At 50.5% G+C, this 113,665-nt stretch overlaps 2 protein-coding genes across 3 annotated transcripts; both read right to left on the reverse strand.

Moving 5' to 3' along the window:
• Positions 1-40: 40 nt before the first annotated feature.
• LOC311509872 (uncharacterized protein) lies at positions 41-5,783 on the reverse strand (the record flags this gene model as incomplete). Its single annotated transcript, XM_084575310.1, has 2 exons — positions 5,650-5,783; positions 41-5,340 (listed from the first exon to the last, which is right to left on the reverse strand). A coding segment is annotated over exon 2 (5,086 nt), but the record flags the coding sequence as incomplete, so codon positions are not given.
• Positions 5,784-36,199: 30,416 nt separating this feature from the next.
• Positions 36,200-43,267, reverse strand: LOC311509873 (uncharacterized protein). 2 transcript variants are annotated; one of them, XM_084575311.1, is made up of 2 exons: positions 43,134-43,267; positions 36,200-42,824 (listed from the first exon to the last, which is right to left on the reverse strand). In XM_084575311.1, the coding sequence occupies exon 2, from the start codon at positions 42,608-42,610 to the stop codon at positions 36,818-36,820; it is 5,793 nt and encodes a 1,930-aa protein (XP_084431437.1). In that variant the 5' UTR covers positions 42,611-42,824; positions 43,134-43,267; the 3' UTR covers positions 36,200-36,817. The 2 variants fall into 2 exon arrangements, 1 of the variants encoding a protein (XP_084431437.1); XR_014699874.1 differs by having other exon boundaries at positions 36,201-36,326; positions 36,636-43,267.
• Positions 43,268-113,665: the final 70,398 nt, after the last annotated feature.

A 113,665-nucleotide genomic window follows, 5' to 3' on the forward strand; every position in this document is an offset into this window, starting at 1 on the left:
TGCAACTTCAGCTCTTTGGATGCGCCGACGAAGTTGGTACCGCAGTCGGACCGTAACTGTTTAGCGGGCCCTCTGATAGAGAAAAATCTACGAAGAGCATTGATGAAGCTTGAGGAGCTTAGCGTCTCGATAACTTCAATATGAACTGCTCTTGTAGACATGCAAGAGAACAGGACAGCCCAGCGTTTGCTATTGGCATGACCACCTCTAGTGCGGCGTGTTGTGACTTCCCACGGTCCGAATACATCTAGGCCAACATACGAGAATGGGGGATCAGTTTGTAGACGTTCGGCGGGCAGGTCTGCCATGATTTGCTGCTCTGTTTTCCCTCGAAGCTTTCTGCAAGTCACACATTTGTGGATGAAACTGCTGATAGATCTCTTAGCACCAACCAACCACAAACCACTTGCTCGCACTGCTCCCTCGGTGAAGTGTCTTCCCTGATGCTTGACAGCTTCATGATGATGTCGGATGAGCAGGAGAGCAATGTGATGGTTTCTCGGGATCAGAAGAGGATTGGCTTCTTGACTGGTCAGGTTGGATTCTGACAAGCGTCCGCCAACACGGAGTAGGTCTTCGTCATCAATGATCGGCTTGAGCTTGTACAGAGGACTGTTGCATGGCAGATCTTGTTTTGCCTTGATGCGTTTGATTTCTTCCGCATACGCTTCATTTTGGACACACCTGATGATAGTGTGCTCTGCTTGAGTCAAGGTTTCTTCTGTAAGACTTGTTCTGCAGAGGTGCCAGCCTTTACAATCTTTGGACTTGAAACTGTGAGCTATATGACGAAGGTATGCAACTGCTTTGACAAGAGAGGTCCACTTTGAGAATCGTTCAAAGCGTGTTGAACCTAAACTGCTTGATGAGGTTCTGGTCACCAGCACAGTAGCGTTCTGACGGATTTCTGCATCTGACTCCGGGTCAATGAGTTCAAATGGGCCTTTTTCAGGAGCAACACTCTTGGTCTTCAGAAGAAAGGCTGGGCCAGACCACCATGATGTGCTTTCGATTTTCTCTGCCGCTAGTGAGCGAGAACCATGGTCAGCTGGATTGTGCTCAGTTGGAACATACTTCCACTGCTCTGGGAGAGAAGATTGCTTGATCCTCTGGACACGATTGTTCACATATACGTGGAATCTCCTGTTCTTGTTGAAGATGTATCCCAGAACCACTTTGCTGTCAGTGAGAAATGTGATCCTGTCAAACTTGATCTTAAGCTCGTCTTTCAGAAGCTCTGACATCTCCACCGCAAGCACTGCAGCACAAAGTTCCAATCTGGGAACGGTGAGCTCTGGCATAGGAGCAAGTTTGGCTTTGCCCATGACGAAACCAACTTCGCTGTGACCATCCTCATGTGTTGCTTTCACATAGGCTACTGCTGCGATTGCTTTCACCGAAGCATCTGAGAACATGCAGAGTTCGATGAAGATGGCTTGTGAGATGGAGAAAGAGACATAGGTACGAGGAATGTGCAAGGCTGTAAGATGCTGCAACGAGTCCTGCCATCTTCTCCATTCGTCATACATGTCTTGTGGCAACGGGGTGTCCCACTCAAGGTTGCGGCTGGTGAGCTCCCTGAGTAGCAGTCTGCCTTTAATAGTTACAGGTGCGAGCAGCCCAAGAGGATCGAACAAACTATTTACAGTTGAGAGCACACCGCGTCGAGTTAAGGGCTTCTGCTCTTGAGGAACATCAAACATGAATGCGTCTGATGTGGTGTTCCAAATCACACCCAAACTGCGTTGGACTGGGAGCTTGTCTGTAGTTAGATCAAGTTCTTTGATCTCCTTTGCTCTATCTTCAGAAGGGAAAGCACTCACCACCTCCACTTTGTTGGAGGCTATCTTGTGGAGACGTAGATTAGAGAGGGCGAGCATTTTCTGGGCTCTCTGTAGGACGTCAATTGCCTCAGCTTCTGTAGGGAAAGACTTCAGTGCGTCATCCACATAAAAGTCTTGCTCGATGAAGTTGCGAGCATCAGTTCCATATTCACCTTCGGCTTCCTTTGCTGCCATCCTCAATCCGTAGATCGCTACTGCTGGGGAGGGGCTGTTACCGAAAACGTGCACTCTCATGCGATAGTCTACCACCTCCTTGGTTAGGTCGTTGTCTTCATACCACAGGAAACGAAGGTAATCTCTGTGGTCCTCCTGAACAACAAAGCAGTAAAACATCTGCTCAATGTCAGCTGTGATAGCGACAGGTTCCTTCCTGAATCGCAGGAGCACACCCACAAGTGTGTTGTTGAGATCGGGCCCAGAAAGCAGAACATCATTGAGAGACACTCCATCAAACTGAGCACTAGAGTCAAACACCACACGGATCTTCCCGGGCTTCTGTGGGTGGTAAACACCGAAGGTGGGAAGATACCAGGTCTCTTTATTCTTGGTGCGAGGTGGTGCAAGCTCTGCATGCTTGTTGTCAAGCATTTTCTGCATGAACTCAATGAAGTGAGCCTTCATGTCTGGCTTCTTGTTGAGTGTGCGTCGAAGTGACTCTAGGCGCTTAAGGGCGTAGCACCTGTTGTCTGGGAGGAGACGTCTTGGGCTTCGAAATGGGAGTGGTGCAACCAAGCTGTTAGTGTCATCTTTGAAGATCTGTTCCATCTTTTTCAGAAAGACGAGGTCCTCAGCTGAATGTGCAAGACGGTTGTCTTCGTTGGTTTGGCAGAAAACATTCTCTCCTAGATTCTCATCTGTGAGCTTTGTTTGTAGGCTTGCAGGTGCCACTGGTTTGGAAATGGCTTTGGACTGGCTCAGTGTGAAGCTCTCTTTCACGTTGAAGCGGCTGCTGCAGGGAGTGAGATAGCTTGGGCGACCATTGTCCAGTATATGTGTCTTGAGAACATTTACTTCACTTGGCTTGTGGGCATTACCCAGACATACATCCCCTATAATGACCCAGCCCAGGTCAAGCCTTTGTGCAAATGGGTCATTGTGCTTGCCACATATTTGTTTTCTGACCTTGTGGACACTCAGCAGATTTCGTCCAATCAGCAGCAGAATGTCGGCATCAGGATCGAGGTGTGGTATCTCAGCAGCTATGGCTCTCAGGTGAGGATGGTGTGAAGCAGCTTCTGCAGTGGGTATCTCATCTTTATTGTTTGGGATAGCATTGCACTCTATAAGCATGGGGAGAGGAAAGCTCATTTTTCCATCAAATGACTGAACAACGTAGTCACAGGCTCTTCTGCCACTTACTCGAGTCACACCGGAGCAGGTTTTTAATGTGTATGGCATAGTTGAGCCTTGTATTGCAAACATGTCGAAAAACTCTGTCTTTGCTAGTGACTCGTTACTTTGATCGTCTATTATTGCATACATTTTCTTCGTGTTGTGTGGCTCACCTCTGTGGTGGACTTGCACCAAACAGATCTTGGAGCAGGACTTTCCTGTGATCTCATTCCCACATACCTCGGTACATGTGGCTGTAACATCAACCTCCTGTGCAGGTTCTTGCTCCCCGCCATACTCCTTTGGGAATGAAGGAGGCTTGGATGTTGATGGTGCTGGACCTGGGTGAAGAGCTCCTAGATGTCTCTCGCTGCCACACTCATCACACTTTATTGTAGCTTTACATTCCTTGGCTTGGTGAGTGGTAGAAGCGAGGCAGCGATAGCAGATGTTATTTTCTTTGAGCAACTTTTTTCTATCTTCCAGCAGCATCATTCTGAAACCTCTGCATCTTTTCAGTGGATGTGGTTTGTGATGTATGGGGCATTCTTTTTGAATGTCTGTCTGTCTTGTGTCTTTTGTCTTGTCTGTCTCTAACACTTCTGTCTTGTGTGCTGTGACGGACTGTCTTTGGCTGTAGTTGCTTGTTAGCTTTCCTTTTTTGTAACTAACTGCAGGATTGACAGGTGGGTTGTAAGCTGTGGTAAAGCTTGGGTCATTCCTCGCTTTGGCTTGGCGTTTCACAAAGTCCACAAAGAACGAGAAGGGTGGAAAGCTTACATTATGATCCTCTTTATAATTCGACCCCACCATTGTCCATCTCTCTTGAAGGGGAAAGGGCAGCTTCTCAACAATTGGACCCACTCCTCTAGCTGTATCGAGGTAACTCAACCCCGTGAGATATCCATCTAATTTTGCACCTTCCAGTTCACACAGCAGATCTGACAGGTCACGAAGCTTGTGAGGCTCTTTGCTCGAAAGCTTTGGAAAGTTCTGTAACCTTGTGAAAAGAGAGTTTTCTATTGCTTCTGGAGAGCCGTAGCATTCTTCTAATCTCTCCCATATCATGTTCAGACCAGCAAGTGGGAATCTAATGTTGACCGCCTTCAATCTTTTTGCATGATCAGAAGACTCAGGGCCGAGCCATTTGATGAGGAGGTTAATTTCTTCGCTAGCTGTAAGACCCAGTTCTCTGATAGTGCACTGGAAAGTAGCCTTCCAGCTGAGATAACTCTCTGGTTTATCATCAAATTTAGTCAGCCCTCCGGTTACTAGTTGACTCTTGGCTAGAAACCTGGCAAGGTCACTGGTTGTGTTGTCAGCGCTATTTGGACTTAAAAACTGCTTTGGTTGTTCGATTACGTCTCTTATCGGTGGTCGTTTGGCGCCATCTGGTGGCTGGACTGAGTAATTGTTTGCTTCCTGTTTAACGTGAAAAGATGTGTGAACATCTGGTTGGTATTGTTCCTGACGTGTAGGGCTGTGTTGAAAAGTCTCTCTTTTTTGAGTCGGCTCATCTTTGTAACTGTGTCTGTTTATGTACTCACTCACTTTCTCCTCTGTAGTTGGTTGTAAGGGCAAGAAACTCAGTTCGTTACTTTTTTCCATGTCCTCATACTGAGCTGCGGCTGCCTCCATTACCTCAGCTTTGGCCATGGCAGCATCTGCCTCCTTCTGGAGATTGAGCACATCAAGTGTTGCTTCTAACCGTGCTTTTTCCACTTTGATGCTCAGTTCTTTCTCAGCATAGGCTAGCCTGGCTTTGGCGGCTTGAGCATCTGCTTGAGCGCGTGCCGCAGCCATACTGGCTCGGCTTGAAGCTGATGACCTTGTAGATGCTCCAGCTTTTGAGCGAACAGTTAGATTTCCTGAACATATTGACTTTGCTACAGGTGCCTTTGATGAGTGAGAGGAGTGTGAGCTTTGACTTTTAGTTTCTTCCTTCTCCATAGTAGCCTTTAGCAGGATTGCAGATTGTGTTTTCTTCCACCAACCGTTCACCGTAGTCCCTCGTAGAGCGTTATGATTTCACTGTACTGTTACACCCAATGTGACCCTGTGTCCTAATTGAGCTTCACAGCCAGCTAAACTCTTCTTGCATCATTTCCTCCAAGGAACAGACAGGTGTTGTGTTTGGCCAGGATTTAATACAAAAAGTGTGAAACTGCAACATACAAGATACAAAATACAAATAAGTATTATGTAAAATTAACAATGCACATTAACTGTTATCACTATGTAGACAATTACTTGTTAACAGTAGCTAAGCATTAGTACAGACAACTTAAATAGGCTCCGCTATCACCACTGGAACACAACTCAAATCAAATGCAAATGTTGTCTAAAAAATTTCACAACCTATGACAAGTGCAACAAATATACCTGCCAAGATTCATAACTAACATAAAACTTACTCATATTTCCACTCAAAGGGCTGGAAATGAGAGGATGGCTTAAGTGAGGAAAAACACACCTCATGGACTGATTGTCACTTTCCAAGCTAGCTTTTCTTTTCTTTTTTCTTCTGACCACCTACTGGTTGAATACATCACCACAATTGTCAATAGCGCCTCCTAGCGGCTGGATGAACATAACATAAACAGTTCCAACACATTCAGTGAGGACAGGGCCTTTTTACGTCGAAATGTGCAAAAAAAGCATCCTCTCGCTCTGAAACGGCTGTTTTGCTCTCCACCACATTAACTGTCAGACTGGCCGAATTAGACCGATTCTGCCTCTTTCTTGCCTCTACATGTGAAGAAGAGGGTGCTTGTGAGCATATTGTGCAGTTTCAAGCAGGCAGCTGGCTTGGAACGGGACCGGTGGGGCAGAGCCATCCTAGCGGCTCGCCCGAGCAGTGGAAGCCGGCGAGGGTGCGCGTTCAGCCGGATGAATGGGGCGCTGTCAGGGCCCCTCTCGTGGAGGATAAAAATCATGCTTTTTCCCTCATTACACATCCCATGCGAGCTTGTCATGATAAGACCTCATCCGAATCACACATTGCAGCTCAATATTCAGTGAGGACAGGGCCTTTTTACGTCGAAATGTGCAAAAAAAGCATCCTCTCGCTCTGAAACGGCTGTTTTGCTCTCCACCACATTAACTGTCAGACTGGCCGAATTAGACCGATTCTGCCTCTTTCTTGCCTCTACATGTGAAGAAGAGGGTGCTTGTGAGCATATTGTGCAGTTTCAAGCAGGCAGCTGGCTTGGAACGGGACCGGTGGGGCAGAGCCATCCTAGCGGCTCGCCCGAGCAGTGGAAGCCGGCGAGGGTGCGCGTTCAGCCGGATGAATGGGGCGCTGTCAGGGCCCCTCTCGTGGAGGATAAAAATCATGCTTTTTCCCTCATTACACATCCCATGCGAGCTTGTCATGATAAGACCTCATCCGAATCACACATTGCAGCTCAATATTCAGTGAGGACAGGGCCTTTTTACGTCGAAATGTGCAAAAAAAGCATCCTCTCGCTCTGAAACGGCTGTTTTGCTCTCCACCACATTAACTGTCAGACTGGCCGAATTAGACCGATTCTGCCTCTTTCTTGCCTCTACATGTGAAGAAGAGGGTGCTTGTGAGCATATTGTGCAGTTTCAAGCAGGCAGCTGGCTTGGAACGGGACCGGTGGGGCAGAGCCATCCTAGCGGCTCGCCCGAGCAGTGGAAGCCGGCGAGGGTGCGCGTTCAGCCGGATGAATGGGGCGCTGTCAGGGCCCCTCTCGTGGAGGATAAAAATCATGCTTTTTCCCTCATTACACATCCCATGCGAGCTTGTCATGATAAGACCTCATCCGAATCACACATTGCAGCTCAATATTCAGTGAGGACAGGGCCTTTTTACGTCGAAATGTGCAAAAAAAGCATCCTCTCGCTCTGAAACGGCTGTTTTGCTCTCCACCACATTAACTGTCAGACTGGCCGAATTAGACCGATTCTGCCTCTTTCTTGCCTCTACATGTGAAGAAGAGGGTGCTTGTGAGCATATTGTGCAGTTTCAAGCAGGCAGCTGGCTTGGAACGGGACCGGTGGGGCAGAGCCATCCTAGCGGCTCGCCCGAGCAGTGGAAGCCGGCGAGGGTGCGCGTTCAGCCGGATGAATGGGGCGCTGTCAGGGCCCCTCTCGTGGAGGATAAAAATCATGCTTTTTCCCTCATTACACATCCCATGCGAGCTTGTCATGATAAGACCTCATCCGAATCACACATTGCAGCTCAATATTCAGTGAGGACAGGGCCTTTTTACGTCGAAATGTGCAAAAAAAGCATCCTCTCGCTCTGAAACGGCTGTTTTGCTCTCCACCACATTAACTGTCAGACTGGCCGAATTAGACCGATTCTGCCTCTTTCTTGCCTCTACATGTGAAGAAGAGGGTGCTTGTGAGCATATTGTGCAGTTTCAAGCAGGCAGCTGGCTTGGAACGGGACCGGTGGGGCAGAGCCATCCTAGCGGCTCGCCCGAGCAGTGGAAGCCGGCGAGGGTGCGCGTTCAGCCGGATGAATGGGGCGCTGTCAGGGCCCCTCTCGTGGAGGATAAAAATCATGCTTTTTCCCTCATTACACATCCCATGCGAGCTTGTCATGATAAGACCTCATCCGAATCACACATTGCAGCTCAATATTCAGTGAGGACAGGGCCTTTTTACGTCGAAATGTGCAAAAAAAGCATCCTCTCGCTCTGAAACGGCTGTTTTGCTCTCCACCACATTAACTGTCAGACTGGCCGAATTAGACCGATTCTGCCTCTTTCTTGCCTCTACATGTGAAGAAGAGGGTGCTTGTGAGCATATTGTGCAGTTTCAAGCAGGCAGCTGGCTTGGAACGGGACCGGTGGGGCAGAGCCATCCTAGCGGCTCGCCCGAGCAGTGGAAGCCGGCGAGGGTGCGCGTTCAGCCGGATGAATGGGGCGCTGTCAGGGCCCCTCTCGTGGAGGATAAAAATCATGCTTTTTCCCTCATTACACATCCCATGCGAGCTTGTCATGATAAGACCTCATCCGAATCACACATTGCAGCTCAATATTCAGTGAGGACAGGGCCTTTTTACGTCGAAATGTGCAAAAAAAGCATCCTCTCGCTCTGAAACGGCTGTTTTGCTCTCCACCACATTAACTGTCAGACTGGCCGAATTAGACCGATTCTGCCTCTTTCTTGCCTCTACATGTGAAGAAGAGGGTGCTTGTGAGCATATTGTGCAGTTTCAAGCAGGCAGCTGGCTTGGAACGGGACCGGTGGGGCAGAGCCATCCTAGCGGCTCGCCCGAGCAGTGGAAGCCGGCGAGGGTGCGCGTTCAGCCGGATGAATGGGGCGCTGTCAGGGCCCCTCTCGTGGAGGATAAAAATCCTGCTTTTTCCCTCATTACACATCCCATGCGAGCTTGTCATGATAAGACCTCATCCGAATCACACATTGCAGCTCAATATTCAGTGAGGACAGGGCCTTTTTACGTCGAAATGTGCAAAAAAAGCATCCTCTCGCTCTGAAACGGCTGTTTTGCTCTCCACCACATTAACTGTCAGACTGGCCGAATTAGACCGATTCTGCCTCTTTCTTGCCTCTACATGTGAAGAAGAGGGTGCTTGTGAGCATATTGTGCAGTTTCAAGCAGGCAGCTGGCTTGGAACGGGACCGGTGGGGCAGAGCCATCCTAGCGGCTCGCCCGAGCAGTGGAAGCCGGCGAGGGTGCGCGTTCAGCCGGATGAATGGGGCGCTGTCAGGGCCCCTCTCGTGGAGGATAAAAATCATGCTTTTTCCCTCATTACACATCCCATGCGAGCTTGTCATGATAAGACCTCATCCGAATCACACATTGCAGCTCAATATTCAGTGAGGACAGGGCCTTTTTACGTCGAAATGTGCAAAAAAAGCATCCTCTCGCTCTGAAACGGCTGTTTTGCTCTCCACCACATTAACTGTCAGACTGGCCGAATTAGACCGATTCTGCCTCTTTCTTGCCTCTACATGTGAAGAAGAGGGTGCTTGTGAGCATATTGTGCAGTTTCAAGCAGGCAGCTGGCTTGGAACGGGACCGGTGGGGCAGAGCCATCCTAGCGGCTCGCCCGAGCAGTGGAAGCCGGCGAGGGTGCGCGTTCAGCCGGATGAATGGGGCGCTGTCAGGGCCCCTCTCGTGGAGGATAAAAATCATGCTTTTTCCCTCATTACACATCCCATGCGAGCTTGTCATGATAAGACCTCATCCGAATCACACATTGCAGCTCAATATTCAGTGAGGACAGGGCCTTTTTACGTCGAAATGTGCAAAAAAAGCATCCTCTCGCTCTGAAACGGCTGTTTTGCTCTCCACCACATTAACTGTCAGACTGGCCGAATTAGACCGATTCTGCCTCTTTCTTGCCTCTACATGTGAAGAAGAGGGTGCTTGTGAGCATATTGTGCAGTTTCAAGCAGGCAGCTGGCTTGGAACGGGACCGGTGGGGCAGAGCCATCCTAGCGGCTCGCCCGAGCAGTGGAAGCCGGCGAGGGTGCGCGTTCAGCCGGATGAATGGGGCGCTGTCAGGGCCCCTCTCGTGGAGGATAAAAATCATGCTTTTTCCCTCATTACACATCCCATGCGAGCTTGTCATGATAAGACCTCATCCGAATCACACATTGCAGCTCAATATTCAGTGAGGACAGGGCCTTTTTACGTCGAAATGTGCAAAAAAAGCATCCTCTCGCTCTGAAACGGCTGTTTTGCTCTCCACCACATTAACTGTCAGACTGGCCGAATTAGACCGATTCTGCCTCTTTCTTGCCTCTACATGTGAAGAAGAGGGTGCTTGTGAGCATATTGTGCAGTTTCAAGCAGGCAGCTGGCTTGGAACGGGACCGGTGGGGCAGAGCCATCCTAGCGGCTCGCCCGAGCAGTGGAAGCCGGCGAGGGTGCGCGTTCAGCCGGATGAATGGGGCGCTGTCAGGGCCCCTCTCGTGGAGGATAAAAATCCTGCTTTTTCCCTCATTACACATCCCATGCGAGCTTGTCATGATAAGACCTCATCCGAATCACACATTGCAGCTCAATATTCAGTGAGGACAGGGCCTTTTTACGTCGAAATGTGCAAAAAAAGCATCCTCTCGCTCTGAAACGGCTGTTTTGCTCTCCACCACATTAACTGTCAGACTGGCCGAATTAGACCGATTCTGCCTCTTTCTTGCCTCTACATGTGAAGAAGAGGGTGCTTGTGAGCATATTGTGCAGTTTCAAGCAGGCAGCTGGCTTGGAACGGGACCGGTGGGGCAGAGCCATCCTAGCGGCTCGCCCGAGCAGTGGAAGCCGGCGAGGGTGCGCGTTCAGCCGGATGAATGGGGCGCTGTCAGGGCCCCTCTCGTGGAGGATAAAAATCCTGCTTTTTCCCTCATTACACATCCCATGCGAGCTTGTCATGATAAGACCTCATCCGAATCACACATTGCAGCTCAATATTCAGTGAGGACAGGGCCTTTTTACGTCGAAATGTGCAAAAAAAGCATCCTCTCGCTCTGAAACGGCTGTTTTGCTCTCCACCACATTAACTGTCAGACTGGCCGAATTAGACCGATTCTGCCTCTTTCTTGCCTCTACATGTGAAGAAGAGGGTGCTTGTGAGCATATTGTGCAGTTTCAAGCAGGCAGCTGGCTTGGAACGGGACCGGTGGGGCAGAGCCATCCTAGCGGCTCGCCCGAGCAGTGGAAGCCGGCGAGGGTGCGCGTTCAGCCGGATGAATGGGGCGCTGTCAGGGCCCCTCTCGTGGAGGATAAAAATCATGCTTTTTCCCTCATTACACATCCCATGCGAGCTTGTCATGATAAGACCTCATCCGAATCACACATTGCAGCTCAATATTCAGTGAGGACAGGGCCTTTTTACGTCGAAATGTGCAAAAAAAGCATCCTCTCGCTCTGAAACGGCTGTTTTGCTCTCCACCACATTAACTGTCAGACTGGCCGAATTAGACCGATTCTGCCTCTTTCTTGCCTCTACATGTGAAGAAGAGGGTGCTTGTGAGCATATTGTGCAGTTTCAAGCAGGCAGCTGGCTTGGAACGGGACCGGTGGGGCAGAGCCATCCTAGCGGCTCGCCCGAGCAGTGGAAGCCGGCGAGGGTGCGCGTTCAGCCGGATGAATGGGGCGCTGTCAGGGCCCCTCTCGTGGAGGATAAAAATCATGCTTTTTCCCTCATTACACATCCCATGCGAGCTTGTCATGATAAGACCTCATCCGAATCACACATTGCAGCTCAATATTCAGTGAGGACAGGGCCTTTTTACGTCGAAATGTGCAAAAAAAGCATCCTCTCGCTCTGAAACGGCTGTTTTGCTCTCCACCACATTAACTGTCAGACTGGCCGAATTAGACCGATTCTGCCTCTTTCTTGCCTCTACATGTGAAGAAGAGGGTGCTTGTGAGCATATTGTGCAGTTTCAAGCAGGCAGCTGGCTTGGAACGGGACCGGTGGGGCAGAGCCATCCTAGCGGCTCGCCCGAGCAGTGGAAGCCGGCGAGGGTGCGCGTTCAGCCGGATGAATGGGGCGCTGTCAGGGCCCCTCTCGTGGAGGATAAAAATCATGCTTTTTCCCTCATTACACATCCCATGCGAGCTTGTCATGATAAGACCTCATCCGAATCACACATTGCAGCTCAATATTCAGTGAGGACAGGGCCTTTTTACGTCGAAATGTGCAAAAAAAGCATCCTCTCGCTCTGAAACGGCTGTTTTGCTCTCCACCACATTAACTGTCAGACTGGCCGAATTAGACCGATTCTGCCTCTTTCTTGCCTCTACATGTGAAGAAGAGGGTGCTTGTGAGCATATTGTGCAGTTTCAAGCAGGCAGCTGGCTTGGAACGGGACCGGTGGGGCAGAGCCATCCTAGCGGCTCGCCCGAGCAGTGGAAGCCGGCGAGGGTGCGCGTTCAGCCGGATGAATGGGGCGCTGTCAGGGCCCCTCTCGTGGAGGATAAAAATCATGCTTTTTCCCTCATTACACATCCCATGCGAGCTTGTCATGATAAGACCTCATCCGAATCACACATTGCAGCTCAATATTCAGTGAGGACAGGGCCTTTTTACGTCGAAATGTGCAAAAAAAGCATCCTCTCGCTCTGAAACGGCTGTTTTGCTCTCCACCACATTAACTGTCAGACTGGCCGAATTAGACCGATTCTGCCTCTTTCTTGCCTCTACATGTGAAGAAGAGGGTGCTTGTGAGCATATTGTGCAGTTTCAAGCAGGCAGCTGGCTTGGAACGGGACCGGTGGGGCAGAGCCATCCTAGCGGCTCGCCCGAGCAGTGGAAGCCGGCGAGGGTGCGCGTTCAGCCGGATGAATGGGGCGCTGTCAGGGCCCCTCTCGTGGAGGATAAAAATCATGCTTTTTCCCTCATTACACATCCCATGCGAGCTTGTCATGATAAGACCTCATCCGAATCACACATTGCAGCTCAATATTCAGTGAGGACAGGGCCTTTTTACGTCGAAATGTGCAAAAAAAGCATCCTCTCGCTCTGAAACGGCTGTTTTGCTCTCCACCACATTAACTGTCAGACTGGCCGAATTAGACCGATTCTGCCTCTTTCTTGCCTCTACATGTGAAGAAGAGGGTGCTTGTGAGCATATTGTGCAGTTTCAAGCAGGCAGCTGGCTTGGAACGGGACCGGTGGGGCAGAGCCATCCTAGCGGCTCGCCCGAGCAGTGGAAGCCGGCGAGGGTGCGCGTTCAGCCGGATGAATGGGGCGCTGTCAGGGCCCCTCTCGTGGAGGATAAAAATCATGCTTTTTCCCTCATTACACATCCCATGCGAGCTTGTCATGATAAGACCTCATCCGAATCACACATTGCAGCTCAATATTCAGTGAGGACAGGGCCTTTTTACGTCGAAATGTGCAAAAAAAGCATCCTCTCGCTCTGAAACGGCTGTTTTGCTCTCCACCACATTAACTGTCAGACTGGCCGAATTAGACCGATTCTGCCTCTTTCTTGCCTCTACATGTGAAGAAGAGGGTGCTTGTGAGCATATTGTGCAGTTTCAAGCAGGCAGCTGGCTTGGAACGGGACCGGTGGGGCAGAGCCATCCTAGCGGCTCGCCCGAGCAGTGGAAGCCGGCGAGGGTGCGCGTTCAGCCGGATGAATGGGGCGCTGTCAGGGCCCCTCTCGTGGAGGATAAAAATCATGCTTTTTCCCTCATTACACATCCCATGCGAGCTTGTCATGATAAGACCTCATCCGAATCACACATTGCAGCTCAATATTCAGTGAGGACAGGGCCTTTTTACGTCGAAATGTGCAAAAAAAGCATCCTCTCGCTCTGAAACGGCTGTTTTGCTCTCCACCACATTAACTGTCAGACTGGCCGAATTAGACCGATTCTGCCTCTTTCTTGCCTCTACATGTGAAGAAGAGGGTGCTTGTGAGCATATTGTGCAGTTTCAAGCAGGCAGCTGGCTTGGAACGGGACCGGTGGGGCAGAGCCATCCTAGCGGCTCGCCCGAGCAGTGGAAGCCGGCGAGGGTGCGCGTTCAGCCGGATGAATGGGGCGCTGTCAGGGCCCCTCTCGTGGAGGATAAAAATCATGCTTTTTCCCTCATTACACATCCCATGCGAGCTTGTCATGATAAGACCTCATCCGAATCACACATTGCAGCTCAATATTCAGTGAGGACAGGGCCTTTTTACGTCGAAATGTGCAAAAAAAGCATCCTCTCGCTCTGAAACGGCTGTTTTGCTCTCCACCACATTAACTGTCAGACTGGCCGAATTAGACCGATTCTGCCTCTTTCTTGCCTCTACATGTGAAGAAGAGGGTGCTTGTGAGCATATTGTGCAGTTTCAAGCAGGCAGCTGGCTTGGAACGGGACCGGTGGGGCAGAGCCATCCTAGCGGCTCGCCCGAGCAGTGGAAGCCGGCGAGGGTGCGCGTTCAGCCGGATGAATGGGGCGCTGTCAGGGCCCCTCTCGTGGAGGATAAAAATCATGCTTTTTCCCTCATTACACATCCCATGCGAGCTTGTCATGATAAGACCTCATCCGAATCACACATTGCAGCTCAATATTCAGTGAGGACAGGGCCTTTTTACGTCGAAATGTGCAAAAAAAGCATCCTCTCGCTCTGAAACGGCTGTTTTGCTCTCCACCACATTAACTGTCAGACTGGCCGAATTAGACCGATTCTGCCTCTTTCTTGCCTCTACATGTGAAGAAGAGGGTGCTTGTGAGCATATTGTGCAGTTTCAAGCAGGCAGCTGGCTTGGAACGGGACCGGTGGGGCAGAGCCATCCTAGCGGCTCGCCCGAGCAGTGGAAGCCGGCGAGGGTGCGCGTTCAGCCGGATGAATGGGGCGCTGTCAGGGCCCCTCTCGTGGAGGATAAAAATCATGCTTTTTCCCTCATTACACATCCCATGCGAGCTTGTCATGATAAGACCTCATCCGAATCACACATTGCAGCTCAATATTCAGTGAGGACAGGGCCTTTTTACGTCGAAATGTGCAAAAAAAGCATCCTCTCGCTCTGAAACGGCTGTTTTGCTCTCCACCACATTAACTGTCAGACTGGCCGAATTAGACCGATTCTGCCTCTTTCTTGCCTCTACATGTGAAGAAGAGGGTGCTTGTGAGCATATTGTGCAGTTTCAAGCAGGCAGCTGGCTTGGAACGGGACCGGTGGGGCAGAGCCATCCTAGCGGCTCGCCCGAGCAGTGGAAGCCGGCGAGGGTGCGCGTTCAGCCGGATGAATGGGGCGCTGTCAGGGCCCCTCTCGTGGAGGATAAAAATCATGCTTTTTCCCTCATTACACATCCCATGCGAGCTTGTCATGATAAGACCTCATCCGAATCACACATTGCAGCTCAATATTCAGTGAGGACAGGGCCTTTTTACGTCGAAATGTGCAAAAAAAGCATCCTCTCGCTCTGAAACGGCTGTTTTGCTCTCCACCACATTAACTGTCAGACTGGCCGAATTAGACCGATTCTGCCTCTTTCTTGCCTCTACATGTGAAGAAGAGGGTGCTTGTGAGCATATTGTGCAGTTTCAAGCAGGCAGCTGGCTTGGAACGGGACCGGTGGGGCAGAGCCATCCTAGCGGCTCGCCCGAGCAGTGGAAGCCGGCGAGGGTGCGCGTTCAGCCGGATGAATGGGGCGCTGTCAGGGCCCCTCTCGTGGAGGATAAAAATCATGCTTTTTCCCTCATTACACATCCCATGCGAGCTTGTCATGATAAGACCTCATCCGAATCACACATTGCAGCTCAATATTCAGTGAGGACAGGGCCTTTTTACGTCGAAATGTGCAAAAAAAGCATCCTCTCGCTCTGAAACGGCTGTTTTGCTCTCCACCACATTAACTGTCAGACTGGCCGAATTAGACCGATTCTGCCTCTTTCTTGCCTCTACATGTGAAGAAGAGGGTGCTTGTGAGCATATTGTGCAGTTTCAAGCAGGCAGCTGGCTTGGAACGGGACCGGTGGGGCAGAGCCATCCTAGCGGCTCGCCCGAGCAGTGGAAGCCGGCGAGGGTGCGCGTTCAGCCGGATGAATGGGGCGCTGTCAGGGCCCCTCTCGTGGAGGATAAAAATCATGCTTTTTCCCTCATTACACATCCCATGCGAGCTTGTCATGATAAGACCTCATCCGAATCACACATTGCAGCTCAATATTCAGTGAGGACAGGGCCTTTTTACGTCGAAATGTGCAAAAAAAGCATCCTCTCGCTCTGAAACGGCTGTTTTGCTCTCCACCACATTAACTGTCAGACTGGCCGAATTAGACCGATTCTGCCTCTTTCTTGCCTCTACATGTGAAGAAGAGGGTGCTTGTGAGCATATTGTGCAGTTTCAAGCAGGCAGCTGGCTTGGAACGGGACCGGTGGGGCAGAGCCATCCTAGCGGCTCGCCCGAGCAGTGGAAGCCGGCGAGGGTGCGCGTTCAGCCGGATGAATGGGGCGCTGTCAGGGCCCCTCTCGTGGAGGATAAAAATCATGCTTTTTCCCTCATTACACATCCCATGCGAGCTTGTCATGATAAGACCTCATCCGAATCACACATTGCAGCTCAATATTCAGTGAGGACAGGGCCTTTTTACGTCGAAATGTGCAAAAAAAGCATCCTCTCGCTCTGAAACGGCTGTTTTGCTCTCCACCACATTAACTGTCAGACTGGCCGAATTAGACCGATTCTGCCTCTTTCTTGCCTCTACATGTGAAGAAGAGGGTGCTTGTGAGCATATTGTGCAGTTTCAAGCAGGCAGCTGGCTTGGAACGGGACCGGTGGGGCAGAGCCATCCTAGCGGCTCGCCCGAGCAGTGGAAGCCGGCGAGGGTGCGCGTTCAGCCGGATGAATGGGGCGCTGTCAGGGCCCCTCTCGTGGAGGATAAAAATCATGCTTTTTCCCTCATTACACATCCCATGCGAGCTTGTCATGATAAGACCTCATCCGAATCACACATTGCAGCTCAATATTCAGTGAGGACAGGGCCTTTTTACGTCGAAATGTGCAAAAAAAGCATCCTCTCGCTCTGAAACGGCTGTTTTGCTCTCCACCACATTAACTGTCAGACTGGCCGAATTAGACCGATTCTGCCTCTTTCTTGCCTCTACATGTGAAGAAGAGGGTGCTTGTGAGCATATTGTGCAGTTTCAAGCAGGCAGCTGGCTTGGAACGGGACCGGTGGGGCAGAGCCATCCTAGCGGCTCGCCCGAGCAGTGGAAGCCGGCGAGGGTGCGCGTTCAGCCGGATGAATGGGGCGCTGTCAGGGCCCCTCTCGTGGAGGATAAAAATCATGCTTTTTCCCTCATTACACATCCCATGCGAGCTTGTCATGATAAGACCTCATCCGAATCACACATTGCAGCTCAATATTCAGTGAGGACAGGGCCTTTTTACGTCGAAATGTGCAAAAAAAGCATCCTCTCGCTCTGAAACGGCTGTTTTGCTCTCCACCACATTAACTGTCAGACTGGCCGAATTAGACCGATTCTGCCTCTTTCTTGCCTCTACATGTGAAGAAGAGGGTGCTTGTGAGCATATTGTGCAGTTTCAAGCAGGCAGCTGGCTTGGAACGGGACCGGTGGGGCAGAGCCATCCTAGCGGCTCGCCCGAGCAGTGGAAGCCGGCGAGGGTGCGCGTTCAGCCGGATGAATGGGGCGCTGTCAGGGCCCCTCTCGTGGAGGATAAAAATCATGCTTTTTCCCTCATTACACATCCCATGCGAGCTTGTCATGATAAGACCTCATCCGAATCACACATTGCAGCTCAATATTCAGTGAGGACAGGGCCTTTTTACGTCGAAATGTGCAAAAAAAGCATCCTCTCGCTCTGAAACGGCTGTTTTGCTCTCCACCACATTAACTGTCAGACTGGCCGAATTAGACCGATTCTGCCTCTTTCTTGCCTCTACATGTGAAGAAGAGGGTGCTTGTGAGCATATTGTGCAGTTTCAAGCAGGCAGCTGGCTTGGAACGGGACCGGTGGGGCAGAGCCATCCTAGCGGCTCGCCCGAGCAGTGGAAGCCGGCGAGGGTGCGCGTTCAGCCGGATGAATGGGGCGCTGTCAGGGCCCCTCTCGTGGAGGATAAAAATCATGCTTTTTCCCTCATTACACATCCCATGCGAGCTTGTCATGATAAGACCTCATCCGAATCACACATTGCAGCTCAATATTCAGTGAGGACAGGGCCTTTTTACGTCGAAATGTGCAAAAAAAGCATCCTCTCGCTCTGAAACGGCTGTTTTGCTCTCCACCACATTAACTGTCAGACTGGCCGAATTAGACCGATTCTGCCTCTTTCTTGCCTCTACATGTGAAGAAGAGGGTGCTTGTGAGCATATTGTGCAGTTTCAAGCAGGCAGCTGGCTTGGAACGGGACCGGTGGGGCAGAGCCATCCTAGCGGCTCGCCCGAGCAGTGGAAGCCGGCGAGGGTGCGCGTTCAGCCGGATGAATGGGGCGCTGTCAGGGCCCCTCTCGTGGAGGATAAAAATCATGCTTTTTCCCTCATTACACATCCCATGCGAGCTTGTCATGATAAGACCTCATCCGAATCACACATTGCAGCTCAATATTCAGTGAGGACAGGGCCTTTTTACGTCGAAATGTGCAAAAAAAGCATCCTCTCGCTCTGAAACGGCTGTTTTGCTCTCCACCACATTAACTGTCAGACTGGCCGAATTAGACCGATTCTGCCTCTTTCTTGCCTCTACATGTGAAGAAGAGGGTGCTTGTGAGCATATTGTGCAGTTTCAAGCAGGCAGCTGGCTTGGAACGGGACCGGTGGGGCAGAGCCATCCTAGCGGCTCGCCCGAGCAGTGGAAGCCGGCGAGGGTGCGCGTTCAGCCGGATGAATGGGGCGCTGTCAGGGCCCCTCTCGTGGAGGATAAAAATCATGCTTTTTCCCTCATTACACATCCCATGCGAGCTTGTCATGATAAGACCTCATCCGAATCACACATTGCAGCTCAATATTCAGTGAGGACAGGGCCTTTTTACGTCGAAATGTGCAAAAAAAGCATCCTCTCGCTCTGAAACGGCTGTTTTGCTCTCCACCACATTAACTGTCAGACTGGCCGAATTAGACCGATTCTGCCTCTTTCTTGCCTCTACATGTGAAGAAGAGGGTGCTTGTGAGCATATTGTGCAGTTTCAAGCAGGCAGCTGGCTTGGAACGGGACCGGTGGGGCAGAGCCATCCTAGCGGCTCGCCCGAGCAGTGGAAGCCGGCGAGGGTGCGCGTTCAGCCGGATGAATGGGGCGCTGTCAGGGCCCCTCTCGTGGAGGATAAAAATCATGCTTTTTCCCTCATTACACATCCCATGCGAGCTTGTCATGATAAGACCTCATCCGAATCACACATTGCAGCTCAATATTCAGTGAGGACAGGGCCTTTTTACGTCGAAATGTGCAAAAAAAGCATCCTCTCGCTCTGAAACGGCTGTTTTGCTCTCCACCACATTAACTGTCAGACTGGCCGAATTAGACCGATTCTGCCTCTTTCTTGCCTCTACATGTGAAGAAGAGGGTGCTTGTGAGCATATTGTGCAGTTTCAAGCAGGCAGCTGGCTTGGAACGGGACCGGTGGGGCAGAGCCATCCTAGCGGCTCGCCCGAGCAGTGGAAGCCGGCGAGGGTGCGCGTTCAGCCGGATGAATGGGGCGCTGTCAGGGCCCCTCTCGTGGAGGATAAAAATCATGCTTTTTCCCTCATTACACATCCCATGCGAGCTTGTCATGATAAGACCTCATCCGAATCACACATTGCAGCTCAATATTCAGTGAGGACAGGGCCTTTTTACGTCGAAATGTGCAAAAAAAGCATCCTCTCGCTCTGAAACGGCTGTTTTGCTCTCCACCACATTAACTGTCAGACTGGCCGAATTAGACCGATTCTGCCTCTTTCTTGCCTCTACATGTGAAGAAGAGGGTGCTTGTGAGCATATTGTGCAGTTTCAAGCAGGCAGCTGGCTTGGAACGGGACCGGTGGGGCAGAGCCATCCTAGCGGCTCGCCCGAGCAGTGGAAGCCGGCGAGGGTGCGCGTTCAGCCGGATGAATGGGGCGCTGTCAGGGCCCCTCTCGTGGAGGATAAAAATCATGCTTTTTCCCTCATTACACATCCCATGCGAGCTTGTCATGATAAGACCTCATCCGAATCACACATTGCAGCTCAATATTCAGTGAGGACAGGGCCTTTTTACGTCGAAATGTGCAAAAAAAGCATCCTCTCGCTCTGAAACGGCTGTTTTGCTCTCCACCACATTAACTGTCAGACTGGCCGAATTAGACCGATTCTGCCTCTTTCTTGCCTCTACATGTGAAGAAGAGGGTGCTTGTGAGCATATTGTGCAGTTTCAAGCAGGCAGCTGGCTTGGAACGGGACCGGTGGGGCAGAGCCATCCTAGCGGCTCGCCCGAGCAGTGGAAGCCGGCGAGGGTGCGCGTTCAGCCGGATGAATGGGGCGCTGTCAGGGCCCCTCTCGTGGAGGATAAAAATCATGCTTTTTCCCTCATTACACATCCCATGCGAGCTTGTCATGATAAGACCTCATCCGAATCACACATTGCAGCTCAATATTCAGTGAGGACAGGGCCTTTTTACGTCGAAATGTGCAAAAAAAGCATCCTCTCGCTCTGAAACGGCTGTTTTGCTCTCCACCACATTAACTGTCAGACTGGCCGAATTAGACCGATTCTGCCTCTTTCTTGCCTCTACATGTGAAGAAGAGGGTGCTTGTGAGCATATTGTGCAGTTTCAAGCAGGCAGCTGGCTTGGAACGGGACCGGTGGGGCAGAGCCATCCTAGCGGCTCGCCCGAGCAGTGGAAGCCGGCGAGGGTGCGCGTTCAGCCGGATGAATGGGGCGCTGTCAGGGCCCCTCTCGTGGAGGATAAAAATCATGCTTTTTCCCTCATTACACATCCCATGCGAGCTTGTCATGATAAGACCTCATCCGAATCACACATTGCAGCTCAATATTCAGTGAGGACAGGGCCTTTTTACGTCGAAATGTGCAAAAAAAGCATCCTCTCGCTCTGAAACGGCTGTTTTGCTCTCCACCACATTAACTGTCAGACTGGCCGAATTAGACCGATTCTGCCTCTTTCTTGCCTCTACATGTGAAGAAGAGGGTGCTTGTGAGCATATTGTGCAGTTTCAAGCAGGCAGCTGGCTTGGAACGGGACCGGTGGGGCAGAGCCATCCTAGCGGCTCGCCCGAGCAGTGGAAGCCGGCGAGGGTGCGCGTTCAGCCGGATGAATGGGGCGCTGTCAGGGCCCCTCTCGTGGAGGATAAAAATCATGCTTTTTCCCTCATTACACATCCCATGCGAGCTTGTCATGATAAGACCTCATCCGAATCACACATTGCAGCTCAATATTCAGTGAGGACAGGGCCTTTTTACGTCGAAATGTGCAAAAAAAGCATCCTCTCGCTCTGAAACGGCTGTTTTGCTCTCCACCACATTAACTGTCAGACTGGCCGAATTAGACCGATTCTGCCTCTTTCTTGCCTCTACATGTGAAGAAGAGGGTGCTTGTGAGCATATTGTGCAGTTTCAAGCAGGCAGCTGGCTTGGAACGGGACCGGTGGGGCAGAGCCATCCTAGCGGCTCGCCCGAGCAGTGGAAGCCGGCGAGGGTGCGCGTTCAGCCGGATGAATGGGGCGCTGTCAGGGCCCCTCTCGTGGAGGATAAAAATCATGCTTTTTCCCTCATTACACATCCCATGCGAGCTTGTCATGATAAGACCTCATCCGAATCACACATTGCAGCTCAATATTCAGTGAGGACAGGGCCTTTTTACGTCGAAATGTGCAAAAAAAGCATCCTCTCGCTCTGAAACGGCTGTTTTGCTCTCCACCACATTAACTGTCAGACTGGCCGAATTAGACCGATTCTGCCTCTTTCTTGCCTCTACATGTGAAGAAGAGGGTGCTTGTGAGCATATTGTGCAGTTTCAAGCAGGCAGCTGGCTTGGAACGGGACCGGTGGGGCAGAGCCATCCTAGCGGCTCGCCCGAGCAGTGGAAGCCGGCGAGGGTGCGCGTTCAGCCGGATGAATGGGGCGCTGTCAGGGCCCCTCTCGTGGAGGATAAAAATCATGCTTTTTCCCTCATTACACATCCCATGCGAGCTTGTCATGATAAGACCTCATCCGAATCACACATTGCAGCTCAATATTCAGTGAGGACAGGGCCTTTTTACGTCGAAATGTGCAAAAAAAGCATCCTCTCGCTCTGAAACGGCTGTTTTGCTCTCCACCACATTAACTGTCAGACTGGCCGAATTAGACCGATTCTGCCTCTTTCTTGCCTCTACATGTGAAGAAGAGGGTGCTTGTGAGCATATTGTGCAGTTTCAAGCAGGCAGCTGGCTTGGAACGGGACCGGTGGGGCAGAGCCATCCTAGCGGCTCGCCCGAGCAGTGGAAGCCGGCGAGGGTGCGCGTTCAGCCGGATGAATGGGGCGCTGTCAGGGCCCCTCTCGTGGAGGATAAAAATCATGCTTTTTCCCTCATTACACATCCCATGCGAGCTTGTCATGATAAGACCTCATCCGAATCACACATTGCAGCTCAATATTCAGTGAGGACAGGGCCTTTTTACGTCGAAATGTGCAAAAAAAGCATCCTCTCGCTCTGAAACGGCTGTTTTGCTCTCCACCACATTAACTGTCAGACTGGCCGAATTAGACCGATTCTGCCTCTTTCTTGCCTCTACATGTGAAGAAGAGGGTGCTTGTGAGCATATTGTGCAGTTTCAAGCAGGCAGCTGGCTTGGAACGGGACCGGTGGGGCAGAGCCATCCTAGCGGCTCGCCCGAGCAGTGGAAGCCGGCGAGGGTGCGCGTTCAGCCGGATGAATGGGGCGCTGTCAGGGCCCCTCTCGTGGAGGATAAAAATCATGCTTTTTCCCTCATTACACATCCCATGCGAGCTTGTCATGATAAGACCTCATCCGAATCACACATTGCAGCTCAATATTCAGTGAGGACAGGGCCTTTTTACGTCGAAATGTGCAAAAAAAGCATCCTCTCGCTCTGAAACGGCTGTTTTGCTCTCCACCACATTAACTGTCAGACTGGCCGAATTAGACCGATTCTGCCTCTTTCTTGCCTCTACATGTGAAGAAGAGGGTGCTTGTGAGCATATTGTGCAGTTTCAAGCAGGCAGCTGGCTTGGAACGGGACCGGTGGGGCAGAGCCATCCTAGCGGCTCGCCCGAGCAGTGGAAGCCGGCGAGGGTGCGCGTTCAGCCGGATGAATGGGGCGCTGTCAGGGCCCCTCTCGTGGAGGATAAAAATCATGCTTTTTCCCTCATTACACATCCCATGCGAGCTTGTCATGATAAGACCTCATCCGAATCACACATTGCAGCTCAATATTCAGTGAGGACAGGGCCTTTTTACGTCGAAATGTGCAAAAAAAGCATCCTCTCGCTCTGAAACGGCTGTTTTGCTCTCCACCACATTAACTGTCAGACTGGCCGAATTAGACCGATTCTGCCTCTTTCTTGCCTCTACATGTGAAGAAGAGGGTGCTTGTGAGCATATTGTGCAGTTTCAAGCAGGCAGCTGGCTTGGAACGGGACCGGTGGGGCAGAGCCATCCTAGCGGCTCGCCCGAGCAGTGGAAGCCGGCGAGGGTGCGCGTTCAGCCGGATGAATGGGGCGCTGTCAGGGCCCCTCTCGTGGAGGATAAAAATCATGCTTTTTCCCTCATTACACATCCCATGCGAGCTTGTCATGATAAGACCTCATCCGAATCACACATTGCAGCTCAATATTCAGTGAGGACAGGGCCTTTTTACGTCGAAATGTGCAAAAAAAGCATCCTCTCGCTCTGAAACGGCTGTTTTGCTCTCCACCACATTAACTGTCAGACTGGCCGAATTAGACCGATTCTGCCTCTTTCTTGCCTCTACATGTGAAGAAGAGGGTGCTTGTGAGCATATTGTGCAGTTTCAAGCAGGCAGCTGGCTTGGAACGGGACCGGTGGGGCAGAGCCATCCTAGCGGCTCGCCCGAGCAGTGGAAGCCGGCGAGGGTGCGCGTTCAGCCGGATGAATGGGGCGCTGTCAGGGCCCCTCTCGTGGAGGATAAAAATCATGCTTTTTCCCTCATTACACATCCCATGCGAGCTTGTCATGATAAGACCTCATCCGAATCACACATTGCAGCTCAATATTCAGTGAGGACAGGGCCTTTTTACGTCGAAATGTGCAAAAAAAGCATCCTCTCGCTCTGAAACGGCTGTTTTGCTCTCCACCACATTAACTGTCAGACTGGCCGAATTAGACCGATTCTGCCTCTTTCTTGCCTCTACATGTGAAGAAGAGGGTGCTTGTGAGCATATTGTGCAGTTTCAAGCAGGCAGCTGGCTTGGAACGGGACCGGTGGGGCAGAGCCATCCTAGCGGCTCGCCCGAGCAGTGGAAGCCGGCGAGGGTGCGCGTTCAGCCGGATGAATGGGGCGCTGTCAGGGCCCCTCTCGTGGAGGATAAAAATCATGCTTTTTCCCTCATTACACATCCCATGCGAGCTTGTCATGATAAGACCTCATCCGAATCACACATTGCAGCTCAATATTCAGTGAGGACAGGGCCTTTTTACGTCGAAATGTGCAAAAAAAGCATCCTCTCGCTCTGAAACGGCTGTTTTGCTCTCCACCACATTAACTGTCAGACTGGCCGAATTAGACCGATTCTGCCTCTTTCTTGCCTCTACATGTGAAGAAGAGGGTGCTTGTGAGCATATTGTGCAGTTTCAAGCAGGCAGCTGGCTTGGAACGGGACCGGTGGGGCAGAGCCATCCTAGCGGCTCGCCCGAGCAGTGGAAGCCGGCGAGGGTGCGCGTTCAGCCGGATGAATGGGGCGCTGTCAGGGCCCCTCTCGTGGAGGATAAAAATCATGCTTTTTCCCTCATTACACATCCCATGCGAGCTTGTCATGATAAGACCTCATCCGAATCACACATTGCAGCTCAATATTCAGTGAGGACAGGGCCTTTTTACGTCGAAATGTGCAAAAAAAGCATCCTCTCGCTCTGAAACGGCTGTTTTGCTCTCCACCACATTAACTGTCAGACTGGCCGAATTAGACCGATTCTGCCTCTTTCTTGCCTCTACATGTGAAGAAGAGGGTGCTTGTGAGCATATTGTGCAGTTTCAAGCAGGCAGCTGGCTTGGAACGGGACCGGTGGGGCAGAGCCATCCTAGCGGCTCGCCCGAGCAGTGGAAGCCGGCGAGGGTGCGCGTTCAGCCGGATGAATGGGGCGCTGTCAGGGCCCCTCTCGTGGAGGATAAAAATCATGCTTTTTCCCTCATTACACATCCCATGCGAGCTTGTCATGATAAGACCTCATCCGAATCACACATTGCAGCTCAATATTCAGTGAGGACAGGGCCTTTTTACGTCGAAATGTGCAAAAAAAGCATCCTCTCGCTCTGAAACGGCTGTTTTGCTCTCCACCACATTAACTGTCAGACTGGCCGAATTAGACCGATTCTGCCTCTTTCTTGCCTCTACATGTGAAGAAGAGGGTGCTTGTGAGCATATTGTGCAGTTTCAAGCAGGCAGCTGGCTTGGAACGGGACCGGTGGGGCAGAGCCATCCTAGCGGCTCGCCCGAGCAGTGGAAGCCGGCGAGGGTGCGCGTTCAGCCGGATGAATGGGGCGCTGTCAGGGCCCCTCTCGTGGAGGATAAAAATCATGCTTTTTCCCTCATTACACATCCCATGCGAGCTTGTCATGATAAGACCTCATCCGAATCACACATTGCAGCTCAATATTCAGTGAGGACAGGGCCTTTTTACGTCGAAATGTGCAAAAAAAGCATCCTCTCGCTCTGAAACGGCTGTTTTGCTCTCCACCACATTAACTGTCAGACTGGCCGAATTAGACCGATTCTGCCTCTTTCTTGCCTCTACATGTGAAGAAGAGGGTGCTTGTGAGCATATTGTGCAGTTTCAAGCAGGCAGCTGGCTTGGAACGGGACCGGTGGGGCAGAGCCATCCTAGCGGCTCGCCCGAGCAGTGGAAGCCGGCGAGGGTGCGCGTTCAGCCGGATGAATGGGGCGCTGTCAGGGCCCCTCTCGTGGAGGATAAAAATCATGCTTTTTCCCTCATTACACATCCCATGCGAGCTTGTCATGATAAGACCTCATCCGAATCACACATTGCAGCTCAATATTCAGTGAGGACAGGGCCTTTTTACGTCGAAATGTGCAAAAAAAGCATCCTCTCGCTCTGAAACGGCTGTTTTGCTCTCCACCACATTAACTGTCAGACTGGCCGAATTAGACCGATTCTGCCTCTTTCTTGCCTCTACATGTGAAGAAGAGGGTGCTTGTGAGCATATTGTGCAGTTTCAAGCAGGCAGCTGGCTTGGAACGGGACCGGTGGGGCAGAGCCATCCTAGCGGCTCGCCCGAGCAGTGGAAGCCGGCGAGGGTGCGCGTTCAGCCGGATGAATGGGGCGCTGTCAGGGCCCCTCTCGTGGAGGATAAAAATCATGCTTTTTCCCTCATTACACATCCCATGCGAGCTTGTCATGATAAGACCTCATCCGAATCACACATTGCAGCTCAATATTCAGTGAGGACAGGGCCTTTTTACGTCGAAATGTGCAAAAAAAGCATCCTCTCGCTCTGAAACGGCTGTTTTGCTCTCCACCACATTAACTGTCAGACTGGCCGAATTAGACCGATTCTGCCTCTTTCTTGCCTCTACATGTGAAGAAGAGGGTGCTTGTGAGCATATTGTGCAGTTTCAAGCAGGCAGCTGGCTTGGAACGGGACCGGTGGGGCAGAGCCATCCTAGCGGCTCGCCCGAGCAGTGGAAGCCGGCGAGGGTGCGCGTTCAGCCGGATGAATGGGGCGCTGTCAGGGCCCCTCTCGTGGAGGATAAAAATCCTGCTTTTTCCCTCATTACACATCCCATGCGAGCTTGTCATGATAAGACCTCATCCGAATCACACATTGCAGCTCAATATTCAGTGAGGACAGGGCCTTTTTACGTCGAAATGTGCAAAAAAAGCATCCTCTCGCTCTGAAACGGCTGTTTTGCTCTCCACCACATTAACTGTCAGACTGGCCGAATTAGACCGATTCTGCCTCTTTCTTGCCTCTACATGTGAAGAAGAGGGTGCTTGTGAGCATATTGTGCAGTTTCAAGCAGGCAGCTGGCTTGGAACGGGACCGGTGGGGCAGAGCCATCCTAGCGGCTCGCCCGAGCAGTGGAAGCCGGCGAGGGTGCGCGTTCAGCCGGATGAATGGGGCGCTGTCAGGGCCCCTCTCGTGGAGGATAAAAATCCTGCTTTTTCCCTCATTACACATCCCATGCGAGCTTGTCATGATAAGACCTCATCCGAATCACACATTGCAGCTCAATATTCAGTGAGGACAGGGCCTTTTTACGTCGAAATGTGCAAAAAAAGCATCCTCTCGCTCTGAAACGGCTGTTTTGCTCTCCACCACATTAACTGTCAGACTGGCCGAATTAGACCGATTCTGCCTCTTTCTTGCCTCTACATGTGAAGAAGAGGGTGCTTGTGAGCATATTGTGCAGTTTCAAGCAGGCAGCTGGCTTGGAACGGGACCGGTGGGGCAGAGCCATCCTAGCGGCTCGCCCGAGCAGTGGAAGCCGGCGAGGGTGCGCGTTCAGCCGGATGAATGGGGCGCTGTCAGGGCCCCTCTCGTGGAGGATAAAAATCCTGCTTTTTCCCTCATTACACATCCCATGCGAGCTTGTCATGATAAGACCTCATCCGAATCACACATTGCAGCTCAATATTCAGTGAGGACAGGGCCTTTTTACGTCGAAATGTGCAAAAAAAGCATCCTCTCGCTCTGAAACGGCTGTTTTGCTCTCCACCACATTAACTGTCAGACTGGCCGAATTAGACCGATTCTGCCTCTTTCTTGCCTCTACATGTGAAGAAGAGGGTGCTTGTGAGCATATTGTGCAGTTTCAAGCAGGCAGCTGGCTTGGAACGGGACCGGTGGGGCAGAGCCATCCTAGCGGCTCGCCCGAGCAGTGGAAGCCGGCGAGGGTGCGCGTTCAGCCGGATGAATGGGGCGCTGTCAGGGCCCCTCTCGTGGAGGATAAAAATCCTGCTTTTTCCCTCATTACACATCCCATGCGAGCTTGTCATGATAAGACCTCATCCGAATCACACATTGCAGCTCAATATTCAGTGAGGACAGGGCCTTTTTACGTCGAAATGTGCAAAAAAAGCATCCTCTCGCTCTGAAACGGCTGTTTTGCTCTCCACCACATTAACTGTCAGACTGGCCGAATTAGACCGATTCTGCCTCTTTCTTGCCTCTACATGTGAAGAAGAGGGTGCTTGTGAGCATATTGTGCAGTTTCAAGCAGGCAGCTGGCTTGGAACGGGACCGGTGGGGCAGAGCCATCCTAGCGGCTCGCCCGAGCAGTGGAAGCCGGCGAGGGTGCGCGTTCAGCCGGATGAATGGGGCGCTGTCAGGGCCCCTCTCGTGGAGGATAAAAATCCTGCTTTTTCCCTCATTACACATCCCATGCGAGCTTGTCATGATAAGACCTCATCCGAATCACACATTGCAGCTCAATATTCAGTGAGGACAGGGCCTTTTTACGTCGAAATGTGCAAAAAAAGCATCCTCTCGCTCTGAAACGGCTGTTTTGCTCTCCACCACATTAACTGTCAGACTGGCCGAATTAGACCGATTCTGCCTCTTTCTTGCCTCTACATGTGAAGAAGAGGGTGCTTGTGAGCATATTGTGCAGTTTCAAGCAGGCAGCTGGCTTGGAACGGGACCGGTGGGGCAGAGCCATCCTAGCGGCTCGCCCGAGCAGTGGAAGCCGGCGAGGGTGCGCGTTCAGCCGGATGAATGGGGCGCTGTCAGGGCCCCTCTCGTGGAGGATAAAAATCCTGCTTTTTCCCTCATTACACATCCCATGCGAGCTTGTCATGATAAGACCTCATCCGAATCACACATTGCAGCTCAATATTCAGTGAGGACAGGGCCTTTTTACGTCGAAATGTGCAAAAAAAGCATCCTCTCGCTCTGAAACGGCTGTTTTGCTCTCCACCACATTAACTGTCAGACTGGCCGAATTAGACCGATTCTGCCTCTTTCTTGCCTCTACATGTGAAGAAGAGGGTGCTTGTGAGCATATTGTGCAGTTTCAAGCAGGCAGCTGGCTTGGAACGGGACCGGTGGGGCAGAGCCATCCTAGCGGCTCGCCCGAGCAGTGGAAGCCGGCGAGGGTGCGCGTTCAGCCGGATGAATGGGGCGCTGTCAGGGCCCCTCTCGTGGAGGATAAAAATCCTGCTTTTTCCCTCATTACACATCCCATGCGAGCTTGTCATGATAAGACCTCATCCGAATCACACATTGCAGCTCAATATTCAGTGAGGACAGGGCCTTTTTACGTCGAAATGTGCAAAAAAAGCATCCTCTCGCTCTGAAACGGCTGTTTTGCTCTCCACCACATTAACTGTCAGACTGGCCGAATTAGACCGATTCTGCCTCTTTCTTGCCTCTACATGTGAAGAAGAGGGTGCTTGTGAGCATATTGTGCAGTTTCAAGCAGGCAGCTGGCTTGGAACGGGACCGGTGGGGCAGAGCCATCCTAGCGGCTCGCCCGAGCAGTGGAAGCCGGCGAGGGTGCGCGTTCAGCCGGATGAATGGGGCGCTGTCAGGGCCCCTCTCGTGGAGGATAAAAATCCTGCTTTTTCCCTCATTACACATCCCATGCGAGCTTGTCATGATAAGACCTCATCCGAATCACACATTGCAGCTCAATATTCAGTGAGGACAGGGCCTTTTTACGTCGAAATGTGCAAAAAAAGCATCCTCTCGCTCTGAAACGGCTGTTTTGCTCTCCACCACATTAACTGTCAGACTGGCCGAATTAGACCGATTCTGCCTCTTTCTTGCCTCTACATGTGAAGAAGAGGGTGCTTGTGAGCATATTGTGCAGTTTCAAGCAGGCAGCTGGCTTGGAACGGGACCGGTGGGGCAGAGCCATCCTAGCGGCTCGCCCGAGCAGTGGAAGCCGGCGAGGGTGCGCGTTCAGCCGGATGAATGGGGCGCTGTCAGGGCCCCTCTCGTGGAGGATAAAAATCATGCTTTTTCCCTCATTACACATCCCATGCGAGCTTGTCATGATAAGACCTCATCCGAATCACACATTGCAGCTCAATATTCAGTGAGGACAGGGCCTTTTTACGTCGAAATGTGCAAAAAAAGCATCCTCTCGCTCTGAAACGGCTGTTTTGCTCTCCACCACATTAACTGTCAGACTGGCCGAATTAGACCGATTCTGCCTCTTTCTTGCCTCTACATGTGAAGAAGAGGGTGCTTGTGAGCATATTGTGCAGTTTCAAGCAGGCAGCTGGCTTGGAACGGGACCGGTGGGGCAGAGCCATCCTAGCGGCTCGCCCGAGCAGTGGAAGCCGGCGAGGGTGCGCGTTCAGCCGGATGAATGGGGCGCTGTCAGGGCCCCTCTCGTGGAGGATAAAAATCCTGCTTTTTCCCTCATTACACATCCCATGCGAGCTTGTCATGATAAGACCTCATCCGAATCACACATTGCAGCTCAATATTCAGTGAGGACAGGGCCTTTTTACGTCGAAATGTGCAAAAAAAGCATCCTCTCGCTCTGAAACGGCTGTTTTGCTCTCCACCACATTAACTGTCAGACTGGCCGAATTAGACCGATTCTGCCTCTTTCTTGCCTCTACATGTGAAGAAGAGGGTGCTTGTGAGCATATTGTGCAGTTTCAAGCAGGCAGCTGGCTTGGAACGGGACCGGTGGGGCAGAGCCATCCTAGCGGCTCGCCCGAGCAGTGGAAGCCGGCGAGGGTGCGCGTTCAGCCGGATGAATGGGGCGCTGTCAGGGCCCCTCTCGTGGAGGATAAAAATCCTGCTTTTTCCCTCATTACACATCCCATGCGAGCTTGTCATGATAAGACCTCATCCGAATCACACATTGCAGCTCAATATTCAGTGAGGACAGGGCCTTTTTACGTCGAAATGTGCAAAAAAAGCATCCTCTCGCTCTGAAACGGCTGTTTTGCTCTCCACCACATTAACTGTCAGACTGGCCGAATTAGACCGATTCTGCCTCTTTCTTGCCTCTACATGTGAAGAAGAGGGTGCTTGTGAGCATATTGTGCAGTTTCAAGCAGGCAGCTGGCTTGGAACGGGACCGGTGGGGCAGAGCCATCCTAGCGGCTCGCCCGAGCAGTGGAAGCCGGCGAGGGTGCGCGTTCAGCCGGATGAATGGGGCGCTGTCAGGGCCCCTCTCGTGGAGGATAAAAATCCTGCTTTTTCCCTCATTACACATCCCATGCGAGCTTGTCATGATAAGACCTCATCCGAATCACACATTGCAGCTCAATATTCAGTGAGGACAGGGCCTTTTTACGTCGAAATGTGCAAAAAAAGCATCCTCTCGCTCTGAAACGGCTGTTTTGCTCTCCACCACATTAACTGTCAGACTGGCCGAATTAGACCGATTCTGCCTCTTTCTTGCCTCTACATGTGAAGAAGAGGGTGCTTGTGAGCATATTGTGCAGTTTCAAGCAGGCAGCTGGCTTGGAACGGGACCGGTGGGGCAGAGCCATCCTAGCGGCTCGCCCGAGCAGTGGAAGCCGGCGAGGGTGCGCGTTCAGCCGGATGAATGGGGCGCTGTCAGGGCCCCTCTCGTGGAGGATAAAAATCCTGCTTTTTCCCTCATTACACATCCCATGCGAGCTTGTCATGATAAGACCTCATCCGAATCACACATTGCAGCTCAATATTCAGTGAGGACAGGGCCTTTTTACGTCGAAATGTGCAAAAAAAGCATCCTCTCGCTCTGAAACGGCTGTTTTGCTCTCCACCACATTAACTGTCAGACTGGCCGAATTAGACCGATTCTGCCTCTTTCTTGCCTCTACATGTGAAGAAGAGGGTGCTTGTGAGCATATTGTGCAGTTTCAAGCAGGCAGCTGGCTTGGAACGGGACCGGTGGGGCAGAGCCATCCTAGCGGCTCGCCCGAGCAGTGGAAGCCGGCGAGGGTGCGCGTTCAGCCGGATGAATGGGGCGCTGTCAGGGCCCCTCTCGTGGAGGATAAAAATCCTGCTTTTTCCCTCATTACACATCCCATGCGAGCTTGTCATGATAAGACCTCATCCGAATCACACATTGCAGCTCAATATTCAGTGAGGACAGGGCCTTTTTACGTCGAAATGTGCAAAAAAAGCATCCTCTCGCTCTGAAACGGCTGTTTTGCTCTCCACCACATTAACTGTCAGACTGGCCGAATTAGACCGATTCTGCCTCTTTCTTGCCTCTACATGTGAAGAAGAGGGTGCTTGTGAGCATATTGTGCAGTTTCAAGCAGGCAGCTGGCTTGGAACGGGACCGGTGGGGCAGAGCCATCCTAGCGGCTCGCCCGAGCAGTGGAAGCCGGCGAGGGTGCGCGTTCAGCCGGATGAATGGGGCGCTGTCAGGGCCCCTCTCGTGGAGGATAAAAATCATGCTTTTTCCCTCATTACACATCCCATGCGAGCTTGTCATGATAAGACCTCATCCGAATCACACATTGCAGCTCAATATTCAGTGAGGACAGGGCCTTTTTACGTCGAAATGTGCAAAAAAAGCATCCTCTCGCTCTGAAACGGCTGTTTTGCTCTCCACCACATTAACTGTCAGACTGGCCGAATTAGACCGATTCTGCCTCTTTCTTGCCTCTACATGTGAAGAAGAGGGTGCTTGTGAGCATATTGTGCAGTTTCAAGCAGGCAGCTGGCTTGGAACGGGACCGGTGGGGCAGAGCCATCCTAGCGGCTCGCCCGAGCAGTGGAAGCCGGCGAGGGTGCGCGTTCAGCCGGATGAATGGGGCGCTGTCAGGGCCCCTCTCGTGGAGGATAAAAATCATGCTTTTTCCCTCATTACACATCCCATGCGAGCTTGTCATGATAAGACCTCATCCGAATCACACATTGCAGCTCAATATTCAGTGAGGACAGGGCCTTTTTACGTCGAAATGTGCAAAAAAAGCATCCTCTCGCTCTGAAACGGCTGTTTTGCTCTCCACCACATTAACTGTCAGACTGGCCGAATTAGACCGATTCTGCCTCTTTCTTGCCTCTACATGTGAAGAAGAGGGTGCTTGTGAGCATATTGTGCAGTTTCAAGCAGGCAGCTGGCTTGGAACGGGACCGGTGGGGCAGAGCCATCCTAGCGGCTCGCCCGAGCAGTGGAAGCCGGCGAGGGTGCGCGTTCAGCCGGATGAATGGGGCGCTGTCAGGGCCCCTCTCGTGGAGGATAAAAATCCTGCTTTTTCCCTCATTACACATCCCATGCGAGCTTGTCATGATAAGACCTCATCCGAATCACACATTGCAGCTCAATATTCAGTGAGGACAGGGCCTTTTTACGTCGAAATGTGCAAAAAAAGCATCCTCTCGCTCTGAAACGGCTGTTTTGCTCTCCACCACATTAACTGTCAGACTGGCCGAATTAGACCGATTCTGCCTCTTTCTTGCCTCTACATGTGAAGAAGAGGGTGCTTGTGAGCATATTGTGCAGTTTCAAGCAGGCAGCTGGCTTGGAACGGGACCGGTGGGGCAGAGCCATCCTAGCGGCTCGCCCGAGCAGTGGAAGCCGGCGAGGGTGCGCGTTCAGCCGGATGAATGGGGCGCTGTCAGGGCCCCTCTCGTGGAGGATAAAAATCCTGCTTTTTCCCTCATTACACATCCCATGCGAGCTTGTCATGATAAGACCTCATCCGAATCACACATTGCAGCTCAATATTCAGTGAGGACAGGGCCTTTTTACGTCGAAATGTGCAAAAAAAGCATCCTCTCGCTCTGAAACGGCTGTTTTGCTCTCCACCACATTAACTGTCAGACTGGCCGAATTAGACCGATTCTGCCTCTTTCTTGCCTCTACATGTGAAGAAGAGGGTGCTTGTGAGCATATTGTGCAGTTTCAAGCAGGCAGCTGGCTTGGAACGGGACCGGTGGGGCAGAGCCATCCTAGCGGCTCGCCCGAGCAGTGGAAGCCGGCGAGGGTGCGCGTTCAGCCGGATGAATGGGGCGCTGTCAGGGCCCCTCTCGTGGAGGATAAAAATCCTGCTTTTTCCCTCATTACACATCCCATGCGAGCTTGTCATGATAAGACCTCATCCGAATCACACATTGCAGCTCAATATTCAGTGAGGACAGGGCCTTTTTACGTCGAAATGTGCAAAAAAAGCATCCTCTCGCTCTGAAACGGCTGTTTTGCTCTCCACCACATTAACTGTCAGACTGGCCGAATTAGACCGATTCTGCCTCTTTCTTGCCTCTACATGTGAAGAAGAGGGTGCTTGTGAGCATATTGTGCAGTTTCAAGCAGGCAGCTGGCTTGGAACGGGACCGGTGGGGCAGAGCCATCCTAGCGGCTCGCCCGAGCAGTGGAAGCCGGCGAGGGTGCGCGTTCAGCCGGATGAATGGGCCGCTGTCAGGGCCCCTCTCGTGGAGGATAAAAATCCTGCTTTTTCCCTCATTACACATCCCATGCGAGCTTGTCATGATAAGACCTCATCCGAATCACACATTGCAGCTCAATATTCAGTGAGGACAGGGCCTTTTTACGTCGAAATGTGCAAAAAAAGCATCCTCTCGCTCTGAAACGGCTGTTTTGCTCTCCACCACATTAACTGTCAGACTGGCCGAATTAGACCGATTCTGCCTCTTTCTTGCCTCTACATGTGAAGAAGAGGGTGCTTGTGAGCATATTGTGCAGTTTCAAGCAGGCAGCTGGCTTGGAACGGGACCGGTGGGGCAGAGCCATCCTAGCGGCTCGCCCGAGCAGTGGAAGCCGGCGAGGGTGCGCGTTCAGCCGGATGAATGGGGCGCTGTCAGGGCCCCTCTCGTGGAGGATAAAAATCCTGCTTTTTCCCTCATTACACATCCCATGCGAGCTTGTCATGATAAGACCTCATCCGAATCACACATTGCAGCTCAATATTCAGTGAGGACAGGGCCTTTTTACGTCGAAATGTGCAAAAAAAGCATCCTCTCGCTCTGAAACGGCTGTTTTGCTCTCCACCACATTAACTGTCAGACTGGCCGAATTAGACCGATTCTGCCTCTTTCTTGCCTCTACATGTGAAGAAGAGGGTGCTTGTGAGCATATTGTGCAGTTTCAAGCAGGCAGCTGGCTTGGAACGGGACCGGTGGGGCAGAGCCATCCTAGCGGCTCGCCCGAGCAGTGGAAGCCGGCGAGGGTGCGCGTTCAGCCGGATGAATGGGGCGCTGTCAGGGCCCCTCTCGTGGAGGATAAAAATCCTGCTTTTTCCCTCATTACACATCCCATGCGAGCTTGTCATGATAAGACCTCATCCGAATCACACATTGCAGCTCAATATTCAGTGAGGACAGGGCCTTTTTACGTCGAAATGTGCAAAAAAAGCATCCTCTCGCTCTGAAACGGCTGTTTTGCTCTCCACCACATTAACTGTCAGACTGGCCGAATTAGACCGATTCTGCCTCTTTCTTGCCTCTACATGTGAAGAAGAGGGTGCTTGTGAGCATATTGTGCAGTTTCAAGCAGGCAGCTGGCTTGGAACGGGACCGGTGGGGCAGAGCCATCCTAGCGGCTCGCCCGAGCAGTGGAAGCCGGCGAGGGTGCGCGTTCAGCCGGATGAATGGGGCGCTGTCAGGGCCCCTCTCGTGGAGGATAAAAATCATGCTTTTTCCCTCATTACACATCCCATGCGAGCTTGTCATGATAAGACCTCATCCGAATCACACATTGCAGCTCAATATTCAGTGAGGACAGGGCCTTTTTACGTCGAAATGTGCAAAAAAAGCATCCTCTCGCTCTGAAACGGCTGTTTTGCTCTCCACCACATTAACTGTCAGACTGGCCGAATTAGACCGATTCTGCCTCTTTCTTGCCTCTACATGTGAAGAAGAGGGTGCTTGTGAGCATATTGTGCAGTTTCAAGCAGGCAGCTGGCTTGGAACGGGACCGGTGGGGCAGAGCCATCCTAGCGGCTCGCCCGAGCAGTGGAAGCCGGCGAGGGTGCGCGTTCAGCCGGATGAATGGGGCGCTGTCAGGGCCCCTCTCGTGGAGGATAAAAATCCTGCTTTTTCCCTCATTACACATCCCATGCGAGCTTGTCATGATAAGACCTCATCCGAATCACACATTGCAGCTCAATATTCAGTGAGGACAGGGCCTTTTTACGTCGAAATGTGCAAAAAAAGCATCCTCTCGCTCTGAAACGGCTGTTTTGCTCTCCACCACATTAACTGTCAGACTGGCCGAATTAGACCGATTCTGCCTCTTTCTTGCCTCTACATGTGAAGAAGAGGGTGCTTGTGAGCATATTGTGCAGTTTCAAGCAGGCAGCTGGCTTGGAACGGGACCGGTGGGGCAGAGCCATCCTAGCGGCTCGCCCGAGCAGTGGAAGCCGGCGAGGGTGCGCGTTCAGCCGGATGAATGGGGCGCTGTCAGGGCCCCTCTCGTGGAGGATAAAAATCCTGCTTTTTCCCTCATTACACATCCCATGCGAGCTTGTCATGATAAGACCTCATCCGAATCACACATTGCAGCTCAATATTCAGTGTACTGTTACACCCAATGTGACCCTGTGTCCTAATTGAGCTTCACAGCCAGCTAAACTCTTCTTGCATCATTTCCTCCAAGGAACAGACAGGTGTTGTGTTTGGCCAGGATTTAATACAAAAAGTGTGAAACTGCAACATACAAGATACAAAATACAAATAAGTATTATGTAAAATTAACAATGCACATTAACTGTTATCACTATGTAGACAATTACTTGTTAACAGTAGCTAAGCATTAGTACAGACAACTTAAATAGGCTCCGCTATCACCACTGGAACACAACTCAAATCAAATGCAAATGTTGTCTAAAAAATTTCACAACCTATGACAAGTGCAACAAATATACCTGCCAAGATTCATAACTAACATAAAACTTACTCATATTTCCACTCAAAGGGCTGGAAATGAGAGGATGGCTTAAGTGAGGAAAAACACACCTCATGGACTGATTGTCACTTTCCAAGCTAGCTTTTCTTTTCTTTTTTCTTCTGACCACCTACTGGTTGAATACATCACCACAATTGTCAATAGCGCCTCCTAGCGGCTGGATGAACATAACATAAACAGTTCCAACACACTCCCCGCCTGGCATTATTTTAAGAATGCCACTATAACCCAACTAAACAGTGGAGGATAACAGTAAAATACAGTCTGAGATAGGTCTATAAAAGGTTTTCATAGTCTTGTCATGCGCCACTTTGACCTCCACCTTCCTCACAACTCCATCCTTGCTTGGAAGAGTCTTCACAATGATTCCCATGGACCATTCGCTCCGTTTTAGTTGCTTGTCTTTCAGGAGAACGATGTCCTTTTCCTTCAGATTTGGTTTGTTGCATTGCCACTTCTGACGACTTTGAAGCATGTTGAGGTACTCTCTTTGCCATCTAGCCCAGAAGGTGTCGGCGAGGACTTGAACTCTTTTCCACTGATGTTTGAACATGTCCGCATTGGTGAAATCTCCTGGTGGAACTGGGATTGCCTTTGTCTTTTGTGTTAGGAGTGTCATGGGAGTCAAGATCAGAGGCGTGTCAGGATCTGAGGAGACGGGCACCAAGGGCCTTGCATTGATGATGGCTGTTACTTCAGCCAGCAATGTCGTCAGGGCCTCATGAGTCAGTGAGGGCTTTGCTGCTTGTAAGAGCATAGAGTCAAGAATACGACGTGCTATTCCTATCATACGCTCCCACGTGCCTCCCATGTGGGATGAGTGAGGAGGGTTGAACACCCAGGAGCACCTTTGTTCACGTAGATAGTCATCCACACTTGCGTCACCAGGCTTTGGGGACTGCAACTTCAGCTCTTTGGATGCGCCGACGAAGTTGGTACCGCAGTCGGACCGTAACTGTTTAGCGGGCCCTCTGATAGAGAAAAATCTACGAAGAGCATTGATGAAGCTTGAGGAGCTTAGCGTCTCGATAACTTCAATATGAACTGCTCTTGTAGACATGCAAGAGAACAGGACAGCCCAGCGTTTGCTATTGGCATGACCACCTCTAGTGCGGCGTGTTGTGACTTCCCACGGTCCGAATACATCTAGGCCAACATACGAGAATGGGGGATCAGTTTGTAGACGTTCGGCGGGCAGGTCTGCCATGATTTGCTGCTCTGTTTTCCCTCGAAGCTTTCTGCAAGTCACACATTTGTGGATGAAACTGCTGATAGATCTCTTAGCACCAACCAACCACAAACCACTTGCTCGCACTGCTCCCTCGGTGAAGTGTCTTCCCTGATGCTTGACAGCTTCATGATGATGTCGGATGAGCAGGAGAGCAATGTGATGGTTTCTCGGGATCAGAAGAGGATTGGCTTCTTGACTGGTCAGGTTGGATTCTGACAAGCGTCCGCCAACACGGAGTAGGTCTTCGTCATCAATGATCGGCTTGAGCTTGTACAGAGGACTGTTGCATGGCAGATCTTGTTTTGCCTTGATGCGTTTGATTTCTTCCGCATACGCTTCATTTTGGACACACCTGATGATAGTGTGCTCTGCTTGAGTCAAGGTTTCTTCTGTAAGACTTGTTCTGCAGAGGTGCCAGCCTTTACAATCTTTGGACTTGAAACTGTGAGCTATATGACGAAGGTATGCAACTGCTTTGACAAGAGAGGTCCACTTTGAGAATCGTTCAAAGCGTGTTGAACCTAAACTGCTTGATGAGGTTCTGGTCACCAGCACAGTAGCGTTCTGACGGATTTCTGCATCTGACTCCGGGTCAATGAGTTCAAATGGGCCTTTTTCAGGAGCAACACTCTTGGTCTTCAGAAGAAAGGCTGGGCCAGACCACCATGATGTGCTTTCGATTTTCTCTGCCGCTAGTGAGCGAGAACCATGGTCAGCTGGATTGTGCTCAGTTGGAACATACTTCCACTGCTCTGGGAGAGAAGATTGCTTGATCCTCTGGACACGATTGTTCACATATACGTGGAATCTCCTGTTCTTGTTGAAGATGTATCCCAGAACCACTTTGCTGTCAGTGAGAAATGTGATCCTGTCAAACTTGATCTTAAGCTCGTCTTTCAGAAGCTCTGACATCTCCACCGCAAGCACTGCAGCACAAAGTTCCAATCTGGGAACGGTGAGCTCTGGCATAGGAGCAAGTTTGGCTTTGCCCATGACGAAACCAACTTCGCTGTGACCATCCTCATGTGTTGCTTTCACATAGGCTACTGCTGCGATTGCTTTCACCGAAGCATCTGAGAACATGCAGAGTTCGATGAAGATGGCTTGTGAGATGGAGAAAGAGACATAGGTACGAGGAATGTGCAAGGCTGTAAGATGCTGCAACGAGTCCTGCCATCTTCTCCATTCGTCATACATGTCTTGTGGCAACGGGGTGTCCCACTCAAGGTTGCGGCTGGTGAGCTCCCTGAGTAGCAGTCTGCCTTTAATAGTTACAGGTGCGAGCAGCCCAAGAGGATCGAACAAACTATTTACAGTTGAGAGCACACCGCGTCGAGTTAAGGGCTTCTGCTCTTGAGGAACATCAAACATGAATGCGTCTGATGTGGTGTTCCAAATCACACCCAAACTGCGTTGGACTGGGAGCTTGTCTGTAGTTAGATCAAGTTCTTTGATCTCCTTTGCTCTATCTTCAGAAGGGAAAGCACTCACCACCTCCACTTTGTTGGAGGCTATCTTGTGGAGACGTAGATTAGAGAGGGCGAGCATTTTCTGGGCTCTCTGTAGGACGTCAATTGCCTCAGCTTCTGTAGGGAAAGACTTCAGTGCGTCATCCACATAAAAGTCTTGCTCGATGAAGTTGCGAGCATCAGTTCCATATTCACCTTCGGCTTCCTTTGCTGCCATCCTCAATCCGTAGATCGCTACTGCTGGGGAGGGGCTGTTACCGAAAACGTGCACTCTCATGCGATAGTCTACCACCTCCTTGGTTAGGTCGTTGTCTTCATACCACAGGAAACGAAGGTAATCTCTGTGGTCCTCCTGAACAACAAAGCAGTAAAACATCTGCTCAATGTCAGCTGTGATAGCGACAGGTTCCTTCCTGAATCGCAGGAGCACACCCACAAGTGTGTTGTTGAGATCGGGCCCAGAAAGCAGAACATCATTGAGAGACACTCCATCAAACTGAGCACTAGAGTCAAACACCACACGGATCTTCCCGGGCTTCTGTGGGTGGTAAACACCGAAGGTGGGAAGATACCAGGTCTCTTTATTCTTGGTGCGAGGTGGTGCAAGCTCTGCATGCTTGTTGTCAAGCATTTTCTGCATGAACTCAATGAAGTGAGCCTTCATGTCTGGCTTCTTGTTGAGTGTGCGTCGAAGTGACTCTAGGCGCTTAAGGGCGTAGCACCTGTTGTCTGGGAGGAGACGTCTTGGGCTTCGAAATGGGAGTGGTGCAACCAAGCTGTTAGTGTCATCTTTGAAGATCTGTTCCATCTTTTTCAGAAAGACGAGGTCCTCAGCTGAATGTGCAAGACGGTTGTCTTCGTTGGTTTGGCAGAAAACATTCTCTCCTAGATTCTCATCTGTGAGCTTTGTTTGTAGGCTTGCAGGTGCCACTGGTTTGGAAATGGCTTTGGACTGGCTCAGTGTGAAGCTCTCTTTCACGTTGAAGCGGCTGCTGCAGGGAGTGAGATAGCTTGGGCGACCATTGTCCAGTATATGTGTCTTGAGAACATTTACTTCACTTGGCTTGTGGGCATTACCCAGACATACATCCCCTATAATGACCCAGCCCAGGTCAAGCCTTTGTGCAAATGGGTCATTGTGCTTGCCACATATTTGTTTTCTGACCTTGTGGACACTCAGCAGATTTCGTCCAATCAGCAGCAGAATGTCGGCATCAGGATCGAGGTGTGGTATCTCAGCAGCTATGGCTCTCAGGTGAGGATGGTGTGAAGCAGCTTCTGCAGTGGGTATCTCATCTTTATTGTTTGGGATAGCATTGCACTCTATAAGCATGGGGAGAGGAAAGCTCATTTTTCCATCAAATGACTGAACAACGTAGTCACAGGCTCTTCTGCCACTTACTCGAGTCACACCGGAGCAGGTTTTTAATGTGTATGGCATAGTTGAGCCTTGTATTGCAAACATGTCGAAAAACTCTGTCTTTGCTAGTGACTCGTTACTTTGATCGTCTATTATTGCATACATTTTCTTCGTGTTGTGTGGCTCACCTCTGTGGTGGACTTGCACCAAACAGATCTTGGAGCAGGACTTTCCTGTGATCTCATTCCCACATACCTCGGTACATGTGGCTGTAACATCAACCTCCTGTGCAGGTTCTTGCTCCCCGCCATACTCCTTTGGGAATGAAGGAGGCTTGGATGTTGATGGTGCTGGACCTGGGTGAAGAGCTCCTAGATGTCTCTCGCTGCCACACTCATCACACTTTATTGTAGCTTTACATTCCTTGGCTTGGTGAGTGGTAGAAGCGAGGCAGCGATAGCAGATGTTATTTTCTTTGAGCAACTTTTTTCTATCTTCCAGCAGCATCATTCTGAAACCTCTGCATCTTTTCAGTGGATGTGGTTTGTGATGTATGGGGCATTCTTTTTGAATGTCTGTCTGTCTTGTGTCTTTTGTCTTGTCTGTCTCTAACACTTCTGTCTTGTGTGCTGTGACGGACTGTCTTTGGCTGTAGTTGCTTGTTAGCTTTCCTTTTTTGTAACTAACTGCAGGATTGACAGGTGGGTTGTAAGCTGTGGTAAAGCTTGGGTCATTCCTCGCTTTGGCTTGGCGTTTCACAAAGTCCACAAAGAACGAGAAGGGTGGAAAGCTTACATTATGATCCTCTTTATAATTCGACCCCACCATTGTCCATCTCTCTTGAAGGGGAAAGGGCAGCTTCTCAACAATTGGACCCACTCCTCTAGCTGTATCGAGGTAACTCAACCCCGTGAGATATCCATCTAATTTTGCACCTTCCAGTTCACACAGCAGATCTGACAGGTCACGAAGCTTGTGAGGCTCTTTGCTCGAAAGCTTTGGAAAGTTCTGTAACCTTGTGAAAAGAGAGTTTTCTATTGCTTCTGGAGAGCCGTAGCATTCTTCTAATCTCTCCCATATCATGTTCAGACCAGCAAGTGGGAATCTAATGTTGACCGCCTTCAATCTTTTTGCATGATCAGAAGACTCAGGGCCGAGCCATTTGATGAGGAGGTTAATTTCTTCGCTAGCTGTAAGACCCAGTTCTCTGATAGTGCACTGGAAAGTAGCCTTCCAGCTGAGATAACTCTCTGGTTTATCATCAAATTTAGTCAGCCCTCCGGTTACTAGTTGACTCTTGGCTAGAAACCTGGCAAGGTCACTGGTTGTGTTGTCAGCGCTATTTGGACTTAAAAACTGCTTTGGTTGTTCGATTACGTCTCTTATCGGTGGTCGTTTGGCGCCATCTGGTGGCTGGACTGAGTAATTGTTTGCTTCCTGTTTAACGTGAAAAGATGTGTGAACATCTGGTTGGTATTGTTCCTGACGTGTAGGGCTGTGTTGAAAAGTCTCTCTTTTTTGAGTCGGCTCATCTTTGTAACTGTGTCTGTTTATGTACTCACTCACTTTCTCCTCTGTAGTTGGTTGTAAGGGCAAGAAACTCAGTTCGTTACTTTTTTCCATGTCCTCATACTGAGCTGCGGCTGCCTCCATTACCTCAGCTTTGGCCATGGCAGCATCTGCCTCCTTCTGGAGATTGAGCACATCAAGTGTTGCTTCTAACCGTGCTTTTTCCACTTTGATGCTCAGTTCTTTCTCAGCATAGGCTAGCCTGGCTTTGGCGGCTTGAGCATCTGCTTGAGCGCGTGCCGCAGCCATACTGGCTCGGCTTGAAGCTGATGACCTTGTAGATGCTCCAGCTTTTGAGCGAACAGTTAGATTTCCTGAACATATTGACTTTGCTACAGGTGCCTTTGATGAGTGAGAGGAGTGTGAGCTTTGACTTTTAGTTTCTTCCTTCTCCATAGTAGCCTTTAGCAGGATTGCAGATTGTGTTTTCTTCCACCAACCGTTCACCGTAGTCCCTCGTAGAGCGTTATGATTTCACTGTACTGTTACACCCAATGTGACCCTGTGTCCTAATTGAGCTTCACAGCCAGCTAAACTCTTCTTGCATCATTTCCTCCAAGGAACAGACAGGTGTTGTGTTTGGCCAGGATTTAATACAAAAAGTGTGAAACTGCAACATACAAGATACAAAATACAAATAAGTATTATGTAAAATTAACAATGCACATTAACTGTTATCACTATGTAGACAATTACTTGTTAACAGTAGCTAAGCATTAGTACAGACAACTTAAATAGGCTCCGCTATCACCACTGGAACACAACTCAAATCAAATGCAAATGTTGTCTAAAAAATTTCACAACCTATGACAAGTGCAACAAATATACCTGCCAAGATTCATAACTAACATAAAACTTACTCATATTTCCACTCAAAGGGCTGGAAATGAGAGGATGGCTTAAGTGAGGAAAAACACACCTCATGGACTGATTGTCACTTTCCAAGCTAGCTTTTCTTTTCTTTTTTCTTCTGACCACCTACTGGTTGAATACATCACCACAATTGTCAATAGCGCCTCCTAGCGGCTGGATGAACATAACATAAACAGTTCCAACACATTCAGTGAGGACAGGGCCTTTTTACGTCGAAATGTGCAAAAAAAGCATCCTCTCGCTCTGAAACGGCTGTTTTGCTCTCCACCACATTAACTGTCAGACTGGCCGAATTAGACCGATTCTGCCTCTTTCTTGCCTCTACATGTGAAGAAGAGGGTGCTTGTGAGCATATTGTGCAGTTTCAAGCAGGCAGCTGGCTTGGAACGGGACCGGTGGGGCAGAGCCATCCTAGCGGCTCGCCCGAGCAGTGGAAGCCGGCGAGGGTGCGCGTTCAGCCGGATGAATGGGGCGCTGTCAGGGCCCCTCTCGTGGAGGATAAAAATCATGCTTTTTCCCTCATTACACATCCCATGCGAGCTTGTCATGATAAGACCTCATCCGAATCACACATTGCAGCTCAATATTCAGTGAGGACAGGGCCTTTTTACGTCGAAATGTGCAAAAAAAGCATCCTCTCGCTCTGAAACGGCTGTTTTGCTCTCCACCACATTAACTGTCAGACTGGCCGAATTAGACCGATTCTGCCTCTTTCTTGCCTCTACATGTGAAGAAGAGGGTGCTTGTGAGCATATTGTGCAGTTTCAAGCAGGCAGCTGGCTTGGAACGGGACCGGTGGGGCAGAGCCATCCTAGCGGCTCGCCCGAGCAGTGGAAGCCGGCGAGGGTGCGCGTTCAGCCGGATGAATGGGGCGCTGTCAGGGCCCCTCTCGTGGAGGATAAAAATCATGCTTTTTCCCTCATTACACATCCCATGCGAGCTTGTCATGATAAGACCTCATCCGAATCACACATTGCAGCTCAATATTCAGTGAGGACAGGGCCTTTTTACGTCGAAATGTGCAAAAAAAGCATCCTCTCGCTCTGAAACGGCTGTTTTGCTCTCCACCACATTAACTGTCAGACTGGCCGAATTAGACCGATTCTGCCTCTTTCTTGCCTCTACATGTGAAGAAGAGGGTGCTTGTGAGCATATTGTGCAGTTTCAAGCAGGCAGCTGGCTTGGAACGGGACCGGTGGGGCAGAGCCATCCTAGCGGCTCGCCCGAGCAGTGGAAGCCGGCGAGGGTGCGCGTTCAGCCGGATGAATGGGGCGCTGTCAGGGCCCCTCTCGTGGAGGATAAAAATCATGCTTTTTCCCTCATTACACATCCCATGCGAGCTTGTCATGATAAGACCTCATCCGAATCACACATTGCAGCTCAATATTCAGTGAGGACAGGGCCTTTTTACGTCGAAATGTGCAAAAAAAGCATCCTCTCGCTCTGAAACGGCTGTTTTGCTCTCCACCACATTAACTGTCAGACTGGCCGAATTAGACCGATTCTGCCTCTTTCTTGCCTCTACATGTGAAGAAGAGGGTGCTTGTGAGCATATTGTGCAGTTTCAAGCAGGCAGCTGGCTTGGAACGGGACCGGTGGGGCAGAGCCATCCTAGCGGCTCGCCCGAGCAGTGGAAGCCGGCGAGGGTGCGCGTTCAGCCGGATGAATGGGGCGCTGTCAGGGCCCCTCTCGTGGAGGATAAAAATCATGCTTTTTCCCTCATTACACATCCCATGCGAGCTTGTCATGATAAGACCTCATCCGAATCACACATTGCAGCTCAATATTCAGTGAGGACAGGGCCTTTTTACGTCGAAATGTGCAAAAAAAGCATCCTCTCGCTCTGAAACGGCTGTTTTGCTCTCCACCACATTAACTGTCAGACTGGCCGAATTAGACCGATTCTGCCTCTTTCTTGCCTCTACATGTGAAGAAGAGGGTGCTTGTGAGCATATTGTGCAGTTTCAAGCAGGCAGCTGGCTTGGAACGGGACCGGTGGGGCAGAGCCATCCTAGCGGCTCGCCCGAGCAGTGGAAGCCGGCGAGGGTGCGCGTTCAGCCGGATGAATGGGGCGCTGTCAGGGCCCCTCTCGTGGAGGATAAAAATCATGCTTTTTCCCTCATTACACATCCCATGCGAGCTTGTCATGATAAGACCTCATCCAAATCACACATTGCAGCTCAATATTCAGTGAGGACAGGGCCTTTTTACGTCGAAATGTGCAAAAAAAGCATCCTCTCGCTCTGAAACGGCTGTTTTGCTCTCCACCACATTAACTGTCAGACTGGCCGAATTAGACCGATTCTGCCTCTTTCTTGCCTCTACATGTGAAGAAGAGGGTGCTTGTGAGCATATTGTGCAGTTTCAAGCAGGCAGCTGGCTTGGAACGGGACCGGTGGGGCAGAGCCATCCTAGCGGCTCGCCCGAGCAGTGGAAGCCGGCGAGGGTGCGCGTTCAGCCGGATGAATGGGGCGCTGTCAGGGCCCCTCTCGTGGAGGATAAAAATCATGCTTTTTCCCTCATTACACATCCCATGCGAGCTTGTCATGATAAGACCTCATCCGAATCACACATTGCAGCTCAATATTCAGTGAGGACAGGGCCTTTTTACGTCGAAATGTGCAAAAAAAGCATCCTCTCGCTCTGAAACGGCTGTTTTGCTCTCCACCACATTAACTGTCAGACTGGCCGAATTAGACCGATTCTGCCTCTTTCTTGCCTCTACATGTGAAGAAGAGGGTGCTTGTGAGCATATTGTGCAGTTTCAAGCAGGCAGCTGGCTTGGAACGGGACCGGTGGGGCAGAGCCATCCTAGCGGCTCGCCCGAGCAGTGGAAGCCGGCGAGGGTGCGCGTTCAGCCGGATGAATGGGGCGCTGTCAGGGCCCCTCTCGTGGAGGATAAAAATCATGCTTTTTCCCTCATTACACATCCCATGCGAGCTTGTCATGATAAGACCTCATCCGAATCACACATTGCAGCTCAATATTCAGTGAGGACAGGGCCTTTTTACGTCGAAATGTGCAAAAAAAGCATCCTCTCGCTCTGAAACGGCTGTTTTGCTCTCCACCACATTAACTGTCAGACTGGCCGAATTAGACCGATTCTGCCTCTTTCTTGCCTCTACATGTGAAGAAGAGGGTGCTTGTGAGCATATTGTGCAGTTTCAAGCAGGCAGCTGGCTTGGAACGGGACCGGTGGGGCAGAGCCATCCTAGCGGCTCGCCCGAGCAGTGGAAGCCGGCGAGGGTGCGCGTTCAGCCGGATGAATGGGGCGCTGTCAGGGCCCCTCTCGTGGAGGATAAAAATCATGCTTTTTCCCTCATTACACATCCCATGCGAGCTTGTCATGATAAGACCTCATCCGAATCACACATTGCAGCTCAATATTCAGTGAGGACAGGGCCTTTTTACGTCGAAATGTGCAAAAAAAGCATCCTCTCGCTCTGAAACGGCTGTTTTGCTCTCCACCACATTAACTGTCAGACTGGCCGAATTAGACCGATTCTGCCTCTTTCTTGCCTCTACATGTGAAGAAGAGGGTGCTTGTGAGCATATTGTGCAGTTTCAAGCAGGCAGCTGGCTTGGAACGGGACCGGTGGGGCAGAGCCATCCTAGCGGCTCGCCCGAGCAGTGGAAGCCGGCGAGGGTGCGCGTTCAGCCGGATGAATGGGGCGCTGTCAGGGCCCCTCTCGTGGAGGATAAAAATCATGCTTTTTCCCTCATTACACATCCCATGCGAGCTTGTCATGATAAGACCTCATCCAAATCACACATTGCAGCTCAATATTCAGTGAGGACAGGGCCTTTTTACGTCGAAATGTGCAAAAAAAGCATCCTCTCGCTCTGAAACGGCTGTTTTGCTCTCCACCACATTAACTGTCAGACTGGCCGAATTAGACCGATTCTGCCTCTTTCTTGCCTCTACATGTGAAGAAGAGGGTGCTTGTGAGCATATTGTGCAGTTTCAAGCAGGCAGCTGGCTTGGAACGGGACCGGTGGGGCAGAGCCATCCTAGCGGCTCGCCCGAGCAGTGGAAGCCGGCGAGGGTGCGCGTTCAGCCGGATGAATGGGGCGCTGTCAGGGCCCCTCTCGTGGAGGATAAAAATCATGCTTTTTCCCTCATTACACATCCCATGCGAGCTTGTCATGATAAGACCTCATCCAAATCACACATTGCAGCTCAATATTCAGTGAGGACAGGGCCTTTTTACGTCGAAATGTGCAAAAAAAGCATCCTCTCGCTCTGAAACGGCTGTTTTGCTCTCCACCACATTAACTGTCAGACTGGCCGAATTAGACCGATTCTGCCTCTTTCTTGCCTCTACATGTGAAGAAGAGGGTGCTTGTGAGCATATTGTGCAGTTTCAAGCAGGCAGCTGGCTTGGAACGGGACCGGTGGGGCAGAGCCATCCTAGCGGCTCGCCCGAGCAGTGGAAGCCGGCGAGGGTGCGCGTTCAGCCGGATGAATGGGGCGCTGTCAGGGCCCCTCTCGTGGAGGATAAAAATCATGCTTTTTCCCTCATTACACATCCCATGCGAGCTTGTCATGATAAGACCTCATCCAAATCACACATTGCAGCTCAATATTCAGTGAGGACAGGGCCTTTTTACGTCGAAATGTGCAAAAAAAGCATCCTCTCGCTCTGAAACGGCTGTTTTGCTCTCCACCACATTAACTGTCAGACTGGCCGAATTAGACCGATTCTGCCTCTTTCTTGCCTCTACATGTGAAGAAGAGGGTGCTTGTGAGCATATTGTGCAGTTTCAAGCAGGCAGCTGGCTTGGAACGGGACCGGTGGGGCAGAGCCATCCTAGCGGCTCGCCCGAGCAGTGGAAGCCGGCGAGGGTGCGCGTTCAGCCGGATGAATGGGGCGCTGTCAGGGCCCCTCTCGTGGAGGATAAAAATCATGCTTTTTCCCTCATTACACATCCCATGCCAGCTTGTCATGATAAGACCTCATCCAAATCACACATTGCAGCTCAATATTCAGTGAGGACAGGGCCTTTTTACGTCGAAATGTGCAAAAAAAGCATCCTCTCGCTCTGAAACGGCTGTTTTGCTCTCCACCACATTAACTGTCAGACTGGCCGAATTAGACCGATTCTGCCTCTTTCTTGCCTCTACATGTGAAGAAGAGGGTGCTTGTGAGCATATTGTGCAGTTTCAAGCAGGCAGCTGGCTTGGAACGGGACCGGTGGGGCAGAGCCATCCTAGCGGCTCGCCCGAGCAGTGGAAGCCGGCGAGGGTGCGCGTTCAGCCGGATGAATGGGGCGCTGTCAGGGCCCCTCTCGTGGAGGATAAAAATCATGCTTTTTCCCTCATTACACATCCCATGCGAGCTTGTCATGATAAGACCTCATCCAAATCACACATTGCAGCTCAATATTCAGTGAGGACAGGGCCTTTTTACGTCGAAATGTGCAAAAAAAGCATCCTCTCGCTCTGAAACGGCTGTTTTGCTCTCCACCACATTAACTGTCAGACTGGCCGAATTAGACCGATTCGGCCTCTTTCTTGCCTCTACATGTGAAGAAGAGGGTGCTTGTGAGCATATTGTGCAGTTTCAAGCAGGCAGCTGGCTTGGAACGGGACCGGTGGGGCAGAGCCATCCTAGCGGCTCGCCCGAGCAGTGGAAGCCGGCGAGGGTGCGCGTTCAGCCGGATGAATGGGGCGCTGTCAGGGCCCCTCTCGTGGAGGATAAAAATCATGCTTTTTCCCTCATTACACATCCCATGCGAGCTTGTCATGATAAGACCTCATCCAAATCACACATTGCAGCTCAATATTCAGTGAGGACAGGGCCTTTTTACGTCGAAATGTGCAAAAAAAGCATCCTCTCGCTCTGAAACGGCTGTTTTGCTCTCCACCACATTAACTGTCAGACTGGCCGAATTAGACCGATTCGGCCTCTTTCTTGCCTCTACATGTGAAGAAGAGGGTGCTTGTGAGCATATTGTGCAGTTTCAAGCAGGCAGCTGGCTTGGAACGGGACCGGTGGGGCAGAGCCATCCTAGCGGCTCGCCCGAGCAGTGGAAGCCGGCGAGGGTGCGCGTTCAGCCGGATGAATGGGGCGCTGTCAGGGCCCCTCTCGTGGAGGATAAAAATCATGCTTTTTCCCTCATTACACATCCCATGCGAGCTTGTCATGATAAGACCTCATCCAAATCACACATTGCAGCTCAATATTCAGTGAGGACAGGGCCTTTTTACGTCGAAATGTGCAAAAAAAGCATCCTCTCGCTCTGAAACGGCTGTTTTGCTCTCCACCACATTAACTGTCAGACTGGCCGAATTAGACCGATTCTGCCTCTTTCTTGCCTCTACATGTGAAGAAGAGGGTGCTTGTGAGCATATTGTGCAGTTTCAAGCAGGCAGCTGGCTTGGAACGGGACCGGTGGGGCAGAGCCATCCTAGCGGCTCGCCCGAGCAGTGGAAGCCGGCGAGGGTGCGCGTTCAGCCGGATGAATGGGGCGCTGTCAGGGCCCCTCTCGTGGAGGATAAAAATCATGCTTTTTCCCTCATTACACATCCCATGCGAGCTTGTCATGATAAGACCTCATCCAAATCACACATTGCAGCTCAATATTCAGTGAGGACAGGGCCTTTTTACGTCGAAATGTGCAAAAAAAGCATCCTCTCGCTCTGAAACGGCTGTTTTGCTCTCCACCACATTAACTGTCAGACTGGCCGAATTAGACCGATTCTGCCTCTTTCTTGCCTCTACATGTGAAGAAGAGGGTGCTTGTGAGCATATTGTGCAGTTTCAAGCAGGCAGCTGGCTTGGAACGGGACCGGTGGGGCAGAGCCATCCTAGCGGCTCGCCCGAGCAGTGGAAGCCGGCGAGGGTGCGCGTTCAGCCGGATGAATGGGGCGCTGTCAGGGCCCCTCTCGTGGAGGATAAAAATCATGCTTTTTCCCTCATTACACATCCCATGCGAGCTTGTCATGATAAGACCTCATCCAAATCACACATTGCAGCTCAATATTCAGTGAGGACAGGGCCTTTTTACGTCGAAATGTGCAAAAAAAGCATCCTCTCGCTCTGAAACGGCTGTTTTGCTCTCCACCACATTAACTGTCAGACTGGCCGAATTAGACCGATTCTGCCTCTTTCTTGCCTCTACATGTGAAGAAGAGGGTGCTTGTGAGCATATTGTGCAGTTTCAAGCAGGCAGCTGGCTTGGAACGGGACCGGTGGGGCAGAGCCATCCTAGCGGCTCGCCCGAGCAGTGGAAGCCGGCGAGGGTGCGCGTTCAGCCGGATGAATGGGGCGCTGTCAGGGCCCCTCTCGTGGAGGATAAAAATCATGCTTTTTCCCTCATTACACATCCCATGCGAGCTTGTCATGATAAGACCTCATCCAAATCACACATTGCAGCTCAATATTCAGTGAGGACAGGGCCTTTTTACGTCGAAATGTGCAAAAAAAGCATCCTCTCGCTCTGAAACGGCTGTTTTGCTCTCCACCACATTAACTGTCAGACTGGCCGAATTAGACCGATTCTGCCTCTTTCTTGCCTCTACATGTGAAGAAGAGGGTGCTTGTGAGCATATTGTGCAGTTTCAAGCAGGCAGCTGGCTTGGAACGGGACCGGTGGGGCAGAGCCATCCTAGCGGCTCGCCCGAGCAGTGGAAGCCGGCGAGGGTGCGCGTTCAGCCGGATGAATGGGGCGCTGTCAGGGCCCCTCTCGTGGAGGATAAAAATCATGCTTTTTCCCTCATTACACATCCCATGCGAGCTTGTCATGATAAGACCTCATCCAAATCACACATTGCAGCTCAATATTCAGTGAGGACAGGGCCTTTTTACGTCGAAATGTGCAAAAAAAGCATCCTCTCGCTCTGAAACGGCTGTTTTGCTCTCCACCACATTAACTGTCAGACTGGCCGAATTAGACCGATTCTGCCTCTTTCTTGCCTCTACATGTGAAGAAGAGGGTGCTTGTGAGCATATTGTGCAGTTTCAAGCAGGCAGCTGGCTTGGAACGGGACCGGTGGGGCAGAGCCATCCTAGCGGCTCGCCCGAGCAGTGGAAGCCGGCGAGGGTGCGCGTTCAGCCGGATGAATGGGGCGCTGTCAGGGCCCCTCTCGTGGAGGATAAAAATCATGCTTTTTCCCTCATTACACATCCCATGCGAGCTTGTCATGATAAGACCTCATCCAAATCACACATTGCAGCTCAATATTCAGTGAGGACAGGGCCTTTTTACGTCGAAATGTGCAAAAAAAGCATCCTCTCGCTCTGAAACGGCTGTTTTGCTCTCCACCACATTAACTGTCAGACTGGCCGAATTAGACCGATTCTGCCTCTTTCTTGCCTCTACATGTGAAGAAGAGGGTGCTTGTGAGCATATTGTGCAGTTTCAAGCAGGCAGCTGGCTTGGAACGGGACCGGTGGGGCAGAGCCATCCTAGCGGCTCGCCCGAGCAGTGGAAGCCGGCGAGGGTGCGCGTTCAGCCGGATGAATGGGGCGCTGTCAGGGCCCCTCTCGTGGAGGATAAAAATCATGCTTTTTCCCTCATTACACATCCCATGCGAGCTTGTCATGATAAGACCTCATCCAAATCACACATTGCAGCTCAATATTCAGTGAGGACAGGGCCTTTTTACGTCGAAATGTGCAAAAAAAGCATCCTCTCGCTCTGAAACGGCTGTTTTGCTCTCCACCACATTAATTCAATTCAATTCAATTTTATTTATATAGCGTCAATAACAATACAAATCGTCTCAAGACGCTTTACAAAAACCCGGCCTGAAACCCCCAGAGCAAGCCTGAAGGCAACGGTGGCAAGGAAAAACTCCCTTTTAACAGGAAGAAACCTCAAGCAGAACCCAGCTCATATGGAGGGACCCATCTGCCTAAGGCCAGCCGGGTACAGACAGAAGAAAGAGAGAAGAGAACAGCAAAGAGAGAAGAGAAGAGAACAGCAAGATAAACATACATCTGTCATAGATACACATATCTGACTAAAGTGTACATGTGGAATCTTATGATACAAACTGATGATGTTACATGACAGTTTGAAAATGTAAGAGGAATCATAGGCAGGTTGGAGAATTGTTCATTCAGGTAGGAGTGGATAACTTCAGGATTCCATGAAGACTAGGCAGGCTGATGAGACCACGACAACAGATGTAGTATAGAGCTCCACAGGAAACACACCACTCCAGGCCAGAGATACTCACAAGAAGAGGGGGGAAGGGGGGGAAGAGGGGGGAAGGGGGGGGAAGGGGGGTGGGACACACACAGCAGTAAACATTCTACATAGTAATAGCACAGAATTGTATGACTAGTAGTATATAGGAAATTAGAGGGCAAGAGCTCTGTGCCAGAGAAAAGAAAGTGGAGGATGCGAGAGAGGAGAGAGAAGAAAGAAGGAGGACATGTGTTTGGTGCATCGTCCCCCAGCAGCCTAGACCTATAGCAGCATAACTAAGGGATGGTTTAGTCCAGCCCTAACTATAAGCCTGATCAAAAAGGAAAGTCTTAAGCCTGACCTTAAAAATAGAGAGAGTGTCTGCCTCCCGAACCCAAACTGGGAGCTGGTTCCATAGGAGAGGAGCCTGATAGCTGAAAGCTCTACCTCCCATTCTACTTTTTGAAATTCTAGGAACCACAAGTAGGCCTGCACTTTCAGACCGAAGTGATCTGCTGGGATGATATGGTACAATAAGGTCTTTAAGATACGATGGAGCTAGGCCTTTAAGGGCCTTGTATGTAAGGAGGAGGATTTTAAATTCTATTCTAGACTTTAAAGGGAGCCAGTGAAGAGAAGCTAAAACTGGAGTAATATGATCTCTCTTGCTAATTCCTGTCAATGCTCTTGCTGCGGCATTTTGAATCAACTGGAGGCTTTTTAAAGAGCTATTTGGACAGCCAGACAGTAATGAATTACAATAATCCAGTCTGGACGACACAAATGCATGAACTAGTTTTTCAGCATCACTCTGAGACAGGATGTTCCTAATTTTGACGATATTACGCAGGTGAAAGAAGGCAGTCCTGGTCACTTGCTTTATGTGACATTTAAAGGACATATCCTCATCAAATATAACACCAAGGTTAACTGTCAGACTGGCCGAATTAGACCGATTCTGCCTCTTTCTTGCCTCTACATGTGAAGAAGAGGGTGCTTGTGAGCATATTGTGCAGTTTCAAGCAGGCAGCTGGCTTGGAACGGGACCGGTGGGGCAGAGCCATCCTAGCGGCTCGCCCGAGCAGTGGAAGCCGGCGAGGGTGCGCGTTCAGCCGGATGAATGGGGCGCTGTCAGGGCCCCTCTCGTGGAGGATAAAAATCATGCTTTTTCCCTCATTACACATCCCATGCGAGCTTGTCATGATAAGACCTCATCCAAATCACACATTGCAGCTCAATATTCAGTGAGGACAGGGCCTTTTTACGTCGAAATGTGCAAAAAAAGCATCCTCTCGCTCTGAAACGGCTGTTTTGCTCTCCACCACATTAACTGTCAGACTGGCCGAATTAGACCGATTCTGCCTCTTTCTTGCCTCTACATGTGAAGAAGAGGGTGCTTGTGAGCATATTGTGCAGTTTCAAGCAGGCAGCTGGCTTGGAACGGGACCGGTGGGGCAGAGCCATCCTAGCGGCTCGCCCGAGCAGTGGAAGCCGGCGAGGGTGCGCGTTCAGCCGGATGAATGGGGCGCTGTCAGGGCCCCTCTCGTGGAGGATAAAAATCATGCTTTTTCCCTCATTACACATCCCATGCGAGCTTGTCATGATAAGACCTCATCCAAATCACACATTGCAGCTCAATATTCAGTGAGGACAGGGCCTTTTTACGTCGAAATGTGCAAAAAAAGCATCCTCTCGCTCTGAAACGGCTGTTTTGCTCTCCACCACATTAATTCAATTCAATTCAATTTTATTTATATAGCGTCAATAACAATACAAATCGTCTCAAGACGCTTTACAAAAACCCGGCCTGAAACCCCCAGAGCAAGCCTGAAGGCAACGGTGGCAAGGAAAAACTCCCTTTTAACAGGAAGAAACCTCAAGCAGAACCCAGCTCATATGGAGGGACCCATCTGCCTAAGGCCAGCCGGGTACAGACAGAAGAAAGAGAGAAGAGAACAGCAAAGAGAGAAGAGAAGAGAACAGCAAGATAAACATACATCTGTCATAGATACACATATCTGACTAAAGTGTACATGTGGAATCTTATGATACAAACTGATGATGTTACATGACAGTTTGAAAATGTAAGAGGAATCATAGGCAGGTTGGAGAATTGTTCATTCAGGTAGGAGTGGATAACTTCAGGATTCCATGAAGACTAGGCAGGCTGATGAGACCACGACAACAGATGTAGTATAGAGCTCCACAGGAAACACACCACTCCAGGCCAGAGATACTCACAAGAAGAGGGGGGAAGGGGGGGAAGAGGGGGGAAGGGGGGGGAAGGGGGGTGGGACACACACAGCAGTAAACATTCTACATAGTAATAGCACAGAATTGTATGACTAGTAGTATATAGGAAATTAGAGGGCAAGAGCTCTGTGCCAGAGAAAAGAAAGTGGAGGATGCGAGAGAGGAGAGAGAAGAAAGAAGGAGGACATGTGTTTGGTGCATCGTCCCCCAGCAGCCTAGACCTATAGCAGCATAACTAAGGGATGGTTTAGTCCAGCCCTAACTATAAGCCTGATCAAAAAGGAAAGTCTTAAGCCTGACCTTAAAAATAGAGAGAGTGTCTGCCTCCCAAACCCAAACTGGGAGCTGGTTCCATAGGAGAGGAGCCTGATAGCTGAAAGCTCTACCTCCCATTCTACTTTTTGAAATTCTAGGAACCACAAGTAGGCCTGCACTTTCAGACCGAAGTGATCTGCTGGGATGATATGGTACAATAAGGTCTTTAAGATACGATGGAGCTAGGCCTTTAAGGGCCTTGTATGTAAGGAGGAGGATTTTAAATTCTATTCTAGACTTTAAAGGGAGCCAGTGAAGAGAAGCTAAAACTGGAGTAATATGATCTCTCTTGCTAATTCCTGTCAATGCTCTTGCTGCGGCATTTTGAATCAACTGGAGGCTTTTTAAAGAGCTATTTGGACAGCCAGACAGTAATGAATTACAATAATCCAGTCTGGACGACACAAATGCATGAACTAGTTTTTCAGCATCACTCTGAGACAGGATGTTCCTAATTTTGACGATATTACGCAGGTGAAAGAAGGCAGTCCTGGTCACTTGCTTTATGTGACATTTAAAGGACATATCCTCATCAAATATAACACCAAGGTTAACTGTCAGACTGGCCGAATTAGACCGATTCTGCCTCTTTCTTGCCTCTACATGTGAAGAAGAGGGTGCTTGTGAGCATATTGTGCAGTTTCAAGCAGGCAGCTGGCTTGGAACGGGACCGGTGGGGCAGAGCCATCCTAGCGGCTCGCCCGAGCAGTGGAAGCCGGCGAGGGTGCGCGTTCAGCCGGATGAATGGGGCGCTGTCAGGGCCCCTCTCGTGGAGGATAAAAATCATGCTTTTTCCCTCATTACACATCCCATGCGAGCTTGTCATGATAAGACCTCATCCAAATCACACATTGCAGCTCAATATTCAGTGAGGACAGGGCCTTTTTACGTCGAAATGTGCAAAAAAAGCATCCTCTCGCTCTGAAACGGCTGTTTTGCTCTCCACCACATTAACTGTCAGACTGGCCGAATTAGACCGATTCTGCCTCTTTCTTGCCTCTACATGTGAAGAAGAGGGTGCTTGTGAGCATATTGTGCAGTTTCAAGCAGGCAGCTGGCTTGGAACGGGACCGGTGGGGCAGAGCCATCCTAGCGGCTCGCCCGAGCAGTGGAAGCCGGCGAGGGTGCGCGTTCAGCCGGATGAATGGGGCGCTGTCAGGGCCCCTCTCGTGGAGGATAAAAATCATGCTTTTTCCCTCATTACACATCCCATGCGAGCTTGTCATGATAAGACCTCATCCAAATCACACATTGCAGCTCAATATTCAGTGAGGACAGGGCCTTTTTACGTCGAAATGTGCAAAAAAAGCATCCTCTCGCTCTGAAACGGCTGTTTTGCTCTCCACCACATTAACTGTCAGACTGGCCGAATTAGACCGATTCTGCCTCTTTCTTGCCTCTACATGTGAAGAAGAGGGTGCTTGTGAGCATATTGTGCAGTTTCAAGCAGGCAGCTGGCTTGGAACGGGACCGGTGGGGCAGAGCCATCCTAGCGGCTCGCCCGAGCAGTGGAAGCCGGCGAGGGTGCGCGTTCAGCCGGATGAATGGGGCGCTGTCAGGGCCCCTCTCGTGGAGGATAAAAATCATGCTTTTTCCCTCATTACACATCCCATGCGAGCTTGTCATGATAAGACCTCATCCAAATCACACATTGCAGCTCAATATTCAGTGAGGACAGGGCCTTTTTACGTCGAAATGTGCAAAAAAAGCATCCTCTCGCTCTGAAACGGCTGTTTTGCTCTCCACCACATTAATTCAATTCAATTCAATTTTATTTATATAGCGTCAATAACAATACAAATCGTCTCAAGACGCTTTACAAAAACCCGGCCTGAAACCCCCAGAGCAAGCCTGAAGGCAACGGTGGCAAGGAAAAACTCCCTTTTAACAGGAAGAAACCTCAAGCAGAACCCAGCTCATATGGAGGGACCCATCTGCCTAAGGCCAGCCGGGTACAGACAGAAGAAAGAGAGAAGAGAACAGCAAAGAGAGAAGAGAAGAGAACAGCAAGATAAACATACATCTGTCATAGATACACATATCTGACTAAAGTGTACATGTGGAATCTTATGATACAAACTGATGATGTTACATGACAGTTTGAAAATGTAAGAGGAATCATAGGCAGGTTGGAGAATTGTTCATTCAGGTAGGAGTGGATAACTTCAGGATTCCATGAAGACTAGGCAGGCTGATGAGACCACGACAACAGATGTAGTATAGAGCTCCACAGGAAACACACCACTCCAGGCCAGAGATACTCACAAGAAGAGGGGGGAAGGGGGGGAAGAGGGGGGAAGGGGGGGGAAGGGGGGTGGGACACACACAGCAGTAAACATTCTACATAGTAATAGCACAGAATTGTATGACTAGTAGTATATAGGAAATTAGAGGGCAAGAGCTCTGTGCCAGAGAAAAGAAAGTGGAGGATGCGAGAGAGGAGAGAGAAGAAAGAAGGAGGACATGTGTTTGGTGCATCGTCCCCCAGCAGCCTAGACCTATAGCAGCATAACTAAGGGATGGTTTAGTCCAGCCCTAACTATAAGCCTGATCAAAAAGGAAAGTCTTAAGCCTGACCTTAAAAATAGAGAGAGTGTCTGCCTCCCAAACCCAAACTGGGAGCTGGTTCCATAGGAGAGGAGCCTGATAGCTGAAAGCTCTACCTCCCATTCTACTTTTTGAAATTCTAGGAACCACAAGTAGGCCTGCACTTTCAGACCGAAGTGATCTGCTGGGATGATATGGTACAATAAGGTCTTTAAGATACGATGGAGCTAGGCCTTTAAGGGCCTTGTATGTAAGGAGGAGGATTTTAAATTCTATTCTAGACTTTAAAGGGAGCCAGTGAAGAGAAGCTAAAACTGGAGTAATATGATCTCTCTTGCTAATTCCTGTCAATGCTCTTGCTGCGGCATTTTGAATCAACTGGAGGCTTTTTAAAGAGCTATTTGGACAGCCAGACAGTAATGAATTACAATAATCCAGTCTGGACGACACAAATGCATGAACTAGTTTTTCAGCATCACTCTGAGACAGGATGTTCCTAATTTTGACGATATTACGCAGGTGAAAGAAGGCAGTCCTGGTCACTTGCTTTATGTGACATTTAAAGGACATATCCTCATCAAATATAACACCAAGGTTAACTGTCAGACTGGCCGAATTAGACCGATTCTGCCTCTTTCTTGCCTCTACATGTGAAGAAGAGGGTGCTTGTGAGCATATTGTGCAGTTTCAAGCAGGCAGCTGGCTTGGAACGGGACCGGTGGGGCAGAGCCATCCTAGCGGCTCGCCCGAGCAGTGGAAGCCGGCGAGGGTGCGCGTTCAGCCGGATGAATGGGGCGCTGTCAGGGCCCCTCTCGTGGAGGATAAAAATCATGCTTTTTCCCTCATTACACATCCCATGCGAGCTTGTCATGATAAGACCTCATCCAAATCACACATTGCAGCTCAATATTCAGTGAGGACAGGGCCTTTTTACGTCGAAATGTGCAAAAAAAGCATCCTCTCGCTCTGAAACGGCTGTTTTGCTCTCCACCACATTAACTGTCAGACTGGCCGAATTAGACCGATTCTGCCTCTTTCTTGCCTCTACATGTGAAGAAGAGGGTGCTTGTGAGCATATTGTGCAGTTTCAAGCAGGCAGCTGGCTTGGAACGGGACCGGTGGGGCAGAGCCATCCTAGCGGCTCGCCCGAGCAGTGGAAGCCGGCGAGGGTGCGCGTTCAGCCGGATGAATGGGGCGCTGTCAGGGCCCCTCTCGTGGAGGATAAAAATCATGCTTTTTCCCTCATTACACATCCCATGCGAGCTTGTCATGATAAGACCTCATCCAAATCACACATTGCAGCTCAATATTCAGTGAGGACAGGGCCTTTTTACGTCGAAATGTGCAAAAAAAGCATCCTCTCGCTCTGAAACGGCTGTTTTGCTCTCCACCACATTAATTCAATTCAATTCAATTTTATTTATATAGCGTCAATAACAATACAAATCGTCTCAAGACGCTTTACAAAAACCCGGCCTGAAACCCCCAGAGCAAGCCTGAAGGCAACGGTGGCAAGGAAAAACTCCCTTTTAACAGGAAGAAACCTCAAGCAGAACCCAGCTCATATGGAGGGACCCATCTGCCTAAGGCCAGCCGGGTACAGACAGAAGAAAGAGAGAAGAGAACAGCAAAGAGAGAAGAGAAGAGAACAGCAAGATAAACATACATCTGTCATAGATACACATATCTGACTAAAGTGTACATGTGGAATCTTATGATACAAACTGATGATGTTACATGACAGTTTGAAAATGTAAGAGGAATCATAGGCAGGTTGGAGAATTGTTCATTCAGGTAGGAGTGGATAACTTCAGGATTCCATGAAGACTAGGCAGGCTGATGAGACCACGACAACAGATGTAGTATAGAGCTCCACAGGAAACACACCACTCCAGGCCAGAGATACTCACAAGAAGAGGGGGGAAGGGGGGGAAGAGGGGGGAAGGGGGGGGAAGGGGGGTGGGACACACACAGCAGTAAACATTCTACATAGTAATAGCACAGAATTGTATGACTAGTAGTATATAGGAAATTAGAGGGCAAGAGCTCTGTGCCAGAGAAAAGAAAGTGGAGGATGCGAGAGAGGAGAGAGAAGAAAGAAGGAGGACATGTGTTTGGTGCATCGTCCCCCAGCAGCCTAGACCTATAGCAGCATAACTAAGGGATGGTTTAGTCCAGCCCTAACTATAAGCCTGATCAAAAAGGAAAGTCTTAAGCCTGACCTTAAAAATAGAGAGAGTGTCTGCCTCCCAAACCCAAACTGGGAGCTGGTTCCATAGGAGAGGAGCCTGATAGCTGAAAGCTCTACCTCCCATTCTACTTTTTGAAATTCTAGGAACCACAAGTAGGCCTGCACTTTCAGACCGAAGTGATCTGCTGGGATGATATGGTACAATAAGGTCTTTAAGATACGATGGAGCTAGGCCTTTAAGGGCCTTGTATGTAAGGAGGAGGATTTTAAATTCTATTCTAGACTTTAAAGGGAGCCAGTGAAGAGAAGCTAAAACTGGAGTAATATGATCTCTCTTGCTAATTCCTGTCAATGCTCTTGCTGCGGCATTTTGAATCAACTGGAGGCTTTTTAAAGAGCTATTTGGACAGCCAGACAGTAATGAATTACAATAATCCAGTCTGGACGACACAAATGCATGAACTAGTTTTTCAGCATCACTCTGAGACAGGATGTTCCTAATTTTGACGATATTACGCAGGTGAAAGAAGGCAGTCCTGGTCACTTGCTTTATGTGACATTTAAAGGACATATCCTCATCAAATATAACACCAAGGTTAACTGTCAGACTGGCCGAATTAGACCGATTCTGCCTCTTTCTTGACTCTACATGTGAAGAAGAGGGTGCTTGTGAGCATATTGTGCAGTTTCAAGCAGGCAGCTGGCTTGGAACGGGACCGGTGGGGCAGAGCCATCCTAGCGGCTCGCCCGAGCAGTGGAAGCCGGCGAGGGTGCGCGTTCAGCCGGATGAATGGGGCGCTGTCAGGGCCCCTCTCGTGGAGGATAAAAATCATGCTTTTTCCCTCATTACACATCCCATGCGAGCTTGTCATGATAAGACCTCATCCAAATCACACATTGCAGCTCAATATTCAGTGAGGACAGGGCCTTTTTACGTCGAAATGTGCAAAAAAAGCATCCTCTCGCTCTGAAACGGCTGTTTTGCTCTCCACCACATTAACTGTCAGACTGGCCGAATTAGACCGATTCTGCCTCTTTCTTGCCTCTACATGTGAAGAAGAGGGTGCTTGTGAGCATATTGTGCAGTTTCAAGCAGGCAGCTGGCTTGGAACGGGACCGGTGGGGCAGAGCCATCCTAGCGGCTCGCCCGAGCAGTGGAAGCCGGCGAGGGTGCGCGTTCAGCCGGATGAATGGGGCGCTGTCAGGGCCCCTCTCGTGGAGGATAAAAATCATGCTTTTTCCCTCATTACACATCCCATGCGAGCTTGTCATGATAAGACCTCATCCAAATCACACATTGCAGCTCAATATTCAGTGAGGACAGGGCCTTTTTACGTCGAAATGTGCAAAAAAAGCATCCTCTCGCTCTGAAACGGCTGTTTTGCTCTCCACCACATTAATTCAATTCAATTCAATTTTATTTATATAGCGTCAATAACAATACAAATCGTCTCAAGACGCTTTACAAAAACCCGGCCTGAAACCCCCAGAGCAAGCCTGAAGGCAACGGTGGCAAGGAAAAACTCCCTTTTAACAGGAAGAAACCTCAAGCAGAACCCAGCTCATATGGAGGGACCCATCTGCCTAAGGCCAGCCGGGTACAGACAGAAGAAAGAGAGAAGAGAACAGCAAAGAGAGAAGAGAAGAGAACAGCAAGATAAACATACATCTGTCATAGATACACATATCTGACTAAAGTGTACATGTGGAATCTTATGATACAAACTGATGATGTTACATGACAGTTTGAAAATGTAAGAGGAATCATAGGCAGGTTGGAGAATTGTTCATTCAGGTAGGAGTGGATAACTTCAGGATTCCATGAAGACTAGGCAGGCTGATGAGACCACGACAACAGATGTAGTATAGAGCTCCACAGGAAACACACCACTCCAGGCCAGAGATACTCACAAGAAGAGGGGGGAAGGGGGGGAAGAGGGGGGAAGGGGGGGGGAAGGGGGGTGGGACACACACAGCAGTAAACATTCTACATAGTAATAGCACAGAATTGTATGACTAGTAGTATATAGGAAATTAGAGGGCAAGAGCTCTGTGCCAGAGAAAAGAAAGTGGAGGATGCGAGAGAGGAGAGAGAAGAAAGAAGGAGGACATGTGTTTGGTGCATCGTCCCCCAGCAGCCTAGACCTATAGCAGCATAACTAAGGGATGGTTTAGTCCAGCCCTAACTATAAGCCTGATCAAAAAGGAAAGTCTTAAGCCTGACCTTAAAAATAGAGAGAGTGTCTGCCTCCCGAACCCAAACTGGGAGCTGGTTCCATAGGAGAGGAGCCTGATAGCTGAAAGCTCTACCTCCCATTCTACTTTTTGAAATTCTAGGAACCACAAGTAGGCCTGCACTTTCAGACCGAAGTGATCTGCTGGGATGATATGGTACAATAAGGTCTTTAAGATACGATGGAGCTAGGCCTTTAAGGGCCTTGTATGTAAGGAGGAGGATTTTAAATTCTATTCTAGACTTTAAAGGGAGCCAGTGAAGAGAAGCTAAAACTGGAGTAATATGATCTCTCTTGCTAATTCCTGTCAATGCTCTTGCTGCGGCATTTTGAATCAACTGGAGGCTTTTTAAAGAGCTATTTGGACAGCCAGACAGTAATGAATTACAATAATCCAGTCTGGACGACACAAATGCATGAACTAGTTTTTCAGCATCACTCTGAGACAGGATGTTCCTAATTTTGACGATATTACGCAGGTGAAAGAAGGCAGTCCTGGTCACTTGCTTTATGTGACATTTAAAGGACATATCCTCATCAAATATAACACCAAGGTTAACTGTCAGACTGGCCGAATTAGACCGATTCTGCCTCTTTCTTGCCTCTACATGTGAAGAAGAGGGTGCTTGTGAGCATATTGTGCAGTTTCAAGCAGGCAGCTGGCTTGGAACGGGACCGGTGGGGCAGAGCCATCCTAGCGGCTCGCCCGAGCAGTGGAAGCCGGCGAGGGTGCGCGTTCAGCCGGATGAATGGGGCGCTGTCAGGGCCCCTCTCGTGGAGGATAAAAATCATGCTTTTTCCCTCATTACACATCCCATGCGAGCTTGTCATGATAAGACCTCATCCAAATCACACATTGCAGCTCAATATTCAGTGAGGACAGGGCCTTTTTACGTCGAAATGTGCAAAAAAAGCATCCTCTCGCTCTGAAACGGCTGTTTTGCTCTCCACCACATTAACTGTCAGACTGGCCGAATTAGACCGATTCTGCCTCTTTCTTGCCTCTACATGTGAAGAAGAGGGTGCTTGTGAGCATATTGTGCAGTTTCAAGCAGGCAGCTGGCTTGGAACGGGACCGGTGGGGCAGAGCCATCCTAGCGGCTCGCCCGAGCAGTGGAAGCCGGCGAGGGTGCGCGTTCAGCCGGATGAATGGGGCGCTGTCAGGGCCCCTCTCGTGGAGGATAAAAATCATGCTTTTTCCCTCATTACACATCCCATGCGAGCTTGTCATGATAAGACCTCATCCAAATCACACATTGCAGCTCAATATTCAGTGAGGACAGGGCCTTTTTACGTCGAAATGTGCAAAAAAAGCATCCTCTCGCTCTGAAACGGCTGTTTTGCTCTCCACCACATTAATTCAATTCAATTCAATTTTATTTATATAGCGTCAATAACAATACAAATCGTCTCAAGACGCTTTACAAAAACCCGGCCTGAAACCCCCAGAGCAAGCCTGAAGGCAACGGTGGCAAGGAAAAACTCCCTTTTAACAGGAAGAAACCTCAAGCAGAACCCAGCTCATATGGAGGGACCCATCTGCCTAAGGCCAGCCGGGTACAGACAGAAGAAAGAGAGAAGAGAACAGCAAAGAGAGAAGAGAAGAGAACAGCAAGATAAACATACATCTGTCATAGATACACATATCTGACTAAAGTGTACATGTGGAATCTTATGATACAAACTGATGATGTTACATGACAGTTTGAAAATGTAAGAGGAATCATAGGCAGGTTGGAGAATTGTTCATTCAGGTAGGAGTGGATAACTTCAGGATTCCATGAAGACTAGGCAGGCTGATGAGACCACGACAACAGATGTAGTATAGAGCTCCACAGGAAACACACCACTCCAGGCCAGAGATACTCACAAGAAGAGGGGGGAAGGGGGGGAAGAGGGGGGAAGGGGGGGGAAGGGGGGTGGGACACACACAGCAGTAAACATTCTACATAGTAATAGCACAGAATTGTATGACTAGTAGTATATAGGAAATTAGAGGGCAAGAGCTCTGTGCCAGAGAAAAGAAAGTGGAGGATGCGAGAGAGGAGAGAGAAGAAAGAAGGAGGACATGTGTTTGGTGCATCGTCCCCCAGCAGCCTAGACCTATAGCAGCATAACTAAGGGATGGTTTAGTCCAGCCCTAACTATAAGCCTGATCAAAAAGGAAAGTCTTAAGCCTGACCTTAAAAATAGAGAGAGTGTCTGCCTCCCGAACCCAAACTGGGAGCTGGTTCCATAGGAGAGGAGCCTGATAGCTGAAAGCTCTACCTCCCATTCTACTTTTTGAAATTCTAGGAACCACAAGTAGGCCTGCACTTTCAGACCGAAGTGATCTGCTGGGATGATATGGTACAATAAGGTCTTTAAGATACGATGGAGCTAGGCCTTTAAGGGCCTTGTATGTAAGGAGGAGGATTTTAAATTCTATTCTAGACTTTAAAGGGAGCCAGTGAAGAGAAGCTAAAACTGGAGTAATATGATCTCTCTTGCTAATTCCTGTCAATGCTCTTGCTGCGGCATTTTGAATCAACTGGAGGCTTTTTAAAGAGCTATTTGGACAGCCAGACAGTAATGAATTACAATAATCCAGTCTGGACGACACAAATGCATGAACTAGTTTTTCAGCATCACTCTGAGACAGGATGTTCCTAATTTTGACGATATTACGCAGGTGAAAGAAGGCAGTCCTGGTCACTTGCTTTATGTGACATTTAAAGGACATATCCTCATCAAATATAACACCAAGGTTAACTGTCAGACTGGCCGAATTAGACCGATTCTGCCTCTTTCTTGCCTCTACATGTGAAGAAGAGGGTGCTTGTGAGCATATTGTGCAGTTTCAAGCAGGCAGCTGGCTTGGAACGGGACCGGTGGGGCAGAGCCATCCTAGCGGCTCGCCCGAGCAGTGGAAGCCGGCGAGGGTGCGCGTTCAGCCGGATGAATGGGGCGCTGTCAGGGCCCCTCTCGTGGAGGATAAAAATCATGCTTTTTCCCTCATTACACATCCCATGCGAGCTTGTCATGATAAGACCTCATCCAAATCACACATTGCAGCTCAATATTCAGTGAGGACAGGGCCTTTTTACGTCGAAATGTGCAAAAAAAGCATCCTCTCGCTCTGAAACGGCTGTTTTGCTCTCCACCACATTAACTGTCAGACTGGCCGAATTAGACCGATTCTGCCTCTTTCTTGCCTCTACATGTGAAGAAGAGGGTGCTTGTGAGCATATTGTGCAGTTTCAAGCAGGCAGCTGGCTTGGAACGGGACCGGTGGGGCAGAGCCATCCTAGCGGCTCGCCCGAGCAGTGGAAGCCGGCGAGGGTGCGCGTTCAGCCGGATGAATGGGGCGCTGTCAGGGCCCCTCTCGTGGAGGATAAAAATCATGCTTTTTCCCTCATTACACATCCCATGCGAGCTTGTCATGATAAGACCTCATCCAAATCACACATTGCAGCTCAATATTCAGTGAGGACAGGGCCTTTTTACGTCGAAATGTGCAAAAAAAGCATCCTCTCGCTCTGAAACGGCTGTTTTGCTCTCCACCACATTAACTGTCAGACTGGCCGAATTAGACCGATTCTGCCTCTTTCTTGCCTCTACATGTGAAGAAGAGGGTGCTTGTGAGCATATTGTGCAGTTTCAAGCAGGCAGCTGGCTTGGAACGGGACCGGTGGGGCAGAGCCATCCTAGCGGCTCGCCCGAGCAGTGGAAGCCGGCGAGGGTGCGCGTTCAGCCGGATGAATGGGGCGCTGTCAGGGCCCCTCTCGTGGAGGATAAAAATCATGCTTTTTCCCTCATTACACATCCCATGCGAGCTTGTCATGATAAGACCTCATCCAAATCACACATTGCAGCTCAATATTCAGTGAGGACAGGGCCTTTTTACGTCGAAATGTGCAAAAAAAGCATCCTCTCGCTCTGAAACGGCTGTTTTGCTCTCCACCACATTAACTGTCAGACTGGCCGAATTAGACCGATTCTGCCTCTTTCTTGCCTCTACATGTGAAGAAGAGGGTGCTTGTGAGCATATTGTGCAGTTTCAAGCAGGCAGCTGGCTTGGAACGGGACCGGTGGGGCAGAGCCATCCTAGCGGCTCGCCCGAGCAGTGGAAGCCGGCGAGGGTGCGCGTTCAGCCGGATGAATGGGGCGCTGTCAGGGCCCCTCTCGTGGAGGATAAAAATCATGCTTTTTCCCTCATTACACATCCCATGCGAGCTTGTCATGATAAGACCTCATCCAAATCACACATTGCAGCTCAATATTCAGTGAGGACAGGGCCTTTTTACGTCGAAATGTGCAAAAAAAGCATCCTCTCGCTCTGAAACGGCTGTTTTGCTCTCCACCACATTAACTGTCAGACTGGCCGAATTAGACCGATTCTGCCTCTTTCTTGCCTCTACATGTGAAGAAGAGGGTGCTTGTGAGCATATTGTGCAGTTTCAAGCAGGCAGCTGGCTTGGAACGGGACCGGTGGGGCAGAGCCATCCTAGCGGCTCGCCCGAGCAGTGGAAGCCGGCGAGGGTGCGCGTTCAGCCGGATGAATGGGGCGCTGTCAGGGCCCCTCTCGTGGAGGATAAAAATCATGCTTTTTCCCTCATTACACATCCCATGCGAGCTTGTCATGATAAGACCTCATCCAAATCACACATTGCAGCTCAATATTCAGTGAGGACAGGGCCTTTTTACGTCGAAATGTGCAAAAAAAGCATCCTCTCGCTCTGAAACGGCTGTTTTGCTCTCCACCACATTAACTGTCAGACTGGCCGAATTAGACCGATTCTGCCTCTTTCTTGCCTCTACATGTGAAGAAGAGGGTGCTTGTGAGCATATTGTGCAGTTTCAAGCAGGCAGCTGGCTTGGAACGGGACCGGTGGGGCAGAGCCATCCTAGCGGCTCGCCCGAGCAGTGGTAGCCGGCGAGGGTGCGCGTTCAGCCGGATGAATGGGGCGCTGTCAGGGCCCCTCTCGTGGAGGATAAAAATCATGCTTTTTCCCTCATTACACATCCCATGCGAGCTTGTCATGATAAGACCTCATCCAAATCACACATTGCAGCTCAATATTCAGTGAGGACAGGGCCTTTTTACGTCGAAATGTGCAAAAAAAGCATCCTCTCGCTCTGAAACGGCTGTTTTGCTCTCCACCACATTAACTGTCAGACTGGCCGAATTAGACCGATTCTGCCTCTTTCTTGCCTCTACATGTGAAGAAGAGGGTGCTTGTGAGCATATTGTGCAGTTTCAAGCAGGCAGCTGGCTTGGAACGGGACCGGTGGGGCAGAGCCATCCTAGCGGCTCGCCCGAGCAGTGGAAGCCGGCGAGGGTGCGCGTTCAGCCGGATGAATGGGGCGCTGTCAGGGCCCCTCTCGTGGAGGATAAAAATCATGCTTTTTCCCTCATTACACATCCCATGCGAGCTTGTCATGATAAGACCTCATCCAAATCACACATTGCAGCTCAATATTCAGTGAGGACAGGGCCTTTTTACGTCGAAATGTGCAAAAAAAGCATCCTCTCGCTCTGAAACGGCTGTTTTGCTCTCCACCACATTAACTGTCAGACTGGCCGAATTAGACCGATTCTGCCTCTTTCTTGCCTCTACATGTGAAGAAGAGGGTGCTTGTGAGCATATTGTGCAGTTTCAAGCAGGCAGCTGGCTTGGAACGGGACCGGTGGGGCAGAGCCATCCTAGCGGCTCGCCCGAGCAGTGGAAGCCGGCGAGGGTGCGCGTTCAGCCGGATGAATGGGGCGCTGTCAGGGCCCCTCTCGTGGAGGATAAAAATCATGCTTTTTCCCTCATTACACATCCCATGCGAGCTTGTCATGATAAGACCTCATCCAAATCACACATTGCAGCTCAATATTCAGTGAGGACAGGGCCTTTTTACGTCGAAATGTGCAAAAAAAGCATCCTCTCGCTCTGAAACGGCTGTTTTGCTCTCCACCACATTAATTCAATTCAATTCAATTTTATTTATATAGCGTCAATAACAATACAAATCGTCTCAAGACGCTTTACAAAAACCCGGCCTGAAACCCCCAGAGCAAGCCTGAAGGCAACGGTGGCAAGGAAAAACTCCCTTTTAACAGGAAGAAACCTCAAGCAGAACCCAGCTCATATGGAGGGACCCATCTGCCTAAGGCCAGCCGGGTACAGACAGAAGAAAGAGAGAAGAGAACAGCAAAGAGAGAAGAGAAGAGAACAGCAAGATAAACATACATCTGTCATAGATACACATATCTGACTAAAGTGTACATGTGGAATCTTATGATACAAACTGATGATGTTACATGACAGTTTGAAAATGTAAGAGGAATCATAGGCAGGTTGGAGAATTGTTCATTCAGGTAGGAGTGGATAACTTCAGGATTCCATGAAGACTAGGCAGGCTGATGAGACCACGACAACAGATGTAGTATAGAGCTCCACAGGAAACACACCACTCCAGGCCAGAGATACTCACAAGAAGAGGGGGGAAGGGGGGGAAGAGGGGGGAAGGGGGGGGAAGGGGGGTGGGACACACACAGCAGTAAACATTCTACATAGTAATAGCACAGAATTGTATGACTAGTAGTATATAGGAAATTAGAGGGCAAGAGCTCTGTGCCAGAGAAAAGAAAGTGGAGGATGCGAGAGAGGAGAGAGAAGAAAGAAGGAGGACATGTGTTTGGTGCATCGTCCCCCAGCAGCCTAGACCTATAGCAGCATAACTAAGGGATGGTTTAGTCCAGCCCTAACTATAAGCCTGATCAAAAAGGAAAGTCTTAAGCCTGACCTTAAAAATAGAGAGAGTGTCTTTCTCCCGAACCCAAACTGGGAGCTGGTTCCATAGGAGAGGAGCCTGATAGCTGAAAGCTCTACCTCCCATTCTACTTTTTGAAATTCTAGGAACCACAAGTAGGCCTGCACTTTCAGACCGAAGTGATCTGCTGGGATGATATGGTACAATAAGGTCTTTAAGATACGATGGAGCTAGGCCTTTAAGGGCCTTGTATGTAAGGAGGAGGATTTTAAATTCTATTCTAGACTTTAAAGGGAGCCAGTGAAGAGAAGCTAAAACTGGAGTAATATGATCTCTCTTGCTAATTCCTGTCAATGCTCTTGCTGCGGCATTTTGAATCAACTGGAGGCTTTTTAAAGAGCTATTTGGACAGCCAGACAGTAATGAATTACAATAATCCAGTCTGGACGACACAAATGCATGAACTAGTTTTTCAGCATCACTCTGAGACAGGATGTTCCTAATTTTGACGATATTACGCAGGTGAAAGAAGGCAGTCCTGGTCACTTGCTTTATGTGACATTTAAAGGACATATCCTCATCAAATATAACACCAAGGTTAACTGTCAGACTGGCCGAATTAGACCGATTCTGCCTCTTTCTTGCCTCTACATGTGAAGAAGAGGGTGCTTGTGAGCATATTGTGCAGTTTCAAGCAGGCAGCTGGCTTGGAACGGGACCGGTGGGGCAGAGCCATCCTAGCGGCTCGCCCGAGCAGTGGAAGCCGGCGAGGGTGCGCGTTCAGCCGGATGAATGGGGCGCTGTCAGGGCCCCTCTCGTGGAGGATAAAAATCATGCTTTTTCCCTCATTACACATCCCATGCGAGCTTGTCATGATAAGACCTCATCCAAATCACACATTGCAGCTCAATATTCAGTGAGGACAGGGCCTTTTTACGTCGAAATGTGCAAAAAAAGCATCCTCTCGCTCTGAAACGGCTGTTTTGCTCTCCACCACATTAACTGTCAGACTGGCCGAATTAGACCGATTCTGCCTCTTTCTTGCCTCTACATGTGAAGAAGAGGGTGCTTGTGAGCATATTGTGCAGTTTCAAGCAGGCAGCTGGCTTGGAACGGGACCGGTGGGGCAGAGCCATCCTAGCGGCTCGCCCGAGCAGTGGAAGCCGGCGAGGGTGCGCGTTCAGCCGGATGAATGGGGCGCTGTCAGGGCCCCTCTCGTGGAGGATAAAAATCATGCTTTTTCCCTCATTACACATCCCATGCGAGCTTGTCATGATAAGACCTCATCCAAATCACACATTGCAGCTCAATATTCAGTGAGGACAGGGCCTTTTTACGTCGAAATGTGCAAAAAAAGCATCCTCTCGCTCTGAAACGGCTGTTTTGCTCTCCACCACATTAACTGTCAGACTGGCCGAATTAGACCGATTCTGCCTCTTTCTTGCCTCTACATGTGAAGAAGAGGGTGCTTGTGAGCATATTGTGCAGTTTCAAGCAGGCAGCTGGCTTGGAACGGGACCGGTGGGGCAGAGCCATCCTAGCGGCTCGCCCGAGCAGTGGAAGCCGGCGAGGGTGCGCGTTCAGCCGGATGAATGGGGCGCTGTCAGGGCCCCTCTCGTGGAGGATAAAAATCATGCTTTTTCCCTCATTACACATCCCATGCGAGCTTGTCATGATAAGACCTCATCCAAATCACACATTGCAGCTCAATATTCAGTGAGGACAGGGCCTTTTTACGTCGAAATGGGCAAAAAAAGCATCCTCTCGCTCTGAAACGGCTGTTTTGCTCTCCACCACATTAACTGTCAGACTGGCCGAATTAGACCGATTCTGCCTCTTTCTTGCCTCTACATGTGAAGAAGAGGGTGCTTGTGAGCATATTGTGCAGTTTCAAGCAGGCAGCTGGCTTGGAACGGGACCGGTGGGGCAGAGCCATCCTAGCGGCTCGCCCGAGCAGTGGAAGCCGGCGAGGGTGCGCGTTCAGCCGGATGAATGGGGCGCTGTCAGGGCCCCTCTCGTGGAGGATAAAAATCATGCTTTTTCCCTCATTACACATCCCATGCGAGCTTGTCATGATAAGACCTCATCCAAATCACACATTGCAGCTCAATATTCAGTGAGGACAGGGCCTTTTTACGTCGAAATGGGCAAAAAAAGCATCCTCTCGCTCTGAAACGGCTGTTTTGCTCTCCACCACATTAACTGTCAGACTGGCCGAATTAGACCGATTCTGCCTCTTTCTTGCCTCTACATGTGAAGAAGAGGGTGCTTGTGAGCATATTGTGCAGTTTCAAGCAGGCAGCTGGCTTGGAACGGGACCGGTGGGGCAGAGCCATCCTAGCGGCTCGCCCGAGCAGTGGAAGCCGGCGAGGGTGCGCGTTCAGCCGGATGAATGGGGCGCTGTCAGGGCCCCTCTCGTGGAGGATAAAAATCATGCTTTTTCCCTCATTACACATCCCATGCGAGCTTGTCATGATAAGACCTCATCCAAATCACACATTGCAGCTCAATATTCAGTGAGGACAGGGCCTTTTTACGTCGAAATGTGCAAAAAAAGCATCCTCTCGCTCTGAAACGGCTGTTTTGCTCTCCACCACATTAACTGTCAGACTGGCCGAATTAGACCGATTCTGCCTCTTTCTTGCCTCTACATGTGAAGAAGAGGGTGCTTGTGAGCATATTGTGCAGTTTCAAGCAGGCAGCTGGCTTGGAACGGGACCGGTGGGGCAGAGCCATCCTAGCGGCTCGCCCGAGCAGTGGAAGCCGGCGAGGGTGCGCGTTCAGCCGGATGAATGGGGCGCTGTCAGGGCCCCTCTCGTGGAGGATAAAAATCATGCTTTTTCCCTCATTACACATCCCATGCGAGCTTGTCATGATAAGACCTCATCCAAATCACACATTGCAGCTCAATATTCAGTGAGGACAGGGCCTTTTTACGTCGAAATGTGCAAAAAAAGCATCCTCTCGCTCTGAAACGGCTGTTTTGCTCTCCACCACATTAACTGTCAGACTGGCCGAATTAGACCGATTCTGCCTCTTTCTTGCCTCTACATGTGAAGAAGAGGGTGCTTGTGAGCATATTGTGCAGTTTCAAGCAGGCAGCTGGCTTGGAACGGGACCGGTGGGGCAGAGCCATCCTAGCGGCTCGCCCGAGCAGTGGAAGCCGGCGAGGGTGCGCGTTCAGCCGGATGAATGGGGCGCTGTCAGGGCCCCTCTCGTGGAGGATAAAAATCATGCTTTTTCCCTCATTACACATCCCATGCGAGCTTGTCATGATAAGACCTCATCCAAATCACACATTGCAGCTCAATATTCAGTGAGGACAGGGCCTTTTTACGTCGAAATGTGCAAAAAAAGCATCCTCTCGCTCTGAAACGGCTGTTTTGCTCTCCACCACATTAACTGTCAGACTGGCCGAATTAGACCGATTCTGCCTCTTTCTTGCCTCTACATGTGAAGAAGAGGGTGCTTGTGAGCATATTGTGCAGTTTCAAGCAGGCAGCTGGCTTGGAACGGGACCGGTGGGGCAGAGCCATCCTAGCGGCTCGCCCGAGCAGTGGAAGCCGGCGAGGGTGCGCGTTCAGCCGGATGAATGGGGCGCTGTCAGGGCCCCTCTCGTGGAGGATAAAAATCATGCTTTTTCCCTCATTACACATCCCATGCGAGCTTGTCATGATAAGACCTCATCCAAATCACACATTGCAGCTCAATATTCAGTGAGGACAGGGCCTTTTTACGTCGAAATGTGCAAAAAAAGCATCCTCTCGCTCTGAAACGGCTGTTTTGCTCTCCACCACATTAACTGTCTGTCAGACTGGCCGAATTAGACCGATTCTGCCTCTTTCTTGCCTCTACATGTGAAGAAGAGGGTGCTTGTGAGCATATTGTGCAGTTTCAAGCAGGCAGCTGGCTTGGAACGGGACCGGTGGGGCAGAGCCATCCTAGCGGCTCGCCCGAGCAGTGGAAGCCGGCGAGGGTGCGCGTTCAGCCGGATGAATGGGGCGCTGTCAGGGCCCCTCTCGTGGAGGATAAAAATCATGCTTTTTCCCTCATTACACATCCCATGCGAGCTTGTCATGATAAGACCTCATCCAAATCACACATTGCAGCTCAATATTCAGTGAGGACAGGGCCTTTTTACGTCGAAATGTGCAAAAAAAGCATCCTCTCGCTCTGAAACGGCTGTTTTGCTCTCCACCACATTAACTGTCAGACTGGCCGAATTAGACCGATTCTGCCTCTTTCTTGCCTCTACATGTGAAGAAGAGGGTGCTTGTGAGCATATTGTGCAGTTTCAAGCAGGCAGCTGGCTTGGAACGGGACCGGTGGGGCAGAGCCATCCTAGCGGCTCGCCCGAGCAGTGGAAGCCGGCGAGGGTGCGCGTTCAGCCGGATGAATGGGGCGCTGTCAGGGCCCCTCTCGTGGAGGATAAAAATCATGCTTTTTCCCTCATTACACATCCCATGCGAGCTTGTCATGATAAGACCTCATCCAAATCACACATTGCAGCTCAATATTCAGTGAGGACAGGGCCTTTTTACGTCGAAATGTGCAAAAAAAGCATCCTCTCGCTCTGAAACGGCTGTTTTGCTCTCCACCACATTAACTGTCAGACTGGCCGAATTAGACCGATTCTGCCTCTTTCTTGCCTCTACATGTGAAGAAGAGGGTGCTTGTGAGCATATTGTGCAGTTTCAAGCAGGCAGCTGGCTTGGAACGGGACCGGTGGGGCAGAGCCATCCTAGCGGCTCGCCCGAGCAGTGGAAGCCGGCGAGGGTGCGCGTTCAGCCGGATGAATGGGGCGCTGTCAGGGCCCCTCTCGTGGAGGATAAAAATCATGCTTTTTCCCTCATTACACATCCCATGCGAGCTTGTCATGATAAGACCTCATCCAAATCACACATTGCAGCTCAATATTCAGTGAGGACAAGGCCTTTTTACGTCGAAATGTGCAAAAAAAGCATCCTCTCGCTCTGAAACGGCTGTTTTGCTCTCCACCACATTAACTGTCAGACTGGCCGAATTAGACCGATTCTGCCTCTTTCTTGCCTCTACATGTGAAGAAGAGGGTGCTTGTGAGCATATTGTGCAGTTTCAAGCAGGCAGCTGGCTTGGAACGGGACCGGTGGGGCAGAGCCATCCTAGCGGCTCGCCCGAGCAGTGGAAGCCGGCGAGGGTGCGCGTTCAGCCGGATGAATGGGGCGCTGTCAGGGCCCCTCTCGTGGAGGATAAAAATCATGCTTTTTCCCTCATTACACATCCCATGCGAGCTTGTCATGATAAGACCTCATCCAAATCACACATTGCAGCTCAATATTCAGTGAGGACAGGGCCTTTTTACGTCGAAATGTGCAAAAAAAGCATCCTCTCGCTCTGAAACGGCTGTTTTGCTCTCCACCACATTAATTCAATTCAATTCAATTTTATTTATATAGCGTCAATAACAATACAAATCGTCTCAAGACGCTTTACAAAAACCCGGCCTGAAACCCCCAGAGCAAGCCTGAAGGCAACGGTGGCAAGGAAAAACTCCCTTTTAACAGGAAGAAACCTCAAGCAGAACCCAGCTCATATGGAGGGACCCATCTGCCTAAGGCCAGCCGGGTACAGACAGAAGAAAGAGAGAAGAGAACAGCAAAGAGAGAAGAGAAGAGAACAGCAAGATAAACATACATCTGTCATAGATACACATATCTGACTAAAGTGTACATGTGGAATCTTATGATACAAACTGATGATGTTACATGACAGTTTGAAAATGTAAGAGGAATCATAGGCAGGTTGGAGAATTGTTCATTCAGGTAGGAGTGGATAACTTCAGGATTCCATGAAGACTAGGCAGGCTGATGAGACCACGACAACAGATGTAGTATAGAGCTCCAGAGGAAACACACCACTCCAGGCCAGAGATACTCACAAGAAGAGGGGGGAAGGGGGGGAAGAGGGGGGAAGGGGGGGGAAGGGGGGTGGGACACACACAGCAGTAAACATTCTACATAGTAATAGCACAGAATTGTATGACTAGTAGTATATAGGAAATTAGAGGGCAAGAGCTCTGTGCCAGAGAAAAGAAAGTGGAGGATGCGAGAGAGGAGAGAGAAGAAAGAAGGAGGACATGTGTTTGGTGCATCGTCCCCCAGCAGCCTAGACCTATAGCAGCATAACTAAGGGATGGTTTAGTCCAGCCCTAACTATAAGCCTGATCAAAAAGGAAAGTCTTAAGCCTGACCTTAAAAATAGAGAGAGTGTCTGCCTCCCGAACCCAAACTGGGAGCTGGTTCCATAGGAGAGGAGCCTGATAGCTGAAAGCTCTACCTCCCATTCTACTTTTTGAAATTCTAGGAACCACAAGTAGGCCTGCACTTTCAGACCGAAGTGATCTGCTGGGATGATATGGTACAATAAGGTCTTTAAGATACGATGGAGCTAGGCCTTTAAGGGCCTTGTATGTAAGGAGGAGGATTTTAAATTCTATTCTAGACTTTAAAGGGAGCCAGTGAAGAGAAGCTAAAACTGGAGTAATATGATCTCTCTTGCTAATTCCTGTCAATGCTCTTGCTGCGGCATTTTGAATCAACTGGAGGCTTTTTAAAGAGCTATTTGGACAGCCAGACAGTAATGAATTACAATAATCCAGTCTGGACGACACAAATGCATGAACTAGTTTTTCAGCATCACTCTGAGACAGGATGTTCCTAATTTTGACGATATTACGCAGGTGAAAGAAGGCAGTCCTGGTCACTTGCTTTATGTGACATTTAAAGGACATATCCTCATCAAATATAACACCAAGGTTAACTGTCAGACTGGCCGAATTAGACCGATTCTGCCTCTTTCTTGCCTCTACATGTGAAGAAGAGGGTGCTTGTGAGCATATTGTGCAGTTTCAAGCAGGCAGCTGGCTTGGAACGGGACCGGTGGGGCAGAGCCATCCTAGCGGCTCGCCCGAGCAGTGGAAGCCGGCGAGGGTGCGCGTTCAGCCGGATGAATGGGGCGCTGTCAGGGCCCCTCTCGTGGAGGATAAAAATCATGCTTTTTCCCTCATTACACATCCCATGCGAGCTTGTCATGATAAGACCTCATCCAAATCACACATTGCAGCTCAATATTCAGTGAGGACAGGGCCTTTTTACGTCGAAATGTGCAAAAAAAGCATCCTCTCGCTCTGAAACGGCTGTTTTGCTCTCCACCACATTAACTGTCAGACTGGCCGAATTAGACCGATTCTGCCTCTTTCTTGCCTCTACATGTGAAGAAGAGGGTGCTTGTGAGCATATTGTGCAGTTTCAAGCAGGCAGCTGGCTTGGAACGGGACCGGTGGGGCAGAGCCATCCTAGCGGCTCGCCCGAGCAGTGGAAGCCGGCGAGGGTGCGCGTTCAGCCGGATGAATGGGGCGCTGTCAGGGCCCCTCTCGTGGAGGATAAAAATCATGCTTTTTCCCTCATTACACATCCCATGCGAGCTTGTCATGATAAGACCTCATCCAAATCACACATTGCAGCTCAATATTCAGTGAGGACAGGGCCTTTTTACGTCGAAATGTGCAAAAAAAGCATCCTCTCGCTCTGAAACGGCTGTTTTGCTCTCCACCACATTAACTGTCAGACTGGCCGAATTAGACCGATTCTGCCTCTTTCTTGCCTCTACATGTGAAGAAGAGGGTGCTTGTGAGCATATTGTGCAGTTTCAAGCAGGCAGCTGGCTTGGAACGGGACCGGTGGGGCAGAGCCATCCTAGCGGCTCGCCCGAGCAGTGGAAGCCGGCGAGGGTGCGCGTTCAGCCGGATGAATGGGGCGCTGTCAGGGCCCCTCTCGTGGAGGATAAAAATCATGCTTTTTCCCTCATTACACATCCCATGCGAGCTTGTCATGATAAGACCTCATCCAAATCACACATTGCAGCTCAATATTCAGTGAGGACAGGGCCTTTTTACGTCGAAATGTGCAAAAAAAGCATCCTCTCGCTCTGAAACGGCTGTTTTGCTCTCCACCACATTAACTGTCAGACTGGCCGAATTAGACCGATTCTGCCTCTTTCTTGCCTCTACATGTGAAGAAGAGGGTGCTTGTGAGCATATTGTGCAGTTTCAAGCAGGCAGCTGGCTTGGAACGGGACCGGTGGGGCAGAGCCATCCTAGCGGCTCGCCCGAGCAGTGGAAGCCGGCGAGGGTGCGCGTTCAGCCGGATGAATGGGGCGCTGTCAGGGCCCCTCTCGTGGAGGATAAAAATCATGCTTTTTCCCTCATTACACATCCCATGCGAGCTTGTCATGATAAGACCTCATCCAAATCACACATTGCAGCTCAATATTCAGTGAGGACAGGGCCTTTTTACGTCGAAATGTGCAAAAAAAGCATCCTCTCGCTCTGAAACGGCTGTTTTGCTCTCCACCACATTAACTGTCAGACTGGCCGAATTAGACCGATTCTGCCTCTTTCTTGCCTCTACATGTGAAGAAGAGGGTGCTTGTGAGCATATTGTGCAGTTTCAAGCAGGCAGCTGGCTTGGAACGGGACCGGTGGGGCAGAGCCATCCTAGCGGCTCGCCCGAGCAGTGGAAGCCGGCGAGGGTGCGCGTTCAGCCGGATGAATGGGGCGCTGTCAGGGCCCCTCTCGTGGAGGATAAAAATCATGCTTTTTCCCTCATTACACATCCCATGCGAGCTTGTCATGATAAGACCTCATCCAAATCACACATTGCAGCTCAATATTCAGTGAGGACAGGGCCTTTTTACGTCGAAATGTGCAAAAAAAGCATCCTCTCGCTCTGAAACGGCTGTTTTGCTCTCCACCACATTAACTGTCAGACTGGCCGAATTAGACCGATTCTGCCTCTTTCTTGCCTCTACATGTGAAGAAGAGGGTGCTTGTGAGCATATTGTGCAGTTTCAAGCAGGCAGCTGGCTTGGAACGGGACCGGTGGGGCAGAGCCATCCTAGCGGCTCGCCCGAGCAGTGGAAGCCGGCGAGGGTGCGCGTTCAGCCGGATGAATGGGGCGCTGTCAGGGCCCCTCTCGTGGAGGATAAAAATCATGCTTTTTCCCTCATTACACATCCCATGCGAGCTTGTCATGATAAGACCTCATCCAAATCACACATTGCAGCTCAATATTCAGTGAGGACAGGGCCTTTTTACGTCGAAATGTGCAAAAAAAGCATCCTCTCGCTCTGAAACGGCTGTTTTGCTCTCCACCACATTAACTGTCAGACTGGCCGAATTAGACCGATTCTGCCTCTTTCTTGCCTCTACATGTGAAGAAGAGGGTGCTTGTGAGCATATTGTGCAGTTTCAAGCAGGCAGCTGGCTTGGAACGGGACCGGTGGGGCAGAGCCATCCTAGCGGCTCGCCCGAGCAGTGGAAGCCGGCGAGGGTGCGCGTTCAGCCGGATGAATGGGGCGCTGTCAGGGCCCCTCTCGTGGAGGATAAAAATCATGCTTTTTCCCTCATTACACATCCCATGCGAGCTTGTCATGATAAGACCTCATCCAAATCACACATTGCAGCTCAATATTCAGTGAGGACAGGGCCTTTTTACGTCGAAATGTGCAAAAAAAGCATCCTCTCGCTCTGAAACGGCTGTTTTGCTCTCCACCACATTAATTCAATTCAATTCAATTTTATTTATATAGCGTCAATAACAATACAAATCGTCTCAAGACGCTTTACAAAAACCCGGCCTGAAACCCCCAGAGCAAGCCTGAAGGCAACGGTGGCAAGGAAAAACTCCCTTTTAACAGGAAGAAACCTCAAGCAGAACCCAGCTCATATGGAGGGACCCATCTGCCTAAGGCCAGCCGGGTACAGACAGAAGAAAGAGAGAAGAGAACAGCAAAGAGAGAAGAGAAGAGAACAGCAAGATAAACATACATCTGTCATAGATACACATATCTGACTAAAGTGTACATGTGGAATCTTATGATACAAACTGATGATGTTACATGACAGTTTGAAAATGTAAGAGGAATCATAGGCAGGTTGGAGAATTGTTCATTCAGGTAGGAGTGGATAACTTCAGGATTCCATGAAGACTAGGCAGGCTGATGAGACCACGACAACAGATGTAGTATAGAGCTCCACAGGAAACACACCACTCCAGGCCAGAGATACTCACAAGAAGAGGGGGGAAGGGGGGGAAGAGGGGGGAAGGGGGGGGAAGGGGGGTGGGACACACACAGCAGTAAACATTCTACATAGTAATAGCACAGAATTGTATGACTAGTAGTATATAGGAAATTAGAGGGCAAGAGCTCTGTGCCAGAGAAAAGAAAGTGGAGGATGCGAGAGAGGAGAGAGAAGAAAGAAGGAGGACATGTGTTTGGTGCATCGTCCCCCAGCAGCCTAGACCTATAGCAGCATAACTAAGGGATGGTTTAGTCCAGCCCTAACTATAAGCCTGATCAAAAAGGAAAGTCTTAAGCCTGACCTTAAAAATAGAGAGAGTGTCTGCCTCCCGAACCCAAACTGGGAGCTGGTTCCATAGGAGAGGAGCCTGATAGCTGAAAGCTCTACCTCCCATTCTACTTTTTGAAAATCTAGGAACCACAAGTAGGCCTGCACTTTCAGACCGAAGTGATCTGCTGGGATGATATGGTACAATAAGGTCTTTAAGATACGATGGAGCTAGGCCTTTAAGGGCCTTGTATGTAAGGAGGAGGATTTTAAATTCTATTCTAGACTTTAAAGGGAGCCAGTGAAGAGAAGCTAAAACTGGAGTAATATGATCTCTCTTGCTAATTCCTGTCAATGCTCTTGCTGCGGCATTTTGAATCAACTGGAGGCTTTTTAAAGAGCTATTTGGACAGCCAGACAGTAATGAATTACAATAATCCAGTCTGGACGACACAAATGCATGAACTAGTTTTTCAGCATCACTCTGAGACAGGATGTTCCTAATTTTGACGATATTACGCAGGTGAAAGAAGGCAGTCCTGGTCACTTGCTTTATGTGACATTTAAAGGACATATCCTCATCAAATATAACACCAAGGTTAACTGTCAGACTGGCCGAATTAGACCGATTCTGCTCTTTCTTGCCTCTACATGTGAAGAAGAGGGTGCTTGTGAGCATATTGTGCAGTTTCAAGCAGGCAGCTGGCTTGGAACGGGACCGGTGGGGCAGAGCCATCCTAGCGGCTCGCCCGAGCAGTGGAAGCCGGCGAGGGTGCGCGTTCAGCCGGATGAATGGGGCGCTGTCAGGGCCCCTCTCGTGGAGGATAAAAATCATGCTTTTTCCCTCATTACACATCCCATGCGAGCTTGTCATGATAAGACCTCATCCAAATCACACATTGCAGCTCAATATTCAGTGAGGACAGGGCCTTTTTACGTCGAAATGTGCAAAAAAAGCATCCTCTCGCTCTGAAACGGCTGTTTTGCTCTCCACCACATTAACTGTCAGACTGGCCGAATTAGACCGATTCTGCCTCTTTCTTGCCTCTACATGTGAAGAAGAGGGTGCTTGTGAGCATATTGTGCAGTTTCAAGCAGGCAGCTGGCTTGGAACGGGACCGGTGGGGCAGAGCCATCCTAGCGGCTCGCCCGAGCAGTGGAAGCCGGCGAGGGTGCGCGTTCAGCCGGATGAATGGGGCGCTGTCAGGGCCCCTCTCGTGGAGGATAAAAATCATGCTTTTTCCCTCATTACACATCCCATGCGAGCTTGTCATGATAAGACCTCATCCAAATCACACATTGCAGCTCAATATTCAGTGAGGACAGGGCCTTTTTACGTCGAAATGTGCAAAAAAAGCATCCTCTCGCTCTGAAACGGCTGTTTTGCTCTCCACCACATTAACTGTCAGACTGGCCGAATTAGACCGATTCTGCCTCTTTCTTGCCTCTACATGTGAAGAAGAGGGTGCTTGTGAGCATATTGTGCAGTTTCAAGCAGGCAGCTGGCTTGGAACGGGACCGGTGGGGCAGAGCCATCCTAGCGGCTCGCCCGAGCAGTGGAAGCCGGCGAGGGTGCGCGTTCAGCCGGATGAATGGGGCGCTGTCAGGGCCCCTCTCGTGGAGGATAAAAATCATGCTTTTTCCCTCATTACACATCCCATGCGAGCTTGTCATGATAAGACCTCATCCAAATCACACATTGCAGCTCAATATTCAGTGAGGACAGGGCCTTTTTACGTCGAAATGTGCAAAAAAAGCATCCTCTCGCTCTGAAACGGCTGTTTTGCTCTCCACCACATTAATTCAATTCAATTCAATTTTATTTATATAGCGTCAATAACAATACAAATCGTCTCAAGACGCTTTACAAAAACCCGGCCTGAAACCCCCAGAGCAAGCCTGAAGGCAACGGTGGCAAGGAAAAACTCCCTTTTAACAGGAAGAAACCTCAAGCAGAACCCAGCTCATATGGAGGGACCCATCTGCCTAAGGCCAGCCGGGTACAGACAGAAGAAAGAGAGAAGAGAACAGCAAAGAGAGAAGAGAAGAGAACAGCAAGATAAACATACATCTGTCATAGATACACATATCTGACTAAAGTGTACATGTGGAATCTTATGATACAAACTGATGATGTTACATGACAGTTTGAAAATGTAAGAGGAATCATAGGCAGGTTGGAGAATTGTTCATTCAGGTAGGAGTGGATAACTTCAGGATTCCATGAAGACTAGGCAGGCTGATGAGACCACGACAACAGATGTAGTATAGAGCTCCACAGGAAACACACCACTCCAGGCCAGAGATACTCACAAGAAGAGGGGGGAAGGGGGGGAAGAGGGGGGAAGGGGGGGGAAGGGGGGTGGGACACACACAGCAGTAAACATTCTACATAGTAATAGCACAGAATTGTATGACTAGTAGTATATAGGAAATTAGAGGGCAAGAGCTCTGTGCCAGAGAAAAGAAAGTGGAGGATGCGAGAGAGGAGAGAGAAGAAAGAAGGAGGACATGTGTTTGGTGCATCGTCCCCCAGCAGCCTAGACCTATAGCAGCATAACTAAGGGATGGTTTAGTCCAGCCCTAACTATAAGCCTGATCAAAAAGGAAAGTCTTAAGCCTGACCTTAAAAATAGAGAGAGTGTCTGCCTCCCGAACCCAAACTGGGAGCTGGTTCCATAGGAGAGGAGCCTGATAGCTGAAAGCTCTACCTCCCATTCTACTTTTTGAAATTCTAGGAACCACAAGTAGGCCTGCACTTTCAGACCGAAGTGATCTGCTGGGATGATATGGTACAATAAGGTCTTTAAGATACGATGGAGCTAGGCCTTTAAGGGCCTTGTATGTAAGGAGGAGGATTTTAAATTCTATTCTAGACTTTAAAGGGAGCCAGTGAAGAGAAGCTAAAACTGGAGTAATATGATCTCTCTTGCTAATTCCTGTCAATGCTCTTGCTGCGGCATTTTGAATCAACTGGAGGCTTTTTAAAGAGCTATTTGGACAGCCAGACAGTAATGAATTACAATAATCCAGTCTGGACGACACAAATGCATGAACTAGTTTTTCAGCATCACTCTGAGACAGGATGTTCCTAATTTTGACGATATTACGCAGGTGAAAGAAGGCAGTCCTGGTCACTTGCTTTATGTGACATTTAAAGGACATATCCTCATCAAATATAACACCAAGGTTAACTGTCAGACTGGCCGAATTAGACCGATTCTGCCTCTTTCTTGCCTCTACATGTGAAGAAGAGGGTGCTTGTGAGCATATTGTGCAGTTTCAAGCAGGCAGCTGGCTTGGAACGGGACCGGTGGGGCAGAGCCATCCTAGCGGCTCGCCCGAGCAGTGGAAGCCGGCGAGGGTGCGCGTTCAGCCGGATGAATGGGGCGCTGTCAGGGCCCCTCTCGTGGAGGATAAAAATCATGCTTTTTCCCTCATTACACATCCCATGCGAGCTTGTCATGATAAGACCTCATCCAAATCACACATTGCAGCTCAATATTCAGTGAGGACAGGGCCTTTTTACGTCGAAATGTGCAAAAAAAGCATCCTCTCGCTCTGAAACGGCTGTTTTGCTCTCCACCACATTAACTGTCAGACTGGCCGAATTAGACCGATTCTGCCTCTTTCTTGCCTCTACATGTGAAGAAGAGGGTGCTTGTGAGCATATTGTGCAGTTTCAAGCAGGCAGCTGGCTTGGAACGGGACCGGTGGGGCAGAGCCATCCTAGCGGCTCGCCCGAGCAGTGGAAGCCGGCGAGGGTGCGCGTTCAGCCGGATGAATGGGGCGCTGTCAGGGCCCCTCTCGTGGAGGATAAAAATCATGCTTTTTCCCTCATTACACATCCCATGCGAGCTTGTCATGATAAGACCTCATCCAAATCACACATTGCAGCTCAATATTCAGTGAGGACAGGGCCTTTTTACGTCGAAATGTGCAAAAAAAGCATCCTCTCGCTCTGAAACGGCTGTTTTGCTCTCCACCACATTAACTGTCAGACTGGCCGAATTAGACCGATTCTGCCTCTTTCTTGCCTCTACATGTGAAGAAGAGGGTGCTTGTGAGCATATTGTGCAGTTTCAAGCAGGCAGCTGGCTTGGAACGGGACCGGTGGGGCAGAGCCATCCTAGCGGCTCGCCCGAGCAGTGGAAGCCGGCGAGGGTGCGCGTTCAGCCGGATGAATGGGGCGCTGTCAGGGCCCCTCTCGTGGAGGATAAAAATCATGCTTTTTCCCTCATTACACATCCCATGCGAGCTTGTCATGATAAGACCTCATCCAAATCACACATTGCAGCTCAATATTCAGTGAGGACAGGGCCTTTTTACGTCGAAATGTGCAAAAAAAGCATCCTCTCGCTCTGAAACGGCTGTTTTGCTCTCCACCACATTAACTGTCAGACTGGCCGAATTAGACCGATTCTGCCTCTTTCTTGCCTCTACATGTGAAGAAGAGGGTGCTTGTGAGCATATTGTGCAGTTTCAAGCAGGCAGCTGGCTTGGAACGGGACCGGTGGGGCAGAGCCATCCTAGCGGCTCGCCCGAGCAGTGGAAGCCGGCGAGGGTGCGCGTTCAGCCGGATGAATGGGGCGCTGTCAGGGCCCCTCTCGTGGAGGATAAAAATCATGCTTTTTCCCTCATTACACATCCCATGCGAGCTTGTCATGATAAGACCTCATCCAAATCACACATTGCAGCTCAATATTCAGTGAGGACAGGGCCTTTTTACGTCGAAATGTGCAAAAAAAGCATCCTCTCGCTCTGAAACGGCTGTTTTGCTCTCCACCACATTAACTGTCAGACTGGCCGAATTAGACCGATTCTGCCTCTTTCTTGCCTCTACATGTGAAGAAGAGGGTGCTTGTGAGCATATTGTGCAGTTTCAAGCAGGCAGCTGGCTTGGAACGGGACCGGTGGGGCAGAGCCATCCTAGCGGCTCGCCCGAGCAGTGGAAGCCGGCGAGGGTGCGCGTTCAGCCGGATGAATGGGGCGCTGTCAGGGCCCCTCTCGTGGAGGATAAAAATCATGCTTTTTCCCTCATTACACATCCCATGCGAGCTTGTCATGATAAGACCTCATCCAAATCACACATTGCAGCTCAATATTCAGTGAGGACAGGGCCTTTTTACGTCGAAATGTGCAAAAAAAGCATCCTCTCGCTCTGAAACGGCTGTTTTGCTCTCCACCACATTAACTGTCAGACTGGCCGAATTAGACCGATTCTGCCTCTTTCTTGCCTCTACATGTGAAGAAGAGGGTGCTTGTGAGCATATTGTGCAGTTTCAAGCAGGCAGCTGGCTTGGAACGGGACCGGTGGGGCAGAGCCATCCTAGCGGCTCGCCCGAGCAGTGGAAGCCGGCGAGGGTGCGCGTTCAGCCGGATGAATGGGGCGCTGTCAGGGCCCCTCTCGTGGAGGATAAAAATCATGCTTTTTCCCTCATTACACATCCCATGCGAGCTTGTCATGATAAGACCTCATCCAAATCACACATTGCAGCTCAATATTCAGTGAGGACAGGGCCTTTTTACGTCGAAATGTGCAAAAAAAGCATCCTCTCGCTCTGAAACGGCTGTTTTGCTCTCCACCACATTAATTCAATTCAATTCAATTTTATTTATATAGCGTCAATAACAATACAAATCGTCTCAAGACGCTTTACAAAAACCCGGCCTGAAACCCCCAGAGCAAGCCTGAAGGCAACGGTGGCAAGGAAAAACTCCCTTTTAACAGGAAGAAACCTCAAGCAGAACCCAGCTCATATGGAGGGACCCATCTGCCTAAGGCCAGCCGGGTACAGACAGAAGAAAGAGAGAAGAGAACAGCAAAGAGAGAAGAGAAGAGAACAGCAAGATAAACATACATCTGTCATAGATACACATATCTGACTAAAGTGTACATGTGGAATCTTATGATACAAACTGATGATGTTACATGACAGTTTGAAAATGTAAGAGGAATCATAGGCAGGTTGGAGAATTGTTCATTCAGGTAGGAGTGGATAACTTCAGGATTCCATGAAGACTAGGCAGGCTGATGAGACCACGACAACAGATGTAGTATAGAGCTCCACAGGAAACACACCACTCCAGGCCAGAGATACTCACAAGAAGAGGGGGGAAGGGGGGGAAGAGGGGGGAAGGGGGGGGAAGGGGGGTGGGACACACACAGCAGTAAACATTCTACATAGTAATAGCACAGAATTGTATGACTAGTAGTATATAGGAAATTAGAGGGCAAGAGCTCTGTGCCAGAGAAAAGAAAGTGGAGGATGCGAGAGAGGAGAGAGAAGAAAGAAGGAGGACATGTGTTTGGTGCATCGTCCCCCAGCAGCCTAGACCTATAGCAGCATAACTAAGGGATGGTTTAGTCCAGCCCTAACTATAAGCCTGATCAAAAAGGAAAGTCTTAAGCCTGACCTTAAAAATAGAGAGAGTGTCTGCCTCCCGAACCCAAACTGGGAGCTGGTTGCATAGGAGAGGAGCCTGATAGCTGAAAGCTCTACCTCCCATTCTACTTTTTGAAATTCTAGGAACCACAAGTAGGCCTGCACTTTCAGACCGAAGTGATCTGCTGGGATGATATGGTACAATAAGGTCTTTAAGATACGATGGAGCTAGGCCTTTAAGGGCCTTGTATGTAAGGAGGAGGATTTTAAATTCTATTCTAGACTTTAAAGGGAGCCAGTGAAGAGAAGCTAAAACTGGAGTAATATGATCTCTCTTGCTAATTCCTGTCAATGCTCTTGCTGCGGCATTTTGAATCAACTGGAGGCTTTTTAAAGAGCTATTTGGACAGCCAGACAGTAATGAATTACAATAATCCAGTCTGGACGACACAAATGCATGAACTAGTTTTTCAGCATCACTCTGAGACAGGATGTTCCTAATTTTGACGATATTACGCAGGTGAAAGAAGGCAGTCCTGGTCACTTGCTTTATGTGACATTTAAAGGACATATCCTCATCAAATATAACACCAAGGTTAACTGTCAGACTGGCCGAATTAGACCGATTCTGCCTCTTTCTTGCCTCTACATGTGAAGAAGAGGGTGCTTGTGAGCATATTGTGCAGTTTCAAGCAGGCAGCTGGCTTGGAACGGGACCGGTGGGGCAGAGCCATCCTAGCGGCTCGCCCGAGCAGTGGAAGCCGGCGAGGGTGCGCGTTCAGCCGGATGAATGGGGCGATGTCAGGGCCCCTCTCGTGGAGGATAAAAATCATGCTTTTTCCCTCATTACACATCCCATGCGAGCTTGTCATGATAAGACCTCATCCAAATCACACATTGCAGCTCAATATTCAGTGAGGACAGGGCCTTTTTACGTCGAAATGTGCAAAAAAAGCATCCTCTCGCTCTGAAACGGCTGTTTTGCTCTCCACCACATTAACTGTCAGACTGGCCGAATTAGACCGATTCTGCCTCTTTCTTGCCTCTACATGTGAAGAAGAGGGTGCTTGTGAGCATATTGTGCAGTTTCAAGCAGGCAGCTGGCTTGGAACGGGACCGGTGGGGCAGAGCCATCCTAGCGGCTCGCCCGAGCAGTGGAAGCCGGCGAGGGTGCGCGTTCAGCCGGATGAATGGGGCGCTGTCAGGGCCCCTCTCGTGGAGGATAAAAATCATGCTTTTTCCCTCATTACACATCCCATGCGAGCTTGTCATGATAAGACCTCATCCAAATCACACATTGCAGCTCAATATTCAGTGAGGACAGGGCCTTTTTACGTCGAAATGTGCAAAAAAAGCATCCTCTCGCTCTGAAACGGCTGTTTTGCTCTCCACCACATTAACTGTCAGACTGGCCGAATTAGACCGATTCTGCCTCTTTCTTGCCTCTACATGTGAAGAAGAGGGTGCTTGTGAGCATATTGTGCAGTTTCAAGCAGGCAGCTGGCTTGGAACGGGACCGGTGGGGCAGAGCCATCCTAGCGGCTCGCCCGAGCAGTGGAAGCCGGCGAGGGTGCGCGTTCAGCCGGATGAATGGGGCGCTGTCAGGGCCCCTCTCGTGGAGGATAAAAATCATGCTTTTTCCCTCATTACACATCCCATGCGAGCTTGTCATGATAAGACCTCATCCAAATCACACATTGCAGCTCAATATTCAGTGAGGACAGGGCCTTTTTACGTCGAAATGTGCAAAAAAAGCATCCTCTCGCTCTGAAACGGCTGTTTTGCTCTCCACCACATTAACTGTCAGACTGGCCGAATTAGACCGATTCTGCCTCTTTCTTGCCTCTACAGGTGAAGAAGAGGGTGCTTGTGAGCATATTGTGCAGTTTCAAGCAGGCAGCTGGCTTGGAACGGGACCGGTGGGGCAGAGCCATCCTAGCGGCTCGCCCGAGCAGTGGAAGCCGGCGAGGGTGCGCGTTCAGCCGGATGAATGGGGCGCTGTCAGGGCCCCTCTCGTGGAGGATAAAAATCATGCTTTTTCCCTCATTACACATCCCATGCGAGCTTGTCATGATAAGACCTCATCCAAATCACACATTGCAGCTCAATATTCAGTGAGGACAGGGCCTTTTTACGTCGAAATGTGCAAAAAAAGCATCCTCTCGCTCTGAAACGGCTGTTTTGCTCTCCACCACATTAACTGTCAGACTGGCCGAATTAGACCGATTCTGCCTCTTTCTTGCCTCTACAGGTGAAGAAGAGGGTGCTTGTGAGCATATTGTGCAGTTTCAAGCAGGCAGCTGGCTTGGAACGGGACCGGTGGGGCAGAGCCATCCTAGCGGCTCGCCCGAGCAGTGGAAGCCGGCGAGGGTGCGCGTTCAGCCGGATGAATGGGGCGCTGTCAGGGCCCCTCTCGTGGAGGATAAAAATCATGCTTTTTCCCTCATTACACATCCCATGCGAGCTTGTCATGATAAGACCTCATCCAAATCACACATTGCAGCTCAATATTCAGTGAGGACAGGGCCTTTTTAAGTCGAAATGTGCAAAAAAAGCATCCTCTCGCTCTGAAACGGCTGTTTTGCTCTCCACCACATTAACTGTCAGACTGGCCGAATTAGACCGATTCTGCCTCTTTCTTGCCTCTACATGTGAAGAACAGGGTGCTTGTGAGCATATTGTGCAGTTTCAAGCAGGCAGCTGGCTTGGAACGGGACCGGTGGGGCAGAGCCATCCTAGCGGCTCGCCCGAGCAGTGGAAGCCGGCGAGGGTGCGCGTTCAGCCGGATGAATGGGGCGCTGTCAGGGCCCCTCTCGTGGAGGATAAAAATCATGCTTTTTCCCTCATTACACATCCCATGCGAGCTTGTCATGATAAGACCTCATCCAAATCACACATTGCAGCTCAATATTCAGTGAGGACAGGGCCTTTCTACGTCGAAATGTGCAAAAAAAGCATCCTCTCGCTCTGAAACGGCTGTTTTGCTCTCCACCACATTTACTGTCAGACTGGCCGAATTAGACCGACTCTGCCTCTTTCTTGCCTCTACAGGTGAAGAAGAGGGTGCTTGTGAGCATATTGTGCAGTTTCAAGCAGGCAGCTGGCTTGGAACGGGACCGGTGGGGCAGAGCCATCCTAGCGGCTCGCCCGAGCAGTGGAAGCCGGCGAGGGTGCGCGTTCAGCCGGATGAATGGGGCGCTGTCAGGGCCCCTCTCGTGGAGGATAAAAATCATGCTTTTTCCCTCATTACACATCCCATGCGAGCTTGTCATGATAAGACCTCATCCAAATCACACATTGCAGCTCAATATTCAGTGAGGACAGGGCCTTTTTACGTCGAAATGTGCAAAAAAAGCATCCTCTCGCTCTGAAACGGCTGTTTTGCTCTCCACCACATTAACTGTCAGACTGGCCGAATTAGACCGATTCTGCCTCTTTCTTGCCTCTACATGTGAAGAACAGGGTGCTTGTGAGCATATTGTGCAGTTTCAAGCAGGTAGCTGGCTTGGAACGGGACCGGTGGGGCAGAGCCATCCTAGCGGCTCGCCCGAGCAGTGGAAGCCGGCGAGGGTGCGCGTTCAGCCGGATGAATGGGGCGCTGTCAGGGCCCCTCTCGTGGAGGATAAAAATCATGCTTTTTCCCTCATTACACATCCCATGCGAGCTTGTCATGATAAGACCTCATCCAAATCACACATTGCAGCTCAATATTCAGTGAGGACAGGGCCTTTTTACGTCGAAATGTGCAAAAAAAGCATCCTCTCGCTCTGAAACGGCTGTTTTGCTCTCCACCACATTAACTGTCAGACTGGCCGAATTAGACCGATTCTGCCTCTTTCTTGCCTCTACATGTGAAGAACAGGGTGCTTGTGAGCATATTGTGCAGTTTCAAGCAGGCAGCTGGCTTGGAACGGGACCGGTGGGGCAGAGCCATCCTAGCGGCTCGCCCGAGCAGTGGAAGCCGGCGAGGGTGCGCGTTCAGCCGGATGAATGGGGCGCTGTCAGGGCCCCTCTCGTGGAGGATAAAAATCATGCTTTTTCCCTCATTACACATCCCATGCGAGCTTGTCATGATAAGACCTCATCCAAATCACACATTGCAGCTCAATATTCAGTGAGGACAGGGCCTTTTTACGTCGAAATGTGCAAAAAAAGCATCCTCTCGCTCTGAAACGGCTGTTTTGCTCTCCACCACATTAACTGTCAGACTGGCCGAATTAGACCGATTCTGCCTCTTTCTTGCCTCTACAGGTGAAGAAGAGGGTGCTTGTGAGCATATTGTGCAGTTTCAAGCAGGCAGCTGGCTTGGAACGGGACCGGTGGGGCAGAGCCATCCTAGCGGCTCGCCCGAGCAGTGGAAGCCGGCGAGGGTGCGCGTTCAGCCGGATGAATGGGGCGCTGTCAGGGCCCCTCTCGTGGAGGATAAAAATCATGCTTTTTCCCTCATTACACATCCCATGCGAGCTTGTCATGATAAGACCTCATCCAAATCACACATTGCAGCTCAATATTCAGTGAGGACAGGGCCTTTTTACGTCGAAATGTGCAAAAAAAGCATCCTCTCGCTCTGAAACGGCTGTTTTGCTCTCCACCACATTAACTGTCAGACTGGCCGAATTAGACCGATTCTGCCTCTTTCTTGCCTCTACAGGTGAAGAACAGGGTGCTTGTGAGCATATTGTGCAGTTTCAAGCAGGCAGCTGGCTTGGAACGGGACCGGTGGGGCAGAGCCATCCTAGCGGCTCGCCCGAGCAGTGGAAGCCGGCGAGGGTGCGCGTTCAGCCGGATGAATGGGGCGCTGTCAGGGCCCCTCTCGTGGAGGATAAAAATCATGCTTTTTCCCTCATTACACATCCCATGCGAGCTTGTCATGATAAGACCTCATCCAAATCACACATTGCAGCTCAATATTCAGTGAGGACAGGGCCTTTTTACGTCGAAATGTGCAAAAAAAGCATCCTCTCGCTCTGAAACGGCTGTTTTGCTCTCCACCACATTAACTGTCAGACTGGCCGAATTAGACCGATTCTGCCTCTTTCTTGCCTCTACATGTGAAGAAGAGGGTGCTTGTGAGCATATTGTGCAGTTTCAAGCAGGCAGCTGGCTTGGAACGGGACCGGTGGGGCAGAGCCATCCTAGCGGCTCGCCCGAGCAGTGGAAGCCGGCGAGGGTGCGCGTTCAGCCGGATGAATGGGGCGCTGTCAGGGCCCCTCTCGTGGAGGATAAAAATCATGCTTTTTCCCTCATTACACATCCCATGCGAGCTTGTCATGATAAGACCTCATCCAAATCACACATTGCAGCTCAATATTCAGTGAGGACAGGGCCTTTTTACGTCGAAATGTGCAAAAAAAGCATCCTCTCGCTCTGAAACGGCTGTTTTGCTCTCCACCACATTAACTGTCAGACTGGCCGAATTAGACCGATTCTGCCTCTTTCTTGCCTCTACAGGTGAAGAAGAGGGTGCTTGTGAGCATATTGTGCAGTTTCAAGCAGGCAGCTGGCTTGGAACGGGACCGGTGGGGCAGAGCCATCCTAGCGGCTCGCCCGAGCAGTGGAAGCCGGCGAGGGTGCGCGTTCAGCCGGATGAATGGGGCGCTGTCAGGGCCCCTCTCGTGGAGGATAAAAATCATGCTTTTTCCCTCATTACACATCCCATGCGAGCTTGTAATGATAAAACCTCATCCAAATCACACATTGCAGCTCAATATTCAGTGAGGACAGGGCCTTTTTAAGTCGAAATGTGCAAAAAAGCATCCTATCGCTCTGAAACGGCTGTTTTGCTCTCCACCACATTTACTGTCAGACTGACCGAATTAGACCGATTCTGCCTCTTTCTTGCCTCTGCATGTGAAGAACAGGGTGCTTGTGAGCATATTGTGCAGTTTCAAGCAGGTAGCTGGCTTGGAACGGGACCGGTGGGGCAGAGCAATCCTAGCGGCTCGCCCGAGCAGTGGAAGCCGGCGAGGGTGCGCGTTCAGCCGGATGAATGGGGCGCTGTCAGGGCCCCTCTCGTGGAGGATAAAAATCATGCTTTTTCCCTCATTACACATCCCATGCGAGCTTGTAATGATAAAACCTCATCCAAATCACACATTGCAGCTCAATATTCAGTGAGGACAGGGCCTTTTTAAGTCGAAATGTGCAAAAAAGCATCCTATCGCTCTGAAACGGCTGATTTGCTCTCCACCACATTTACTGTCAGACTGGCCGAATTAGACCGATTCTGCCTCTTTCTTGCCTCTGCATGTGAAGAACAGGGTGCTTGTGAGCATATTGTGCAGTTTCAAGCAGGTAGCTGCCTTGGAACGGGACCGGTGGGGCAGAGCCATCCTAGCGGCTCGCCCGAGCAGTGGAAGCCGGCGAGGGTGCGCGTTCAGCCGGATGAATGGGGCGCTGTCAGGGCCCCTCTCGTGGAGGATAAAAATCATGCTTTTTCCCTCATTACACATCCCATGCGAGCTTGTAATGATAAAACCTCATCCAAATCACACATTGCAGCTCAATATTCAGTGAGGACAGGGCCTTTTTAAGTCGAAATGTGCAAAAAAGCATCCTATCGCTCTGAAACGGCTGTTTTGCTCTCCACCACATTTACTGTCAGACTGGCCGAATTAGACCGATTCTGCCTCTTTCTTGCCTCTGCATGTGAAGAACAGGGTGCTTGTGAGCATATTGTGCAGTTTCAAGCAGGTAGCTGGCTTGGAACGGGACCGGTGGGGCAGAGCAATCCTAGCGGCTCGCCCGAGCAGTGGAAGCCGGCGAGGGTGCGCGTTCAGCCGGATGAATGGGGCGCTGTCAGGGCCCCTCTCGTGGAGGATAAAAATCATGCTTTTTCCCTCATTACACATCCCATGCGAGCTTGTAATGATAAAACCTCATCCAAATCACACATTGCAGCTCAATATTCAGTGAGGACAGGGCCTTTTTAAGTCGAAATGTGCAAAAAAGCATCCTATCGCTCTGAAACGGCTGTTTTGCTCTCCACCACATTTACTGTCAGACTGGCCGAATTAGACCGATTCTGCCTCTTTCTTGCCTCTGCATGTGAAGAACAGGGTGCTTGTGAGCATATTGTGCAGTTTCAAGCAGGTAGCTGCCTTGGAACGGGACCGGTGGGGCAGAGCAATCCTAGCGGCTCGCCCGAGCAGTGGAAGCCGGCGAGGGTGCGCGTTCAGCCGGATGAATGGGGCGCTGTCAGGGCCCCTCTCGTGGAGGATAAAAATCATGCTTTTTCCCTCATTACACATCCCATGCGAGCTTGTAATGATAAAACCTCATCCACATCACACATTGCAGCTCAATATTCAGTGAGGACAGGGCCTTTTTAAGTCGAAATGTGCAAAAAAGCATCCTATCGCTCTGAAACGGCTGTTTTGCTCTCCACCACATTTACTGTCAGACTGGCCGAATTAGACCGATTCTGCCTCTTTCTTGCCTCTGCATGTGAAGAACAGGGTGCTTGTGAGCATATTGTGCAGTTTCAAGCAGGTAGCTGCCTTGGAACGGGACCGGTGGGGCAGAGCAATCCTAGCGGCTCGCCCGAGCAGTGGAAGCCGGCGAGGGTGCGCGTTCAGCCGGATGAATGGGGCGCTGTCAGGGCCCCTCTCGTGGAGGATAAAAATCATGCTTTTTCCCTCATTACACATCCCATGCGAGCTTGTAATGATAAAACCTCATCCAAATCACACATTGCAGCTCAATATTCAGTGAGGACAGGGCCTTTTTAAGTCGAAATGTGCAAAAAAGCATCCTATCGCTCTGAAACGGCTGTTTTGCTCTCCACCACATTTACTGTCAGACTGGCCGAATTAGACCGATTCTGCCTCTTTCTTGCCTCTGCATGTGAAGAACAGGGTGCTTGTGAGCATATTGTGCAGTTTCAAGCAGGTAGCTGCCTTGGAACGGGACCGGTGGGGCAGAGCAATCCTAGCGGCTCGCCCGAGCAGTGGAAGCCGGCGAGGGTGCGCGTTCAGCCGGATGAATGGGGCGCTGTCAGGGCCCCTCTCGTGGAGGATAAAAATCATGCTTTTTCCCTCATTACACATCCCATGCGAGCTTGTAATGATAAAACCTCATCCAAATCACACATTGCAGCTCAATATTCAGTGAGGACAGGGCCTTTTTAAGTCGAAATGTGCAAAAAAGCATCCTATCGCTCTGAAACGGCTGTTTTGCTCTCCACCACATTTACTGTCAGACTGGCCGAATTAGACCGATTCTGCCTCTTTCTTGCCTCTGCATGTGAAGAACAGGGTGCTTGTGAGCATATTGTGCAGTTTCAAGCAGGTAGCTGGCTTGGAACGGGACCGGTGGGGCAGAGCAATCCTAGCGGCTCGCCCGAGCAGTGGAAGCCGGCGAGGGTGCGCGTTCAGCCGGATGAATGGGGCGCTGTCAGGGCCCCTCTCGTGGAGGATAAAAATCATGCTTTTTCCCTCATTACACATCCCATGCGAGCTTGTAATGATAAAACCTCATCCAAATCACACATTGCAGCTCAATATTCAGTGAGGACAGGGCCTTTTTAAGTCGAAATGTGCAAAAAAGCATCCTATCGCTCTGAAACGGCTGTTTTGCTCTCCACCACATTTACTGTCAGACTGGCCGAATTAGACCGATTCTGCCTCTTTCTTGCCTCTGCATGTGAAGAACAGGGTGCTTGTGAGCATATTGTGCAGTTTCAAGCAGGTAGCTGCCTTGGAACGGGACCGGTGGGGCAGAGCAATCCTAGCGGCTCGCCCGAGCAGTGGAAGCCGGCGAGGGTGCGCGTTCAGCCGGATGAATGGGGCGCTGTCAGGGCCCCTCTCGTGGAGGATAAAAATCATGCTTTTTCCCTCATTACACATCCCATGCGAGCTTGTAATGATAAAACCTCATCCACATCACACATTGCAGCTCAATATTCAGTGAGGACAGGGCCTTTTTAAGTCGAAATGTGCAAAAATGCATCCTATCGCTCTGAAACGGCTGTTTTGCTCTCCACCACATTTACTGTCAGACTGGCCGAATTAGACCGATTCTGCCTCTTTCTTGCCTCTGCATGTGAAGAACAGGGTGCTTGTGAGCATATTGTGCAGTTTCAAGCAGGTAGCTGCCTTGGAACGGGACCGGTGGGGCAGAGCAATCCTAGCGGCTCGCCCGAGCAGTGGAAGCCGGCGAGGGTGCGCGTTCAGCCGGATGAATGGGGCGCTGTCAGGGCCCCTCTCGTGGAGGATAAAAATCATGCTTTTTCCCTCATTACACATCCCATGCGAGCTTGTAATGATAAAACCTCATCCAAATCACACATTGCAGCTCAATATTCAGTGAGGACAGGGCCTTTTTAAGTCGAAATGTGCAAAAAAGCATCCTATCGCTCTGAAACGGCTGTTTTGCTCTCCACCACATTTACTGTCAGACTGGCCGAATTAGACCGATTCTGCCTCTTTCTTGCCTCTGCATGTGAAGAACAGGGTGCTTGTGAGCATATTGTGCAGTTTCAAGCAGGTAGCTGCCTTGGAACGGGACCGGTGGGGCAGAGCAATCCTAGCGGCTCGCCCGAGCAGTGGAAGCCGGCGAGGGTGCGCGTTCAGCCGGATGAATGGGGCGCTGTCAGGGCCCCTCTCGTGGAGGATAAAAATCATGCTTTTTCCCTCATTACACATCCCATGCGAGCTTGTAATGATAAAACCTCATCCAAATCACACATTGCAGCTCAATATTCAGTGAGGACAGGGCCTTTTTAAGTCGAAATGTGCAAAAAAGCATCCTATCGCTCTGAAACGGCTGATTTGCTCTCCACCACATTTACTGTCAGACTGGCCGAATTAGACCGATTCTGCCTCTTTCTTGCCTCTGCATGTGAAGAACAGGGTGCTTGTGAGCATATTGTGCAGTTTCAAGCAGGTAGCTGCCTTGGAACGGGACCGGTGGGGCAGAGCAATCCTAGCGGCTCGCCCGAGCAGTGGAAGCCGGCGAGGGTGCGCGTTCAGCCGGATGAATGGGGCGCTGTCAGGGCCCCTCTCGTGGAGGATAAAAATCATGCTTTTTCCCTCATTACACATCCCATGCGAGCTTGTAATGATAAAACCTCATCCAAATCACACATTGCAGCTCAATATTCAGTGAGGACAGGGCCTTTTTAAGTCGAAATGTGCAAAAAAGCATCCTATCGCTCTGAAACGGCTGTTTTGCTCTCCACCACATTTACTGTCAGACTGGCCGAATTAGACCGATTCTGCCTCTTTCTTGCCTCTGCATGTGAAGAACAGGGTGCTTGTGAGCATATTGTGCAGTTTCAAGCAGGTAGCTGGCTTGGAACGGGACCGGTGGGGCAGAGCAATCCTAGCGGCTCGCCCGAGCAGTGGAAGCCGGCGAGGGTGCGCGTTCAGCCGGATGAATGGGGCGCTGTCAGGGCCCCTCTCGTGGAGGATAAAAATCATGCTTTTTCCCTCATTACACATCCCATGCGAGCTTGTAATGATAAAACCTCATCCAAATCACACATTGCAGCTCAATATTCAGTGAGGACAGGGCCTTTTTAAGTCGAAATGTGCAAAAAAGCATCCTATCGCTCTGAAACGGCTGTTTTGCTCTCCACCACATTTACTGTCAGACTGGCCGAATTAGACCGATTCTGCCTCTTTCTTGCCTCTGCATGTGAAGAACAGGGTGCTTGTGAGCATATTGTGCAGTTTCAAGCAGGTAGCTGCCTTGGAACGGGACCGGTGGGGCAGAGCAATCCTAGCGGCTCGCCCGAGCAGTGGAAGCCGGCGAGGGTGCGCGTTCAGCCGGATGAATGGGGCGCTGTCAGGGCCCCTCTCGTGGAGGATAAAAATCATGCTTTTTCCCTCATTACACATCCCATGCGAGCTTGTAATGATAAAACCTCATCCACATCACACATTGCAGCTCAATATTCAGTGAGGACAGGGCCTTTTTAAGTCGAAATGTGCAAAAAAGCATCCTATCGCTCTGAAACGGCTGTTTTGCTCTCCACCACATTTACTGTCAGACTGGCCGAATTAGACCGATTCTGCCTCTTTCTTGCCTCTGCATGTGAAGAACAGGGTGCTTGTGAGCATATTGTGCAGTTTCAAGCAGGTAGCTGCCTTGGAACGGGACCGGTGGGGCAGAGCAATCCTAGCGGCTCGCCCGAGCAGTGGAAGCCGGCGAGGGTGCGCGTTCAGCCGGATGAATGGGGCGCTGTCAGGGCCCCTCTCGTGGAGGATAAAAATCATGCTTTTTCCCTCATTACACATCCCATGCGAGCTTGTAATGATAAAACCTCATCCAAATCACACATTGCAGCTCAATATTCAGTGAGGACAGGGCCTTTTTAAGTCGAAATGTGCAAAAAAGCATCCTATCGCTCTGAAACGGCTGTTTTGCTCTCCACCACATTTACTGTCAGACTGGCCGAATTAGACCGATTCTGCCTCTTTCTTGCCTCTGCATGTGAAGAACAGGGTGCTTGTGAGCATATTGTGCAGTTTCAAGCAGGTAGCTGGCTTGGAACGGGACCGGTGGGGCAGAGCAATCCTAGCGGCTCGCCCGAGCAGTGGAAGCCGGCGAGGGTGCGCGTTCAGCCGGATGAATGGGGCGCTGTCAGGGCCCCTCTCGTGGAGGATAAAAATCATGCTTTTTCCCTCATTACACATCCCATGCGAGCTTGTAATGATAAAACCTCATCCAAATCACACATTGCAGCTCAATATTCAGTGAGGACAGGGCCTTTTTAAGTCGAAATGTGCAAAAAAGCATCCTATCGCTCTGAAACGGCTGTTTTGCTCTCCACCACATTTACTGTCAGACTGGCCGAATTAGACCGATTCTGCCTCTTTCTTGCCTCTGCATGTGAAGAACAGGGTGCTTGTGAGCATATTGTGCAGTTTCAAGCAGGTAGCTGGCTTGGAACGGGACCGGTGGGGCAGAGCAATCCTAGCGGCTCGCCCGAGCAGTGGAAGACGGCGAGGGTGCGCGTTCAGCCGGATGAATGGGGCGCTGTCAGGGCCCCTCTCGTGGAGGATAAAAATCATGCTTTTTCCCTCATTACACATCCCATGCGAGCTTGTAATGATAAAACCTCATCCAAATCACACATTGCAGCTCAATATTCAGTGAGGACAGGGCCTTTTTAAGTCGAAATGTGCAAAAAAGCATCCTATCGCTCTGAAACGGCTGTTTTGCTCTCCACCACATTTACTGTCAGACTGGCCGAATTAGACCGATTCTGCCTCTTTCTTGCCTCTGCATGTGAAGAACAGGGTGCTTGTGAGCATATTGTGCAGTTTCAAGCAGGTAGCTGCCTTGGAACGGGACCGGTGGGGCAGAGCAATCCTAGCGGCTCGCCCGAGCAGTGGAAGCCGGCGAGGGTGCGCGTTCAGCCGGATGAATGGGGCGCTGTCAGGGCCCCTCTCGTGGAGGATAAAAATCATGCTTTTTCCCTCATTACACATCCCATGCGAGCTTGTAATGATAAAACCTCATCCACATCACACATTGCAGCTCAATATTCAGTGAGGACAGGGCCTTTTTAAGTCGAAATGTGCAAAAATGCATCCTATCGCTCTGAAACGGCTGTTTTGCTCTCCACCACATTTACTGTCAGACTGGCCGAATTAGACCGATTCTGCCTCTTTCTTGCCTCTGCATGTGAAGAACAGGGTGCTTGTGAGCATATTGTGCAGTTTCAAGCAGGTAGCTGCCTTGGAACGGGACCGGTGGGGCAGAGCAATCCTAGCGGCTCGCCCGAGCAGTGGAAGCCGGCGAGGGTGCGCGTTCAGCCGGATGAATGGGGCGCTGTCAGGGCCCCTCTCGTGGAGGATAAAAATCATGCTTTTTCCCTCATTACACATCCCATGCGAGCTTGTAATGATAAAACCTCATCCAAATCACACATTGCAGCTCAATATTCAGTGAGGACAGGGCCTTTTTAAGTCGAAATGTGCAAAAAAGCATCCTATCGCTCTGAAACGGCTGTTTTGCTCTCCACCACATTTACTGTCAGACTGGCCGAATTAGACCGATTCTGCCTCTTTCTTGCCTCTGCATGTGAAGAACAGGGTGCTTGTGAGCATATTGTGCAGTTTCAAGCAGGTAGCTGCCTTGGAACGGGACCGGTGGGGCAGAGCAATCCTAGCGGCTCGCCCGAGCAGTGGAAGCCGGCGAGGGTGCGCGTTCAGCCGGATGAATGGGGCGCTGTCAGGGCCCCTCTCGTGGAGGATAAAAATCATGCTTTTTCCCTCATTACACATCCCATGCGAGCTTGTAATGATAAAACCTCATCCAAATCACACATTGCAGCTCAATATTCAGTGAGGACAGGGCCTTTTTAAGTCGAAATGTGCAAAAAAGCATCCTATCGCTCTGAAACGGCTGTTTTGCTCTCCACCACATTTACTGTCAGACTGGCCGAATTAGACCGATTCTGCCTCTTTCTTGCCTCTGCATGTGAAGAACAGGGTGCTTGTGAGCATATTGTGCAGTTTCAAGCAGGTAGCTGGCTTGGAACGGGACCGGTGGGGCAGAGCAATCCTAGCGGCTCGCCCGAGCAGTGGAAGCCGGCGAGGGTGCGCGTTCAGCCGGATGAATGGGGCGCTGTCAGGGCCCCTCTCGTGGAGGATAAAAATCATGCTTTTTCCCTCATTACACATCCCATGCGAGCTTGTAATGATAAAACCTCATCCAAATCACACATTGCAGCTCAATATTCAGTGAGGACAGGGCCTTTTTAAGTCGAAATGTGCAAAAAAGCATCCTATCGCTCTGAAACGGCTGTTTTGCTCTCCACCACATTTACTGTCAGACTGGCCGAATTAGACCGACTCTGCCTCTTTCTTGCCTCTGCATGTGAAGAACAGGGTGCTTGTGAGCATATTGTGCAGTTTCAAGCAGGTAGCTGGCTTGGAACGGGACCGGTGGGGCAGAGCAATCCTAGCGGCTCGCCCGAGCAGTGGAAGCCGGCGAGGGTGCGCGTTCAGCCGGATGAATGGGGCGCTGTCAGGGCCCCTCTCGTGGAGGATAAAAATCATGCTTTTTCCCTCATTACACATCCCATGCGAGCTTGTAATGATAAAACCTCATCCAAATCACACATTGCAGCTCAATATTCAGTGAGGACAGGGCCTTTTTAAGTCGAAATGTGCAAAAAAGCATCCTATCGCTCTGAAACGGCTGTTTTGCTCTCCACCACATTTACTGTCAGACTGGCCGAATTAGACCGATTCTGCCTCTTTCTTGCCTCTGCATGTGAAGAACAGGGTGCTTGTGAGCATATTGTGCAGTTTCAAGCAGGTAGCTGCCTTGGAACGGGACCGGTGGGGCAGAGCAATCCTAGCGGCTCGCCCGAGCAGTGGAAGCCGGCGAGGGTGCGCGTTCAGCCGGATGAATGGGGCGCTGTCAGGGCCCCTCTCGTGGAGGATAAAAATCATGCTTTTTCCCTCATTACACATCCCATGCGAGCTTGTAATGATAAAACCTCATCCAAATCACACATTGCAGCTCAATATTCAGTGAGGACAGGGCCTTTTTAAGTCGAAATGTGCAAAAAAGCATCCTATCGCTCTGAAACGGCTGTTTTGCTCTCCACCACATTTACTGTCAGACTGGCCGAATTAGACCGATTCTGCCTCTTTCTTGCCTCTGCATGTGAAGAACAGGGTGCTTGTGAGCATATTGTGCAGTTTCAAGCAGGTAGCTGGCTTGGAACGGGACCGGTGGGGCAGAGCAATCCTAGCGGCTCGCCCGAGCAGTGGAAGCCGGCGAGGGTGCGCGTTCAGCCGGATGAATGGGGCGCTGTCAGGGCCCCTCTCGTGGAGGATAAAAATCATGCTTTTTCCCTCATTACACATCCCATGCGAGCTTGTAATGATAAAACCTCATCCAAATCACACATTGCAGCTCAATATTCAGTGAGGACAGGGCCTTTTTAAGTCGAAATGTGCAAAAAAGCATCCTATCGCTCTGAAACGGCTGTTTTGCTCTCCACCACATTTACTGTCAGACTGGCCGAATTAGACCGATTCTGCCTCTTTCTTGCCTCTGCATGTGAAGAACAGGGTGCTTGTGAGCATATTGTGCAGTTTCAAGCAGGTAGCTGGCTTGGAACGGGACCGGTGGGGCAGAGCAATCCTAGCGGCTCGCCCGAGCAGTGGAAGCCGGCGAGGGTGCGCGTTCAGCCGGATGAATGGGGCGCTGTCAGGGCCCCTCTCGTGGAGGATAAAAATCATGCTTTTTCCCTCATTACACATCCCATGCGAGCTTGTAATGATAAAACCTCATCCAAATCACACATTGCAGCTCAATATTCAGTGAGGACAGGGCCTTTTTAAGTCGAAATGTGCAAAAAAGCATCCTATCGCTCTGAAACGGCTGTTTTGCTCTCCACCACATTTACTGTCAGACTGGCCGAATTAGACCGATTCTGCCTCTTTCTTGCCTCTGCATGTGAAGAACAGGGTGCTTGTGAGCATATTGTGCAGTTTCAAGCAGGTAGCTGCCTTGGAACGGGACCGGTGGGGCAGAGCAATCCTAGCGGCTCGCCCGAGCAGTGGAAGCCGGCGAGGGTGCGCGTTCAGCCGGATGAATGGGGCGCTGTCAGGGCCCCTCTCGTGGAGGATAAAAATCATGCTTTTTCCCTCATTACACATCCCATGCGAGCTTGTAATGATAAAACCTCATCCACATCACACATTGCAGCTCAATATTCAGTGAGGACAGGGCCTTTTTAAGTCGAAATGTGCAAAAATGCATCCTATCGCTCTGAAACGGCTGTTTTGCTCTCCACCACATTTACTGTCAGACTGGCCGAATTAGACCGATTCTGCCTCTTTCTTGCCTCTGCATGTGAAGAACAGGGTGCTTGTGAGCATATTGTGCAGTTTCAAGCAGGTAGCTGCCTTGGAACGGGACCGGTGGGGCAGAGCAATCCTAGCGGCTCGCCCGAGCAGTGGAAGCCGGCGAGGGTGCGCGTTCAGCCGGATGAATGGGGCGCTGTCAGGGCCCCTCTCGTGGAGGATAAAAATCATGCTTTTTCCCTCATTACACATCCCATGCGAGCTTGTAATGATAAAACCTCATCCAAATCACACATTGCAGCTCAATATTCAGTGAGGACAGGGCCTTTTTAAGTCGAAATGTGCAAAAAAGCATCCTATCGCTCTGAAACGGCTGTTTTGCTCTCCACCACATTTACTGTCAGACTGGCCGAATTAGACCGATTCTGCCTCTTTCTTGCCTCTGCATGTGAAGAACAGGGTGCTTGTGAGCATATTGTGCAGTTTCAAGCAGGTAGCTGCCTTGGAACGGGACCGGTGGGGCAGAGCAATCCTAGCGGCTCGCCCGAGCAGTGGAAGCCGGCGAGGGTGCGCGTTCAGCCGGATGAATGGGGCGCTGTCAGGGCCCCTCTCGTGGAGGATAAAAATCATGCTTTTTCCCTCATTACACATCCCATGCGAGCTTGTAATGATAAAACCTCATCCAAATCACACATTGCAGCTCAATATTCAGTGAGGACAGGGCCTTTTTAAGTCGAAATGTGCAAAAAAGCATCCTATCGCTCTGAAACGGCTGTTTTGCTCTCCACCACATTTACTGTCAGACTGGCCGAATTAGACCGATTCTGCCTCTTTCTTGCCTCTGCATGTGAAGAACAGGGTGCTTGTGAGCATATTGTGCAGTTTCAAGCAGGTAGCTGGCTTGGAACGGGACCGGTGGGGCAGAGCAATCCTAGCGGCTCGCCCGAGCAGTGGAAGCCGGCGAGGGTGCGCGTTCAGCCGGATGAATGGGGCGCTGTCAGGGCCCCTCTCGTGGAGGATAAAAATCATGCTTTTTCCCTCATTACACATCCCATGCGAGCTTGTAATGATAAAACCTCATCCAAATCACACATTGCAGCTCAATATTCAGTGAGGACAGGGCCTTTTTAAGTCGAAATGTGCAAAAAAGCATCCTATCGCTCTGAAACGGCTGTTTTGCTCTCCACCACATTTACTGTCAGACTGGCCGAATTAGACCGACTCTGCCTCTTTCTTGCCTCTGCATGTGAAGAACAGGGTGCTTGTGAGCATATTGTGCAGTTTCAAGCAGGTAGCTGGCTTGGAACGGGACCGGTGGGGCAGAGCAATCCTAGCGGCTCGCCCGAGCAGTGGAAGCCGGCGAGGGTGCGCGTTCAGCCGGATGAATGGGGCGCTGTCAGGGCCCCTCTCGTGGAGGATAAAAATCATGCTTTTTCCCTCATTACACATCCCATGCGAGCTTGTAATGATAAAACCTCATCCAAATCACACATTGCAGCTCAATATTCAGTGAGGACAGGGCCTTTTTAAGTCGAAATGTGCAAAAAAGCATCCTATCGCTCTGAAACGGCTGTTTTGCTCTCCACCACATTTACTGTCAGACTGGCCGAATTAGACCGATTCTGCCTCTTTCTTGCCTCTGCATGTGAAGAACAGGGTGCTTGTGAGCATATTGTGCAGTTTCAAGCAGGTAGCTGCCTTGGAACGGGACCGGTGGGGCAGAGCAATCCTAGCGGCTCGCCCGAGCAGTGGAAGCCGGCGAGGGTGCGCGTTCAGCCGGATGAATGGGGCGCTGTCAGGGCCCCTCTCGTGGAGGATAAAAATCATGCTTTTTCCCTCATTACACATCCCATGCGAGCTTGTAATGATAAAACCTCATCCAAATCACACATTGCAGCTCAATATTCAGTGAGGACAGGGCCTTTTTAAGTCGAAATGTGCAAAAAAGCATCCTATCGCTCTGAAACGGCTGTTTTGCTCTCCACCACATTTACTGTCAGACTGGCCGAATTAGACCGACTCTGCCTCTTTCTTGCCTCTGCATGTGAAGAACAGGGTGCTTGTGAGCATATTGTGCAGTTTCAAGCAGGTAGCTGGCTTGGAACGGGACCGGTGGGGCAGAGCAATCCTAGCGGCTCGCCCGAGCAGTGGAAGCCGGCGAGGGTGCGCGTTCAGCCGGATGAATGGGGCGCTGTCAGGGCCCCTCTCGTGGAGGATAAAAATCATGCTTTTTCCCTCATTACACATCCCATGCGAGCTTGTAATGATAAAACCTCATCCAAATCACACATTGCAGCTCAATATTCAGTGAGGACAGGGCCTTTTTAAGTCGAAATGTGCAAAAAAGCATCCTATCGCTCTGAAACGGCTGTTTTGCTCTCCACCACATTTACTGTCAGACTGGCCGAATTAGACCGATTCTGCCTCTTTCTTGCCTCTGCATGTGAAGAACAGGGTGCTTGTGAGCATATTGTGCAGTTTCAAGCAGGTAGCTGCCTTGGAACGGGACCGGTGGGGCAGAGCAATCCTAGCGGCTCGCCCGAGCAGTGGAAGCCGGCGAGGGTGCGCGTTCAGCCGGATGAATGGGGCGCTGTCAGGGCCCCTCTCGTGGAGGATAAAAATCATGCTTTTTCCCTCATTACACATCCCATGCGAGCTTGTAATGATAAAACCTCATCCACATCACACATTGCAGCTCAATATTCAGTGAGGACAGGGCCTTTTTAAGTCGAAATGTGCAAAAATGCATCCTATCGCTCTGAAACGGCTGTTTTGCTCTCCACCACATTTACTGTCAGACTGGCCGAATTAGACCGATTCTGCCTCTTTCTTGCCTCTGCATGTGAAGAACAGGGTGCTTGTGAGCATATTGTGCAGTTTCAAGCAGGTAGCTGCCTTGGAACGGGACCGGTGGGGCAGAGCAATCCTAGCGGCTCGCCCGAGCAGTGGAAGCCGGCGAGGGTGCGCGTTCAGCCGGATGAATGGGGCGCTGTCAGGGCCCCTCTCGTGGAGGATAAAAATCATGCTTTTTCCCTCATTACACATCCCATGCGAGCTTGTAATGATAAAACCTCATCCAAATCACACATTGCAGCTCAATATTCAGTGAGGACAGGGCCTTTTTAAGTCGAAATGTGCAAAAAAGCATCCTATCGCTCTGAAACGGCTGTTTTGCTCTCCACCACATTTACTGTCAGACTGGCCGAATTAGACCGATTCTGCCTCTTTCTTGCCTCTGCATGTGAAGAACAGGGTGCTTGTGAGCATATTGTGCAGTTTCAAGCAGGTAGCTGGCTTGGAACGGGACCGGTGGGGCAGAGCAATCCTAGCGGCTCGCCCGAGCAGTGGAAGCCGGCGAGGGTGCGCGTTCAGCCGGATGAATGGGGCGCTGTCAGGGCCCCTCTCGTGGAGGATAAAAATCATGCTTTTTCCCTCATTACACATCCCATGCGAGCTTGTAATGATAAAACCTCATCCAAATCACACATTGCAGCTCAATATTCAGTGAGGACAGGGCCTTTTTAAGTCGAAATGTGCAAAAAAGCATCCTATCGCTCTGAAACGGCTGTTTTGCTCTCCACCACATTTACTGTCAGACTGGCCGAATTAGACCGATTCTGCCTCTTTCTTGCCTCTACATGTGAAGAACAGGGTGCTTGTGAGCATATTGTGCAGTTTCACGCAGGTAGCTGGCTTGGAACGGGACCGGTGGGGCAGAGCAATCCTAGCGGCTCGCCCGAGCAGTGGAAGCCGGCGAGGGTGCGCGTTCAGCCGGATGAATGGGGCGCTGTCAGGGCCCCTCTCGTGGAGGATAAAAATCATGCTTTTTCCCTCATTACACATCCCATGCGAGCTTGTAATGATAAAACCTCATCCAAATCACACATTGCAGCTCAATATTCAGTGAGGACAGGGCCTTTTTAAGTCGAAATGTGCAAAAATGCATCCTATCGCTCTGAAACGGCTGTTTTGCTCTCCACCACATTTACTGTCAGACTGGCCGAATTAGACCGACTCTGCCTCTTTCTTGCCTCTGCATGTGAAGAACAGGGTGCTTGTGAGCATATTGTGCAGTTTCAAGCAGGTAGCTGGCTTGGAACGGGACCGGTGGGGCAGAGCAATCCTAGCGGCTCGCCCGAGCAGTGGAAGCCGGCGAGGGTGCGCGTTCAGCCGGATGAATGGGGCGCTGTCAGGGCCCCTCTCGTGGAGGATAAAAATCATGCTTTTTCCCTCATTACACATCCCATGCGAGCTTGTAATGATAAAACCTCATCCAAATCACACATTGCAGCTCAATATTCAGTGAGGACAGGGCCTTTTTAAGTCGAAATGTGCAAAAAAGCATCCTATCGCTCTGAAACGGCTGTTTTGCTCTCCACCACATTTACTGTCAGACTGGCCGAATTAGACCGACTCTGCCTCTTTCTTGCCTCTGCATGTGAAGAACAGGGTGCTTGTGAGCATATTGTGCAGTTTCAAGCAGGTAGCTGCCTTGGAACGGGACCGGTGGGGCAGAGCAATCCTAGCGGCTCGCCCGAGCAGTGGAAGCCGGCGAGGGTGCGCGTTCAGCCGGATGAATGGGGCGCTGTCAGGGCCCCTCTCGTGGAGGATAAAAATCATGCTTTTTCCCTCATTACACATCCCATGCGAGCTTGTAATGATAAAACCTCATCCAAATCACACATTGCAGCTCAATATTCAGTGAGGACAGGGCCTTTTTAAGTCGAAATGTGCAAAAAAGCATCCTATCGCTCTGAAACGGCTGTTTTGCTCTCCACCACATTTACTGTCAGACTGGCCGAATTAGACCGATTCTGCCTCTTTCTTGCCTCTGCATGTGAAGAACAGGGTGCTTGTGAGCATATTGTGCAGTTTCAAGCAGGTAGCTGGCTTGGAACGGGACCGGTGGGGCAGAGCAATCCTAGCGGCTCGCCCGAGCAGTGGAAGCCGGCGAGGGTGCGCGTTCAGCCGGATGAATGGGGCGCTGTCAGGGCCCCTCTCGTGGAGGATAAAAATCATGCTTTTTCCCTCATTACACATCCCATGCGAGCTTGTAATGATAAAACCTCATCCAAATCACACATTGCAGCTCAATATTCAGTGAGGACAGGGCCTTTTTAAGTCGAAATGTGCAAAAAAGCATCCTATCGCTCTGAAACGGCTGTTTTGCTCTCCACCACATTTACTGTCAGACTGGCCGAATTAGACCGATTCTGCCTCTTTCTTGCCTCTGCATGTGAAGAACAGGGTGCTTGTGAGCATATTGTGCAGTTTCAAGCAGGTAGCTGGCTTGGAACGGGACCGGTGGGGCAGAGCAATCCTAGCGGCTCGCCCGAGCAGTGGAAGCCGGCGAGGGTGCGCGTTCAGCCGGATGAATGGGGCGCTGTCAGGGCCCCTCTCGTGGAGGATAAAAATCATGCTTTTTCCCTCATTACACATCCCATGCGAGCTTGTAATGATAAAACCTCATCCAAATCACACATTGCAGCTCAATATTCAGTGAGGACAGGGCCTTTTTAAGTCGAAATGTGCAAAAAAGCATCCTATCGCTCTGAAACGGCTGTTTTGCTCTCCACCACATTTACTGTCAGACTGGCCGAATTAGACCGATTCTGCCTCTTTCTTGCCTCTACATGTGAAGAACAGGGTGCTTGTGAGCATATTGTGCAGTTTCACGCAGGTAGCTGGCTTGGAACGGGACCGGTGGGGCAGAGCAATCCTAGCGGCTCGCCCGAGCAGTGGAAGCCGGCGAGGGTGCGCGTTCAGCCGGATGAATGGGGCGCTGTCAGGGCCCCTCTCGTGGAGGATAAAAATCATGCTTTTTCCCTCATTACACATCCCATGCGAGCTTGTAATGATAAAACCTCATCCAAATCACACATTGCAGCTCAATATTCAGTGAGGACAGGGCCTTTTTAAGTCGAAATGTGCAAAAAAGCATCCTATCGCTCTGAAACGGCTGTTTTGCTCTCCACCACATTTACTGTCAGACTGGCCGAATTAGACCGATTCTGCCTCTTTCTTGCCTCTGCATGTGAAGAACAGGGTGCTTGTGAGCATATTGTGCAGTTTCAAGCAGGTAGCTGGCTTGGAACGGGACCGGTGGGGCAGAGCAATCCTAGCGGCTCGCCCGAGCAGTGGAAGCCGGCGAGGGTGCGCGTTCAGCCGGATGAATGGGGCGCTGTCAGGGCCCCTCTCGTGGAGGATAAAAAATCATGCTTTTTCCCTCATTACACATCCCATGCGAGCTTGTAATGATAAAACCTCATCCAAATCACACATTGCAGCTCAATATTCAGTGAGGACAGGGCCTTTTTAAGTCGAAATGTGCAAAAAAGCATCCTATCGCTCTGAAACGGCTGTTTTGCTCTCCACCACATTTACTGTCAGACTGGCCGAATTAGACCGATTCTGCCTCTTTCTTGCCTCTGCATGTGAAGAACAGGGTGCTTGTGAGCATATTGTGCAGTTTCAAGCAGGTAGCTGCCTTGGAACGGGACCGGTGGGGCAGAGCAATCCTAGCGGCTCGCCCGAGCAGTGGAAGCCGGCGAGGGTGCGCGTTCAGCCGGATGAATGGGGCGCTGTCAGGGCCCCTCTCGTGGAGGATAAAAATCATGCTTTTTCCCTCATTACACATCCCATGCGAGCTTGTAATGATAAAACCTCATCCAAATCACACATTGCAGCTCAATATTCAGTGAGGACAGGGCCTTTTTAAGTCGAAATGTGCAAAAAAGCATCCTATCGCTCTGAAACGGCTGTTTTGCTCTCCACCACATTTACTGTCAGACTGGCCGAATTAGACCGATTCTGCCTCTTTCTTGCCTCTGCATGTGAAGAACAGGGTGCTTGTGAGCATATTGTGCAGTTTCAAGCAGGTAGCTGGCTTGGAACGGGACCGGTGGGGCAGAGCAATCCTAGCGGCTCGCCCGAGCAGTGGAAGCCGGCGAGGGTGCGCGTTCAGCCGGATGAATGGGGCGCTGTCAGGGCCCCTCTCGTGGAGGATAAAAAATCATGCTTTTTCCCTCATTACACATCCCATGCGAGCTTGTAATGATAAAACCTCATCCAAATCACACATTGCAGCTCAATATTCAGTGAGGACAGGGCCTTTTTAAGTCGAAATGTGCAAAAAAGCATCCTATCGCTCTGAAACGGCTGTTTTGCTCTCCACCACATTTACTGTCAGACTGGCCGAATTAGACCGATTCTGCCTCTTTCTTGCCTCTGCATGTGAAGAACAGGGTGCTTGTGAGCATATTGTGCAGTTTCAAGCAGGTAGCTGCCTTGGAACGGGACCGGTGGGGCAGAGCAATCCTAGCGGCTCGCCCGAGCAGTGGAAGCCGGCGAGGGTGCGCGTTCAGCCGGATGAATGGGGCGCTGTCAGGGCCCCTCTCGTGGAGGATAAAAATCATGCTTTTTCCCTCATTACACATCCCATGCGAGCTTGTAATGATAAAACCTCATCCAAATCACACATTGCAGCTCAATATTCAGTGAGGACAGGGCCTTTTTAAGTCGAAATGTGCAAAAAAGCATCCTATCGCTCTGAAACGGCTGTTTTGCTCTCCACCACATTTACTGTCAGACTGGCCGAATTAGACCGATTCTGCCTCTTTCTTGCCTCTGCATGTGAAGAACAGGGTGCTTGTGAGCATATTGTGCAGTTTCACGCAGGTAGCTGGCTTGGAACGGGACCGGTGGGGCAGAGCAATCCTAGCGGCTCGCCCGAGCAGTGGAAGCCGGCGAGGGTGCGCGTTCAGCCGGATGAATGGGGCGCTGTCAGGGCCCCTCTCGTGGAGGATAAAAATCATGCTTTTTCCCTCATTACACATCCCATGCGAGCTTGTAATGATAAAACCTCATCCAAATCACACATTGCAGCTCAATATTCAGTGAGGACAGGGCCTTTTTAAGTCGAAATGTGCAAAAAAGCATCCTATCGCTCTGAAACGGCTGTTTTGCTCTCCACCACATTTACTGTCAGACTGGCCGAATTAGACCGATTCTGCCTCTTTCTTGCCTCTGCATGTGAAGAACAGGGTGCTTGTGAGCATATTGTGCAGTTTCAAGCAGGTAGCTGGCTTGGAACGGGACCGGTGGGGCAGAGCAATCCTAGCGGCTCGCCCGAGCAGTGGAAGCCGGCGAGGGTGCGCGTTCAGCCGGATGAATGGGGCGCTGTCAGGGCCCCTCTCGTGGAGGATAAAAATCATGCTTTTTCCCTCATTACACATCCCATGCGAGCTTGTAATGATAAAACCTCATCCAAATCACACATTGCAGCTCAATATTCAGTGAGGACAGGGCCTTTTTAAGTCGAAATGTGCAAAAAAGCATCCTATCGCTCTGAAACGGCTGTTTTGCTCTCCACCACATTTACTGTCAGACTGGCCGAATTAGACCGATTCTGCCTCTTTCTTGCCTCTGCATGTGAAGAACAGGGTGCTTGTGAGCATATTGTGCAGTTTCAAGCAGGTAGCTGGCTTGGAACGGGACCGGTGGGGCAGAGCAATCCTAGCGGCTCGCCCGAGCAGTGGAAGCCGGCGAGGGTGCGCGTTCAGCCGGATGAATGGGGCGCTGTCAGGGCCCCTCTCGTGGAGGATAAAAATCATGCTTTTTCCCTCATTACACATCCCATGCGAGCTTGTAATGATAAAACCTCATCCAAATCACACATTGCAGCTCAATATTCAGTGAGGACAGGGCCTTTTTAAGTCGAAATGTGCAAAAAAGCATCCTATCGCTCTGAAACGGCTGTTTTGCTCTCCACCACATTTACTGTCAGACTGGCCGAATTAGACCGATTCTGCCTCTTTCTTGCCTCTGCATGTGAAGAACAGGGTGCTTGTGAGCATATTGTGCAGTTTCACGCAGGTAGCTGGCTTGGAACGGGACCGGTGGGGCAGAGCAATCCTAGCGGCTCGCCCGAGCAGTGGAAGCCGGCGAGGGTGCGCGTTCAGCCGGATGAATGGGGCGCTGTCAGGGCCCCTCTCGTGGAGGATAAAAATCATGCTTTTTCCCTCATTACACATCCCATGCGAGCTTGTAATGATAAAACCTCATCCAAATCACACATTGCAGCTCAATATTCAGTGAGGACAGGGCCCTTTTTAAGTCGAAATGTGCAAAAAAGCATCCTATCGCTCTGAAACGGCTGTTTTGCTCTCCACCACATTTACTGTCAGACTGGCCGAATTAGACCGATTCTGCCTCTTTCTTGCCTCTGCATGTGAAGAACAGGGTGCTTGTGAGCATATTGTGCAGTTCAAGCAGGTAGCTGGCTTGGAACGGGACCGGTGGGGCAGAGCAATCCTAGCGGCTCGCCCGAGCAGTGGAAGCCGGCGAGGGTGCGCGTTCAGCCGGATGAATGGGGCGCTGTCAGGGCCCCTCTCGTGGAGGATAAAAATCATGCTTTTTCCCTCATTACACATCCCATGCGAGCTTGTAATGATAAAACCTCATCCAAATCACACATTGCAGCTCAATATTCAGTGAGGACAGGGCCTTTTTAAGTCGAAATGTGCAAAAAAGCATCCTATCGCTCTGAAACGGCTGTTTTGCTCTCCACCACATTTACTGTCAGACTGGCCGAATTAGACCGATTCTGCCTCTTTCTTGCCTCTGCATGTGAAGAACAGGGTGCTTGTGAGCATATTGTGCAGTTTCACGCAGGTAGCTGGCTTGGAACGGGACCGGTGGGGCAGAGCAATCCTAGCGGCTCGCCCGAGCAGTGGAAGCCGGCGAGGGTGCGCGTTCAGCCGGATGAATGGGGCGCTGTCAGGGCCCCTCTCGTGGAGGATAAAAATCATGCTTTTTCCCTCATTACACATCCCATGCGAGCTTGTAATGATAAAACCTCATCCAAATCACACATTGCAGCTCAATATTCAGTGAGGACAGGGCCTTTTTAAGTCGAAATGTGCAAAAAAGCATCCTATCGCTCTGAAACGGCTGTTTTGCTCTCCACCACATTTACTGTCAGACTGGCCGAATTAGACCGATTCTGCCTCTTTCTTGCCTCTGCATGTGAAGAACAGGGTGCTTGTGAGCATATTGTGCAGTTTCACGCAGGTAGCTGGCTTGGAACGGGACCGGTGGGGCAGAGCAATCCTAGCGGCTCGCCCGAGCAGTGGAAGCCGGCGAGGGTGCGCGTTCAGCCGGATGAATGGGGCGCTGTCAGGGCCCCTCTCGTGGAGGATAAAAATCATGCTTTTTCCCTCATTACACATCCCATGCGAGCTTGTAATGATAAAACCTCATCCAAATCACACATTGCAGCTCAATATTCAGTGAGGACAGGGCCTTTTTAAGTCGAAATGTGCAAAAAAGCATCCTATCGCTCTGAAACGGCTGTTTTGCTCTCCACCACATTTACTGTCAGACTGGCCGAATTAGACCGATTCTGCCTCTTTCTTGCCTCTGCATGTGAAGAACAGGGTGCTTGTGAGCATATTGTGCAGTTTCACGCAGGTAGCTGGCTTGGAACGGGACCGGTGGGGCAGAGCAATCCTAGCGGCTCGCCCGAGCAGTGGAAGCCGGCGAGGGTGCGCGTTCAGCCGGATGAATGGGGCGCTGTCAGGGCCCCTCTCGTGGAGGATAAAAATCATGCTTTTTCCCTCATTACACATCCCATGCGAGCTTGTAATGATAAAACCTCATCCAAATCACACATTGCAGCTCAATATTCAGTGAGGACAGGGCCTTTTTAAGTCGAAATGTGCAAAAAAGCATCCTATCGCTCTGAAACGGCTGTTTTGCTCTCCACCACATTTACTGTCAGACTGGCCGAATTAGACCGATTCTGCCTCTTTCTTGCCTCTGCATGTGAAGAACAGGGTGCTTGTGAGCATATTGTGCAGTTTCACGCAGGTAGCTGGCTTGGAACGGGACCGGTGGGGCAGAGCAATCCTAGCGGCTCGCCCGAGCAGTGGAAGCCGGCGAGGGTGCGCGTTCAGCCGGATGAATGGGGCGCTGTCAGGGCCCCTCTCGTGGAGGATAAAAATCATGCTTTTTCCCTCATTACACATCCCATGCGAGCTTGTAATGATAAAACCTCATCCAAATCACACATTGCAGCTCAATATTCAGTGAGGACAGGGCCTTTTTAAGTCGAAATGTGCAAAAAAGCATCCTATCGCTCTGAAACGGCTGTTTTGCTCTCCACCACATTTACTGTCAGACTGGCCGAATTAGACCGATTCTGCCTCTTTCTTGCCTCTGCATGTGAAGAACAGGGTGCTTGTGAGCATATTGTGCAGTTTCACGCAGGTAGCTGGCTTGGAACGGGACCGGTGGGGCAGAGCAATCCTAGCGGCTCGCCCGAGCAGTGGAAGCCGGCGAGGGTGCGCGTTCAGCCGGATGAATGGGGCGCTGTCAGGGCCCCTCTCGTGGAGGATAAAAATCATGCTTTTTCCCTCATTACACATCCCATGCGAGCTTGTAATGATAAAACCTCATCCAAATCACACATTGCAGCTCAATATTCAGTGAGGACAGGGCCTTTTTAAGTCGAAATGTGCAAAAAAGCATCCTATCGCTCTGAAACGGCTGTTTTGCTCTCCACCACATTTACTGTCAGACTGGCCGAATTAGACCGATTCTGCCTCTTTCTTGCCTCTGCATGTGAAGAACAGGGTGCTTGTGAGCATATTGTGCAGTTTCACGCAGGTAGCTGGCTTGGAACGGGACCGGTGGGGCAGAGCAATCCTAGCGGCTCGCCCGAGCAGTGGAAGCCGGCGAGGGTGCGCGTTCAGCCGGATGAATGGGGCGCTGTCAGGGCCCCTCTCGTGGAGGATAAAAATCATGCTTTTTCCCTCATTACACATCCCATGCGAGCTTGTAATGATAAAACCTCATCCAAATCACACATTGCAGCTCAATATTCAGTGAGGACAGGGCCTTTTTAAGTCGAAATGTGCAAAAAAGCATCCTATCGCTCTGAAACGGCTGTTTTGCTCTCCACCACATTTACTGTCAGACTGGCCGAATTAGACCGATTCTGCCTCTTTCTTGCCTCTGCATGTGAAGAACAGGGTGCTTGTGAGCATATTGTGCAGTTTCACGCAGGTAGCTGGCTTGGAACGGGGACCGGTGGGGCAGAGCAATCCTAGCGGCTCGCCCGAGCAGTGGAAGCCGGCGAGGGTGCGCGTTCAGCCGGATGAATGGGGCGCTGTCAGGGCCCCTCTCGTGGAGGATAAAAATCATGCTTTTTCCCTCATTACACATCCCATGCGAGCTTGTAATGATAAAACCTCATCCAAATCACACATTGCAGCTCAATATTCAGTGAGGACAGGGCCTTTTTAAGTCGAAATGTGCAAAAAGCATCCTATCGCTCTGAAACGGCTGTTTTGCTCTCCACCACATTTACTGTCAGACTGGCCGAATTAGACCGATTCTGCCTCTTTCTTGCCTCTGCATGTGAAGAACAGGGTGCTTGTGAGCATATTGTGCAGTTTCACGCAGGTAGCTGGCTTGGAACGGGACCGGTGGGCAGAGCAATCCTAGCGGCTCGCCCGAGCAGTGGAAGCCGGCGAGGGTGCGCGTTCAGCCGGATGAATGGGCCGCTGTCAGGGCCCCTCTCGTGGAGGATAAAATCATGCTTTTTCCC

Source organism: Chelon labrosus (assembly GCF_963514085.1).
Source record: "Chelon labrosus genome assembly, contig: SCAFFOLD_95, whole genome shotgun sequence".
NCBI classification, from domain to species: domain Eukaryota; kingdom Metazoa; phylum Chordata; class Actinopteri; order Mugiliformes; family Mugilidae; genus Chelon; species Chelon labrosus.

Coding starts and splice junctions, on each gene's coding strand:
- LOC311509873 (XM_084575311.1), bottom strand. CDS start 42,610: ATGGAGAAGGAAGAAACTAAAAGTCAAAGCTCACACTCCTCTCACTCA.